This window comes from Hydractinia symbiolongicarpus, chromosome 10 (assembly GCF_029227915.1).
Source record: "Hydractinia symbiolongicarpus strain clone_291-10 chromosome 10, HSymV2.1, whole genome shotgun sequence".
NCBI classification, from domain to species: Eukaryota; Metazoa; Cnidaria; class Hydrozoa; order Anthoathecata; family Hydractiniidae; genus Hydractinia; species Hydractinia symbiolongicarpus.
The window spans coordinates 13365644-13489411 of record NC_079884.1 but is presented as its reverse complement, the minus strand read 5'-3'; the positions used below and the strand labels follow the sequence as shown (position 1 = coordinate 13489411).

Sequence of the window (123768 nt, the reverse complement as noted above, 5' to 3'; positions counted from 1 at the left end):
TTTCGATTCATAACATAAGCTCTTTGAGTAGCAAGATGTTAACAGTGAGTTATGTAGTGTTCAAGAAGGGTAAGTAACTTGTGACTTAGTACTTAATGTTTTTTTACCGTCAAATTTCTGTCAGCGTTCACCTGTTTTAGAGAACTGTTTTAATTGTTCCGTCAACGTATGAGCAGTTTTATTTGCTTCATAGAGTCCCGTATATGTTTTTCATCATCTTATTAGCCTCCTTTTATGTAAAAATACCATTGTTGATATACCATGTGCGACCATTTTAAATAGTTTTATTAGGAACAGTAGCGGGTTTCTATCTAATACGAAGTTGAGTCAAGGGTACCATATAGGCCAATGTGTTTTCATACGATAAAAATTTATGCAATAAGGGTTTGCAGTTCAAGTGAAAACCCTACAAGATGTTTTCTGTCTTAAAAGATGAATTTTCTAGAGAAGTTGTTAAAAAAAGATAACTAATAGATGTCAGTTCTTTAAAAAGATTCGTTAAAACATTAATTGGCCAACCTCGTTTTCAGTCTTTTTGTCTTAAAGCTTACCCTCCCCGCAAAAACATAAGTTGATTTCATATGAAGTGCTTGAAAAGTTGTCTATCGAACCTTATATTTTTTTTAAAAAATCTCGATAGGTTTTAAAGACATCACGTATTAGAAGTAAATGAGGTGCTGTTTTGAGGGTTTATCAAGGTATGTGGTGACGGAAATATGTTTTCACCTATCCAGTTTGATATTTTGGACATATTTACACGAATAATAAAACTTGGTTACTTTGATTATCATCCAAACCTGCAATTGTTTCTGATTATTCTAATCAAGGATGCCATAATTCAGCATTGTTAGCTAATTTGTTATGACTTATATCTAGCAAACCAATAAAGATTTTTTTTAAAAAATAAAAAGATTTATAGACAACTTTCCAAGCTCCTTCGTATGAAATCCACTTTATTTTTTTTACGCAGAAGGTTAGTTTTTAAAAAAATTCCTAATTTTACTATGGTAGCTACTTAAACCTTTTGTATGCTGTCAAGATAACCATACTCTCTGGAAAGAAAAATCTAAACACTCCCTTTGAAGGAAAAAAAAATTAAATACTATGAAATATTAAATACTCTACCATTAACTGGCAAATACAGCTTAAGATGGATTAAGATGGCTTTAAGACACAGACTAAGTGCTAACAAACTTGTTTACGTTAAAAAATAAATAAACAAAATATGTCGTCTTACTCACAAGCTGCGTTATGCGCATGCGTAATACTAATAGCAAAGCTGAGTTTAGTATACAGTGTTGACAGGATATTGGTTCGTCTTTTTTTGATTGTGTGCCAATTCTACCCACGTAGAATATATTGAAAATTAACTGATGGTTTTAAACAACATGATATATTATCCTTGTGTTTTTGAAATCCCACGTGTTTGTGAGAATCTGTCCAACATTGTAATGTCAATTAGAAACAACCTTTAACTCCTATTGTGATCCTTGCTTAAGAGAGAAGGCATGAGGTCCAGGTTGCATTTAAGGAAGGAAAATTTCTAAAATTTTAAAGGCTGTGTACAGCACTTGTGTTCAATGAAAGGTAAAACTTTCGTAAAAGAATTCCGTGTTTCGTAGTTTTGATTCGTGCCCAATTATTAGGTCTCGAAGTATTCTAAATTGGTTATTTAAGGAAATAAAATTCTTAAAGCTCGTTAGGGAAATTAGTCCGTTTCGGACAGTATTTTGTCGGAGGGTTGCGAACTGTAGGGTTTTTTGTTCCGAAAAAACATTAAAAAACATACTTAGTCCTGTCTGATAAGACGTTCTTTAGTCGCCACGTAGGTAACGTCGAAGCTCTTAAGCCCTATCAAATAACAACATGTCTTTATATGCCTATTGGATTACGACGTCATATTACATCCTTTTACCGTAAGATTTATATTTAGCATTCTGATGAATTAAAACTCGGTAAGAATGACCAAGAGTAGCTATTGCTTTTAGGTATTTGTATCCGAAAGTCAGGCTGTTATCGTCGTTGTCGTCGCCATTTTTGTCGTCGTTATTGTCGTTGTCTATTTTCGCCGTCGTCTATGTCGTTGTTGTTGTCGTTGTTTTCTTTGTCGTCGTTTAAGCACCGTTGTTTTATGCTGTTATTGATGTCGTCGTTAATGTTATTGTCATCGTCGTCGTTTCAGTTCTCGGCACGATTTTTGTCGTCATTATTGTTGTTGTTGTTTACGACGAAGTTGTTTTCCTTTGTATTGTGTATTGTATCACTCTAGATTTATTTGTTATTCTTGTCACCGAATTCTTCCTCTTCTATTAAAGCAAAAACACTTCACAATGATCTTGCACCACCTTTGGTTAAGAAAGCTCCAGCAAAGCATCCTCTGGGTGTGCGTTTTCTCCTAATATAGCATCTTGTTGCGATTACCTTTCAGGACAGATAATTGGATTGGTTTATCTAACGAGATTGTGGTGTAATACTGCGGTGGGATTTTAATTAGAAAATATCGAAGATATAATGCCAATTTTAAATATATCTTTATTCAAACTTAGCAGAATCCTTAAACAGGAAGGAACAATAGCGTAGTTTTCTCTGGTTTCCGTTCCGAAGAGCAAAGTTGTTTTAAATACGTGTTTTGGCCTCCTTTTAGCAAACAAGTGGTATTTTATGAAGGCGTTCCTCTTTTAATTATTTTTGGGGAAGAGGCGTTTTAATGAGGTGTCTTTGTGCTTTTATATTCTGTTTTCATCCTTGTACCGTCAGTTCCACAACGCTCTTCGTCCTTCAAGCATCAAAGGGAGACATTGACGGATTGCACTTTTAAACAGAACGTGTACTATTGGTTTACGACTGGGGATATTTTCATACTGCGACACATTTATTTGGTTTACACTGAACAAGTAAGATATTCTGTTGTTTTTATCTCAACCATCATTGTCATTCTCTGATTGCTAAACAAACTACTATATTACACAGTTTGTCATAAATGTACAAAATTTGTTGTTGTGTTCAGAGAAAAGCTTCCTGGTTATGAATGACACTTGTAACTCAAAGTTAAAAGCTGTTCTTCCGTGCTTTAATCAAACTGCTTTTGGTAATTTCCGAGTTATGAGTGTCTCTGTTAGACATAAGCTTCTACCCAAAACTATTTCTTCTTTTTTTAACGTTTAACTTTAGCGTACACAGCTTAGTGTTGATGTTTTTGAATGCATGAGAAATCTTTTCGATATCGGATAATTGAAAGTGAGGTTGTCGTTTTAACAATATGACTAGCAGTGATCTTGTCGCACCTGTGGTACACACACGCAGAGAAAATTGATTTTCAAAGTGTTGATATTATGGCTTTACTTTACTTTCATGGCTATTTCTTTTTAATTCCTAAATGTCTAGGCTCTCGGTAAAGTTTTGCGACGAATATGAGCCTTTCATACTTAGTTTTCAGATAGATACCTATAGGATCTTTGTGCGCTGTTATCTAGACAAAAAACCACTCTAAATATCTGAAAAGTATTTACTTTCTCTTTAATAAAATAAAATAGAATAAAGATTAACGCAGAGAAGTATTAAGCCTCTGAACGTACAGTAAAGGCTGGCTTCCACTTGACTGTTTTTTTTCGCTACAGCGCAAAATGCTTAGGAGTTTTTTATTAGCGCGTTCGCACTTAGACAAAAAAGAGTAAAAGAAGAATACTTCTATGAGAAAGAAGCAAGCTACAATCCTGAACAAGAAATAGATGGGCAATAGCAGCTTTTCGTGCCTTCTTCTGTGCTGACAAACAGTATTGATTAGCTAAAGGTTGATTTCCATTAAAGTCGGTAATTGTTATATAATAGTTGTTGCACAACTGTTGCAGAGATAGAAAAAATTTCATCTACACATTTGTTGAGAAACATCTCTTGCGGTGCTTTGTTGTACAACACGTGTTTCCAATAAAGTCGTAGCGGCGATTGTTGCACGACACCTTTTGTGCTAATGGAAACCGACCTTTAAATAGCAGGTAGGAGTAGGTTCATAGGTCCTACAGATTGTCATGGGTGCATTGTAACTTATTCACTTTGCTTCCTGCTTTAACTAGATTTTATGGTATACCAGACGTTCTGCTGTAGACAGTTTAAAGTGTGGGTGCTACATTATCCCTGCATTAATTGGAACTCTCAAAGGACCGGAAAAAACAGTCCCACTTAGTGAATGTCTCCATCAATTTTGTTGTAAGAAGGACTTTGAAAAAAAAGTTGAAAATATCCTACTTGCCGAGAGTTTTTGCAGTTAATTTTTGTTTACCGCCAACTTACGAAGTCCCGCCATCATCCTGCGATCAATTCACACACAAACACAAGATTCTTCAGTTTTCTATTGGTTTTCAATATACTTTTTCTCTCCTTTCTTTAAAGTTTCTTCAAGTCCCACTCCCACGCCAAGTGTATTTTGCTCTATGTAAATGTCCCACATATCCAGGCTTCTATTCAAGCGAAGTTGAACTTAAAAAGAAGTTCAAGGACGAGGAATTTGGTTTAAATTAACAGAAGTCCATTTTATTCAAGGTACCACTTAAGCGAGTATACTACAGAACAATTCTCATTTGCAAGAAAAGGGGAACTTAAATGAATTTCTCAAGTACATGTATATGCCTCTTTGTTTTACTTCACTTAATGGTAATTCAATTAAAATAACTCATTAAGAATCAATTAGAGCCAAGTATTAAGGTGGCGGCAGAAGTTAAAAATCCTTCTGAAATATATCCAGTGCCAAAGTTTCTTATAATAAAAGCAGAAAGCGTCATAAGATATGAATGGAAGGGAATACTTAGTTCTACTAATGTGTTCCTTAAGCGCGGCTAATGCGTCTAGCGCGTGTTCTCTGACGTGGTGCTTTGATGGGTGCATCATCGTTAGCTATATCGATATGTTGCAATACCTTGAATGCTTTTCTTTTGCGTTTTGTTTTTAATGATTTTGAGTTTCCTCGTAATTTATGACATTATAAAAACATGTTCGGAGTTGATCCAATAAGATTGTTCTTTTAAACTATATCTTTAAATTCTAGACTAGGGTTTTTGAAAAATTGAAGTGTGAGAAGGGCGTAAAGTATTACTAATTTTCCTACGTAAAGGTGGTCATGAGCGAAAAATTTAGTGTAAACGTTTCGCAGCAAATTATTTAATGAATCTATTTTATGAAAACTTAAAAAAGGAAAATATATGTACGAAAAGGGAGAATGTTCATGTTTATGTATGTAGACTATGCCCCTGGATGAATCAACCTCATCCCCACGCTCTTTCTTCCAATTTTTTTAAATCACGTTTTCCACAGGCTATAAGAACTAGCCATTTTTAAAAGACCATGAAAAAAATAGAAAAAACAAACCCAGAAATGTGTAGCCATTGTGTCATAAGATACTCTACAAATTAAAAAAAAAATCTGTCATGTTTGATCGTTGGTTAGCCTTCGCGATCTTAAAGTGTTTTTAAGTATAACGAGTTCCATTTTCTTATCACGAAGATCACAACAGACCTTGGAATCGAGGTTGACTTAAAATTAATGCAACCAAATAATACCGCTTAGCGGTTTAATGCAGAAATACATGCCACACCTATTTTTCATACTTTCTTCACTTTTCTTGCAAGGAAACATTTAATTTACTAAATTTTTACTTCAAATATCACTGTCTAATTTTACGTGCTCTTGTTTCTACATTTTTTCTCACCCCGATTCATTGCGTGAAGTCTTCATGGAAACGTTATATTATTGTCAAATTTATTTGATGGACGTCATTATAATCATTTCGTCAATGGTACCACACCTTTTTCTCATTTTTTTATGTCATGATACATTACGATTACATAGTTCGTGAACGTGAAACAGAAAAGTTTAACTTTTTTTAAAAAGAAATTTAATTAGCTACTTTAAAATTTCGAAATTTTAAAACAAAAGAGAAATAAATAACTACTTTGTCAGGCTTTAATTTGCCGCCCGTAAAACAACACCGCCCCTTTTACGCTGTCCTTATTTCCGCCATCCCTAAATTTTCGCCTAACATGTAATTTAAGCCGGTTTTAAAAAATGTTTCCTGTCAACTATTTATCGATGCAACTTTCTTTTATTTTTATCCGATTGTCTTTGATTTCCTTTTCTTCAACTTCATCGTAGTAATTTTTATGGTTAATGTTACGTTCAAGATTTTTATGTTCATACATTCTTGTAAGTGATCTAAATTAATCATAATGTTAAGAAGAAACAAAACTTTCTTTGTAGCGATTATGCTTTACTTTTTGAGATTCTTATAGCAGTATTATTGAGAAAGATTTTAAAACATCCTAAGTATAATGTGAAGATTCATTGAAATAAAACAAAAATAAACCTTAATTTGGTCCTCGTTTATCAAAAAGACAGAATGTTGCATAATTCTTTAAATATAGTCACTTGGTTAGTCTTTTTTTTCCAGTTCTGAACCGAAGAAGGATCTTCTACTTTAAAAAAAAATGCACAAGAGAAAGAGCTACATTCTTAAACGTCGTGTTCTTAATCAGAAAATATCATGATGTCAATCTATAGAATAGAAGTAACGATTTTTTGTTTTCTTTTCAAATCAGCACGTGAATTTATATTAATTAATCTCCTTGACGTCAGACGGTTTGAGGAGAAACAAACATTTTGGCAGATTAAAACCTTCCTCGACCACAACTCCAAATAAACCTTCAAGAGTTCTTGGTGATAGAACAAATTAAAAATCCATTTACATTCCATTGGTAAACTTGTACAACGTGAGGAGAGAAGCAAGAAAACTTAAGAAAAAAACTGTAAATGAACTTCAAAAAGCTGTTACCTTATTGATCAAGGAAGCGAGTAAAAAAGAAGTGAATTACCCAAAATAGCTAAAGCATTTCACTGATTTTTAGCCCACTTTCTTGGTTAACAAAATGCATTTGAAATGTTTATCCTGTTCAACGTCTAATAGACATAATCTTAGAGTTACCTCCATATTATCCAGCGCCGGTGTGAGGCTCCCAAAATGTGAGAAGCAGTCTCATTACAGCAATATGGTATTTCTGAGTTGTGGGTGGGCAATAGTGTTACGAGTTTTGCTTCCTTCAAATACACTATTAAAAAATCTGAGAAACCGGTTCAGTCTGTGTTCTCTTATAAGGGACACATCATGTAAGAGACGTAAAGAAACAAAATATTTCTACTTTCTCAGATGCGTTTGATGGCAGTCGCAGACATAAAATTTCCAAATGTTGAATTTTCCTACTTGATTGCAGACCTATTCCATGACCTTTAGATATAACTAGCAATAACGACATTCATTATCAGTTATAATTTTGAAATACATTGCGCAAAACGCACTCAAATCATAGATTTAACTGACTAAAATTGAACACGTAATATCTTTTTAATATCCATAGATAGTTCATGAATCTTAACATCAAAAGAAGTGTTTCTATCCTAAAGGAGCTCATAAAATATAGATTTGGCACATTAAGAGATGTCGGGGTAATTAGAAAAAAATGTTGAAGTTGTTGGCAAGGTGCGTAGTTTGACTGCGGTTTTTAAACTTTCCAAAATAGTAAGGTCGATAGTGTTGTGTATGCTAAGCTGGAGAGTGAAAGGCTGAAATTTCGACGCAAAAAAGTTGACCCTATCTCGTAGGTATTATCAATGTATGATATATTTGTGTCTTTATTTTATATTTTTAAGTGATTAGTTACAATGTTTATTTTTTAATTTTATTTTTTGCTTTGTGAAGGGAGAAATTATTTTTTTCAACTTTCATACCATAAGCTAATTTTTGCAATATGTAGAGCATTATTTCTCGTTGCATGTTTTTGTCATAAAAACAAATCTGACCGAATTGTGAACAATCTAGGCTTTATGTGACTTTTTTTAAAAAAATCACGAGATACGTATCTTAAATGTATTTCAATGCATTGATAAAAAACAAAGAAGTGCCTTAGATGAATTCACATTGTGCTTTTTATTAAAAAATCTCCCAAAAACGACAACAAGACTTGAAGATAACAAAATCTACATTTTTGATATCGACTAATGTTCTCTCTTATTCGATTTTGACAATAATTCTGACACTGTCAATGTGATCAAGTTCTTATCATTTTACTTCAGACTGAAAAGTGTGAGAAGTCTTATCTAATAATGTTTTTCAACTGTAATCTTTAATCAGGGACAATAAAATAAGGCTATGATGTGAAATAACGTTTCTTGCCATATCAAATAGCAAATTTTCTCATTAATATTTTAAATCTTTTAATGGTTTATAAGCCTTACTTGTACAACCCACCCACCCACTATTCTATTCTATTAAGTTTGAATTTATAAGGAAAGATAGGAGAACCCTGTAATTTTCCACAATCAACAGAAAAAACAATTTTGAAATTTAAATCAAGAACTATATTGCGCCTTATAAAGGAATTTTTTTACAAAAAGCAAGTGACTCTGTATGTTATTTACTTTTTTGTGATCCAGTGGTAGATTTCCATACAAAACATTAAAACAGTTACACAATTCGCGCGCTTTTTTACAAACCGAACTGCATCAGGCGCGAAAGTTGTTGTTGTCTGTTTCTCTAACTATAATGAGCCACTAGAAAAATGTTGTATTAGATATTAAAAATGGCTTGAAACAAATTAAGGTATAAATGACTTGATCATGAATCATAAAACCAAAAATCGTAATTTTGATGTAAACAAAACTGTGCAATTTACTTTTGGAATTCAAATTGAAATAGTAATTGAAAAAGTAATTTGAAAAAAAAAATTCCGGAGTGGATTTTAAAGTTATTATTCAGAAAAATATAAATTCCTCATTCTTGTACCAGTATCAACTACTGGCGGTAAAAATACAATCTCACAGGTTAACATCTTTTACCACACGAGAAGTAAACAAAAGTTTTGATTATAGGCAGATATTTGCTGCACACAAGGTCTACGTAAGTTCCACAAACCATTTGATTTTTCAGGTTTGTTTTTTAGCAACTTTAAGTTTCACAAACAGGATATAGAAGTTTAGCTTTGAAATTGATGAGAAAATTTAATCAGTTATAAAGAACTTAGTAAAAAAGACTTAAAATTCTTGAAAAATAATTTGCATTATTTAAATGGTGAAATAAGAATCATTGTTTCATTTTATATTTGTTGTTCAAATTATTATTATAATTTAAATTAAAATGCTATAAATATATATTTCCACTGGAGCAGATGAATGTCTCTGCTACATAACACCGTACTGCAGATATGCACTATATAGGACATTTTTATAAGAGTTTGGCTTTGATTGGATAGTTAGTTTGGATAGTTTGGAGTTCGCAGTTATGTATGCTATCTCTGTTACTAATAATATACACGTTGCAGTTTGAATTACCAAGTAATATTCAAAGTATGTTATTAGCTGCGTGGTTTATTTTTCTGCATATGACATGTTGTATGTGAATAACTACAAGCATTTTGTTTGATTAAGCAAGCCCACAATATATGACTGCAATTTTAGGTTTTATTTCGCACCGGGTTGTCATTAAAACTCTAGAGGCACACAAAGAGGAATTAATTTTTTGTTGTTTTCGATTTAATTAATCGGTGTTGTCCATTTACGTTCGTTGTGGTAAGTAATTATGGCGTAAAACGCGTTGAAAGTAACAAACTTTTGAAGAGAAGTTTTTTGTGGTGTTGTATTTGTACACTTCAGCACTCCTCTTGCGGTTATTTCTTATTGTTTAGTCTTTTTTGAATTCTTTGTTCAACATAAGGAGTTGACCTCAAGGCTAAGTTTTAAAGTGTTGTAAATAAGTTGAAAATACCAAAAAAACAAAAACAAAACAATGCTGATGCAATACGATCTTACAAAAAAACAGGAGCTGAAGGCTTGCGAAAACTCAATCGTGGGTTTGTGCGAGGCTGCACAAAATATAGCAACACTATTCCAAGTATGCAAGTAAGCAAGAATAAGACCATACACAACATTCTTAAAGTTAATTTCTTTTATGTTATATCCATGAAAAAAAACTGTAAGCTCATAATAGACATTGTATTTTTACTATCATTACACAACGAATTATATAACAAATTAAAGATAGCTGATGTGACCAAACTTTCCATGACGTATTTTATCATTCTTCATTCTAAAAAGGTAACGTGATTTGACAAAGTTGATTCTCAATATCTCTAACACGTTAGTAGCTATCCAGTAGTCAGAAATAGATGCGTTTAACTTTAAAATAAAGAAAGTATACGCAACTGGTCGTAAGCCCATATAAATCCACGGCAATTCACCCGTCTAAGATCCCAAATACAATCTTTGTTTCACAGAGGAAACGTCGAATAAAAACCAAATAGTTGTTTTTCGATAAATTAACTTTTCAAAAAAAAAAAAAAATTGATTTACTTCCATTTGTATTTCTTGTTTCGTTAGTACAAAATTCTCTCCAATTTCATACAGATACGTCGCAATATCTTCGTTTTCGTCCCTCCCCTTTCCACCCCCACTCCCCCATCTACTCCTCCTATTAACTCCTCCTATGAAGCCCTTTCATGCGTTCCGTCACTATACCCTCCTCTATTAATGCTATGCACGATCTTAAGATCTGAAACAACATAAGGAAAGTGTACCTTTAGCTATAAATCTACTTTTCAAGAACTTTAAAAATCACATTCTATAAGCTATTTACGCGTACATTTTGTTTGTCTGCTGGCTTGTTTACCTACTTATTAACATCTACACCGCATTTTCATTCCATACGATAAGCCCTTAAAAAGTAATACGATCTTTTTTAGTAAACAAGCGCATATTACGAAAGTTTAATGGTCTCATGGCTGCTCTGGTCGCCATTTTTAAAAATAGCCGTTATCTTCCTGCTTCTGGAAAAACATGTGTGCATAATGGTTTGACACTCTTTTGTGTGCCAACATCAGCAGTATGCCTCTTTTTTATGTCCCAACTAAATTGTGCTTGGTAATAGCTGCGTCATTAGAATTAAATCTGAACAACTGTGTGTGTTATTATTGTTATGTCCCCAGTACTAAAGTTTATTTTTAGCACTTTGGGGATTCCAGTATCCACACTTCTTAAAGGATAATTGGCGGGGGTCATAAAGGACGGAAAGATTGACTTAATAATATTAGCTAAATTTGAACCCTTTTTATTTAATGTGATCTGATTTTATTGTCAGGCATCAAAGCACTGAAATCATCGCAGGATACACTTTTTTTTAGGGTCAACTAACTCAAATATAAAAGAGTCTTAACTTTCACAACAGCTTTAACTAATTTTTTGTATCATTTGCTTATAAAAATGTGCGATTTTAGAAATGATGGTAATAATTTAAAATGACTAAAATTTAATTTGAAGTGAAAACAGAAATTATAGCTGAAATTCAAAGCTGAACTTGTATTAAAGTGTTTTTTTTTGTGACAAACAATTTCTCACGTGAGTCAATAGAAATCGTAAAGGGAAAGGAAGAAATAGATCAACAACCGTTGACATGAAGGTCATCGTGACAATGAAATAGTTGATAAATTCCTAATCGTAGCTGTCATAACCTGGTGATTTCCAGACGCGAAGAAAACATTATTTTTTTCATTTGCATTGGTGCAAGGTGGGGATTTTTTGCTTTGCATAATGGATTGGAATGACTGACACATTCTTCCTTTTCGGCTATCCTATACTTTTGTTTTGATTATTATACTCTCTTCATTGAAAATATTTTCTAGTTATATAGATGCAAAACCTTTTGTTTTCATTCCTATCATTGCTTGAATTATTCTATTTCCCAACAGTTGCATTTTGAGAAATTCAGAAATCATTTTACGTCAAATTTCTTCACGTCATCTACACCTTCCGTGAGTGCAAATTATTCCAAGAAAATCCATTAATAATGTTGACGTAAATTCAAAGTTTTTGTTGTCCACTCAGGTTTATTGAAGTAAACAGGTTTACGAAAGTTTATAAAGAATTTGATGGTCCTGCTTCAAAATAGGAAGTCACACACGAGCTACTTTTTAACTGTACACATTCCCATTGTTCTCTTGTTTTCACAAGAAATATGTCCTCACTTATATCATCTCAAATATGACGTCAGCATCATCCCACTAAATATCTTCGACAATCCCATAACCCTTTGCAATTTCCCATGATTCTTTTTTCAAACATATAAAAAGCGTTCATTACGCATTTTTTTGTTTTAGTTAAAGAAGGGAAACGAAGACGCATTACGAAAGAAATAATGGTGACTTTAGTCTGTTTTGAAATAGAAGCAGTGTTATAGTAACCACTTGTTGTTTTATGTTTGTATAAGGGCTAAAAATCCATATGGCGCCTTTTTAGTTTTTCTCACGAAGTTACCTCTTGTATTGGCAGAATGCATGAATTCTTTTTTGATGAAACTTCTATGTAAACAATAAATACCATTATTTTCTCATTTACTTATTTACTTATTTACTCTGTTGTTTATTTTATTGTCTTTTCTTGTGTTTGTTTTATTTTACATGTTTCTTAAAATGACTATGAATGAATTTTAGAGGGAGGGGGTTCAAATAGTCCTTGTAAAGGAATGAAAATTGTTAAAAAATTATGAAAATTAAAGTCTTATTTTGATTTTGCGGTTTATCGTATTTCTTCAGAAATCGCGAAATTAATTTCATGAAATATTAGGGACCTTTAGGAGCTCAGAAAGATATTGCCCCAAAATTCTAAAACGTTTGAAACTTTATTTTAAAATTTTGTCAAAAAAGGAAAAACGATTTCGTTTTTCTGCACTGTGAAATTTTCTTCACCTAAAATGTAACAATAAAGTATTATTTTCTCACAATAACCTTCATTTTAAAACAATCAAGCGTTTACTTTGTTCTTTCACGCGAAATCATACATAAGACTAGACGTTATCCCATGAATAAATCACTAGAAATTCACCCGTCGCATTTCCCACATCGATATTTCATGCATCCTTGGTATATTTCGTGCGTTCCGTAGCATAGCTTGGTGATTTGACACACGAAATAAAAAAATACGGGTATTATTACAAAGATCTTCATCGCAAAGTATTTTCCACCAAGTGACTACTGACTGACCAGTTCAATAGTTTTCACATGCAGTATTAAAATATCTACATGATGTAACATCTCTTCAACAATCAAATAAAAACAGTTTGAACAATAGAACCATGAAATAACTCTTTAAGTATAACATAGCGAAGATGAAGAAATATTATTCTTGTTTTTGACGTCTTTCTTGATATGAACAGTGATAACTCCCTGTTGCTAACTGCACGAATCATGACTTCATCAAGTGGTTTCGGTCTCAGAAAGAACAATTGAACGCAAATTACTGTTTATCTACAGTTACCGTTTCGGAAGAATGTTTGTTTAATGGGATATGGGGAAGGAATGTTTTGTTAATCAGCTTACAGACTAGCCCTCCCACTGTGGTTGGAAGTAAAGAAGTGGAACAAATCACTCTTCTTCGCAGAGTGATCTTGTAAGGATTATCAGACGTCATAGTGTGTAAATTTGCGCTACGATGAGTCTGTCATCTTGCCCATGCAAATAAGTAGAAATAAATGCCAGATTTTTACTCTTAAAATATTATGATTTTTACTATATTTTCTAGCTGGATATTTGAGTGTATTACTTCTAGCAGCTGATGTTTATTTTCGTCCTGAAATTATAGAAGTAAGGTTTATATTACTGCGATACAGTCTTGATTTTATAAACACAGTAAAAACATTTTATAAGTGTCAAAAACATTTTTTTGTTTAATCGACTCTCTAAAAACGCGCATCGGATGACAATTTTGATAAATGCTAAAAGGTGAGACATTATATGCCAGTAACGAATATTTATTCAGAGAATATTAAAACAAATAAGCAAATAAAGCAGCCGTTATATCTAACATTTTTGGATATGTCTGGAAGTCTTCAGCCATGCCGAAAAGACCGGCAACGAAAGATCTTTGTAGTCTAGAATTTCTTTTGTATAATAATTTCTCGGTTAAATATAATATTAAAAAATAATAGATATAGACAAATTAAAAAATGATATAAACCGTAAAAAAAAAGAATAAAGAAAGAAAAAGTATGAGAAAAAATATATAAAATTAACTTTTATTTACAAAAAATATAATTTGATTGTAAACAAGTTTGAGCAGTGTTAATACTGCCTCCCTTTTATAATGGTCATTGTTTATATTTTATGTTTTGTTTTAAAAAGATCTGTTGAATATTCTAGGCTGTTTTTTTAAAACCATGTTGACCATACAGATTAAGACGTTGAAGTTTATTCAAGAGCATTCGTGTGAAGTGTAACAGTAAAAAATAAGTTATACGAGATATAGTGAGAAAAGATTAAAGTTGCGCTGTTCTTGTTGTTTAATTCGTCGTCTTATACTTTCTTCTTTGACACGAATTTTATTTTATTTTTGAGATTTTTTATCTATGGTTGTAGTATATGTTGGAGAATTTTGCAAGGATTTAACTTCAAAGCACAGTCCTGGACCGTTATTTTGCATGCATGCTTATAGTAATCACCGCAAAGACCCTACTGTAGTTATTTTTAATTTTACAGTGTGAAAAAAGAGGATAATATAAAGCGTTTGTTTCACTTCGAAAGACAAAGCCAACCTCTAGCATGCTTAAATCTCTTTATCACGGTTTGTAAGTGAAAAACTAGTTTAGAAATTACTAATGCGAGTTATAGTGATTCTTTATGTCATGTTCCACTCTGTGCTATTTTTTTATGACCTTGACACGGTTTTTAATTTCAATTTCATATTGCATAGAGAAAGGCTGAAAAAAGGAACCCAAAACATCTGTTCGACACTAAACAATAAACATGTAATTTGGATAGTTTTTCACGGTTTCTGATGTTTAACTTTGGTTTGCTTTTTTAAAAAAGTTGAAACAAAAGTTTAATAACTGTAACAATGTTTTTGTCAGCAGTCTGAGAGAAAGTTACATGGTCTAATCGTATTTCAAGCGAAATGAAAAAATTGCAGTTAATAACTTTTGTATCAGACAAAAAAGCAAACATTGTTTGCACGTTAACACATTTTGTTATAACTTTTTTTTACAAACTTCCAGAAGGAAAAAGTTTTAATAGGATTATTTAATGTTAATACTTAAATAATTACAACCTTTTTAGTGCTGTAGCTATATGGGGAAATAAGAACTGATTAAAAGAAGATATAAGCAACTATATGGAGATAACCTGCTATTCGTGACCTGAATAACTTCAAAAAAACTATGTGGGTCTCAGATTATTCAACCAGACAGGAAGCAAATAAAACAAAAAAAGAAATTTAAGAATCGATAAATAGCCAGACATGGAATATAATCTTAAAACTAATCTTAGAACGACAGTTATAGCGAAGGAAATTTGAAAATAGACTATGCGGGATTTTGAATTTTACTTTACATTTCTTTATCATTTTTTAAGACGTAAACAGGAATAACGGTAAGTCAGTTGTTTTTTTCTGTCTATTTTTTTATATCTATGACGAAATCATTTTAAGCCCACTTAATATACGTGTTTTTAATTCTATCTATTTAAAGGTAAAAATAGTAAATATAGTTAACGATCAAACAAATAAAAATCAGTTTAAAAAGGTATGAAAATATATGACGTAGGCTTACGTAATGTTTTTTATCTACCCCACACATCTTTAATGTTAACTATAGTGTGGAAAAATCCAGGCAGGAGATCTTTCATAACAAGATGAATTGAACACAACCTGCATGTGTCGCGTAGGAGAAATTCTGGTAAAACTATATAGATGTAGTCGAGAGTGTGATTTAAGCACGATTTACTTGAGAAAGAGAAATAAGCTGGAAAGATAGAGTTGTTTTAAAAGCCTTTTTATAACCAAGGATATGTAACTAAGCTTAAGTAACTTTTATCTGAGATCGTGTAACGATATATGTTATATTACACCATGGGAAAACATATATACTGTTTTTATCAACAAAAGATAATTTTATCACTTAGAGTTTAATAGCAGCAAAGCAGAATTGGATACTGCAGAATTGGTTACTGTTATTTTTTTAGTTATTGGGTTTTTTTAACAGTACTGTATTATATGGAAACATTTCAGAAGAGATTCAGAAAACTCACTATCTATCTTTCTCACGCTTTTCATCTTGATCGTGAGTTATACTACAGCCAGTCATGTTTATACTTAAACACGTGTGCACTCTGTTCGTTGAAGTGATCTTGAAATTGTCAAAAAATTCACATATTTTTATTAATTTTATCCCTTCCTGTCCAATGTTTCATTATTATCTTGTTTGTTTTTCTAGGTATATATTTGACGTGTCGAAGAATCAAAATAATTACAACATAGAAGAAAGACAGAGTAATATATATGATCGATCAAAGAAATAACTTTTTATATTATAATATATATACACACATATCGAAACAGAAGTTGAGCTATTGTTTACAGATTTTTAGTAATAATATATGAAATATAAAATATGAATGAAATGAAGACGTTTGCTTTGTTTTGTTTATTTATGGTAATTTTATGGAATAATCGTCTGGAAGGTATGTGAATTTTATATTATTATATTTTGTGTTGTTGTAATGTTCTATGTAGCTAAGGCTGGAGTGTTGATATTGTTATGTTTTAGTATACTTGCAAAGGCATTTCTGAATCAAAACATAGAAGTTATTTCATCATATAATATTTAATATAAGAGTTTTTTTATAAGAATCATGGGTGGTATTTAAGAATCACAAAGCTCAAACAAATGTGAGATTCTTGAAAAAATGAGTGTAAAAAACACGAGCATTTTTAAGAATAACACATAAAAACAGTAGGTTTTCTTTTGACAAAATTGTAAAAATTTGGGTTGAAACTTTTAAATCATTTGCTAACATACATAACCTTTTATTTATAACAAATTATAATTTTCCAATTTTGTTTGTTACAAATATTCCCATAAAAAAAATTCTCAATGCAAGTCAATTATTGTGACCTATTTTATAGTGACCTGAAAAAAAGATATTCTTAGAAGTCTAATTTGTTGGGTTTTTTAAAAGATAACCAAACAACAAGGTGTATGGCTACAACGCTAGTTAGCACACAAGATTATGCTTCGTGAAAGATAACATTATTTGATGTTGTTATCAATCTAAAAATAGTTTGACCAAAATTTGTCTGCAAATGCCTCAAAAGTTGCCATTGACGTCATATTATTATCAACATATTGTTTACATTGCATACACAGCTGCGCAAAACGTCAACACACGCGCGAAAAAAAATTGTTTTTAGCCTTGTCAACACAAAATGGTGTGTTGTCAATTTCTTCGAAACAGCAAATTCGTCCAACCTATTTTGACTTGCGAGACAATACCACATAATACCTGTGATTTTGGTCTTAACACGATATCTATTCTGTGGGGGATCTTTATAATTTTTACTTGTCAACAGTACCGACCATTTAAACCTTCCCTCAGTCTGAATGTTAAGCAGGATTTTTTAATTTTTTCGCCTAGTTACAACCTTTAAAACACGAGATACTTAAAGAAAGCCCTTGATGAGAAAAGATGTCATAAAACACAGTCTACGTCCGTTAGGTATTTCCCATAATCTACCGTAGACGATTTTTCTCATAACTAAATTTCAACAAAAACTAGCAATTTAAATGTCATTTATTATGGTGCATAGAAGGAAAAGCAGTTGTGTCAGCATTAATGTTTTAAGTAACCAGAAATTTTTGCAAGAAGTCCAGTAGTCCAGGGCTGTGGCTTTTCGATTTCTTATATTCGCGTAAAAGATGTAAATTCTAATAATGGATGCCATACTGTAAATAAACAGGAATAAATTTTGAAGGTTACATTCAGTAGGGCCGTTTCTTTTTTTTTTTATTTCTAAAACAAACGGATATATTAAAAATCTGAACAAAAACAGCAAGTTTGTTTTCAAACACTTCCAAAATTATTTCAAAACAATAATTAACCTAACTCATTTTTCTTGTCCCTATTTCACTGTGCTTCAAAGAACTCATGTTTCCTGGGTCCTGTATATCAAAAGAAACCGAATCTCAAAGCGAAAACATATCTATAATTGTTTTACTCTTAAAATAATTCAATAAGAAAATGCATTGTGCTAAACCTGAATACTAAAACGTACGGTTCACCACATTAACATTGTTCCTTATTATTTATTTTGCTTAAAATCATGGAAGCTAATTGGTTTAGGTACATGTAGCTACCTTACAGCGTAGCTGTGGGCGGAATGTTTGGTCTCATTTGGAAAGAAAAACGAATCAGGTGATTAACTACCTGTGGGCTCATTCATTTAACTTTTCCTTATAAATGATCTCCAGCCACTTTTATTAACTCTTGAAGGATAGTAAATGTTAGTAGTAATAATAATTATAATAATAATAACAATAATAATAATATTAATAATAAGAAAAATAATAAGAAAAAAGGAAGAGAAATAAGGAAGACATGTTCCTTTTAAAGAAACACGCTTTCAAAAAGACACGAGGCCCTGATTTCTAGAAAATTTAGAAAGGAATATTTAAAAAATATTTTCGGGTTAAAATAGAGAAGTTAAATACCAAACATCTTAAAACAAAGTTTAACAAAATCTTGAAAATGTTATATATTTTCTCTATAAGTGATGCAAGAAGCTATTCCAGGCGTTGTTGACAGATTATTTAAGATGATAGTTCCTTGTAACAAGTTTGTAAACAAGGATTAAAATAACTTATTGTATCACACGCAGAAAAAATGTACAACGTTTCCTAAATTTTGTTAAATTTTGTTTTATAATGTTTTGTGTTAAACTTCACTTTCTCGTGGAAAGATGACACTAGAGTAACGTTTTTTTATAAATCAAAAGTGTATTAAGACGGGCGTTAGTATACGCCCACTCTCTTGTTATGGAGATATACTTCATAAAGATATAGATGATTTTGCTAAGATTTAGCCGCAACAGGAGTTTTGTGCCGAACCCTAGCTTTACCAGTTGTGTTTGTTTTGCTAAATGAGAGAATCCAAAGTAAGCTCAAATCATAACGAACAGTACCAAAACATTCCATATCTGATGTAATACCCATGTGCTTTCATAAAGACAATTGCCTTATTCTCTACCGCTTCTTTTGAGCAAATTAAAATAATAAAGAAAGCTAACACAAAAACCATAACCGAAGTTAAAAAGAATATAAAAAAAACGTGGGTTTAAAAATATGCGTGTCAAAAATACCATTCTTATATGTTGGTGAAAGAAACATAACGTGTGATTTTCACTTGTTGTTAAATATTTTTATCAGATAACACTGTATGAAAACGTTCATGCTGACCTTCTTGCAAAAAAAAAATGTGTCTGAAAATAAACAAACAAGCAAACAAACAAACAAATCATAAACAAAACATAGAGAATGTAACTTGGAATCATGTCCAATCGCTACGTAAAATATTGTCTCATATCACATCAAATATTTGCAGATTTAAACTCAGGTCATTCTCACAAAACAACTTTCAGAACAATTCTCAGAAAATATGTACACTCTGTGTCATGGTTATTATCGTAAACTAGCTGTTTTACGGGCCTTTAATTTCCAGGCTGTCATACTGGATTGTGGTTTTGTTTATAATTCCCAACTTTAAAAGAAAATACTTAGTGACACATATTGCATGTTGTCTTGCTTTAGGACCAAACAGTGGACTTTTTTCACACAAAAAAAGTCGTTTTAAATTAGCGAATTTTTGAGTGTATACGTGGAGATTAAGTCCTGCGAAAAATAAAAAATAGATAATTCCGAATGCTTTTTTCTAGGTTAGATAGAGCTTTTTTAGTGGATACATCTTTCTCGTAGTGTATGACACGTATCTGTTCTGACAAAGTGTAGTACTACTGTTTTGGACAGCAATTCTTCAGCTGTTACAAGTTCTTGAAGTTTGAGCATAAAAAAAGAGAATTTGTTAACTTTATTCCTACAGACATCATTTGAAATAAAAATATGAACTATTTTTAAATTACATATTTACATGTTAATATTTCTGCGGAAGATTTTTCTCCCTTTTTTTTCTATATCAATCATTTTGAGCACGTTGTTTTCATTACAGCAAAAGTATCTCGCTGTGGAAAACTTGACAGACCATTGAATGGAAAACTTCACAAGATAACAAAATCACGCTACAGATACACATGCAACACAGGTTTCAAACTGGTTGGTGTAACTGAAAGAAGGTGTAAAGTTGGTAGAAAGAGATGGACGAACAAAAAACCGCGTTGCCAAGGTAATCCTTGCAAGAAAAAGCATTTTAGCAGAGGTTTCGGAAATATTTAAGCATAGTGTTTCATATCTAAATGACTTTCCGTAAAGTTAACTTTTTTAAATTTATTATTCGTTTTCCCATAAAATATATTTAAATTTTTAAATCTTAGATATTGATGAATGCAAAAGTAAAAGACATTCATGTAGTCAATATGCAGATTGCATCAATGGTATTGGAAGTTTTGACTGTATTTGTCGGCCTGGCTATACTGGGGATGGACATGTATGTACATCAGAAGTTAACTTACAATGTAAGAAATTATTGTGATTTTTAATCACTGACAGAATCATACAGCTTCATTATCAACAAAGACACCTAATTTTTATTTCTAAACAAATAATTTCGAAGAAATATAGAGAAGAAAAACTTATAAATAAAAACAAATCAAGCTGAAAAAGCGCAAAAAATAAGAACAGCCAGCCTCAGGTCGGATATTACTGGTTCTTAAAAAAATCGTGTGTTCATGTTTCGTCATTCATAGTTTGTTTCATTTAAATTCTAAACACAAGCATTTTGTTCTAGCCTCCTTTTCATGAAAATATACCCGTCATTTTTATTTTCGTGTAGATCTTTTGGATGATGACAGTTGTGGCATCGTTACTAAGCAACCGAATGATACAAGAAAAAGAATTCGTCGCATAATAGGGGGGCAGTATTCACAACCTGGTGAATGGCCTTGGATGGCCCTTATAACTGTAAACGGAGGTTGGTAGTAGATTTACCCTCTCCGCAGGTGTTTTTTTTTAGTTTCTTTGTAAAAACCCACACCATAGTAAGATCGACACATTGGAGAGCGAACATACTCTTTATATCTTTCTTTATCTGAAGCATTATGCAATAAAAATGTTTTGTTAACTTTATCAGCCTAACGAGAACGAAAAATTTCTAGGAAAAGAATTTGCACAAAACACAAAAATAAAGAAAAACTGAAGTAAGAAAAGAAAATATATTAAAATAGATAATCAAAATACACTTGGAGATTGAAAACGAAAGATTAATATTTTAAGAGCAAAAAGTTACCCAAATAAGAACAACAGGCTATGTGAAGCATTGGAATGCAATTTAAAAAAATGTCCCATTGTTTGTTTCATAATCCCCCATTTTAATTTTTTTCTTAAACTACTGCAACTTACAAACACGAATTTATATGGGTTGAGGTATCATCAATTCAAAGATTAAAATTTTTGTATAAAAACAATGGCCTATATGTCAAGTTTTATTTGCATAAGCAAGTACCTGAACCTCATTTATCTCCTCTTATCTTCATGTTATTCTACTACAACAGGTTTAACAGGAAAAACAAATGCAAGAACTTCCAAATCCAGTTTCGTTATCTGCATATACATTTAAAGTGTTCAGTAAAAAGTAATAAATGTACAGCCACGCCCTACCTCTCACAGCGCACAGTAAAATTTAATCAGTCAAACTTAAAATTTTGCCAAACTTTAGAAGAAAGTAACTTTCTTGAGATTGCTCTGTATAAGCTTGAAAGAGAATTTCATAGAGAAACTTAAACTTCAGAAAACGCCCCTGATCAACGCCCAAACACTGGGCGGTGGTATTTTAGTGAGAGTTTTAGTTAAAACAATTTGTCTTTAGGACCAGTCACGCTGTTCAGTGGAGTGTTAATCAAACCTGGGTGGGTGCTTACAATTGCCAGTTTACTACATGTTGACAATGACCAACTTGTGAAGGAAGAAGATATTATTGTATCTTTGGGTGAGTCTTTTTCATACACTTCCAACACTGTGTTTAGCGACAACTGAATTTCTAGGGTTTTTTTTCTCAAATTAGGCAGATTTTAACACTTAAAGTACAGCTACACAATAGAACACTTCCTTATTAATAGTCTTTCACCTGTGTAAATAGAGTAAAGTTTTACTTGAACTAGATAAAATCAAGACCAAGGACCCAGGCCGGAGGTCTGTTTGTCAATATAGTGAATGCATCAAAAACATTTTGTTTTAGGTGAAAATGACCGAAATAAGCCCGAAAATGAAGAACAACAGTTTCGAGTTAGACCAGGAGGTATCATTGTTCATGAAAGGTACTCCAGAATGAAAAGCACGAGACATGATATAGCACTGTTGCGTTTGGAAGGCAAGGCTGAAGTAACAGACTACGTCAACACGGTAAGTGATTGTTTTGGATTACTCTTAAAAGAATTTCAATAGTGAAATTCAAATAACGATTTTCTTTGATACTTATGGCCAAAGTTGTGGGGTTTTTAGTATTTAAGAGAATACATTTGAGAGTTGGTATTTCCCGCCAATTTCTTTCTTTTAAAATATAAAAACCTGCCATCTAACTGAATCTTTTTTCAAAAAAAGTGACCAAGCAATTTGCAATTCTATACATATTTTCTGCAGAACAAATTTCTGTTCTTGCCTTTTTGACATCAAGGCCGCTGTCAAGTAAGAGCTTGCGATTTGACATCGGGTAACATATCCTGGGGACGAGGATGTCTACAGAACTAAAATGTAATTTATTTAACAAAAATACTGATCTTCTTTCATCTTCAGTAGCGAGGTTTTTTGTAACTTTTCTCCGACAGTGAATGAATTTCAGCTTTTATGCTTACTAAGCAGACATAAAAACAAAACTCACGGCCAAAAAAAAAAGGTTGCCGATAATTTACTGTCAGTCGATATTCTTTATTGTAAAATAAATGCCTTTTTTTACCGGAAAATGTTTAATTTACTTTCTCTAATATTCTTTAGATTTGTCTTGTGAATAAAAGAGAAGCTCGAAAATACGAGAGAGGCCGCCATATGGCTACAGTCTCAGGTTGGGGCATAACGGAACCCATAAAGTTAGGCATACCCCCGTCGAAACGACAACACTATTCCGGCGTTCTTCAACATATCACGTTACCTATAGCTGGCCCATATAAATGTAAGACTTATACCTCATACGAATACCATAAAAAATATATGCTATGTGCAGGAACAATGGACAATGCAGCTGCACCATGTATAGGAGACGGGGGTTCACCTTTGACAATTCAAGACCCCGTGACTAAACGTTGGTTATTATTAGGACTATTTAGTTGGTCCGAGGGCTGCGGACAGCCGTCTAAATTTAGCTATTATACTCGCATTGCAAAATACAGGACTTGGATTGACTCAAAAATATACTCAAATACCGACTCATAGTATGACGTAAAATGTAGAAGTGTCGTGAGAAATGTACACGAAATACTCCCTAACAACCGTATTGCTGGCAACAACAGCGATGACAAAGAGAAGAATTTTTTCAAACTCGATTGTATATGAGTGTTTTCTTGACAACGGAGAGCAGGGGCATTCAGAGACTGGTGTGAACAAAGTCGAGTTAGAGAGTTGGAATGTGGGCTAAATGGAAACGATTCCAAAAAACATAATAATACGAAAAATGAAAAATATCGACCAAGTTTAAAATGGTTTATCTGTTATAGAAACTAGCTTAAAAGTTGGATATTTTTTTATGACAAATCCATTATTTCAGCATCTGCGACATTCCATCAAGTTTAAAAGATTAGGCTGGTATATATGGCTCACTGAAATCAATTTATGAGAATAACATCTCAGAATAAAAATTAATTTTATATGACAAGCAGTAAAATATATGACTTTTGACGTTATCATTCGGCAACTAATTGGCCGTGTTCTTTTAGCTTACTCCAATTTTGATGTACTAACCCCTTTAATAACCTCTCTTGCCACACCTTTTTGTCTCTAACTACAATAACACAAAGACTTCCGTGAAAGTACGAATAACATTTGTACCCCAGGGTTGATTCCCAAAGTGCGTCGTGTACGCAAAACATCAAATAGACATTTTATAGCCCATCCATTTGCTCTAAACGTTAAGGAATAAATTTTTTGATGAAATACATTCATCAAGGTGCGTATTTTAGAATGTTTCTAGTTTACAAAATCAAAGCGAAAATAATAAAATTATGGCAAAACTCATGACATCCAAACCGCAATATTTCAAGCACCACGTTTCACCCGCCCGACGCAAAGCCTACCTTGGGAATCATCTCTTGATGTGACAATTTAGGAGAAGATAGAAACTAGGCTAGAAGGAGATAGATAAATTATTAAGTCTTGAGTTTTATGAAGACTTGGAAGTATGTATTCTTACATGTTCTCTGTTATGAAAACTAACACCTTATTGTGAAGGAATGCTTTCAATTCAATATGGTTTTTTAAGACGAAATAGAAACAAATCTCTGCAATTGTAAATTATTTTATAACAAAAATATCTTCACAAGGACATTACATCGTTTCGATCATTCTACCTTTCATGCTTTCTTTATGAGGTCACTAAACTTTGAAGATGTCTTTTTGGGCGTTATTAATACTTAGCATTTTTAAAACTTAAAAACATTCCAAAAGCGTTCTGGGAAATAGCACAGTGATGCCACATGTAGTCCGCAGTGGTTCTTTTTTTTCAAACAGATCTTCTAAAATACAGAACATTTTAGAGTCCACAATCGTGGTCACAATATGTTAAAAAAAGACAGCTAATTTCGAAGTTCGCCGCCACAAGTAATTGCGTAGGCTCATTCTATACTAAATTCACACATCTTGAACTTGTTAAACTTCACTTGTCAATGTTCAGAGTGGACTTAGGACTTATTTGGTAAATACGAAATTCTTAAAATGTGCTAATTGTTGCTGACATCAGCAAGGCCATTAATCACGAATCTCGGGGCCTTCGTGGTCCCCGACGTGAATTATTTCGTGAATTATTTCGGTGTGCGGGCGTGCTAAAGAATGTGACTAGCAACTTTTCAACACTCTCTGCCGGGCCTACTTGTGTGCAAAAGTAGCGACTTTGCAGCCTTCCGGCTGCAGAGTATTGACTATTTGACTGTTTTTCAATATTTGGATAATAAGTAAAAAACCGCCTTAGTCTAAATATTTTTGTCCACGATTGTAGTATGTTTTCAGCTTGATCAAAAGTTTTAAACTCCTGAAAGCCTGCTGTACTTACATGGTTTGTTCTTATATAAGACATGTACACAAGCTAATTCCGCGAGTTCCTGAATATTCTTACACTGTGAAACGCCAAACAAGGTGGATATACAATTACCATAAGACATTTCTAGTAGAATAGAAGGCTTTCTCCTTATAGTTAAATGTTAATGAGGCAAGAAAATGCGCAATAACCATAGTAGGGACTCTGGGTCTACTAGCTTTAGAAAATATCTCGAGAATTGGCAGTCACTTGATATGAAATGATAGGTCAAAACAACATTAAAAGACACACCAAAATATACGTCAAAAAGGAAAAATTACCAATATTACCTGATCATACTAATATGATTTAACATAAGACATAAGTTTATAAGCAGTTCAATAACAACAAGTCAAAATTTAAGAAACTTTGTAAACAAAATCGATAGATTTTATTTTGTAAAGACGCGAGAACTCCGGATGGCAAGCGGTACAAGACATTCAACTAAGAAACCACCTAAGATATTAATCGTATTTTCGTGCTGAAAGCTAAGCAAAAAGGAGCGATTCACACTTTATAGTCTCTGGCATGACATGGCCGGGGTTTGGACTCATTATTTTTCGCATTGGAAGTGAACGTTCTGCAACAAGTCTACCAGTTAGTAAATTTAATAAGCCTCTCAAGTCCTGGGGACGAGGTTGCCAGTCTGTGTCGTGTACTTAACAATTTCTAGTTTTTTTAGGTACTTGGCTTCTTTACTAGTGTTCGGTAAAATCTTCAGACACATGTATTCTGCGGATTACACCAACCGCTGTCCCGACATGTAAAGGCCATTTGGCCGTGTAAATATTCAGTCTTTATTTTTCATTCATAAAATACAGTCCTCCTTATCTTTAACTCCCACACTAAAAGTTAAAGAGAACTAACGTACTTCGCCTTTATAACTAATCTTTTTCGACCTGACTGGTAGATAGCTAACGCAGGTATCTAAAAGATGACTGAAAAAGATTAGCTATTAATCAACCTCGTCCCCGAGGCTCTTATACGGTTCTTATACGCCGAAGAGCCCTGGGGTTTATGTTAACTTACTGTTTGCCTAATTTAATTGGAAGAAATTTGCGGTAATTTTTCGAAACATGAGCAACATTTTGGGTAACTACAACCACTCTAACCCCCAAAATTTGTTATAAAAAGCCATCAACCCAAATTTTTTCTAATAACTTCTGCGACATGCTGTTTTAGGGGTTGAAATGTGGCAACCTGGATAATTTCAATCGCTTTAAGTTAGCTTGAGGACAGTGAAACAATTTTAGTTCGCATCTGTAAACCAAACGCACACGCTAAAGCAGAAGCATGATCAGAAGCGGAGGAAAACACTGTGTGAACACTGGGGTAAAGTGAAGCAGATGTAAAGCATGTGTTGCAGCTAGAATATCAAACTTTCTTGATACTTTTTTCACTTGCTGCTTCATTTTTGTAATATATTTTCATGACTTTCACATGTGAAGGTAAAACGCAACGTATGCAAGAGAAAAATGTGTTAAGGAGCGTAATTCAAATATTAAGGGGGTCATTGAGCAACCATTTAAATATCCTATTTAGCTATTTTGCAGGTTCAAAAATATATGATGACATCGGGAATTAATGATGTCATCCGTATTTCTTTATTTCAATTGTCCCCTGATATGCTATTTGTTCATCTTCCTTATAATCTGGGGGCTCTAAAAATCATGTCCTAAGTAAGATTAAGGTTACAAAAAAATAAAATTCTACTAAAATTTCTTTGAAATAACACTTGCACATATTTAGAAACACGTATGACCCGGCGTTATGATGTAAACAAAAATACAGTGGAATCTCTCTATCTCGCCTACTCTCTATCTCGAACTTCTCTCTAACTCGAACTGAAGTCTCGGTCCCTTTGTGGTTCACCTAAGGTATTTTCCTTTCTTTTTCTCGAACTTTTTCTATCTCGAACAATTTTTTTGGTCCCTTGCGAGTTCGAGATAGAGAGATTCCCCTGTATTTCATAAGAGATCCGATTCATATCCTGTAAGGAGTTGCGTAAAGGTAGAAATAGATATAAATATGTCATTATAACAAAACCGTTATCATAACATGCACGTTTTTTATCAGCAATAGAGATGTTAATCCGAGAATTCGGAAAGTTAAACCCGAGACTATAAGCAGTTCAAGTAGGATCTCTGACATGGACGGTACTCTCCATCGTCGCACATTCTTAATGAAGGTGTACTAAAAAGACCACTCGATAGGTAAAGTACAAGAAATTATACGCACTTTACTACTGTATAGACAACCTGTTTATGAACAAAAACTTTTTTAATGATAAATTTGCTACTTTTTTACTGCTATTTACTAAAAAAAAGATCACTACTTTAAGTATTCTTTGTGGCGGTAAAATAAGTTACGTTCTGTAAAGTATATCAAATATAAGTGAATCAAAAGTTTGTTTTGACGAGGCAACAAGGACAACACGAGGAGCTGTATTTTGTAGAAAGTGGTAATGTTGCTAGGTTTAAGAAGAAGGTAATTAATTCCTCTAAAAGTCGTCTTTGTTGCTTAGACTGGCCAGTGCAAAAACGGTTTCAGAGCGAAGTATTTCAATTTTATTTCATATCAACTTTACACTAATTTTACACTTTAATGTTATTATTTAAGAGAGAGAAATCTTTACCCTGTTCAGGTTAAAGAAGCCTAGGATTCTTAGTATGTGATACCTGATTCCTATCGGAATCGACTTAAAACTACAGTAGCTCAGTTTAAGATAACATTACTGATAAATTGCATATAAAGGAATCATATAAACCTTTACCATGTCTGATATTTATTTGACGGGGCCATCGCGCCGTCAAATAATTGACTATTGACTACGCCAGGCCTTTTATTATTGTGCGCCTAGCTTTGAAAAACACCGAATAAAAGGTGAGATACCATACGTATATGTTGCAAATGCATTCAGATTTTAAAGCTTCTCGCCTGCTATGGGTTAACGTGGGTTAATTATTATAAAGTATTTCATAACTCGACCAAACGTTGTAAAAATTTTGATATTTCAGGTTTTGGGTGAATTTCCTACAGAGAATACTATCTATTGCATGGTCTTAAGGTCACCTGGCTTAATTTAAAGGTTTTCCAAGTCACTGATACGTATTTTTATGCCATATGTTTATGTTGCAAATGCATTCGGATTTTAAAGCTTGTCGCCTGCTATGGGTTAACGTGGGTTAATTATATAAAGTATTTCATAACTCGGCCAAACGTTGTAAAAATTTTGATATTTCAGGTTTTGGGTGAATTTCCTACAGAGAATACTATCTATTGCATGGTCTTAAGGTCACCTGGCTTAATTTAAAGGTTTTCTAAATCACTGATACGTATTTTCATGAGATAACTCATTTACGAAATAAACGGTAAGAAATTTAGCTGTTAAAATTTCAAATAAAAAACAAGGAAAAAGAAATACATTACAGTTCAAATAAGAAACATGCGTATATTGAGGCTAGGAAACCTAAAACTTTCTTGAACACTGGTGAGAATGACTTTCGTCTTTGTGGATCTATATAACCTCTTTTGAAACTTGTTCCCAGGGTTTTGTGCCTGAGACTTTATTTTGCTGCAATCAAATTTATCAAAAAGGCAAAATGCCCACTGAATAAGGTATTCATTTTTAAACATTTTACTATTCGGAATAATTGCTGTAATTTTTAGCTGTCTCTATCCTTGAAAAGATAACATCCCATGAAAAGATAAGATTGAACAGGAGGGAAAGATAAAATAAAGACTTCTAAGTCGATTTTCACAATTGTAAATTGCGAAGTAAACCAGAAGATTAATCTCCTTCCTTTCCATTGCTGATTTAATAGCGACATAAAGATAGTTTAGCACCACAATTGAATTAAATTTAAAAGCATTTTATTATTGCATTTTTAAGACAATTTAGTAAAAATTGATCCAAATGTGCAGCACAGAATTGAGTAAAAAAACTTAGGATAATTTATAATGGATGACATTTGAGCTGGGACTACTGTTTTCAAGAGCCTCTATGGAGGGCACATAAAATAAAGACTTATTTGTTATAAGTGCGAAGTAAACCTCAAAAACAAAATGGTTAAAAATCATTTTTCAAAAGAACAGAAAAGAAAATCCAAATTTCTTACTGTTTTAGTAAATTTCTCGAAATTGACAATAATTCACGAAAATTACGAGACATTTTTACTGAACTTATGTGCTCAAAAAAGTTATTGGCGTTACCATGTCAAAATTTTGATGTTACCATTACTTTCTGGAATTTGCGACGACGTTTTGTGGACAAGACAGCATTTTTATTTTGAACTAAAATTGTATCGTTTACTGTGGCAATTTCATTTGTCAAAAAAATAATAGGAAAGTTATTGACATAATATGTTGCATCAAGTTGTAATACTTACGCTGTGTAACATAGCATGAATAAAACAGTTTCTGGCATACAACCGTGATGGAGACATCAAAATTATCTTACCGGACTAAGAGATTTGAGAATAATTTAATCAGTAATGTAAACAAAAGACATGAAATGTCCAGTACATATACAAGTTAAAGATTTGTAGTCTGTTGTGACAAAATCGTGACACGTAGTGAAAACTAAAATTAGCTCTTAACTTGATAACTGCAGAATTACGTGGAGGACGAAGGAAATTTTAGATGGGCCAGAAGTCCAACCCATTAGTCACCCTCTCTACCTATGACATCATCGCTGACTTCCTGTGAGTGTTTCGTACACCGGCGCTGTAGATTTAGGTAATGACTGTCCTCTAATTTTATCCGCAATTTTTTCCGCCATCATGATAACTGGGCCGTTTAAGTTTCCACTAACAACTGACGGCATTATAGACGCGTCAACAATTCGTAAATTTTCAATTCCTTTAACACGTGCTTCTGAGTCGACCACTGAGAGAATGTCGTCGGGATGACCCATTTTACAAGTGCATGACGGATGATAAGCTGAGTCACCCATTTCTCGTACAAAAGAATCTATTTCTTCGTCTGTCTGAACACTTGGACCTATAAAATATACAATTGTCACAGAAATATTTTTTAAAGAAAAATTTTAAACATAAGGCAGCAATGCATTGCTATTGGGGAAAAAGGTTTCGACAATATATAACACAACACGCGTCTTCTTCCGCAAAATGCTCTAACCCAAAATGCCAGGCAAAACAAGATAAAGGCGAAAACATTACAAAAGAATTAATCTGAAAACTTTTCACCAATTAGGACAACCAAAATTATCAAAAAATTAACAAGGTCGTGTTACAGTACTCTAAAATGGTGACACTAAAACGCTCCTCTCTTGCTAAATTTGGAGGCAGTACAAACACTTTAACCACGAAAATGGATAGGAGATTTCTAGCACTAACTTTTTTTGAAGGGCTGTAGATATAAATCATTTTCGATCGTTTGCCGAGGCCTTTTTATTTCAATCACATTATGACGGAAATATGGCAGCCTTAACAGAATTTAAGGAAAACTATTAACCCCAAGATATTTTGTTGTTGACGGTAGATTTAAATTGCGAAGAATCAAGTGTAAATCGTAGTACGATTTGTTTCAGAATCGCAAAAAGCGCGTTGTAGTGGAGGGTTTGCCTACAGTGCAGAAAACCGTCTATTTAATTCACGTCCGAGTCATGGTAGAAAAAAAGTGAGAATCGATCCTTCCTGCTCAGTATTCAGCAAGGGAATAAGATTGATGCCTTAGGCGGCTGTCTAGCTAAGCCGTTGCTGTGCCTGTGCTTCCGTAGCTCGAATGGGTTCTTAAGGCTAGGAACACTTCGCAGGACCCTGATTAATAACGGTACCAATAGTAACTAAAGCGGTTACCCTGGGAAATCATTTAAAAAGTAACGAACAAAGAACAAACAAACCTGGTTGTAGCTCTCCACCGTCGAAGGTTTTAAACGCTTCTTGAGCCAGAATCTCTCGAGACAGCTTGACACATTCTCTCAAATCTTTGACATCTTCAGCAGTTGACAAATAGTTTGGATCCAGCTCAGGATGATCAAATGGGTTTCTCGATTTTAACTTCAGTGTACCCCGGCTCGTAGCTCTTAACGTGCCAGCATGAAGCTGAAACAGTATGTAATAAAAACATAGAGCGGTATACACTTTTTTACCTTAGTATTTAAGCAATTGTCTTAACCTTATAAGATTTCGCGCTCTATTTATTATTGCGCGGCGATTTTAAATGCTGCTTAGTCACGCAAACTTTGAAAATATAAATGTTTCGCGAAAAAATTATTTTTTAAAGTACGCAAAATTAATATGCGTATTAAAAATTATATTATAAGACATAATTGTACTTATGTATATAATAATTATTACTTAGCAGCATAAAAAATCGAATGAGTGTAAAATAATCGCGTGTGGGCGATTCGGAATTTAAAGGACTTACAGCTTAAAACGTAATGGTGTGATTTTCATGAAAAACTAGCATTGTATCGTTTTACACTAAATACATTTAATTTATATCTCATCTTCGTACATTTTATATACTTCACTGCATTCAAACACACCTATAGTAAATATGTTGTCAATAGGTGTCAGATTCTAGTGGAAAATTCTCTTAAGGCTGAAATACACGATCAGTTTAAACTGACAGTTTAAACTGATAATAGAAAATACTGATCGTGTAAACAAAAAAAAACGGATGAATTTTTCGTGAACCTTCAGAACTGATCAGTTTTTTTAAAAATTGGACGTGTTCATCTTTTTCGGTTAAACTGATGAAAATATTTTATTGAAATCATGAGATAAGCCGGATGTTTCTTTTGTTTTCAACACGTGGCGAACACTTCAGAATGATCAACTTTTATATGATTTTTCTTGCGTATATTTTTTTTTCTGCGTAACTAGCTCCAGTCGCCAAAAAACGAATAGTTGCTGGTAGTTTAATTTTTGGAGGTAGAGAATCTCGCATGACTGTATTTTTTTTCTTATTGAATGTTCAATAAGGAACAGTAATTCATCAAAAGTTTCAGGTCCAATACGCAAGAACTTTTGATACTCCAAATGATCTATCTGCCTAAGTTCACTTAACAACGTATTATATGCACCCAAAAAATGCATCCGTTGTAACCACGCCTTTACCCAGACTGTTCGTTTCGTTCTTGCACTTTTTTTCTTTTTACCATAACAGCGTCAGCCGCTGCAATCGCTGCACCTTGCACTGCGCTGTCCATGTCGAAAAAGAAAAAAAAAATTTTTTATTTAAAACTGTACTGCGCTGTCCATGTCGAAAAAGAAGAAAAAATGAAAGTTTTTTCATTTTAAACTGCACGTGTAGACAGGTGCGTCTTATCAGTTTAACTAATGAAAAAAAACTGTCAGTTTAAATTGATCCATTTAAACTGATCGTGTATTTCAGCCTTTAAAGCCTTCAAATGTAGGTCAAACGAAATATTGACGTTAATTTTCCCTCCAATCAAAGACGTTTTCTTTCTCAATTCATTACGACACGAGGACAACTTTCTCAATTCGTTACAACACGAGGACAACTTACTTGATACGCGTGTCCATCTGGAAACACTCTACCATGGTCTTTCACTGCGAAGGGTAAGAAATGCAGTTGAATGTCAGGATGTGTTAAACCATCTCTTGAGCGAATGAAACCACCGGCTTCTAAACTGCTTGTGGCACAATCACCCGTTCTTGTTAAAAACCACTGACTGCCTATGATCGGCATATACCACAATCGCGTCTGCTTGTAAAGAGTGATTGGTTGGGTACAATGCTGTAAAAAAGAAATATAACAAAGAAATATAACAAAAAAATATAACACAGGAATATAAAAAACCAAAACAAAACAAAGAAATATAACAAAGAAACATAACAAAAGAAATATAAAAAAGAAATATAACAAAGAAATATAACAAAGAAATATAATAAAAAATATAACAATGAAATATAACAAAGAAATAAAAGGTATGTACTGCTAAATTTAATGGCTTCATAAAGTAAATATTGCAGGTATTAATTATTAGTTTGCAAGAAAATGTCGCAGTTTTATAAATATATAACGTAAAAAAGAGGCAATTTGAAACATCTCCAAGTCTGTTTCTATTGTCCCATCAGAGTGCGCAACCCGTCTGTTTACTCTTTGTTATTTCTGAGGTCTTGAGCTTTTATCAACTGCCGCTAAAGACTCACAAGCAAGCCAATTCGCGTGTCAGGGTGTCTTGATCACCTAACTTTAAGACATCAAGGCCATACAAAAGAGAATTAAATTTTCCATCCAGCAGAGCTCAGGTTCACCAACATTAAGATAGCAGGTGGCCGGAAGTCGATTTCAAATTAAAAAGATTGTCAGAGCAATGGAAATTTGGGTTTTTTCAAAAACTGCTGCAGAATCTAAGGGTTAAGCCATTGAAAAATAACACAACTCACGTTTTGAATGTAAACTTCCAAATGATCCTGCAAATTTTTACCTACACCCGGTAGATTTGCCACCACTGGAATATTATGTTCGGATAGCTCTGAAGCGTCACCCACACCAGATAACATAAGTAATTGTGGGGTGTTTATTGCTCCACCAGAAAGTATAACTTCTTTTGTAGCCTTTGCACGTTTTATTTGATGGTCCTGTACATATTCAACTCCCACTGCTTTTGTTCCTTCAAATATAATTCTAGTTACTGCCGCTCCAGTGTTTGTAAACAAATTCTTTCTCCTCAGAGCTGGCCTCAAATAAGCCTGAGAGGCACTCCATCGCTTACCCTTGTTAATAGTCATATCAAATGGGCCAACACCTTCTTGTTGGTAACCATTTACATCACTGGTATAAGGATAACCAGCTTGTTGTCCTGCTTCTATAAATGCATTGTATAATGGATTGATCATTTTTCCTCTAGAGACATGCAATGGACCAGATCCCCCTCTGTAATCATCTTCACCTAAACGAGAACATTGCATATAGGTTTGGTGAATAATGAACAATGAATGTGTCTGTTCCATTTCCTAGACGACATCAAATAAGACAGTTAGAGGAATAGACTGCATTTTTAAAGAGAAATTACTTTTTAATTTTGAATTTCCCTGACCATCAATAATGTTCTTCAATGGTGTTTTACTTTGTAAAAATTGAAAAATGTGAATATTATGCACAATATAACTTAAATAGATCAGTTTCATATCGTTTTTCTTTGACTGAAAACAAGAAATAACAAAACATCAAATCTTTTTCCAAGATAAAATAAAATGTTTATCAATCTAGGAAGTAAAATTTAATGTACACAAGAGGCCCACCTAACGGATGTGTTTGTGCTTTTTTAAAGTAAGGTATACAATCAGCGTAGGACCATCCTTCAGCTCCTTCTTTCTCCCATCTGTCATAATCATATGCATGGCCTCTGATGTATACCATTGCATTGAGTGCAGATGAGCCACCCCAAACTCGGCCACGAGGCCAATACATCACTCTAAAATATTCAAAATGTCTGTAAACGAAACCTTTTAAAAATTGCATATACATCCTAATGGAATGATTTGTTTGTTTTTTTTTTTGCACATTTTAGAATTCGCAGTGACGTAAATATAGAAATTTACCTTACCCAGAAATTTTACGATTTAATGTGAAGCAATGGCAGGAGCTGATTTATTAAAAAAAATTCAAAAATTATGAAACGTTTTCTCTTATTCCTTTCATTGGAGTGACACATGGTAAAAATATCATTTCCTATCTGGTACTTAAATTAAAAGACTAGGAAACGTTTTTACAATCATCTAGGTTTTCTTAACAATGCATAGAACAGCAGAGCAGCTGATTTCTCTGCCACCGTTTTCTTTGAGAAGAAAAAATATTCCACAAAGTTGTATTAAAATCAATGTGTTTAAAACCTTAGAGAGCTATACATAGCAAAGATTTCGTTCATTGGGCTTGTTTTATAGTATTAATAATATAATTTACTGACCTATCATTCATTTGTTTTTGTGGAACTGTGTGATAATACCAATTGTACTTATCGTTGCATAAATTATATGTTAAAGCAGCTGGCATGTGTATTTTCCAGTTCCACCAAGCATCACGAGGGCCAGCCTCCAATGCTAACACTTTATTACAACCATCTTCAGATAAGCGATTCGCAAGAACGCATCCAGCAGATCCACTTCCAACAATAACATAATCATGAGTCGTACTAAATATCATTTGTCTTTTGCCTTGTGTAGCTGTAGCTAAAGGTCAAATACTGTATGTTTATCTTTTGTCAGACAAAAATCCAAACGTTGTAAATAAGATCATCTGAAATAAAAATCACTCAATTCCTTATTTTGCATGGCTTTATTTTATTTCTCTTTTTTGAAGGAATTAATAAATTTCTTAATTTGGCATTAATTGAATTTGGTAAGACGACTCCTACCTAATTAGTTGTTCTATGGGCGAAGTCGACATTAGCTTATGGTCGGTCGTTGGGCGAAATAAAAATAGTTTTATCTTTTTCTATGAATTTTCGCATCACGCATGTAGTTAATATTTTTTTTGTTGGGAAGGAAAAATAATAATAATTTGTCTCGCTATAAAAAATGTTTGGATAAAATAACAGCTGTCAAGGTGAAATGATTAAAATACTTGTATGCTCATAAACTTGTTTTTAAAAGTTATGCCAGCAAGAATATTCCTTGTGTTGTTTTGAAAGTTATACAGAATATACTTGTGATGTTTTGAATAATAACCGATTACCCAGACTGTACTGCAAAATAACGCCTGAGGTCTATAAGTGCCAACCGAGCTTGAGAGGTCGGTGCAATGACTGAGGGCTAAGCTGAAAAATCAAGATGGTTAAAAAAATTGTAGATTGACATTCAAACAACACAATATAACATTGCTTATTTTCATTATTTAGCTTATTATATTTTCACAAGATGAGATGAGAAAATGTGTTTTTTTTTCAAATCTTTTTCTTTAACACTTTTTGCTTGATATTTTGTTATTTTTTTTGTTTTCATTAAAATTAGGGTTGGTCGGGCCCGTAGAACAAGTTGGAGTCGCCTAAGTGATAAAATAAATTTTATAGACTTAATTTAACCTAATTTAGTAAATAGTAAAGGTTTATATATTACATAGTCATTGAGCTTGATAATAATACTTACAGCTTCTTCGTAAACATCTTGCAAGTTTCAAAGTTGATGCAGTTGTAAGATTACTATTCATGTTTTAAATATCTAACAAATAAATACATATATATTTTTATGATTATAAAATAAAAATTATAAATTTAGAGATAATAAAAGAAATAGAGATAAAGTAATCATTATCTATTAAACCTCTAAACTTAACAATAATATGTGACAATATAAATTAGACATCAATACTTTTTTGTACATAAATCACTAAGGCAAAAATTGTATGATCAATTGGACACACGCATTTCCTTTGAAAAAGCGAGAACCTCCATTTCCACAAACTCTTTCTTCTTCTCGAGTCTCTTTATATGATAAAGAAAATCGATTTTGTCTCCTCCATCTCAATTTCACACTATGTTTCACTCATCAAATCGATTTCACCCTTTGTCTCAGATCTTTTTTCTATGTACACCAGTTACAAGCATACTAGTAAGACTATGTTCACACATTGCGGATAGGTTTCATTTAGGAATCGTTTTGTTCCGGAATGACGTGTGAACATGATTTTCAAAAAACAGAGGAGCGGAATCATTTTACTATTCATAGCGGAACGGAATCATCCCGTTTTGCATATCGGATAGCTTCGAAACCGTGTGAATGTGAGGCCTACCCGCAACAAAAATCATTTCGGAACGACATTTATCCACAATGTGTGAACATAGTCTAAATTCGTCACATGTTTTTCAGTACAGCATATTCCGTGCATAATTAAAAATTGGCAAACGCGTTTTGAGCATTGAACAGACCAGTGCACTTTTCTCGTTGGTTTAATATTTTTTCCAAAGAGTTTATTACAAAGAAATATCTTAGCGAGACTCATTTTGGATGAAAACATGACCACGGCTGGAGAAGATAAAAATTCTAGATATACATGCTGGAAAATAGCCACTTTGTTTTTCGCCCCCACAAACTTGACATTTGCTAAAGTCGAAAACCAACAGCCATTCCGTAGCCTCTTTAAATCCAACTTTAGTGGTCTCACTTACTCAATAAATCCTTTCTTTTTTTTTCTTCGCTACCTCCGAGCAACAGGTGGCCACAGAAAATATCAAAATATAAATAAATAACAAAAATAACAAAATTCTATAAACATTAGAAAAGAACGTTCAGTACATCGCTGTTACAGATAATCCGTGATAATTATTATGTTATTTATTTTTATGCCAAAAAAACCTAAATATACATAAAAACATGCATATTTTCACATTTATACACCAAATACAACTGTCATTTTCAGTATCTAAACATTTTTACGAAGAAATTATCATGCAAATCAACTGATTACAATAAATCCTATTCTAAAAATCATATGGGAATAAAAAATTCCTATAATTTTTGCTGATAAATCAAAATATGTCACTCATTTTTCCTAAAAATTTTTGTTTCCTCTTTTAAAATTTGATTATGTTAACAATCCGGATCCAAGAATATATTGCAGACAAGATAGAAACGCTCCTGTACTGATGGCTGAAATGTGAACAGTTACTAGTTTTATATATAGGCAGATATGTGAACTCACCCGCATCAAGTATCGTCACAGTATCCTCACCCGACTAAAAAGTTATCTATAGATAGAATCACACGCATCCAGTAGTTTCCCGCACATTTAGAATAATATTTGGTCGAAGTTACGATTAGAAAATTAGTCTAGAATAAAAACTTGTCCAAAAGGACGAAGCATTATTTCGTCCTTTTCACTACCTGAGATAGCATGGTTTCTATTATCATTAAATACATATAAAAATAATGTTTGTTTTTTTCGAAACGTTTTCGAATTAAAACTTTTAGTGACTGATAAATCTTGTTTATCAGTGTTTAAATCCCACAGTATGTACATACCCCCATTGTGTATCCTAGTACTCCACTCCATGTGGTCAGCCCTACTCCTTCTAGAAGGTTCCTCCCAGAACTCCTTGCCTCAGAGTATATATAGTTGGCACATGGTTTTCATTTTCCTCTTCAGTTCTTCAGCCAAATTTGCTCCTCCACACTCCCTGCTAACTATTCTCTAGATATCGGCATTACCTAATATGTATATATTTGTATTATAGACTAAGCTTTATATTAGCTACTTCATCTTTATATAGTAGTATGCTCACTCGTTTATCGTTGTATATATTTAGTTGTTTTTGTGTATGCTCACTGCTCTTTGTATTTATTTGTTGTTGTTTTTAGTATTCTTGCTAATAGAACTGTTTACTGCATATTTGCGTTTTTACTGTGTGAATTTAAAATACCGTATTTCCTCTAAAGAACGCCGCCCTCTAAAGAACGCCGCCCTCCAAAGAACGCCGCACTTCTATATGAAAATTTGTAATAAACGCCGCCCTCTAAAGAACGCCGCCCTCCAAAGAACGCCGGACCTTAGATGCGGCGTTTATTAGAAAAAAACCATTTTAATAGGGAAAGTAAAAAAAGTTGGTATTTATATGAATTTGATCTGTTTTCTTTCACAAAATTCTTCTACATCTAATGACAAATACGAATATTTAGTTTTACGCTTTAACAGTTCACCGTGAAGAATTTTAGCATAACTTTTGCTAGATGTAAAACAAATGAACTTTGCAGGTACACTTAAACCAATCTCTCGTTTTCGTTTCCCAGTAACTGTCGCATTTACATGATTATCTCCAATTTCAATAAAAAACGATATCAGCTTTGACAACTCTATTGGCAAATGTCCCACTAAGGTTTCGTTGCCGTCCATGAGTTTGTACGTTCCAATTGCATTCTTGTCCAGTTCTTGAGCCTCTACTCTCTTGTCTTCTTTGCAAACCAAAGATTCTCCTATAATGGGTGTCCATATATTTTTATAAACATGATGTCCGCGAATATTTGTAGAGAATTTAATGATGAAATACATTTCAAATGTTTTAGGAATCACTCGAGCCATGTTCTTCTCAAATCTCTGACTTCCAAGTGTAGCTATCATATATTTCGTATGAGCGTGCAATCAACGATTGATAAAAATAGAACTTTTTCTTATAGAGAAAAAATTCTATTCAAAATCATTTTCCGCGCTTTTGATCTCGTCGAAAATAACACTCCCTTGGATTGTTAATAGTGTTTAAAGAAAAAGTTGACACCAGTAAACAATACTACAAGATAATTGCTCCCAATCTGTATATATCAACCTTACACACTTTTATGTTTGTAAGTGAAAGTTCATTAGAAAAATGTCGCACAACGAGGAGAAGCAGTTAATATCCCATAAAGGGGAAAAAAGAAGAAGCTTTACCTTTGAATTTAAGACAACAGTTGTTGATCACGCAATTAGTACATCAAATCGCGAAGCAGAAAGAAAGTACGGTGTCGATGAAAAAAGAGTAAGAGAATGGAGAGCTAATGTGGAGAAGTTGAAACAAGGAGCAGCGAAAAGATTCAAACTAGAAGGAGGAGGTTGCAAAATCAAGAATCTTGATTTAGAAGAAGATCTGCTCGAATGGATACATGATAGGAGAGCTAATTCTTTGCGTGTTTCGAGAAAACTGATAATGAGAAAAGCAAAAGCAATGGACGATGAAAAAGCTGGAGAGGACACTGTTGCAAAAAATAGTTTCCAGGCTAGTCGAGGTTGGTTGGAAAAGTTCATGAAACGAAATTGTCTTTCATTACGTCGTAGAACGACAACAGTTCAAAAGGACCCAGCGTATCTTGTGGACAGGTTGGTGCAGTATGTAGTACATGTCCGCCGAATGTCAAAGAAATACCAATTCAACGCCGGTTCGATTCTTGCAATGGACGAGACTGCTGTTTGGGCAGATATGACAGCACCTACAACGGTGTCACAGCGTGGCGAACGAGAAATTATGCTTAAATCGACTGGTCATGAAAAGGTCAGAATTTCTGTATGCTTGACAGCAAAGGCAGACGGAAGTAAATTTAAACCATTTATTGTTTTTGGTGGTGCAAAACGCGAATGCAAAGAACTAAATACTGAATTCAAAAATAAATGCGTAGTTGTGTCCTCAAAAAATGCATGGATGAACGAGGAACTCACCTTACACTATGTGCAAACAGTTTTAGGAAAGTTTTCCTTTAATCGACGCTTGTTAGCTTGGGATTCATTTAAATGCCACATGATGGATTCCGTGAAACAAGAATTGTCAAAAGGCAGAATTGAGAATGTCATAATTCCCAGTGGCTGCACTAAATATATACAGGCACCAGATGTCTAGAAACCTCCATCGCGACGAAAGCTAGTGCAATGGGTTTTAGACGCATGGAATGGTTTGAGCACAGAAATGATTATCAAATCTTTCAAGTCGTGTGGTTTAAATTTAGCTCTTGATGGATCAGAGGATGGACAAATCCATTGTTTTAAAGAAGGATCGTCCTGTTCATCTGGTGCTATACCTTAATGAAAAAAGCAACTGAGGCATTGGAAGAAGACCAATCTTCTGACAACCCATTTGAAATTTACGATTGTGATGTAAATGAAATGTATGAGTCCTTTCATGTTATCGACGAAGACTCGGACGGAGATAGCGACATTGACATTGACATTGTTTAATAGACTTTTCATAGTTTAATTCTTTTGTTATCTATATTTAATCTTAAAGAAAATACTTAACGTCAACTTCTGCTTTTTGTCTCACTCATGGTTTTGTAATAAACGCCGCCCTCCAAAGAACGCCGCCCTCTAAAGAACGCCGCACCTAAAAATTGCATTTTGTAAAGAACGCCGCGGCGTTCTTTAGAGGAAATACGGTATAAAGAATTCGAAAACTTCAATCTCCTGTGAACGTTGTAGCTGTTTCGTCGAGAAAACAATAGTCACATAAGACTATCAGAAAACTGAAAGAAAAATAACACAAATTTATTAAAAATTGTGAGGCTTATTCTCACAATACCACATTTGAACGCTGAAGAAGAGAGAGCAACCTCGATCCCAGAGCCTGTAGTCTGTTTTGATATAAGAATGAAAAATGTATGTGTGACAGCAAGATTTTATTTTGTGGAACATGCACTGAGAACTAGTTATCAACCGCAATACAAGCTAATACAGAGAATCGGTAAATTAATGCTGAAAACCAATTAATTCTCAAGGAGATAATAAGCATCGCCAACATTGCGCATTAAGGTGTATAATAAAAACATACTTTGACTTAAATGGTAGAACAGGAGCATAATGAACAGCGATTAATTGACATGGTATTTACAAGAAAAATCGCATCAAATCTACCAACTTATTCAGTACTTTAGACTGTGGATAGCTTTGTTTACCTACCAAAGGTAGCCATATTTAATTTGGATACTATAGCAACGTGAATTTGCGCATGAATGCGTATAGGGGCATTATTTTGAGTTCTGGCGCTTGTGTATCGCACACAGCATGTTAAGCTAGCTAACTATGTGTTGTGTTTTTCGTTTTTGTTGTACCCTCGTTGACCATCCATCCATCCAGTCTTGTAGCATGTAAACAAACACGAAAAAAGTCGATGAGAAGCCGTTATTTGAAAAAGTAACAGGTTTTGTCAATTTCAGCGCCTCATCATTCGCAGGTCAGGGGTGGGACTCATTATACTAGTAAGGTGGCATACGACCGCAAAACCACTTTTCCCTTTGCTTAAAGCTTACCTCCCGAGAAAAATTAAGTTGCCCTAAATTGGCTCATATTCATACGTGATTTACGAATATAAAGTATATTTTCCTTAATTCGCACTTAGAAGTTAATAATGCCTATTCAAAGATTCAAAAATTCACCTCCGACACGAGGTAAAAACATCCGCAACGTTGTTTTATAAATTTCTTCACCTTGAGTGCTCTGACTTTACCTGTTAGAAGATCGTAAATCATCTTCCGCATTGAAATTTTTACTTAAACTTTAATAGTGAAATTCATTGGTAATTAGTATGTTTAATCCCGTGAAAATATCAGGAAACTTTGAAAATGAATACTAACTTTTTTGAGAAATCATCATTCAATTGCAATACCGAGAAGCTGTGACGCAAAAAAAGAAAAAAAGAGCGACAGGGAAAATGTTGTAGAATTTCAATTTGAGCAGGCGAAATACTAGACCAAGCACTGACTCGGATTTCAGTTGGGAGAGCTGTGATGAGGATACTATTCACGAAGAAGTCGCTTCACGTGTTGCTGTTGCTGTAAGGACGTGGTGCAAGTGTGGAAAGTGTAAGATAATGACGAGCGAAGCGGAGTGTCGTTGCTATTGCGAGTTAGAATCCGCGAATATTTTTAATTTGATCAGTGAGTTTTGATATGTAAACGTATTCGAATTAGAGCATGAGTTCGATGAATGACGATAAAAATGAAAACATCTTCTAACCTTCTTCTTTTAAAAGTAAAATGAGCTTCGCAGATCTAAAATTCTTTGGAGGCGTATCCTCTCTCTTGATCAGTTTGATCCATATAGTTCGTTGTTTTGGACCTTTGGGAAAGTTGAAAAAAATATATACCTTGTTTCTTTTGGTGGTTAAGACAACTAGGTAAGTGGGCAAGAAGCCATCCTTATTCATCAACGTGTGGAACTTTTTTTTACAAATCACATCACATCACATCCGCAAAGTTTCGCCTCTCATCCCGGGGGTTCGAATGTGAGCTTCTAACTAGTGACGTCAGGCGCATAATTATACTCTTAAATGTTCACTTGCAAAATGGCGAACAAGTGAGGTGAAGGCTTAAAAACATGAGGTAAACATTGTCTGGTTTCTTGAATACTGTAGTGATTTTAATAAAATAAACGTTAAATTGTTTTTTCTGAAGATGTTATGAATCGATTTAGGTCAACTTGATTTTTCTCGGGAGGTAAGCTTTAAATAGAATAGGTTAATATGTCAAGCAATAGTAACATACGCGCGTGGACCTGCCCACTGGGTTACTTTCGACGATACAAACTAGTCCAACCTCGATCCCAAGGCTTTTTTTTCTCTTTTCGATAAAGTGACAGCGAGATATCAAACAAAAGCCCAGGGGTCCAGATTGAAACTAGTCACTACCATTGAGAGCTCGTCTAAACGTAGCGACTGATGGAGATGGTCATCTCAAACATACAAGTTCGAGTCAGTGAGTGAGAATTACCCATCCTCCCTAAGCCAAAGAATACCGTTGTTTTGGCCTTGCGAAAACAATAGATAAAATGGCACAGAAGCTGCGCACCAAAATTTAACTCCGTACAAAAAACGGAATAATATCAGGGAAAATATCGCGCCCTAATCGACTGATGAAGGACCACCCTCAGGCGGTCGATGAAAAGATTCCATATTTATTGATGTATCTTTTTTCTGCCTAGACGATTTGTTCTAAACCTGCAGAAAAAGGTGTAGACGAGTACAGACGACTAAAGACAAATCACAGACGAGCTATAGACGAATCACAGACGAGGTTTAGACGAATCAAAGACGACTAGTGGGTGTACCAGTATTATGGCAAAAACGTTGAGTTGCATAAAATCACTGTATATGCACGGTATTAAAATGACAATCATGAGACAATTTTTCAAACATCGGACGGCGATACGAACATGTTCGTCTCACCGTCCCAGTTAGAATATAGAAAACAGACGGTAGGAACCATGTGTGCTTAATTCATAAACACGACTGTTGACGACTGTTCTAATGAGCATCTTCCTCTGTTCTCTGTTCAACGCTCTTACATTCAAAACAAGATGTGAAACATTGCTTTCTATAAAAAGCGTTCTGCAAACTCATACCCACGCCATTTGTCTTCCAAGCCTTCTGTGCTTAAAAGGTAGGACTTCAGTTTACTTAATGGAATAACTATGATACTAAAGTAAATAGCTTCGTAGAAAAATGGTGAAATTTATGGAAGATTTGACACAAAGCAGTACTGCTGCTGCTGTTAAGATGCACCAATTTCAGGACTGTTGGCAACCCTAATTCTTAATTAGTGGGCTTTTTTTCTTTTTTTTACGCCGCCCTGTATCGAGGTTGGGCTGTTGCTGGAGGACTTGAGTGTAATTCATTAAACGGGTTTTTGGAAGAGTTGGTAACATTATTTGCATTTTTTTCCTCAGGTCCATATCACAACAACCTACTCGTGGACATGCTCTGCGCTAAAAGGTCTCTGGTCTTTAATTATAATTTTCGGAACATTTTTGTTAATATAGTAAACAAAACGGTCTGGTCAGTTCCGAATTAGTTACAAAACGTATTATAAACCTTGGGGCTTGGAATGACTGAAAAATAAAAAAAAGGATGAACAATGTCAAGGCATATCAAGAAATACTTCTTTTAATTATTGCAGAATCAATCGTTGCAATTCTAATTGAATTTCCGCGCCCGAAGGCGTAGGAAATTCTTTAAAACCGTCGTTTTTTTCTTTCGGAGAATTTTTTGAGAAAAAATCGACCCTGGAATTTCACGTTGGTCCGTCACAGGTGTAAACTTCGTACCCAAACTCCTTAACTACTGGAAAGTCTAGTATTGACGCTTCAGGCCAAAATTGGTATTTGTTTTCGACAAAATTTGGCACAGTTAACAAAAAAAGTATGCTGAACATAATGGTGACATAATAATTTTGATTTTTGTCACCTAAATATCATTTTAGGCCAAAATTGGTCCAAAAATTAGAACTACTTTATTTTCAACAAAATTTCGAACAGTTAACAAATAAAGTATGCTGAACATGATGGTGACATAATAATTTTGATTTTTGTCACCTAAATATCATTTTAGGCCAAAATTGGTCCAAAAATTAGAACTACTTTATTTTCAACAAAATTTCGAACAGTTAACAAATAAAGTATGCTGAACATGATGGTGACATCAAAATTTTGATTTCTTCTTACCTAAATGTCATTTCAGGCCAAAATTGGTCCAAAAATTAAAACTACTTTATTTTTAACAAAATGTGGCACAGTAAAAAAATAAAGTATGCTGAACATGATGGTGACATCAAAATTTTGATTTCTTGTTACCTAAATGTCGTTTTAGGCCAAAATTGGTCCAAAAATTAAAACTACTTTATTTTTGACAAATATTGGCACAATTAACAAAAAAGTATGGTGAACATGATGGTGACATCAAAATGTTTGTTTTTTGCCACCTTAAATGTCATTTTAGGCCAAAATTGTTCCAAAAATTAAAACTACTTCATTTTCAACAAAAATTGGCAAAGTTAACAAAAAAAGTATGCAGAACATAATGGTGACATCAAAATTTTGATTTTTGTCACCTAAATGCCATTTTAGGCCAAAAATGGTCCAAAAATTAAAACCACTTCATTTTCGGCTAAATCTGGCACAGTTAACAAATAAAGTATGCTGAAAATGATGATGGTACAAAAGTTTGATTTTTTGTCACCTAAATGTCATTTCAGGTCAAAATTTATCCAAAAATCAAACCTGCTTTATTTTCGACAAAAATTGACACAGTTAATAAAAAAAGTATACTGAAAATGATGGTCACATCAAAATTTTGATTTTTTTTCAACTAATGCCGTTTAAGACCATAAATGTTTCAATCGCAAGACTTTCAACCATGAATGATAGGCTGTATTTTTTGTTAGCAATTTCTTTTAAAATGTGAGTTTATTATGACACGTTTCTATTTGTTTGCGTTTGTTGTAAGATATAATGTCACTGGTGTGCTTTATCTTTAGAGGTTCATGCACCAAACCCCTTCGAATGTTTGGCACAATAACACAACGAATTAGCAGGTTTTCATTAAATATTTGGGTAGCGCGCAGAAATTCTTCCAGGGCTTCTTGTTAGATTTTGCATCGCAAAGATTTCGCAGTTAAAAGATTGTAAAAGTATAAAGGCGCTTTTACTAACTGACTTTTGCTTGTTTTTAATTGCTATTAGTTGAAAGAATGAACAAGGAAGAAGAAATTATAGCTATCAACTTATCACAAAACTTGATTGCACATTTTTTTTAACTTGCTGTTTTATCCATTTTTTTGGGACTATATTATTTTCATTTCCATATTTCATTTCTTTTATGCAATTATAATAAAACAAGAAAAGAAAGGGGAAATATATAAATAATCCATCAACTTGCATGATATCTAGTAAATCAGTAAATAAAATTAAACTCGGCCCCACTATTTTTGGTATGACACACATCGAAACAACAATGGAAATAGAATGCACTTTAAAAATGTATATTCAATTAATTTCAAGTCAATTTTGATTTGTCGTTTTCAAACTAAAGAAACAAAAAAAAAGAACTCCATTTTTGACGCTCTGGTTTGCAGACTTTTTCTGTCTACAATCCCAATGGTAACTGATCAGTCAACAGGACTGAAATCCAGAATGAAAATTGGTCGTGAGATGAGAAGGACAATGGTGTGAATACAATATCCCGAAGTTCCAGCAGACGATATTACCTTTGGCAAATACACTTTCTTTCACCAAGCGGATAAAAAATTATTGACTTTTCCTGACAGGATCTTTAATATCACTATTACTTTTCAAAGAAAAAAAAAATCTTTTTTGAGGCAAACCTGACAAGAAAATAATGCCTAAAATATAGCAGTTAAGGTTATTATTGTCCGAAGGCGACTAATACACATCAGGTCATACACGATTTTTATAAGCAACATTTTGAGAAAATTCTACAAGGCTTAAATTCCACTCTCTTAGCCAGGCTTGATTATCATTCCTTGCTTGTTGAGTATCCAATTGGAAAGACTAAGTGTGTCTGCTTACGCACTGTCTTTTCTAATTCCTGTTTTTGCTTTCCATAATTAATTCATCCATTCGGCTAAATCGTTGTTTACAAATTGCTTCGTTTTCCGTAGAAGAGTAAACATAATGTTGCTTAGAAATTTTGGTTATGCAGGAGTTCATAAACTCTTATTGTTGTTATTAGTAGAATCGATATGTAAGGTATATGTCAATATTTAGCAGAACATCGCTTAATAAGAATATTTTTAATTCATTCTATTTCATTCTAACAGATAAATGTTACTTTACATATACATATCGCATGCTTAGTGGTTTGTCTTGCGCTATTGATATTGCGCTTCAAAAATTACAACTAAACTGGTTTCAAACAATGGTATTATGTATTAGCACTATGGTATTTTGATCAAACCATGTCACAAAATGAATTCCGCTTCAGATTCTTTTATTTCTTCGTATTTTGCAAATTCTCCACTCATCGCCAAAGTATGTACACATTACACTATATTATAAACAGACGATTTACCAAGTTTTTCATCTTTACTTCTTCATCAAAAAGTCTTTTTTTAAACAGCCCTGAAAACAAACTTCCAGGGAACTATTTAGTTTAGTTATAATGTTGTTTTCTGTTACATTGTTATAATGTAACAAGTAGTGTGGCGACTTCTTTCTTTGTATGTAAATATTTTAACTATTCTATAAATATTTTTATAATGTAACAAGTAGTGTGGCCACTTCTTTCTTTGTACGTAATTATGCTAATTATTCTATAAATGGTCAATGTGACCACAAATTGTCTCTTCAAACTTCGCAGATATTCCTATCCTTCCCTATCATCAAATTGTATTTGCACACCAAAGTCATTTCATATGAAGTCGATTCCTTTATGACATCATCTAAAGGGTTATCGGCCAAAGAATGCAAAGAGGACCATTTAGCTGATTGAACAGTTGTTGGCCATATTGATGAAAGGTTGACTATACTGCCATGACATGTACCCTGAAAAGGAAAAGAATTACGCTACAATGCGTCGGAAAACACAAACAAAAAGAAGTAAGGTGGAGTTTGTAGGTAAAGGTAGATACACTTTAGAAGATACATACTTTACAGTGTGCAACACTCGTATCAGAAACATTTGTTACCTTTTTTGGTACTTTTGTTATGCAATCTTACTAAAACACCTGAGAAAATTGACCGATATATGAGACTGTATAGTTCGCTTATGTCGGCTGCCAACTGCTCTATCAAAACTCGAAAGCTGTCGAAAGTACTTCTGATGATATACGACACAATTTTTGGCATGTTACTTTCATGTTTGTTCTGTTTATAGATTCACCTTACATAAAGAAAATTTGGATGAAAAATTCAGCTTGTAGGCCGGTTGGCAAGAAACATCTAAGCATCTTAGCCTTTCTCATTTATTTTTTTGTAATGCAAACTATGGCACTCTCTTCATCTTAAGGTGACAGGAAATAGGAAAAGTTCGTGATGAGAGAAAGAACTAGCTCGAAGGGGACGAAAACTGCCAAAGTACGTGTGAGGTAAAGATAAGCTTAATTTGGAGGGTATTCATAAGCTAAATTCAAAGCCACTTTACCTAAGTCGGGTTAATTTACTAAGAAAACATTTCATGGCGGTCTTCTTATCGCTTCTAGACAATGAGTAACGCCAATACCGAACATTATATAGAAAAGGTAATAAGGTTAATGATTGTAGCAACAAAAAAAAGATACCTTGGTGCAGTATTCTTTAATGCAATGTGGATGCTCCTTTGCTGAAATCTTCTTTCTATGTTCATACATTTTGTTGAAGAAAAACTTATCTTTGGCAATCCTTTCACTTGTTACTTGTAATTGCTTCTTAGAGGTAATTCTTGACAGTAACTTTTTCATATCTTGTGGTAATTGATATCCAAAGGATGTTGACGCATTTAAAAATGATGGTATGATTTTGACTGCTTCTTTGTACGATGATAAATACATTGGAATGTAGCGGGACGAGTCGTTTTGATGAAACGCCATTCCACCAATAATTTTCAATGCAAACTCGTACGGCCTGTGTTTCAAAATCTCTATGTGTTCTAGAAGTAGAAAATTAAACATTGTATTAAGTATCATTTAAATATTATTATACTGTTTTCTTTTATGGTTATGCTTAAGATTGTTGGCCTTGTGGTAGAGCTTTCGCTTTCAGGGCGAAATGTCGTGAGTTCAATCTTGGGAGAAATCGTACCAGAAGTTATGAAAGTGTGTATCGTTCATTTATGCCTACGATTGCTGAATCCTGAAAATGATTGATATTTTAGGTAGTTCTTTAGTTGATCGGCTCACTCAAACGGGAGCTTTAAATGTACTAGGTTCCCTTCGCAGGATCACCATTAAAAAGGATACCATTAGGAACTTATAATATATATCAAAAATTATTTCAACATCTTATAATTTTAATGCCCGAAGTTATTGGAATCTTTGAGCATAAAATAGATACTGCATGACGTGCGTTGCTAAATAACGATAAGTCAATTTGCTAGTTAACGCCAAGCTACCTTAAATGGATACTGTTCATAGCGAATTATGCACAGCACTAATTGTCTTTTTAGAATCCGTTTCACATAGATTAATTAGGCAGACAACGTTTATAGAAAGTTTTTGTTTCTCACCATTTGTGTTTTCTGTGCACATAATAAGAATGTAGTCGCATTTATTAATATGCTTCTGCATATACGAGGCTATTCCTCCGTCCGCATCAATTTCGTTTTGCTCAAGTAATGCCATTCTTACGTTGACTCCATAGGAACTAAGAACGAACGCAAAATCACGAAGAAATGCTTCCAGTAGTTCACAACCAGGACGGTTTAAAATCATAACTGATGTACTTTTATTGTCTAAAAATCAGAACAAATATTGATCAGATATATAAAAAGCAAGGAGACTTTTCTGTGAACTTGGAGCTGTTAAAATTAATTAAAATTTTAAATTTAGGTTGAATTTGGACTAATAGGGTGGTAAAAGTGAAAAAGTTCAACAATCAATTGCATTTTAATATGCTGGAACTATTCCTACTCTACCTGATGTTGTTGGCTCAACTATTCTGAGTGTTTCGTGGTAATCTTGCGTGTTTCGGTGCAATTTTTTTCTGTGTCGGACAACAAAACATGACACGCTTAATAGTAGGATAAAAACTACTGGCATGGTGATTATTACAATGGTCAACACGGGTATGCTCGTTGAGTTCGCTTTGTCTTTGTTTAAAAGAAATTTGCATTCACTTGTAACGTGAAGGTTATTTTTTAAAATGTCTTTAACTCTGGTCGCATTATAATCGTGTTTCTTGCATTGCATTTTTGCAAAAGTCATCACCAACGCAACTATATAAAAACAAACAGTATAAAAGTACGTAAATATGGTTAAAACTTCTATCAAAGGCTTGTCCAAAAAACACATTACTTTTCTTAATCCTAATGTCGCAAATACTTTGGTAGACTTTTTTGCGCCTTATTAGAAAGTGCAGTCAATAAGGAACTTGGATAAACGGTAAAGAATTCACGCACCATTCTGTTTCTTAAAGCAGTAGTTTCTTGAACCATGTGTATTGTGGATAACTAGTGAAAGGGAAAAAATAAAAAAATATCAACACGGATCTCAATAAATTGTTTTACTTGATAATGTCTGAATGCTTAATCCGAATATTAGCTGCTCGAACAGAATACGTCGAAGATCTTACCGCTTTGAATATCTTCCAAAACCGATAATGCGCAGTCATCTATACACAAAACATTGTTTGACTTACAGTAAGTCCAATATGAGAATAAAAGTTCTGGTTAAAACTTATTTTAACAGTAGGTAGATAGAATTTAAACTAAGTGATAGAATATAATCCTGAAATATGGCTTGTGCCAAAAATACATTGACTTCAGAAGTGTTTAAATTATATATGATTTTAGGAGAAATTTAAAAAGTCGTTATGTCGGATGAGACAGAAAATTGACGTGAATTTCGACACAATTAACACACAAAGTTAACACTTCATATGAGTGGAGAATAGACACATACATTTATTGTATTCCTAATTCAACAATTGTTTAGGAGAAAAGGAGAATAAATTCTCATCTGCTTAAATTTACCCTGTCTGTATTTGCTCTTACTTGCGAATGAAAAAAAGCACTTACTTTTTGTGGAATTTACCAGTCGAATTATTTTTTAGCAGAAGTTTTTTCTAAGTAAAATCTTTTGACCAAAATATTAATCGTGGAATTAGCCCTTACAGTACGAAACAATATGAACACGTCAGGTCAGCAACTCGTAATAATTTCACAATTCGTTAATTTCCAGTAATGAGGTGCGTATAAACTTACCAGGCGATATCCAACTAAATTTCATGGTCTCTCCAGTCGGTAGCAAGGTCATGCTAAATGTGTAATTTTGTACTCTGGAGTACTGGAATTTAAACTCCTCATATCCCTATATAAGAAATAAAAAGATCATAACGTGAAAAACGTTCAAATATCTATATTCATTAGACTGAAAAAGGGTAATTCATTGGTGCGAGCTAAGCGCTGTGTTTCCTGTATACAATCGGCTTAAAGATAATATACGATTATTCGATTAATGTACCAGCATGTCGGTGTTAGCATATTGTGTGTGTAGGGTTTTAGGATCGACATGTTGTGTTTTTTACCACTTCACTAACACCAATAATAAAATGCATACAGATGATTTATTCCTACAGTACTATCAAAGAACCGACAGTTAAACATAAAGAGAAACTTTTCTCGATATTGTTTAAATCAAATCCAACCATTTACCTGGTCAAAGTTTTTGTACTCGCATTTATCCAAGTCTTCTCCAGTGGTATGTAAAATAACTCCCCAGCAATCTAATAAAATTCGTACTTTGATATCGTAGTAAATTACTAGTCGTTACTCGCTACTCGTAGCTCCCGTTCTGAAACCACGGACAGACAGATACACAGCTGGCATTACAACATAGATAGAGAAATAGAAATCTAGTCTTCATTGCTTATATTTCACAAATTTTAATATGCTGATTAAAATAATCCGTTCGTGATTACGAAGTGAGCTCCATAGCGACTGAGACATGCGCCACTAGGGGTATAAAAATAAATACCTTTTCTTAATACTTTTGAAATAGCTGTCATATTGACACCTATGACAAAAAGATGACGTCCTTTGAGTTTTGTGGTGAATGCTCCGTAGTGTGGAAATCCTTTGCATGTTGCATGGTACTTGTGGCATACTTGTTCAAGGTTGGACACATCTGGGATTAGTTGTAAGCAATTTGCTAAGACACAATTAAAAATTAAATCAAAATAAAAGTATACCATTCGAATTGATCAGAAAATAAAGTTTGGCTGAAAGAGTGACAAACAGAATATTGGCACTTCAAAATCTAATCCACTAATGGAATAAAATTACCATTTTTGACCAAAAATTTATATGCAATCGTCCTCAGTCTCCATTATGTTTCATATAACAATAGACCAAATACCATTTGTGAAAAATTGGTATTGAGTATTTAACAGACAAAATTAGGATGTCATAATCATTGGAGTTAATTTTTGTGTCATTATTCTCAAGATTTGCAAATTTTTACCAACAGGTATTAAGCTGCACAGGGAAGAAGGTTGTCACAATTATTTTCGGCATGATTTTGATATTTGCCGTCTAACGCTGGCATCATGTTCCAGCATTTTGTTTTTACTAACTCGAGTAAAGACACTATTTTAACTTATTAAACATTTCTTTAGAAAACGTAATGATAGGTGCCAAAACAGTTTCAAGCCAAGTAATGTGAATAAGATTCCGTTCTTAGTATTCAATGTATTAAATTATAGAACAAATGGATAATAGTTGTATGTGTGGAACTATTAAAATTGATGTTTCACACAATTACTCATAAGTAAATGAGGACAAAAATAGGAATATTTCTTACTTTTGTTAGGTAATGATTGTAGTTGTGATTGAAACAATGAACAGTGATCTAGAAAAGAAGAAAATTTATAATAATTTCAGTGTTATTAACCAACACCATTCTTGTCTCCTGCAACTTTAAGAGAGAGAACAACTTCACAAGACACACAAATTGATCTAATTTGTAGCACTTTGCCTTGGGATTGACTTGCGATACCATAATGTCTGTGGAAAGAAGCCAATTTATCATCAGATAATACGCCAAGGCTTATAATGAAAATCAAAATGAAAATAATAATCGCATAGTAATTTAGCAAAACCAACACATGCTCCAGTTTTCTGTTGCTGGTGCTTTCAAGTCCCAGTTCTTTGTGTCTAACCTCAGTAACCAGTTGAGTAATTTTTTAAAAATCTTACTTTCTTTAGATGTATTCTTTGTTCCCTAGAAGAAATAAAATATATTTATGTGTGTTTCATAAATCTCATTTCACATTTTACATTCTTAAATTCTAACTTCTGGCCACGTTAGTCACTAAAGAAACATAGCAAAAAAGTACAAAGGCACATGAAATCTTACGTTACTAAGGCACGTGGGTACGTTAAGCACGTAGGCACATAGGTGCATGCTAGTGTAAGCATGACGTCAGCAACATCTAATTGCGTTACCTAACTATTAACCACCAACCACTCACTCATCCACACCCTACCCGATTCAAAAAATTAATTTCCTATTACTAATCATTTTATAATTAAACAAACTTCATAAGGAAACTATTGTGTTGACAACTTGATTACTTCGCATGTGTAATCACCGAAAACAAGAATGGAAGGTGTATTTGCTAGCTCTAGCTTTGATAAATATTTAAAGAAACTGACAGACATAAAATATATTTTTAACTGCCACCAAGGGAGCAAAAAATTTCAATATTAACAATAGCCAGAGGCGTTGATTAGTTTGCCGCCTTTCGCCATGAATGGTCCGAATCCTTGAACGTCTCTACAAATGTACTTGATAAGATTTGAACATAACGTTGAAAGAAGGTGTAACATTTTTATGGGAACGGCACGTCATGTTTATAGGCAGGTTTTTGCCGGACCATTTAAACATTGTAAAATGATAATCCTTTGCACATAAAAAAAAGAACTTTTCCTTTTTTAAGAGCTTCCAATAACTGTCAGAAAGTATTTCTTAGTTAATGCTATATTACCGGTTGATACCAAAAGTAGAGAAGTGTTATATTTTGCAAAATAAGTTCCCGTAGGAGTTTAAATATTAACTGTTAGTGACATCTCTTAATAGAGTAGAACCATTGCTAGCTACCTACATAGTACTCCTTTTAAAAACACTTTATCGCAACGGCCAACGTCTGTTTAAAAATCCCGGGCAGTTTTATTTCGTGCATACTTAGCACTAATTGGCAATTCGCATAACATTGTGAAAAAAACACAAATGACCCGTGAAAGAATCCACTACTCCGCCCATTAATCATATACTAATCCTCAGATTTTTATTTGATATGAAATAAACATTTCATATCAAATAAAAATGGAAGGACGGAAGTCAGATACCATTTTCTTTATTTTTTTCTAACTACTATAGTGATATGTTATAGCAGCGTTCAGATCTTTCTCGTCTGATAGATATTTACCATGTGTTTATGTTTTTTCTTTAATAATTTTAAATACCGAATGTTCCAAAAAATTAGTTGCTACGAGAACCAATGTGCCATTGGAAGCTCCGTCTCACTTTATGATAGGCTTACAAAAACAATATCAATAAAATATCATTTTTATATTTATGTTATCTGCCCTTTATTAGCTACATGACGTACATAGCTATCTCATTAATACATAGTTAATAGCGTTATACAGTTTATGAATATTTCTATAATTATTATGTCAAATACGAAATCTCCTGATTTTAGTGACAGATCAATAGTGATACACAGCAGAAAATTCGATACTTAAAGGAGTGGTCACAAGTCTCTGTCTGTTTTTGCTGTTGCTGTAATCTACTGTGGCACTGTGAAGCATGTACAATTACAATCTTAAAGCAATAACGTTTCCTTTTCGCTATGTTACACAATGAATTGCGATGCTTTTCCAGTTACGTCAAATTTCTCAATTCGAAGTACATTTTAAAATACCAGATCTTGCTAAACTGGAACTTCTAATATTGGGAGCAATAAATTGAAATAAAAGACTAAACTATTTCAGCTAATTTGATGCGGCTTAATCCAAATTTTTTGATTGTTTCCACGCCACAGATAAGTATCAACATTTAAAACTTATTATCAAACCGCTTGTTAATTTGTTCTCTCATATTTATTTATTAATTATATTTAAAAAAAGAATCTTGCCACCCCATTCATGTTGACAACGCCACTCCAATAATATTGTTTACAAATACAAAGTGTTTTTGTTGTTACTGTGTTTATTTGTTTGTTTATTTATTTATTTTTACGCAAACAGGAGATGCGTATCACTGATTCAGAATTAATGAACCTATAAAAATAGTTACGCAAGCTAACAAAAATATAAAACTTACCTCAATAACGTTAAAGAAAAACAATGCAAGCCAAATTGTCAAATCCATTTCTCTATCAGACGTGTCATGCGTAGCTAAAGAATCCCTCTTGCTGTGTGTTTGGCTTGTACTTCAATAAACAAAATAATCTACTATCTAATCACAAACCATTAAATTTAATAATACAACTTTTGTTATAATTTTACAAGATAATAAATTTCAACAATCCCGCGTCCAGGTATGTTTTGTTATTATCAACTTTTTAAGAGGAGCAACTAAAGTCACGTAGTATTTTCATTAACTGTAGCCATGTTAAATTTTATTAACTTTATAGCCATGTTGAAATCTCATTAAGGAAATGCGAAAATAAGTCTGATGTTTGTTTATAACGACAACATATATCACATTACGTCATCAACATTGCAACGTCACAAAAATATAATTTTGGCTCGACCACGCACTTTGTTTTGTCAAGTAATTTAAACACAATATCTACTTTTCAAATGAATAAATAATGTTAACTTCATCTGTTTTGTCATCATCTTCATCTATCATCTATCAGAAGAAGTTTTATGATGAACTTGTAGTGCCTGGAACATACACAGCCCGTTGTAAAAAAAACAAAACCATAGATATTTTGCGAACAAAATTTGGGGAGAAAAATGCAGCATATGGATATTGTTGTATATGGGGTTAAATCAACGAATAATATCGAATTTTGTTATTACTCTTACTTTTTCATTTTATTTCAATTTAAATCTTTTACGGGGAGGAGGGGATAACAAATGGGAGGGAATTACGGTAATCTTATTTTGTGGATAATTGCTTCTGAAGCATTTTTAGTGGTCCTAAGTTCCTATTAGTAAAATGTAATTAGTTTACAAAGTTTAATCTCGATGTCTTCGAATTTTGCTCGATATACCTCTACGTTTTAGGCTGAAATGTCATTTATGAGTATAAAGAGAACACTAAAATATAAATGTTTCGGCATACTGAGATCTCCAACGGTGTCTGTAATTTTCTTAAAAATGAAGTGTTAACATATTATCACAGTGAAAGGTAAAAAGTACAAAGATGAAGCACGGAAAGCAACTTTATGACATACATTCTGTACAAGACCTTAACAAGACAACCTGTGCAGATTAAAAACTCGCACTACACAGGAGACAACCTCAATCCTTGGAGCTTTCTTCTTAATTAGGTATACTCTAATACCAGAGAGCAGAGAAAAGACAAAGGGCAATGGGCGCAAGGTTACACATGAGAAATGTTCCTTGTTATAAGTCCATTGCGAAAGGAAACCCGGCTTCAATGTTGTATCCGAAAGACGTAGCTTTGGTTGAAATAATATTTGGTGCGACTTGAGGAAGACTTGCACAGGAGCCAATCTAATTAAACAGATGTATCGAAGAAAATCTATGAAGAAGATTCTTCTATTTTTTCGTATTTTGCGATTTCTCCACTCATCGCATGTACACATTACACTATAAAATAAACAGACGATTTACCAAGTTTCTCATCTTTACTTCTTCATCAAAAAGTACAGCTCTGAAAACAAACTTCCAGGGAACTATTTAGTTTAGTTATAATGTTGTTTTCTGTTACATTGTTATAATGTAACAAGAAGCGTGGCGCCTTCTTTCTTTGTACGTAATAATTTCAATTATTCGATATATATTGTTATAATGTAACAAGTAGTGTGGCCACTTCTGTCTTTGTACATAATTATGCTAATTATTTTATAAATGGTTAATGTGACCACAAAGTATCTCTTCAACCTTCGCAGATGTTCCTATCCTTCCCTATCATCAAATTGTATTTGCACACCAAAGTCATTTCATATGAAGTCGATTCCTTTATGACATCATCTAAAGGGTCATTGGCCAAAGAATGCGAAGAGGACCATTTAGCTGATTGAACAGTTGTTGGCCATATTGATGAAAGGTTGACTATACTGCCATGACATGTACCCTGAAAAGGAATAAAAATACGCTACAATGCGTCGGAAAACACAAACAAAAAGAAGTAAGGTGGATTTTGTAGGTAAAGATAGATACACTCTAGAAGATGCATACTTTTACAGTGTGCAACACTTGTATCAGAAACATTTGTTACTTTTTTGGTACCTTTGTTATGCAATCTTACTAAAACACCTGAGAAAATTGACCGATATATGAGACTGTATAGTTCGCTTATGTCTGCTGCCAACTGCTCTATCAAAAGTCGAAAGCTGTAGAAAGTACTTTTGATGATATACGACACAATTTTTGGCATGTTACTTTCATGTTTGTTCTGTTTGATAGACTCACCTTACATAAATAAAATTTTGATGAAAAATTCAGCTTGTAGGCCGGTTGGCAAGAAACATCTAAGCATTTCCCATTTATTTATTTTTTTCTCTTTCAATGCAAACTATGGGACTCTCTTCATCTTAAGGTGACAGGAAATAGGAAAAGTTCGTGATGAGAGAAAGAACTAGCTCGAAGGGGACGAAAACTGCCAAAGTTCGTGTGAGGTAAAGATAAGCTTAATTTGGAGGGTACTCATAAGTTAAATTCAAAGCCACTTTACCTAAGTCGGGTTAATTTACTAAGAAAACATTTCATGGCGGTCTTCTTAGCGCTTCTAGACGATGAGTAACGCCAATACCAAACATATGTATAAAAGGTAATAAGGTTAATGATTGTAGCAACAAAAAAAGATACCTTGGTGCAGTATTCTTTAATGCAATGGGGATGCTCCTTTGCTGAAATCTTCTTTCTATGTTCATACATTTTGTTGAAGAAAAATTTATCTTTGGCAATCCTTTCACTGGTTGCTTGTAATTGCTTCTTAGAGGTAATTCTTGACAGTAACTTTTTCATATCTTGTGGTAATTGATATCCAAAGGATGTTGATGCATTTAAAAAAGATGGTATGATTTTGACTGCTTCTTTGTACGATGATAAATACATTGGAATGTAACGAGAAGAGTCGTTTTGATGAAACGCCATTCCTCCAATAATTTTCAATGCAAACTCGTACGGCCTGTGTTTCAAAATCTCTATGTGTTCTAGAAGTAGAAAATTAAACATTGTATTAAGTATCATTTAAATATTATTATACTGTTTTCTTTTATGGTTATGCTTAAGATTGTTGGCCTTGTGGTAGAGCTTTCGCTTTCAGGGCGAAATGTCGTGAGTTCAATCTTGAGAGAAATCGTACGAAAGGTTATGAAAGTGTGTATCGTTCATTTATCCCTACGATTGCTGAGTCCTGAAAATGATTGATATTTTAGGTAGTTCTCCAGTTGCTCGGCTCACTTAAACGGGAGCTTTAAATGTACTAGGACCCCTTGGCAGTATCACCATTAAAAAGAATACCATTAGGAACTTATAATATATATCAAAAATTATTTCAACATCTTATAATTTTAATGCACAAAGTTATTGGAATCTTTGAGCATAAAATAGATACTCCATGACGTGCGTTGGTAAAGAACGATAAGTCCATTCGCTAGCTAACACCAAGTTGCCTTAAATAGATACTGTATATAGCGAGTTATACACAGCACTAATTATCTTTTTAGAATCCGTTTCACATAGATTAATTAGGCAGACAACGTTTATAGAAAGTTTTTTTTTTCTCACCGTTTGTGTTTTCGGTGCACATAATAAGAATGTAGTCGCATTTATTAATATGCTTCTGCATATACGAAGCTATTCCTCCGTCCGCATCAATTTCGTTTTGCTCAAGTAATGCCATTCTTACGTTGACTCCATAGGAACTGAGAACGAACGCAAAATCACGAAGAAATGCTTCCAGTAGTTCACAACCAGGACGGTTTAAAATCATAACTGATGTGCTTTCATTGTCTAAAAATCAAAACAAATATTGTTAATATATAGTTGAGCCTAAATTTTAAACAGAATTCCTCGGAATTTTAATTTTATAAAAAGCAAGGAAACTTTCCTGTGAACTTGGAGCTATTAAAATTAATCAAAATTTTAAATTTAGGTTAAATTTGAACAAATAGGGTGGTAAAAGTAAAATAGTTCAACACTCATTTTCGTTTTAATATGCTGGAACTATTCCTACCCTACCTGATGTTATTGGTTCAACTATTCGGAGTGTTTCGTGGTAATCTTGCGTGTTTCGGTGCAATTTTTTTCTGTGTCGGACAACAAAACATGCCACGCTTAAAAGTAGGATAAGAACTACTGATATGCTGATAATTGCAATGGTCAACACGGGCATGCTCGTTGAGTTTGCTGTGTCTTTGTTTAAAAGAAATTCGCATTCACTTGTAACATGAAGGTTATTTTTCAAAATGTCTTTTACTCTAGTCGCGCTATAATCGTGTTTCTTGCATTGAATTTTTGCAAATGTCATCACCGACGCAACTATAAAAAAACAAACAGTACAAAAGTACGTAAATATGGTTAAAACTTCTATCAAAGGCTTGTGCAAAGAACACATGATTTTTCTTAATCCTAATGTCTCAAATACTTTGGTAGACTTTTTTGCGCTTAATTAGAAAGTGCAGTCAATAAGGAAATTGGATAAACGGTAAAAAATTTACGCACCATTCTGTTTTTTAAAGCAGTAGTTTCTGGAACCATGTGTATTGTGGATAACTAGTGAAAGGAAAAAAATAAGACATATCAGCATGAATCTTAATAAATTGTTTTACTTAATAATGTCTGATTACTAAGTCTGAATGTTTAGCTGCTCCAACAGAATACGTCGAAGATCTTACCGCTTTGAATATCTTCCAAAACCGATAATGCACAGTCATCTATATACAAAACATTGTTTGATTTACAGTAAGTCCAATATGAGAATAAAAGTTCTGGTTAAAACTTATTTTAACAGTAAATAGGTAGAATTTAAACTAAGTGATAGAGTTAATTTTGAAATATGGCTTGTGCCAAAAATACATTGACTTCAGAAGTGTTTAAATTATATATGATTTTAGGAGAAATTTAAAAAGTCGTTATGTCGGATGGGACATAAAATTAACGTGAATTTCGACACAATTAACACAGAAAGTTAACACTACATATGAGTGGAGAATAGACACATACATTTATTGTATTTCTGATTCAAAAATTGGTCGGGAAAAGTAGAGAATAAATTCTCATCTGCTTAAATTTACCCTGTCTGTATTTGCTCTTCCTTGTGAATAAAAAAAACAGCACGTGTTTTTTGTGGAATCTACCATTCGAATTATTTTTTAGCAGAAATTTTTTCTAGGTAAAATCTTTTGACCAAAATATTAATCGTGGAATTAGCCCTTACAGTACGAAACAGTATGAACACGTCAGGTCAGCAACTCGTAATAATTTCACAATTCGTTAACCTCCTGTAATAAGGTGCGTATAAACTTACCAGGCGATGTCCAACTAAAATCCTTGGTCTCTCCAGTCGGTAGCAAGGTCATGCTGAATGTGTATTCTTGTTCTCTGGAGTACTGGAATTTAAACTCCTCATATCCCTATATAAAAAAATAAAAAGATCATAACGTAAAAAACGTTCAAATATCTATATTCATTAGACGGAAAAAGAGTAATTCATTGGTGCGAACTAAGCGCTGTGTTTCCTGTATACAATCGGCTTAAACATAATATACGATTATTCAATTAATGTACCAGCATGTCGGTGTTAGCATATTGTGTCTGTACGGTTTTAGGATCGACACGTTGTGGTTTTTACCACTTCACTAACACCAATAAGAAAATGCATACAGAGGATTTATTCCTACAGTATTATCAAAGAAACGACAGTTAAACATAAAGAAAAATTTTTTTCGATATTGTATAAATCAAATCCAACCATATACCTGGTCAAGGCTTTTGTACTCGCATTTATCTAAGTCTTCTCCACTGGTATGTAAAGTAACTCCCCAGCAATCTAATAAAATTCGTACTTCGATATCGTAGTAAATTACTAGTCGTTAATCGCTACTCGTATCTCCCATTTTGAAACCACGGACGGACAGATACACAGCTGGCATTACAAGATAGATAGAGAAATAGAAATCTAGTCTTCATTGCTTATATTTCACAAATTTTAATATGCTGATTAAAATAATTCATTCGTGATTACGAAGTGAGCTCCTTAACGACTGAGCCATGCGCCACTAGGGGTATAAAAATAAATACCTTTTCTTAATTCTTTTGAAATAGCTGTCATATTGACACCTATGACAAAAAGATGACGTCCTTTAAGTTTTGTGGTGAACCCTCTGTAGTGTGGAAATCCTTTGCATGTTGCATGGTACTTGTGGCATACTTGTTTAAGGTTGGACACATCTGGGATTAGTTGTAAGCAATTTGCTAAGACACAATTAAAAATTAAATAAAAATAAAATTATACCATTAGAATTGATCAGAAAATAAAGTTTAGCTAAAAACGTGACAAATAGAATATTGACACTTCAAAATCTAATCCACTAATGGAATAAAATTTCTATTTTTGATATAAAATATTTATCAGTCTTCTTTATGTTTCATATAACAATAGACCAACTACCATTTGTGAAAAATTGGTATTGAGTATTTAACAGACAAAATTAGGATGTCAAATCATTGGAGTTAATTTTTGTGTCATTATTTTCAAGATTTGGAAATTTTAACCAACAGGTATTAAGCTTCACAGGGAAGAAGGTTGTCACAATTAGTTTCGGCATGATTTCGATATTTGCCGTCTAACACTGGCATCATGTTCCAGCATTTTATTTTTACTAACTCGAGTAAAGACACTATTTTAACTTATTGAACATTTTCTTTAGAAAACGTAATGATAGGTGCCAAAACATTTTCAAGCCAAGCATTGTGAATAAGATTCCGTTCTTAGGCAATGTATTAAATTATAGAACAAATGGATAATAGTTGTATGTGTGGAACTATTAAAATTGATGTTTCACACAATTACTCATAAGTAAAGGAGGACAAGAATAGGAATATTTCATACTTTTGTTAGGTAATGATTGTAGTTGTGATTGAAACACTGAACAGTGGTCTAGAAAAAAAGAAAATTTATAATAAAGTCAGTGTTATTAACCGACACCATTCTTATCTCCTGCAATTTTAAGAGAGAGAACAACTTCACAAGACACACAAATTGATCTAATTTGTAGCACTTTGCCTTGGGATTGACTTGCGATACCATAATGTCTGTGGAAAGAAGCCAATTTAGCATCAGATAATACGCCAAGGCTTATAATGAAAATCAAAATGAAAATAATAATCGCATAGTAATTTAGCAAAACCAACACATGCTCCAGTTTTTTGTTGCTGGTGCTTTCCAGTCCCAGTTCTTTGAGTCTAACCTCAGTAACAAGTCAAGTAATTAAAAAATCTTACTTTCTTTAGATGTATTTTTTGTTCCCTACAAGAAATAAAATAAATTTATGTGCGTTTCATAAATCTCATTTCACATTTTACATTCTTAAATTCTAATTTCTCGGCACATTACTCACTAAAGAAACATAGCAAAAAAGTACAAAGGCACATGAAATCTTACGTTACTAAGGCACGTGGGTACGTTAAGCACGTAGGCACATAGGTGCATGCTAGTGTAAGCATGACGTCAGCAACATCTAATTGCGTTACCTAACTATTAACCACCCACCACTCACTCATCCACACCCTACCCGATTCAAAAAAATTAATTTCTTATTACTAATCCTTTTTTAATTAAACAAACTTCATAAGGAAACTATTGTGTTGACAACTTGATTACTTTGCATGTGTAATCACCGAAAACAAGAATGGAAGGTGTACTTGCTATTTATAGCTCTAGCTTTGATAAAATATTTAAAGAAAATGACAGACATAAAAATATTTTTAACTGCCACCAAGGGAGCAAAAAAAATCAATATTAACAATAGCCAGAGGCGTTGATTAGTTTCCCACCTTTCGCCATGAATGGTCCAAATCCTTGAACGTCTCTACAAATGTACTTGATAAGATTTTAACATAACGTTGAAAGTTTATGGGAACGGCACGTCATGTTTATAGACAGGTTCTTGCCGGACCATTTAAACATTGTAAAATGATAATCCTTTGCACATAAAAAAAAGAACTTTTCCTTTTTTAAGAGCTTCCAATAACTGTCAGAAAGTACTTCTTAATTAATGCTATATTACCGGTTGATACCAAAAGTAGAGAGTGTTATGTTTTGCAGAAGAAGTTCCCGTAGAAGGTTAAACATTAATTGTTAGTGACATTTCTTAATAGAGTAGAACCATGGCTTGCTACCTACATAGTACTCCTTTTAAAAACACTTTATTGCAACCGCCAACGTCGGTTTTAATATATTCCGGGCAGTTTTTTTTCGTGCATACTTTTTTTTTGATTAAATCACTGGACCACTCCTTTTATGATTGATATAATTAGATGCTATTATACGGGGGTTGCATTTGTTGATATCTTTTGACAACCACTTGTAGTCTAAATTATTATTCTTGTTTTTATTTTTACTTAAAATATTAAAATCTTTAACAGTTCGTCTCAAACCGTCTATGACATGTTGACAAAAAAGACGTAGAAACACCCTGGGAAAGAGATTAAATCACAGTTATTACCGGTTTCTATGCAACGTGAACAAGATGTTTCGATGACGATATTTTACATTGAAGGTTGTTGATTATTCGCATTGAAACTACCAAGCCTTTTCACTAGGACTTTTTATTGCTTTTCTCATGTGCATGTTCAGCGCAAAGGAAACAAAACATGGAAATAAAGTTGTTACTCTAATACGTAATTCCGATACTTTTAATAATAAAGAGCACATTAAAATAGCTACATTAATTTGCAATAATTTTATATATTATGATTACCCACTAAGAGAATAGAAAGCTGTTTCCACGCCACAAATAAGTATCTATATATAAAACTTATTATCAAACCGCTGGTTAATTTGTTCTCTCATATTTATTTATTAATTATATTTCAAAAAAGAATCTTGCCAGCGAATTCATGTTAACAACGCCACTCCAATAAGATTGTTTACAAATACAAAGTGTTTTTGTTGTTACTGTGTTTATTTGTTTGTTTATTTATTAATTTATACGTAAACAGGGGATGTGTCACATGGTTTCAGAATTAATGAACCTATAAAAACAGTTACACAAACCAAAAAAAATATAAAACTTACCTCAATAACGTTAAAGAAAAACAATGCAAGCCAAATTGTCAAATCCATTTCTCTATCAGACGTGTCATGCGTAGCTAAAGAATTCCTCTTGCTGTGTGTTTGGCTTTTACTGCAATAAACGAAATAATCTACTATCTAATCACAAATCATTAAATTTAATAATACAACTTTTGTTAGAGTTTTACAAGATAATAAATTACAACAATCCCGCATCCAGGTATGTTTTGTTATTATCAACTTTTTAAGAGGAGCAACTAAAGTCACGTAGTATTTTCATTAACTGTAGCCATGTTAAATTTTATTAACTTTATAGCCATGCTGAAGTCTCATTAAGGAAATGCAAAAATAAGTCTTATGTTTGTTTATAGCGACATAATATATATCACATTACGTCATCAACATTGTAACGTCACAAAAATATAAATTTTGGCTCAACCACGCACTGTGTTTTGTCAAGTAGCTAATTTGAATTTCAAAGATGTGTTATTTAATGTTTTCAACAAGGTTGCTTTTAATGATGAAGTCCAACACCAACTTATTTTCAGCGATGACCTTTTAAGGAGAGTTTGAAAGGTGGGGTCCTTAAAGCAATTTTTTGACGTTGGTGCGTGTAAGTTCTTGCACAGAAGATATTTATATGCGTTGTTTGTTAAACCGAAATTATATTTCACGCTTGTGAAGTCATTCATAGTACTTATAACTGGAAATGACTTTTGATATGACGTATGTCAATTTTAATCAATCAAATTATTTACTCAAGTATAATCTAGATGGCAAGCTGAGACGAATTGTGATTTTTTTGCTGACAAGGCGAAAGTTTTTCTTATTTTTCCTTTCACGACATGTTGTAAAGAGAATACTATACACATAAAGAGCCTTTTTTTCCTGTTTAACTTCCTCTTTGTTTGCTTCTGTAATTGACAATACGCTTAACGCTGTCTTTAGGAATTTTACAAAGAAACCGACAGATTATACATCCAAACAAATTAAGAAGATTTTTCTTCTCTTCTCTTGCCATTTTTACAAAGCTAGACGTTGTAAAACACTTTTAAAAGGTTAGGGTAATTAAAACCTTCCAGTTGCAACATTTGATTCTACTCTTGACGAGGGGTTAAAAAGACACCTTGGAGCGGGCACACCAACGTCGCAGTAACGTCGTCGCGCCGTTAGGTTTATAGCTAAAATACGACTTTAGAAACTACAATGCTAAAGAATGACGTTATAACGATGTGTCATGGGTCGCCAATTAGCAGCGACTATCAACAAATATTGGTACTACGTCGCGTTTCGCAAACAGTCGCTACATCCCCACCATCATCAAAAACAATAATTTCTCCTTTCCTCAGTTCTCCAATGGATTCAGAATCTGACAAAATACAAAATTATATATAATGTATATAATGAGATATATTTGTTGATAATGAAATGTCACTTAGGCCTCTATTTTTGGTACTTACCTGACGCTCTTGGCAAAAAATATAACAACATAAAAACATCAACAAAATTTGTAAAGTGACTGTTTACAAAAAAAACGACGTGAAGTACCCGCAGGGACAGTAAAAAAATAAATATAATTTAGTCAATAACGACGTTATTGACTAAATTGTCCCGCCAGTCACATCATAAAATAATATGTTTCCAGTATCGCAACTGCCAACATTATATACTTTAGTCGTAAGCGGATAGTGAGAGAATCCTTATCATCGGATTCATCAAAGCTCAAAACAATGCCAGTATAAGTTAATAACGCGTAAACAGATAAGCTATATAAAAAAGGCATTCTTGAGAAAAATATAACACATTTAGTAATTTGAATGCTGAATTATGTTGTTTTGTTAGGCTATATTGAATTATTTTCACAAAATAATATGGTTTCACGTCATCATGACTCGGCTATACATACTGGAACAGATTTCCGTAAAGAATCCAGTTTTTTTACACTAAATCCGTGATATGAAAATAGTTATTGACCTTTTAAAAAATAAACAAAGATTTATGCATTAAACAACAATCAAGTATGTCTTTAATAATAGCTGTCGTTTGCCTTTTTGTCTGTCGGTTACGGAAACACGAAATGCGATATATAAAGGACGGGCGACCCCGTAGAGATTTCCACGGGTTAATATCTATTCTATATTATAAAACCCGTATGCGTCTGTCCGTTTGTCTATCACGCAAAATGGTAGCCTAGCTGCGCAAGTAGCGAGACGAACGCAATGCGGTATAAAACGGAAGGCGAACCCGTGGAGTTTCTCACGGACCACCGACTAGTTTTCACAAATATTCTAATCAACAGTGTACCAAAGGATAGAGGGGGGTCACACTAGAATTTTAAGAACACGCTATAAATTTAAAGCACGATTTAAAGCATGCCTTAATAATGTGAACGTATTTTTGATTTATTATAATGCCTTTCAAATTATGTTTACTTGCTTTAAACTTACTTTAAATAAAGTAAAACCTCAAAATTCCCGGGCTAGGGTTAGGTTTGAAATAAATTCGATGACAGCTTCACACGTTCAAATATGCTTTTCCAAAAAAGAAAGACGTGTGTACTTACCGGTCGCAGCTACATAGAAATACTCATACAGCAACAAAATAATCCAAAGTTTTCAAAATTGCATTATTACATTTTAAATTATTTCTTTGAATACAGCTGTTCATCAAAACTGAAATGTTTACAACTGATCACCAATGAACTATTCAATTCAAAAAGCACTACACAGAATTACATAGCAAAAATTTATCAGACCGATATTCATTACCAAACTCCTCCCCCGTCTCTGTTTTTTAATTTTGCAAGTTTTTCGCTTCATTAACGCCAAAAATTTTATAATTTTTTTATTTTAAATTCCAAACATTATTAATTATGAACGCAATTGTTTATATTAAAATAGAAACACACACTGATATAAAAATTCCAAAATATAAATAAGACCAAAATGATAAATATTTCATAACATTTATGAAATAACTTTATTTCTAAAAACACAACCTCGTTCCAAAGTTCCGAGAAGACAATCACAAACTCCCACCAATTTTCAATCTTTATTAAAAGAAATACATTTTATAGATTTATTTTATAGAAAATTCTGTCTTATCCTTTCAGTCAATCTCTATATAAACAATACCCCTATTTTGTTAGTCTCTGCGCGATTTTAAAGTCACACGGACACAAGATATGCATAAAATAGTAAACGCGACATTTATACGACAGCCGAAGTTTCGTAAAATTTTCTATTGTATCGATCCCCTGCGGAATAATTATATTACTTTATGCTAACAATTAAATAAAGATGCACGAAATATCGATGCAGTTAAAGGTACGACGGGCAAAATCCCATCTAATTTTCCACGGGCTAACAACTAAACTTAGAAAACAGTTGGCCAAAACAACACTGTCTTCTTAGTAGTAAATTTCCAGAAGCAATTTATCTTCCAGGACATTTTGTCTTGTTGCTTGAGTTTAAACTTGTAGCCATGTGATAACGGCTCTAGGCACTAGGATGTTACAAATATTTGGACTTAAAGGGAAACTAAGGTCAAAATTTTTTTTTTCATAAAAACGTTTATTATACTATTTAAAAAAGATACCTTAAATTTTTTTTTCAAAAAAAATGTATTTTTATGAGGATTTTAGAGTAAAAAGGTTATTGTTTACATCTCCGTTAGAGTACATAAAAAAACTCTACGATGGAGAGCAATGACGTAAGGTTCGCCTGATTTGATGTATGAAGACATAAAAGATGAATTTTACTTCTTAACTATAATTGTACATTTTGTCTTTACTACTCAAAATGCCAAGTTGCCTGGCATATGGATGTTCGCAAACCACTGGGAGAGTAACTGCTAAAAAAAGTTTTTTCATGATCCCAAAGCCAGTGAATACAACTGAGAAACTTCGCGTAGCACAATGGTTGCATAATATTGGTACTGGATTGAATGTAGAAACATTTCCATTTGGGAAAAATAAAGTTGTATGTGAAGACCACTTCCATCCTGACTGCATTAAAGATGATTTAAAAGGACGTCTAACGGGGATACCATCGAAACGGAAAGAGCTACTTTGTGGAGCAGTTCCAACTATTTTTAAACACAAAACTTACGAATTTATTAACATGGATGGCACTACCGTATTAAATTACAGATTTTACAAATCTACAAAAGCTTTGAATCCTGTATATTTTCCATCTTTTTCTGGGAAACTTTCACGAATTTTTTTCACAACGCATGCCGGTATAACAACTCTACATCCTTTTCCCAGTGTTTCATAGTAATGCACCCAAGCCGTATATTGTCTGTATGCTGAAAGCGTAGTTGTCTAAAAAGAATATAATATGTTTTGTTGTTGTGGAACCTAGGCCTTACAAAATGTTGTATATATATTTTTAAATATTCTTTGACTCACATTTAGTAAACGAACTTTTATGTAGATAAAGAACGCATTTTTTTTTCGCATATGAAGTAATATTTTATATTTGTTTTGAAAGGTAGAATAATAAGCTTACTTGTTTTGAAAAGATTTTATATCCTTGAAATTATTTTGATATCTGCGATGTCTAATGCTTGCTGTCTCTAATACGGTGCGATTTAAACAAAGAATATTAAAATCTTTATGCAAGGTAATACATGTATTCTCTTCCAGCTTTTCTCCCAGTAAAGTTGTAAACTCCAAACAACACTTGCATTCTTCAACAGTCATTAACTCGTGTATATCACATTTTTTACACTTACACCAATGTAAGTTTTCTAACCTGCTTGAGTCTAAATCCTCATCTTCGTCGTCGTCTGAAATATCATTCGCAGTTTTTGATGAACAAATGTTTTTCAACTGACTTTCAGTATATTCAGGTTAGTTATCATAACACCCTTTGCAAATACTTTCATCTGTTTCAGAACTATATACTTCGCTATGTTCACTAGCACAACTACTTTCTTCGCTGCTATCCATGACTAAGTGATTTTGAGTCTCGCGGCTCATACGTCATAATTCTGTATGGTTCACGAGGAACCGTGAATGGAGTACACGGTTAATTTCAGAAAACCTTAGAACTTTAATGGGCTAAAACAGCCTAAATAATGAAAATTAAGAGTTAATTTTTTTTCAATAGTTTATTTAGATGTTATACAACGTTCTTAATTTTTTTTTAACAACATTTTTTTTTGACCTTAGTTTCCCTTTAACGCAGTATCAAACCATACCGACGTTTTAATCAAAGCAGAAACAGTCATACTAAATGCAGAAACTGTATTTACAAGTTTCAACAATATCTTCATGGGAGTCTAGCAAAGCCGATGAAACTTGTTACGCAATTCCGTCAAAAAATTAAATTCCTTTATCACAGATATAAGGGAGATAAAATTCTTTCAAAAAATAAACCGCTGCGCAAAGACTAATCGCGGCTTTTGATCAATAAACAATGTATATGAGAAGGATTATAACTTGTTCTAAAAATCAGATGATTTTAAAACGGGTTAAAGATGTTCCTTTTACGAAAAAAGGAAAAACAAATAAATAAACGGTAGGATGACAAGAGGTGTTTTTTGTGTTTTTATTAACTTTAGTTTGAACTCGCCTTAAGCTTCCTTAAAAATTATTGGTGCTAAATACGATAAGACCAAACTTCAAAAATCAAAGTCAGTAAGAAACGCCTACTTTCTTATTAAATGTCCTTTGTAATGAACGTGTCCTTTGTTTGTGTCAAAAGGCGACGTAAATTGGTTGTTGTCGTCACCCTCGTCCACAGGGTTTTTTGACTTTTTAATATGTGAAAACACGGTTTCTTCTATCGTATAAAAGAGACAAAAAGGACTAGGGACGAAGGTGTGTTGTTATTAGATCGTTTTATTAATCTATTTTACACATGTTATCTAAATAGATAAGAACACGCGGCAATGTTTCTAGGATTGATGATTTAATTCCAAAACAACAAATATTTCTTTTTTTTATTTCTTGATTCAAATCTTTTGGCAGTTGTCCTTTTAATAAACCAGCTGTATTTTTGAGTATTGAATTTGATGAAAAATCTTATGAAATTTGAACACCCAAAATCAACTTTTATTTCAGGACTTGTACTGTTTTTTTTCTATAAGAATAAAATGTGTATGAGTTTTGCTCTTCGTATAAAAACACGCTACGACTCCTGTGATCGAGGTTACGCCAATGTTATTAAAAATATGTATTTACATTATATTCGAAACATTGTAATTCCGGAAAGATAAAGTTGAATTTTCTAAAAGAATCTTGTCGGGGAGAAAATTTGTGGGAAAGTGACCAGTGACAAAACCTTCCTTAAAGGATTATGTTTTCCCCGATATAGTATGCTTAGCCATAATTTGACCTGGGAAGGAGGGTGTTGGTTTGTGAGGGGGAATAAGGTACTTGTAAACCATACCTATGATGTTTTGTGAATTTTCATCAGATTTAATTCGGTATGTCACGTCTTCGGTATGTCACGTCTGCTCTCATCGTCAAAAATAATCGGTATTTGTTTTCTTTTTTAGAACATCCCTATTAACAGTTCTAAAATCATATTTTAGTCTATTTATGCTTTTAGACATTTTGGCGACATTTGGAATTTTATAACGATTCACAATCAATTTTGTTTTCACAAAATAGAAAGCAAGACTTGTTTTGTGACGAAGAAAAATTTATATAGAGAGGGGTAAAATAGGTTCTACTTTTGATGAATTTTACGCTTGCAACGGTTGAAAACCTTCCGGTAGCCGATAAATATGAAAAAAGAATAATTGAACTTATAGCATAAAGCTAATGGAATAAAAAACTCGAGAAATAAAGAAATAAGTTTTCTCCAAAACAACAAATCTAAAAATCTCTAAAAAGCATTAGAACAATTCATTGTAATAAGTTCAACTTTTCAACTTCTTCCAAGGCTTGTGTACAGTAGTTAGAGGATTTATTTGGAGTTGTTTTGTCCGCATATCATAGCGGAAGATATGCCCTGGGGACAAATTTGGGCATGCGCACTTATTCCTGTAGATTGAAAAAACGTCAATGCACAGAGGTCATATAAATCCATTGAAGAAAAACAAATGAAATTTCGAACTATTCGCTGAGAATTGCTGAAAGGCTTTTGAAGAAAAATTGAAAAAAAAATAATCAGTTCTTTTTGAATCTCGTGCTTCCAAAAAACTGTATGAATTTCATTAACAGCAACTTTACACCACATGGTCCTGCTTTTTAGCCAGAATAATGCGTGAGTGTTTATCAAAAATCGTCAAAGTTTTGTCAACTTTTGTAAAACTTTGGTAAGTCATCTATTAAACAAACAACTCTACCGAAGAAGTAGAAAATTCAGTAGTGTATTCGTTCTATCTACACATTACATTTACCCAGTAATCACACTATATGAACGTGTTATTCACTCAGATATCACACCAGACACGTAACTTTCAGTAAGACATCGTATCATTGATATGTCTAATTCGAACAGATATATCGAACTGTATCTATCTGAATAGGAGCAGTAATTTTGGGAAACGTATCTGCTTTATCAACCAAGAGAGAACAGCTACACAGTGTGTTAAAGCCAAAAAGGTGCAACTTCTAAGTCAAAATTTGTTACCTTGCCTAATAACGCACTGCACAAGAAGTAACACTGTGTTTACACTAGCCTTGCTTGTACAATAAAACCCTACAAAGTGAAAATAATTTATAATGATGACAAGACGCCCGGACATATAATGTGTCACTGATGAATTTGTTAAATTCAGAAAAATGTCTTCACAGTGTAAAGACGTATTTCTTTCTAAAAAAAAATGTTTTAAACTAATAAACACATACCTTCCTCCGCGTTTATAGTCCTCTTCTCGAGAAAAAATTAGTAGCGTTTACATTGTAGCAGGTAACTGCGAATCATATGTTTTTTTTAGTAAATCTTATATTAAATATTTATACGTTTTTCTATAACAAGACATACGTTCACTTTCCAGAAAATTCCTTCAAATTAAAAAAACAAGCCGTCTCAGCAAGAAGTTCTACGGCTTATTACTGATTTATAGCAAATCCACCTCGGGGGAGTACTTGCTTTAGTTCTCCAATTGTGCAGAAAAAGTGGTCACGTTATTAGTAATAAAATATTTTTAACTGGCAACAGCAAAAGACGAAAGAAAAACATGAAAGTAGAAAAATGAGTTTCAGTTTGTGAACACCGCTCTTTTAAAAACTAGAATAAACGTAAAAATCAAAAAAACAATTATTTTTGATTTATTTCGTTCTTTAAAAAGAATTTTAGCCTGTTTATTTGTAAAAATAATAGGTTTTTACACCTTTTGTGCCGTTCAACAGGGTAGTTCTGTTATCAACACTCAAATACTAATAATTTACGTACGGCTACACTAGACTGGTACATTTCCGTGCTTCACGAGAAAAAAAGAAACCTATTTTAAAGTTCTACCGGCTAAAGCGGTAGAACAATGAGACATTGTGATGTAGAAACGCTGAGAGTTGTAACCTGGATTTCAAACATGGGAGGATTTTAAAGTACCGTAATTCCTCTTTTTATCCCCGCGGGTTTGAAGGTTAACTTCATCTGTTTCATCATCACCTTTATCTATTAGAAGAAGTTCTATGATGGACTTGTAGTGCATGGAATATACACAGCCCGTTGTAAAAAAAAAAAAAACATAGATATTATGAATTGCTAACATATATCACAGTGAAGCACAGAAAGGTGAAGCACGGAAAGCAACTTTTTGATATACATTCTATACAAGACCTTAACAAGACAACCTGTGTGGGTTAAAAACTTGCACTACACAGGAGGCAACCTCAATCCTTGGCGCTTTCTTCTTAATTAGGTATATTCTAATACCAGAGAGCAGAGAAAAGACAAAGGGCAATGGGCGCAAGGTTACACATGAGAAATGTTCCTTGTTAAAAGTCCTTTGCGAAAAGAAACCCGGCTTCAATGTTGTATCCGAAAGATGTAGTTTGGTTGAAATAATATTTCGTGCGACTTGAGGAAGACTTGCACAGGAGACAATCTAAATAAACAGATGTATCGAAGAAAATCTATGACAGGGTTTAAATTGTAAAAAAACATATTTGCTTTATTAATCAAGAAAAAATCGATACACAGTGTGTTAAAACAAAAAGTCGCAAATTTGTTACCTTTCCTAATAACGACACACCTCAAGAAGTAACGCTGTGTTTAAACTACCCTTGTGGTATACAAGAAGACTTTTTTAAAGAAACACAATGAAAAGTATCCCTAACAGATGACAAGCACACAAACAGACACAAAACTGTGCTAGCGGTGAATTTAATAAAGTTTGGGAATTGTTATCCCAGCGTAAAAAAGAAACAAGATATGAAATTTTAAAGTAGTATAAACAAGCTTTCTTTTGTGTTCTTCCGGAACAGTCCTCTTCCGGAAAAAAAATTGTTGACGGCAATTTCTGTGAAACATATGTTTTTTTTCCCATTAAATCTTAACTGAAGTATTTATAAGCTTTTTTTCAATAGCAAAAATAAGTCCTTTTTCCAGAAATTCACTTTAAATTTATGAGTTATTATGTACGATAGCCCGATGGCTCTCTTCTCTTTCAATTTTAAAGCACATTTCTTCTATGATTCAAACCGTTCTATTTTGTATTTTCCACTTCTCTATATGAACAAACACTTTCTATTAGAATGTTCGACCACGCTAGTTAACAGGCGTTGTTGCTGGTGGATATATAACATTAAACACCTTCAAACAATGCTTTTGAAAGTACCACATAGCTATCTGATAAACTGGCAATTGTTTTTTTATTTATTTTCTCATATCATAATGCGCTTGTGAATAATTTTGCAAATGAAATACTAAACCGCATCAGAGTCTTTTTAGTCTAGCCACAGATAAAACTTAATGAGTTTATGGCGCTGCATTTCTACCAAAATAAATGCGTATGTCAAATGTTGAAAATTGTCCAAAAAAACTATTTTAACCTGTGACGGGCGAACTGTGATATGTATGGTCTGTGGAACATACCAGCCGAATCATAGTAATGTCCATCAAGTAAACCACATGCTTGTTGATTTTTATGGAAGAAAAGTGTTTTACACTTTAGAAAAAAGTGTTTAAAATGGAAGAGAATATTTCGGAAGAAAGAAGAGAATTGTTTAACTAAGAAAAAAAGGTATTTTTATTAAGCTAATTGCTTGGATTTTCAGTGTCAAAAAAGAAACACTAAAGTGTAATCTATTTTAAATTATGACCAGGGGTGTAAATTATTCAAGAAATGCGTGTAATTGTTTAGTTAACAGTTAAATAATGAAATTATTTTGTGGATAATTGCTTGTTAAATTTTTTTTGCTGGTCCCGAGTTCTTTTCAATAACATTAAATTTGTTTACAAACTTTAAATTTCGATGTCCAAAGCAATGTTTGCTCGATATACCACTACGTTCAAGGCAAAGAAGGTACAAAAAATTATAAATATGGAGACAAAACTAAAGTACTGTTGTTCTGTACATGCTGCGCTCAAGTTATTTTGTAATTTTTCATGTGTATAAATAATTAATCAAAAAAGATTAAAAAATGCAAAAAGAGTTCACTTGTAATATGTCACAAATGACCAAGTGTGATACGTTACAAATTTCGCCTTAAATCGTTCTCCTAAGAAGTAAATCAAAATCAATAGCCAACTTCATCTTTATTGTTAACATACCATAGTATATTGGTTCAGTCACGTCTTTCTTCAATTATCATATAACTAGCATCTGTGGGCTGGTTTGCAATATCCCATCTCGTAGTAACATCACTGAGTTTTCCAACAACAGATCGAAATTGGAATTTCTTTAATAAGACACCAAGAATAACCTTCATTTCCACCATGGCAAGAAATTGACCAACGCATCCCTTTGGTCCCGTCCCAAAGGGATAGAAATTCTCATTAGTTTTCTCGCTCTTGAATCGATGAGGAACAAAAGAAGTTGGATCTTCAAACAAATCAGAACGGCGATGCATATCAACTAAACTTAAAACAACGTTAGTTCCTGATCGAATGGGAACGCCGTTGATGTTGTCATCTTTTAAAGCTCGTCTCAACACCACAGGTCCTACTGGTTTGATGCGCATGCTCTCCTTTAAAGTATTCTCTAAACAAACCAGCTGAGTAAGCAATTTGCGATCCGTTGATTCATCCTCCAAAGAAACAGCCTTTAATTCTTTTACAATTTCTCTTTCCACTTGTGCATCATCGCTAAGAGCTACTAATGTGTAATACATAGACACACTGGACGTGTCAGTGCCAGCTAGCAACATTTCGAGGACACATTGGTATACATTTTCTTCAGTAATTTCATCACGTTCCACCGCATGTAAAAGACATTCAAGAAAGTTTGGATTTTCAATTTGCTTGAATGAAACTATGAAAAAAAAATAAATATGAAGTAGAAACGCTTATCTTGCTCGTCACTATGACACGTTTTGAAGAACTGTGGTGCGAAGAGGGGGAGGTTTTCTACAAACGTATAATTTATTACTTAGCAAAAACATGTGTATGTGCGTGTGTGTGTGTGTGGTGGCAGGAGAGATGGAGCTATATTCTACCAGCACCCCTCCAGGGTCAGAGGACCTGCACAATAGGTTTTGTTAAATAATCAAAGCATTTGTAGTTAAGAATTCCAGGATACTGAGTAAGTGATTTTGGAGATATAATATTACCATGTTGCTTTTAGTTTTTGCATATTTAGGGGACAGTTACACTATTTCGTTCTCTTATGAATCTTTTAAATGTGGGTACACGTTCCGAGCGCATTAAAACTTCACATCGGTGTAAGTTTCTCTTTGAGTTCGTGTAACCAACCCGTAAAAATATGTGCAAATTTACTTCATATCTAGTTTGTAGCATGAACAGGACGCAAAGCAAAAAATGTTATTGGTAAAAACAACAACAAATAGAAACTTGACATCCATGCAAAGGACTTAAGGATGTTGTTATCTTCCGCTATTGGGAAAAATCTATGAACTCAGCTACACAATCAATCACATTGATATCTGCCTTACCGCTATCGAGTTGCTGTTTTTTCCTTTGCACAATCTCCATACAGGCATCTTTCAATTCTTTCACTGGTTTTTTATGTTTCTTGAAAGTAGAAGTGGGCAAATAAAAATACCACGGTCGAATCAGAAAATATTCCCACGCTTTGAAATACTCGACAATTAACTCGACCAAACGTTCGTCGTTGTCTATTTTGACGCCAAACATCAACAGATTAGTAACTTGTAATGTTATGCGTCGTAAAACATTCAGCGTTTCAATTTTTCCTTCAGTTGTACGGCGTCTCAAGTCGTCAAGTTTGCCAATCATATCATTCGTGGAAGCAGCAGAGGCTTTGATAGCTGCGTTTAACGTCTTTGCATTCAGTGCATTCTGAAAAAATGTTCTTAAGCTTTTCCAATGATTTGTATTATTATTCCAGATAATGCCATTGTTAAACATTCCGATATGATCTAATCCTATGTCGTAACCAAGCCGTGAAGTGTAGTTGTTGCCGTTAGATTTTAAAATATGTCGTGCAACGGTGGGATTGCTTGTTACAAGTGTTGGTTCTCCACATACCCAAACGTGAACTACATCGCCGTACCTGTTGAGGTAGTAGGTTGAAGCTTCTGGGATACCCATGTAGAGGAATCTTCCATATGTTAAGAGGGTTCCAACACCAAGATACTTAGAAGGCCCTGGTTGCAGAAAGAGAAATGAAGAAAATGAACGTACGGTATACTAATATTTGTTTTGTAAGCTGGCTGTGTATAGAGATAGCTAAATACCAACTACAACCCTCCAAAATAAAATGAGATAAGGCTAAAAATTATGCAGTTTGTGTCCACAGATTATTACATATTTAATTAAGTTACTAGAATCATGCAATTAGAACTTGTCAATATGTTTACAGCGGATAATTTGTTATATTACATTATTTTAAAATTACTACAATGGGGTAAATTTTTGCTGATGTCAGCATAGCAAAAATATTCTTTAAATTTCTAGGCTTTTGTGTGTCTCGACGTGGAACAGCGCTGCTTACCTAACAACCCACTCATGAGAATTCACGAGTTGATTGTTTTTTTCTTTTTTGAGTACAAAATAACAAACTTTTTAAGAGAAAGGTGCTTATTCATGGTGACCAAATCTAATTTCTGGTACAGGCCAGGACTTTCTAGAGCATTTTTTACAGGACAGTTGTTTAAGATGTCGGGACGATTAAGGACATAAATCTGTCAACCATATCAAGGAATTTCAGGACTTGAGAAAAAACATTTTATGTTTTAAACTTTACGTATATATTGTTTTGGTAAAAAGATTTGTTATCTGAGTTATCTGAATTTGTAGAGATTTACCTTAATTATGATTTCCCGGCCAAATTTAAAGGGGCTACAAAACGAGGTGTTGATTTTTAATTTTAGTGACTTACACGAAAGCCAAGCTTATGGCGAAGATAAAATTTTTATAAGCAATCTGGACCAAAACAACATCTTAAATCCTCTTGGATATCATATTGACGCCGAGATATAAATGAAAAAGACAGAAAAGTCTCTTAGAAATATTCAATATTTAAACTTTAATCAATAACAACTTCCCTTGCCTTTAAATCGTGTTTTTTGGAAAAAAAAAATTTAAACTTTTTTGACCTAGCTCCCTAGCTATTATTTTCTAAATTCTGCACAGAACCATACCAAATTATTGCATATCAACCCCGTTTTCGTGCAATAAAGTGGTTATAACTTTTTGTGCTTTGACCTTCAAAGTGGTCTGGTTATTGCGCAATGATATTCAGAATGTGCGAGGATGGAGAGTAACATCAATGACAAAAATCTTATTTGGACCGTTTTGAAGTCCCTTTAAGACATCTCAATCGTCTCTATTATAATAGCCGTCGTCTGTCTGTGTCTGCGCAGACCCCCCGCTGAGTTAGAAAAAGATGTTACGGAAAAACGAATATCAAATGCGATATATTTTTATCCACTTTGTTGCGACAGGTAAGTATAAAGGACGGGCGAACCCGTGGATTTTTCCACGGGCAACGACTATATATTATAATGTGCCCTTTTAGCCTACTCACTGATGCTACTTGTTAAAACTCGATATAAGTAAAGGTTAACAACTAATACACTCACATGAATACCTCTGCATTTCTTAAAACGACAATGCCAAAAATTTAATAAGTACATTATTAAGTACAATAAAGTTGACCTGCTGGTTGTTTGACAAAGTTTTTTTAATAAATTTACAAATATTTTTTAATCGCTTTGGTTTTTGAAATAAACTCCGTGAATAAATTCAACGAGTGAGGAACTACATATTTTTCAATGATTTTCTTTCCCTATGATATATTCTCCCTTCCAAATTTCGGACATTCTAACATACGTAACAAATAGTTTCTTTAACCAACCAGGGAATGTAAATTGTGTTTGCACAAAATAAATTAAATAAACATGTCTGTGACTTAAATAAATAGAGAAAAATTTTAATTAGAAAATTATTATAAAGGCGGAGTTACACTTTGGGATATTCATTAATTTTTTTTGTGTGTATCATAGTTGAAAGTATTACAAAAATATACTTTGATATTAATATAATATTTTTCAGTATAAAGAAAAAAATCGTTTCCTATTCATTTGATTTATAAATTATATTGAACTTTTTCCATTTAATTTAAAATACGCAAAATGAGATTTTTAAAAAAATTAAAAAGTGTTTGACAAATTACAGTGCTTTTAAACGTGTTCTATATATGGTAATGACCGAAAATACCAAAATTAGACCTTGCAGTTTTTATTCTTTCCAACAGTTTTTCTGTAAATTTTCTTAATTTCAGCTCACAGTCATAAATCAATCAATCGATCAAGCATGACTTTGGACTCCATTAAATGACCTAAGAAACGATTGAATAAGGTCAATCCCCGCAATGTCCAAAAGTAGGGTGCAATAAACGGCCACTCAAAAGGTCAAGGTGCAAGAAATCACACACACTTTAGAATCACACAGTCCTAGCTTTATGTACCATACACGTATACGTTTCGATGCAAAATTTTAAAGAATATAGCTAGCTAGCTAGTTCAAGAAGGTTTCAATTTTTTTTATTAGAAAGTTTGAGTTAAAGCAGGGCTTGGAGGAAAGAATACGGAAGGAGAAACAACTTCATTTCTGTACGCTTTAAATGTATTGAATTTTCTATTGTTTTTAATTTCAAAAGAATCAGTGCGTGAGGTGCTCGACCGAGTCTTTTTCGCAAAAAAATGATCAAATTCCATATTCTCCTTTAATAGAGGCTAACTTTTTTCTATTAAAATCTGACTGTAACACGCTGCAGGCACGTGATTATTGCATGGAAAGTGTGCCTAATATAAGTCGGTAAACATTGCTGTTAAAAACTTCAACATTACGTTTGGAAATAAGCGTTTAACCATGATATTAACCTATTTTTGCAGGCTTAAGTATACCACTTTGATCATGAAAAACAATATAGATAGATATGCGCCGGACGAGTGCCGACAAAATGTGTGCTGGATTAATGTTTATTCTAACTAAAGAAATAACTTCTTATAACAGAACGTCGTTTTAAAACGAGATATAAACTTTTTCTTTTTGTTTACAAAAGTGTCGAGCATGTTCTTCTTCGCTAATTATGTTAACATAAAAACAAAAGAAATTTTACCGATTTCAATATGGCTTCTTGTTTTGATAATATTATCAAATTCATCATCAAATTATCTAATTGTTTTTATAACCAATCATAGTTGCGAATTGTTATTCACGAATAATTTAGTCACACAACCGCCAAAATTTCAAATTAAGTTTCTATACAGACACCTGCTAGAACCTCACGCAGTGTTTCAATAGAATTAAAAGAGTTGTTTCTCCTTCCGTATTCTTTCCTCCAAGAGCAGGGTAAGTACTTATGTAGAATGAATTATGGATATTAAATATATAGGGAACTTTTCTATCATTTTTCATTATGTTTGATTTCCCAATGTAATATTAAAGATGATTTGAGTTGTTGTCTTTGTCCTCAGTGATCATAAACTTTTCCACCGCCATTAGCTCGACTTTCGTGTAACTCCCTAGAGTGGAAAACCAACAGGCAGTTTCGCAGCCCCTTTAAAAACTATTGTCAGATGTTCGTTATAATTGATACTAAACTTTCGATGTATTTATTCATGTATAACTAAAAACGATATTAACATTTTCTAATGCATATACAATAATTTTTTTTATTTTCTACTAGATTATACTCATATATGAACGCCCAATGTTAATAGATAGAAACTTGATTTAAAATTGCCTACTTATTTTCTTATTCCCTAAGACATTGTGAAAACATCTTAACATGCACAAAATTAGGAAATAATGAAGGCTTTTTCAAAATCCAGTTCTCGGTGCCTGAGTGAAAAGTATTTTTGTAAAAAGACATTGCCTTTTCTTACCGGGAAAGCTTTGACCCTCTCCAGCATTGTTTTGTAAAATCTTTGATGCAAAAATTATGACAGAGACGATGATTATCAGTCCAAGCGATAACCAGAAATCGTTAAAATTTTTCACAACGTAATTCCACGTCATGTTTTTATGATAAAGCAACAAAAAATACGACAGTTGTAGGCGATGAATATTTTATGTTCAAGTTACGCGTTCATTTCCTAGAATTTTGTTGGTTTTAACCAATTAAATCGCTTTATTTTAGAAAAACAAATCTTCAACCAATGTAATAAAAAGTTGAATAAAGGCAGAGTTACACTTATGTAATGTTATAAAAATATTGATGCAAAAAACAATCTTGCTCGTGTAATATATTATTGTATATACTAAAAACATTTTAATTTTAATTGCTAAAGGGCGCGAAGCAAAGTGAGATTAGTGGCATCAGAATTGAAAATGACTTGGCTAAGGAAGCCTCTTTTGTTAGAACAAAAGAGGTATTTACCATTTTTTATGTTGTTTCTGCAGACTTGCTGTTGCGACAGACCTTTTTTTGTTGTTGTTCTTGTAGTTGTCTCGGTTGTGAAGTTTTCCTGCAAAATGAAATCTTCCCCCACCTTGCGATTTGTATTAATAGCGTGGAGGGTCCCTTTAAAAGGGCTTTTTCATGTCCTTAAAATCTTCCAAAGGTCGTTTTTGAAGCTCTATGGGCTCTAAATTTTTTGCCGAACAAATTTTATCGTTTTGTTGCAAAAGTGAAGACTTTTCTTTCAACAACGTTTTCGCCTTTCTTGGATCCTTTGCCAAAACCTTTAAAACATTAGGCGGCGTGCATATGAAATGATTGCCAGAAGACCCAGCGTAAATTTTCTTACCACCGGGAAATCGGAGTAGTTGGAGTGGGAAAAATTACGGCAGGTCTCAAACGATTTTTCTGCGGCCAAAATCTGGCCGCGCTTTTCTATTGGCCAATTCTATTGTTCTCTGCTCACGTAATTATTATCGGGGAAAGCCCTTTTCATCCCGAATATTCCAGCGAGTGGTTTCACTCACCCTAACAAACACTAGTAATATACAAAATTTTCGCCAGAGTCAGATTTGGCCAAGCTTGGTAAACAACTCACAGGTAAATTAAAATTGCCTCTGAGGCGATTAGTCACATTGTTCAATTTAAACACAGGGTTTCCCCTGAGTCATTCGTTCGCGTCTAAGCTTTTATCAACTCGAAGAAGAAAGCTTAGTTAACTAGGCTAATGAAATGGACGTGGATGTTTGACCTAACAAAATCGTTAACTGCTCCACGAATGTTGCAAACTGCTCTATAGGTACGTTTACAGGACTAACGCTCTTACGACTGTCTGCTAACCCTTTCCATAATCTGGAGAGAGGGTCCATAACTTTAGGTTTCTATTCTGGAATCTTTTCATCGTATTATCCATGTTGAGTGATGTTGTTGGGCTGTATGGCAAGTCCTTCACAAGTCGTGCAGTTTTTTTACTTCATTTAAATTTGAAGGGACTGAATGTTTTGCTAACAGCCCCTCATCTGAAGCCTTTTCAGGAATATGTTTCTGAAAATGCTGGTTGACATAATCTTCCATTCCAGTTGGGAGATTTCACTTGCGTTCCCCTGTTTTAGGAACATTTAGCGGTGTTGTTTTCATCCCTGATTTATCTGGAGAGCTATCTGAAGAAGAAGACGAGGAGGAGGATAGAGAAGGAAATCTTTTTCTTTTCCTCTATTTTTGTAAAACCAAGAGTAGGTTCCTAGCCCCTTTAAAAACTATCGTCAGAACGCATTTTGTTATAAAAATCTCTCCTACTCTAGCATGTTTTGAATTTATTTATCCCTAATAATTAAATGTTTTTGTTTACAAAATCATTCGGAAAATAAAAATGGGACCAAAGCAGCAACAAGAATAACAATTGTTTTAAATCCCGGTTTTAAAAAAAATTGAAACTTAATTTCCAATGTGATGTTTTGTATTTATTTATGTATAACTTTTAATCGAAAATGAAAAAAAAAACCAACAATATTTCTAATGCATATATACAATAAAATCTGCTCTACCTGCTACCTTTTCAAGTTTTACCAACAAGAATATTGTATTTTTCAATCACTGTTATATTTTTATAATGTTGAATCTGCGTCCCCAGGACCTTTTCCACGCTTGTTATATATTCCCAATAATTTTAAAACGCGAAATATTAACATCTTGACTCGTTTTTGCTAAGGTGGTAGTAACACTCTGACATACTTATATAAAAAGGAATCGCCTTTTTCTAACTTACTTCACAAGTATGATCAAATCCGACGGATCTTCAAACGGTCATTTATCTGCTTGGCTGCTATGGTTGTTAAGGAAATATTATTCCTGTATTTTGAGAAGACCTTTTTTTCTATATAAATCCAACGCTCTGTATACGGAGGGGTAGTTAATGCTACGAAAAAAAATGATGCAGAAACACCATATTTTAAGCAAAGGAAATCACACTAAACGTGGAAATCAGGTTTCAGAACACGGGCTGTACAGAGGTCTACATTTCTTAAAAACAGTCTCCCATACGACCGCTTATTACTAAGATTTTTTGTCAGGGAGACTGCAAGGCTCGGAAAGAAAGAAATTAAGGAATATTTCTTGGGACTGCAAGATTTATTGATAGATTGAAGGATTACGACAGCAGTAGTATGACATGCCATGCCGCACCTACTACCGAAATATCATAAGTCTAATTCAAACGACAATAGTATGATCTAATAAGTCCAATTTGGATCGCACGTCGACAGGGAAGATTTGACCGCTTGTGTGACGTTCAATATATAGATATGAAGTGTAATATACGTTGTTAAACATAGACCGAGAAGCTTAAAGGCTTCTCATTGTCAGCGAAAGACATTACGATGGCTGTTTCTTTGCAGATACTTCAAACAAACTAATTTTTAAAAAATAGACTGTAAAACCGCCGCCCATTCCCAATCCTTCCTTTTCCTAAATGGATTTGATGTCTAAATATGGCCATTAACTAGCGACTTTCTTCCTTAATCTTGGCTAGTATTAGTGTAGTTGAAGAGCAGAATTCACATGACTGCTTGCTTGATCTGTTAGGCTGGTGAGTCAATCAAATTCAAAATCAATCAGAAAAATAATCCAGTAATAAATCTTACTGAATTATTATTGTCTTGTTTAGAAAGAAAAACAAAAAATAGGACATCCTTGCGCCTGGATGACAGCTCATCAAAAAGAAAGAGCTCCATGAGAAGAAGTAAACACACATTTGCATCTTATAAACATGAAAAACTAAAGAAAAATAAATACTTAGGATATTTCAATATTTATGCGCGAGAACAAAAAAACTTTAAATTATAATAACAAAAAAAAATCACATAAAAAATGGACCTATTAAAGCAGAAGTTGTAATAGGCTTTCCCTATCTTCCTACTTTTTTACACACAACAATCATTCGAAAGATTGGCCTTTCGCCTTCTGGTGAGTTACTGGCAGCCCTAAGATCAAGGTTGCCAGCCTACAGTACAAAACAACATTCATTTTAATAGCAGTCTGCTGTATGATTGACTTGAAAAATTCTGCAGTGGAAAAGAAATGAATGTTAAAATTTTTAATGTGATAACGTTGCTCTTATAGCAGAGACAGTAGCCCTGAATTTTTTTCTGTTTACATGCGGACTTGCATCTACCAAGTCATTTTCTTTCAACTGCCTTTCCAAGCTCGAAATTTCGTTGGCGATTTCATCGTATGCTTTGTTGGCTTTTTTTATTTTTTCGCTTTCTTCACTATCGCAAAACTTCTTCAATTTTTGTTTTATTTCTGTAATGGCTTCATCATATTTTTTTATTTTCACCTTTTCCATTGCTATTAGCTGGTTTGACATCTCCAATTTCTTTTGTTCCTCTTTTAACCCCTTCAGCAACTTTGACTTTACTTCTTTTCTCTCATTTAATTTAAGTTCTGCTTCCTTTTTATTTGTTTCCGCTTTCTGCAGACTTAACCTCTTTTTTTCCAGGGCTAGCTGGAACTTCTCTCGTTGCAGACGCTTCTCTTGTTCCACGTACCTAGCCTCTTGTTCCCTCAAAATCTTTTTAGCGTCTACAATATTATTGCCGATCATTAACACCTTGATTTCTCTTCCGACATCCTTTTCATTTTTTTTAATCACGTCTGCTACCTCGTCAAAGCCATTTCTTTTTGCATACATAAATGCTGTTTCGTAATTATTCATTGATTGAATGGACTTATCAATGCCCATAAGAACCAAAAGTTTGGCAGCTTCTGACTTATTCTGATGAGCAACCCAAATGAAGAGCAGTCTCCCCGTGTGTGTTACGAGCATTTATATCAGCTCCTTCTTGAAGCAATGCCTGGATCGTGTTCACGTTGTTAAAATAAGCAGCGTGGTGGAGAGGTGTGTTTCCTTCCGATTGCTTATGATTAACTTTTGAGCCAAGCTTACAAAGGATAAGTATGTTTTCATATTTATCGTTCATGCATGCATAATGCAAGGGTGAATGCTTATTTTTATCCAAAACGTTAACATCGATTCCTTTTTTAACAAGATATGTCACAATTTTGACAGTACCTTCTCTTGCTGCTAGATGCAACCAAGATTTCTCGTTATGACTTTCATAACTCAGCAAGTTGGGGTAGTCTTCAAAAATTAACTTAAGTTTCTTCAAGTCGTTGTCTTTGATTGCAACTTCTATGTTATGCGCAATATTAGCTTGCTGCGTTTGTGTAATGAGATTCGTTTTGCGTTTTTGGCTCATCTTACTGGGGAAAATTTTTTGTTTCAAACGATTAATGCCAGATTTCACTAATATTTCTTCATCGTGCGAGAGATTATTTTGCTTCTTCCACTGTTGCAACGCACTTAACCAGTCTTTTCAGTTTATTGTCCTGAAATATACTTTTCTCATTGGTTAATAGAAAAATGCTTCCTACAACATCGCATGTCATAGTTAATTGGAGGATTCATTATTATTGAATTAAGATATAATTTTTTAATGATAAAAAGAAATTTTTCTGTATTTCGCTGAATAATTTAAAAAAGTTCTTAGAACACAAATTTTGTTACAATGCAACATGAATAATTCACAAAGGTCACGTACCGTATACGAGTGACTAGAAATTTGTTTGGGTACTCACATCTCGAAGTTTTCCTTCCTCTCCCTATTATTGTTGCACCATTGAAAATGACATCTAAATAATTTGTCGTTAAAAGGCTCTCTTTTCACTGCTGGTATGTAAAAAAAACACAGCAAATTCGGTGAAACAGGATGGATTATAAAAGGGAGATATGAAAGCAATGTTAATATTTCGTATTTTTTAAAAAATTAACATTTTTACATATTTACATTTTTTTAAATTAAAATAAAACATCGATGTTTTGTAGCTGTCGCGTACTATATTTCATTTCGGAGAGGTTTTCATGCTTTCTTGGCCGTTGAGCGGTTATTACGGATATTTAAAAAATCAAAAACGTCTGAGAACGAGGTTGAACAATATCGTGGACATGAAAACTTAATTATTGATAGCTATTATTATCGAAATTGTTTACCCAGGATATACTATTCGGTTCTTATTGAAATCAACTCGGCCAGGGTTTGTACCCAAAACTCCCGCACTGGAGGGCGAAAGCTCTACCACAAGACTAGTTTAAAAAACGTCTTAAAGAAACAAGTCACACACAATTATTTAGTGTATTAATTAGTTAGTGTATGCCTATGATTAACTTTATGTTTTGTTCGATGGACCAATCAAATTTATATTCTTTGTTTTTTAAGTTTTATTTGCTATTGTTATGCTAATTAGTAGCACCACATGTTCTTGTATTTTGATTTTTGAAGGCAGTCGTGTAAAATTTTCTTCGCGAACAGAAGTGTGTTTTTCGCGTTCCTAAAGGAAGTGTTTTTTACTGTTTTTTCACATCTTTTGGAGCAGTTCCTTTCTGCAACTCCTTTAACGCTTTGTATTTTATTGTGCAGGACTTGTTTTCTGCTTTACGTTTTGTCCCAGAAGCAGACGCCATGATTGTTAATCTTCAATACCAAAGAATCGTGTTTTTTTATCTCACATGCATTGTAGTGTATTCCTTCTGCTATTTTCAGAGTTTTAAATGTTTCATGAAACACTATATAATGAATTTTTCCAATTTATTAATTTTCACTTACAAAATGTATTTTCATGTTATGTTTTCGTCACCTTTCTTTCATTAAAAAGATAAAAGTATAATGACAAGTTCAAACTGAAACAAGAAATTTGGATACACATCTAAATAGCAGAAGATAACTTATAAAACCATTCTCTATCCTGAATCACGATACTTTTAAAATCCCATCAGCAATCAGTATGGGAACATTAGATACCACTGCAAAAGCTGTTACAAAACATACATATGAAAATCAGGAAGATTTGCAAAGCGAAAGCAACAGGAATGAGATCAATGAAAGGAAGAAAACGTCGAGAATAAAAAGAACAAACCTGTCGGTTTGAACACACAATCCAATCCTAATAAATTAATTAGAACATGGTTAAAATCTGCCTATGCAAGAAAGTGAGACGGCTTAAACACTCACAACTGCTAGAAGGCTATTTTGACCTTCCGTCAGGTTAAAACAAGAAGGTTTTCAACTATCTACCCTTTTGTGGAAATGTTCTATTATAAGGGGTAGCAGCAGTACTTGCATATAGAGGGTGATGTCGATTTAAAAAAAAACACTGCATATAAAGAACTTTTACTATAAAAAAATGTTGGATGTGATTCTAAAAAAATATTCACAAACATATCGGAATAGAAGTAACAAAAATTGTGTTATTTAATACAACAATAATCGTTTAAACTGAGAAAATGAAGCTGACAGCTATTCTCATAAATCTCTATAACAATATTATGTATAAAATTAATATGTATATACATCTTATATATTAATACGCCAGTTCCGTGTGTCTGTAACAGGCAAAGTTGATATCGTCATTTTCCTTTGATGTTGCCGAAAAATGCATGTCTAATATGTTAAATTTTCTGACGTTACGACGCGACGAAAATAACACTACTTTAACGTCAATATCCTATATTAAATTAATGAAGCCATCACACACAGTGCACCTAAAACTTTGAGGCCAAATAACTAGGAAACGAGGTGGTGACGTCAATGATTTTTCACCGCGTGGGTAACTAGGGACCACCTAGGACCAATTTGGGTTATTTTCCCAAACCTGGGTCCCCGAATCCGTTTTGGAATGAACGGGTTGATGACGTCATCAAAAAATTTTCAAACCTTAATATCTCTGAAACTGTTTGTCAAAAGTACATAATCCTATACATTTTCTTGATCAGCTTTTCAAGATCTATACAGTGAAGACATTAGATATATAAAATTCTGGAAAAAAATTTTATGTGTGATTGCGGGTCTTTGCTGACATCAGCCAAATTTTCAAATCCTTATATTTCCTTATACGTTCGTCGAAAACCCATGATCCTATACATTTTTCTCATGAGGGTTTTAGCCTCTACACATTACAGGCAACCAATAAACTAAACTTCGCTAATTCTTTTTTGTATCTGCACTGCTGACGTCAGCAAAAAGTCTAAAATAATCAATTTTTACATTGTCCTCCTGCCTAAGTGGATTTTTCCACGGGCTTTATCATATCCTCTTTGCCTGTCACAGAGACACGGAACTGGCGTATTATTATATAGACTAGTCGATAAAGCCAGTGGAAAAATCCACTTAGGCAGGAGGACAATGTAAAAATTGATTATTTTAGACTTTTTGCTGACGTCAGCAGTGCAGATACAAAAAAGAATTAGCGAAGTTTAGTTTATTGGTTGCCTGTAATGTGTAGAGGCTAAAACCCTCATGAGAAAAATGTATAGGATCATGGGTTTTCGACGAACGTATAAGGAAATATAAGGATTTGAAAATTTGGCTGATGTCAGCAAAAACCCGCAATCACACATAAAATTTTTTTCCAGAATTTTATATATCTAATGTCTTCACTGTATAGATCTTGAAAAGCTGATCAAGAAAATGTATAGGATTATGTACTTTTGACAAACAGTTTCAGAGATATTAAGGTTTGAAAATTTTTTGATGACGTCATCAACCCGTTCATTCCAAAACGGATTCGGGGACCCAGGTTTGGGAAAATAACCCAAATTGGTCCTAGGTGGTCCCTAGTTACCCACGCGGTGAAAAATCATTGACGTCACCACCTCGTTTCCTAGTTATTTGGCCTCAAAGTTTTAGGTGCACTGTGTGTGATGGCTTCATTAATTTAATATAGGATATTGACGTTAAAGTAGTGTTATTTTCGTCGCGCCGTAACGTCAGAAAATTTAACATATTAGAGTTGCATTTTTCGGCAACATCAAAGGAAAATGAAGACATCCACTTTGCCTGTCACAGACAGACGGACACACTTAGCGTATTATTATAACTGACGTCAGCAAAAAGTCTAAAATAATCAATTTTTACATTGTCCTCCTGCCTAAGTGGATTTTTCCACGGGCTTTATCGACTAGTCTATATAATAATACGCCAGTTCCGTGTCTCTGTGACAGGCAAAGAGGATATGATTATTTTCCTTTGATCTTACCAAAATTTTCTTTGAAGTAACCGAAAAATGCATGTCTAATATGTTATATTTTCTGACGTTACGGCGCGACGTCAATAACACTACTTTAACGTCAATATCTTATATTAAATTATGAAGCCGTTACAGTGCACTTAAAACTTTGAGGCCAAATAACTTGGAAACGAGGTGGTGACGTCAATGTTTTTTCACTGCGTGGGTAACTAGGGACAACCTGGGACCAATTTGGGTAAGTTTTTCAAACCTGGGTCCCCGAATCCGTTTCGGAATGGACGGTTTGATGACGTCATCAAAAAACCTTTAAACCTTGATATCTCAGCAACCGTTTGTCAAAGATACATGATCATATACATTTTCTTGATCAGTATTTCAAGATCTATACGATGAAGGCAACAGGTATACAAATTTCTAAAAAAATATATTTATTTTGTATTTGCACTGCTGACGTCAGCAAAAAAACTAAAACAACCTGTTTTTCCATTGTCCTTCTGCCTAAGTGGATTACTCCACGGGATTTATCGACTAGTCTATATAATAATACGCCAGTTCTGTCTGTCTGTGACTTTTGCAAAGTGGATAAACCTTCTTTGATAAAGTCTATAAAACATCGTCTATAAATTTGTTCTGTAAATTACCAAACTTTGACGTTGAAGTAATATTGACGTCAAACGAAAGTATATTAAAATTAGTGAAGCCATTGCATTGCACTTTTAAATTTGAGGCTAAATAACTTGGAAACGGATGAAAATAACTGACGTCATCTCCTGCGTAGGTAACTAGAGACCACCTGGGACCAATTTGGGTAAGTTTCCCAAACCTGGGTCCCCGAATCCGTTTCGATAGAGACGGGTTGATGACGTCACCAAAAAACCTTCAACCCTAATATCTCTGCAACCGTTTGTCAAAAACACGCGATCCTATACATTATCTTGATCAGCGCTTCAAGACCTATACAATGAAGGCAGCAGGTATACAAATTTCTAAAAAAAATTTTTTGGGCGGTTGACTGGCCATTGCTGACGTCAGCAAAATTTTAAAACCCTTATATCTCATTAAACGCTTGGATCTTAATTCATTCTAATAGACTTTCATTTTTTTCTGTTCAGGTCTTTGAAGGCAAAATACCGATCACTGGTAATTCGAAGGATCTTGAGAGCGCTAGACAAGAAGGCTGAACTACCGAAAACATCAATTCTTGAAGCCATGATAATGCTCAAGACGGCTTGGGATAGTGTGTCGAGTGAAACAATCGTAAATTGCTTTCGAAAATCAGGAATCTCGGAGGTTGCAAGGAATGGTGCTATGGATGAGAATGACGATCCTTTCAAAGATACGGAAAGTGACAAGAGCGATTCAGACGACGAAAATGATGAAACGAATGTTGTAGAAGATTTGAATCAAGATCTATACCGATTACGAAAGATTAGACCTGACATTGCACCTGACGATCTGGATGTCGAATCGTTCATTGATATAGATTTCAACGTTGTTACTAATGAATCACGCCCATTGTCTGTCAAAGAAATCGTGAATATGTATAAAAATCCGGAAGTAGAAGTCATCGATGACGGCTCTTCAGACGACGAAAGTGCATAGTGTCCTGATGATGAACCAATTCCACCCCCATCGCAAAATGAGATTGACGACGCAATCGAGACTCTCAAAAAGATGACCTTTTTCGAATCATCGAACGTCATCCCATTGATTCAGAAGATCTCCGAAGAGATTTCCAAGAAACGAGAGCAGAAAATGAAACAATCAACAATCAAAGACTTTTTCGAAAAATTATGAATTTAGTATTTCATTATTCTAACTCATTGTTCTAACTTTTTCATCGAATTAGGTCAAAAATATGAAAACTCATCTAGTTCGAAACTCATGTAATTCGAACAAAATTCTCGGTCCCTTGAGAATTCGAATTACATGAGTTCAACTGTATGTTGATTTCTCTTATTATGCGGATTGACACATTTTGTCGTAACTGAACTTGATTCTGTTAACCGTTATGCCGAAACTGACATATAGCTTTCAGTGCAATTAATAATTAATTTTATAATTAATATAAATAATTTAATTAATTTTATTCTCAATGTTTTTCTTTTTCCATTATTGCTAAATATTTTTATAAACATAGATTTGTGTTTTAATATAGCTAGCTCTCTCTCTATACATATATATTATAGCTTGTATTTTTAATTTATAATCCCTTGAATTTTTCTTGCAATGTGTAACATCTTTGAAATTAGCACTGGCAAATACATGCAACCTTCATCTGTATTTACGTTTATGTAGCTAACTGCCCTTACTTTTTATTCTGATGTTCAGTAGTAATAATAATAACTAGCTATCTATCTGTGACTATCCTTCTACACTTTTTGTTTTAGTTTCCTAGACAATGTCTTAGTGAGTTGCTAATGTTAATCTGAGCCGACCTAGAAGTACATCTGAGTTGAGAGTTAACTAGCTAGTTTAAACGAATTGAAGCCATAAAAATTTCTTGTTAAAATGTATTTTTCAAGGTCTTAGGTGTTAAGGTCCTGTACAGAATGTATATCGAAAAGTTGCTTTTCGTGCTTTACCTTTGTATTTTTTACCTTTCACTGTGATAATATGTTAGCAATTCATTTTTAAGAAAATAACAGACACCGTTGGAGAGCTCAGCATGTACAGAACATTAATATTTTAGTGTTCTCTCCATGTTCATAAATGACCTTTTAGCCTAAATCGTGGAGGTTTATCGAGCAAAAAAAATTTTGAAGACATCGAGATTTAAACTTTGTAAACAAATTATAATTTACTGAAAAGAACTCAGGACCAGCAAAAAAAATTAACAAGCAATTATCCACAAAATGATTTCATTATTTAACTGTTAACTAAACAATTACACGCATTTCTTGAATAATTTACACACCATGAGTCTTATTATAGATATTAATAGAAGCTACACTTTAAAAAGTCTTAAAATTTCAACTGTCACAAAATCATCCGCCAAATTATTGGAAAATTTAGGCCAAAGTACATAAAGAGCATTGATGTAGCTTAATTGTTTTAACATCTAGCCATGATCGAAATCCAGGTTACAACTTTCAGCTAATCCCTGCATCATCATACCTCATTAAATTTAAAGTGATTTTCTGACACATTTTTGTTAAAGAAAAAAATGTATAAATATTTAATATAAGATTTACTAAAAGAAAAACATATGATTCGCAGTTACCTGCTACATAGATAAACGCGACCAATTCTCTCTCGAGAAGAGGACTATTAACGTGGAAGAAGGTATGTGTTTATTAGTTTCAAACATTTTTTTAAGAAAGAAAGACGTCTATACACTGTGAAGACATTTTTCTGAATTTAATAAATTCATCACTGGCAGTTTATGTCCGGGTGTCCTGTCAGCATTTTAAATTATTTTTACTTTGCAGGGTTTTATTGTACAAAAGCTTGATTCCAGGAACCGTAGCGTGTTTTTAAATGATGAGCAAAACACATAGACGTTCTATTCTGATAGAAAAAATAACACTACAAGTCCTGGAATGCAAATTGATGCTGGGCGTTGAAATTTTATAGGTTGAACGTTAAAAATCAGAGCATTTCTAATCTTCTTCAACACTAAAAAAATACGGCCGCTTTACTAAAAGCAACGGCTAAAGTTTTAGGACAAGAATTGAAAAACATAGAATATTTGTTAATTAAATCACCAATCCTAAAAAGATTATCGCGTGTTCTGATCTATTTTGAAAACATGTGTATAATAGACTAATAAAAAAATTAAAAAGTAGGCGTTGACTGGACTTTAATTAGAGAGAGTACGACAAATAGAGGATTTATTGTATTGTATTCTCAAAGTCTGGTTTTATTTAGCAGCAATAATGTATAGTTCTATCCTTTATTTACTAGTTTATCTTTTTTGGTAAAAGGAAACCCGATTTAAAATCAACTGATTTTTAGAACAAGTTATAATCCTTCTCATGGGCATTGCTAATAAAGAAGCATTGATCAAAAGCCGTGATTAATCTTTGCGCAGCGGTTTATTTTTTGAAATAATTTTATTTTCATTTTATCTGAGATGAAAGAATTTAATAATGATTTTTCAAAAAATTGCGCAAGAAGATCTATCGCCTATGCACAGTTTGATACTGCGGAGTGTAAATATTTGCGTCATCACCAGGGCGACAAGTTAACACTCAAGCAACAAGACAAAATGTCCTGAAAGCTGCGTTGCTTCTGGAAATTTACTACTAAAACACAGTGTTGTTTTGGCTAACTCTTTTCTAAGTTCAGTTGTTAGCACGAGACTTCACCCATCGTGTATCTTTACCGCATGGGTATTTCGTGCATCTTTGTTTTAATTATTAGCGTGAAGTAATATAATTATTCCACAGGGAATCGATAGAATAGAAAATTCCACAAAAATTCGGCTGTCGTACAAATGTCGCGTTTACTATTTCATGCAAATCGCGCAGAGACTAACAAAATAGGGCTATTGTTTATATACAGATTGACTAAGAACATTTTTTTTTATTCAGTTGTCGTATGCTATGCATTATTTTCGGTAAGTGAAGTAATTTTAAATGGTTCAATGATTTCATAAACTTTTTTTAACAATATTTAAACTAATATCGCAAATATTTTTATAAGTAAAATCTGAGAGTTTTTGTAAAAGATAGGATTATTGAAAGATGTTTCTGGTCCAACATTAATAAAAAAAAAATCATTAAATTTGTTAGCAAATTTTGATATTATCTTTTTGATGTGTATAATTTCGTTTTCAAAACTACTCAATGTTGTCTTTAGTTTTCCAATTATTTTTTTTAATTACGGTCCAGGTTTTTTTAAGTTTCCTTTTGATTTTGCTTTTAAAAAGTATTTCTATAGTTTTTGGATTTGCTTTTTTTTTCCAAAAATGCTTTATACGGCCGATGCTTCTTCTTGAATGGTTAAACTTTTCTATGGAATATTCACTGATCTTTCGTTTAAAAAATGTTGGGAATAAGATAGATCACCCCAGTTTGATAATCGTTGTTATGAAAATTATTGATAGATTGATTATGTTGTCAATTATGGTAGCAGTTACTATGGTTACTCTTACTCTGGTTTGGTAATTGTTATGTTGAAAATGTATATCTACAATAGCCAGAAGATCCAGCATAATTTTTCTTACCATCAAGAAATCGGAATAGTCGGAGTAATCGGAATAAAGGTAGAAGAAATTATGCTGGATCTCAAACGATTTTTATGCGGTCAGGATTCTGATCGTGCTTTCTAATGGTTTTGCTCACGTGGTTGATATCGGGAAATCTTTTGTTTTGAGAAAAATATGAATTCACACAAATATAATTAACACTTGTAACATGTGACCATGCTAGCTTTGTGCTCATTGGTTGATTTTAATAACTAGGATTTTTACAACCAGGCGATGTCTACAAAGGTTTTACTTCATTATTTGATGTATGTTCTAGAAGATTTAAATTTAGATCTCCAGCAGTATAAATGCACTTATTTAGTGATCTAATTTAGTCTAATGCGATTTAATTTTTTTTTTATTCTTTGAAGATTCCAGCAGGTGTTCTAAGCATAACAGTTAGGGGGGGGGGGGGTCACACTAAAATAAAGCATGCTTAGTATAAAAATAAAGTATGCTTTGACTAAAGCAAGTTGCCGGTAACATCAAAGGGGGAGTTGTAAACAAAATTTAAAACGAAACGTTCATGTTGTTTTTCTCACATACGAATGAACTTTCACTTTTATAATACTCGCTCAAAATCCTCACTTTTAATACTCAAATATTTGTGCATAATTTATATTCTATTGTTTCATGTACTTATAGCAGCTAAAACAAAAATAAAGAGTGCCTCGAAGCACTCTTTATTTTTGCTTTATTTAAAGCATGTTTAAAGCAAGTAAACATAATTTGAAAGGCATTTTAATAAAGCAAAAATGCGTTCACAATATTAATCACGCTTTAAATCGTGCTTTAAATTTGTAGTATGCTTTTAAAATTCTAGTGTGAGTCCCCCACCCCCTCCCCCCCTTACAATATATTTCTGACGTTCTGGTTTATAAGTTCAATGGTTAATGATTCACAATCAGCATTATTTATACAAAGTTACCTCTTTATTCATAATTAATAGAATTGTGTATAAAGAGACATGTACCAATACCAGTCTTGTTTTCTGAACGTGGTTGATGTATTACAGGAACGGATCTAAGATTTGTTTCACCTTCAGCAAATTTTAAGGCAAACGGAACATACTCGTATTTTTCACAGAGCTCAAAAAGGAAAGGCAGTAGTCTTGATGTCAACCCCCCTAAGTACGGTCTAATAGCCTAGTTCAGCATATTTACAGGCTCAAGTTTGCAAGTTATATGGGAAAAATAATGGTCTCGGTACATTGCAAAAAATTTTGGTTAATTCTAAGGCTAAAAATTCTTAGAAACTAGATTCAGCAAAAAATGTATTTGTTATGCTCTATAATGCAAAACTGTATAACTAATAGACATTTCCCATGTTTTTTTTATGCAAAACATTTTACAGCATACAAAAGAAGACCTATAAGAGAAGCGCTATAAAACAAAACTGGAGGCTTATCAGTTGATTAAAAATATTGGAACAAGAATAAGCAAAAAACAACAAGAAAAGAATATGTAAATATGTGAACATTTGCATTGAAGCGATGTTTGGTCCGTTCGCAAAAACAAAACACCCTGCTGTGGTCGTGTCTCACGATTCGATTGGGTAAAAACGCTCGAAATAGAAATTATGTATAACATAATTAAACGTAATTAAAAGTGTGTGCGTTGAATTAAAGGAGTGGGACCGACCATGTTTTTTTTTACTTTAATTTGATGGCTAAACAAAATTAGAAATATTTTTTTTTATCTCGCTTATAGTGTGGGAGTTCCGAAATGTTGTTTTTGTAAATATTAACAAACTTATAGTGTTTTGGTTTTGGTCTCAGACTTTTGGATATAATTGTGTAATTAAGGTCCTTGACCGCGAGAAACATAAAGTGTTAAATTTGAGGTGCATATGTCAAGGGTAAGATTTCTTGTTACAATCATTTTATATGTGCTTTGGTAAGCCAAGAGATTAAGATTTTGGTAAGCCAAGAGATAGTATTTTCATATTCAATTCTTACCAAAATAGTTTTTGCTAGCTCTATATTTAATTTATACAAACATTCATGAAAAATAGGTATTTTAAGGCGAATTTAACCCTTACATTTGACAAAGTAATTTTTGTCCTGCGAAAAAACAAAATATGACTTGAAAAATGGAAATATGCTCTAATTTTTTAACTTGTTATAAAAGCAATATTTATTTTAATATCAAAGAAAATCAAAACGAAAAGAATGGCAATATGTTATTTTTGCTACGAAATGCCATATTTTCTATGTGTGAGAAGAAAAGCTTTACAAATCCCCTTTTTTTATGTAATTTTTTAAATAGTAGCAAAACAAGACTTTAGATTCTACGCAATGATGGGCTTTTTTTATGTTATTAGACCAAAACAACAATAATGAAAACAACAACAGATATAAACAATGGTTTAAAACGGACAAGATTATAACAAGATTTTGTACTAAGTACCTAAATTTTTAACCAGGAACAACTAATTAAAAACAAACTCACAACACAACAAACTGAAAGCACATGCAGTTAGTGTAATAAGAAGTAAAAAACTGTTTTTATTTTTCGTTAAAATCACTTCCAAACTTGTTAAAGTATGACTTCTGACCCAAACGTTCAAAATGTTGAATCCAACTTGAAAATACTTCATAGCTGATGTGATAACAGTTATAAATGCTTAAATAACTTTTAACACAACAAAACCTTTTCAAGGCAGGTATCGTTTAGTAAATTATACACATTTTTGTGTTCATCTGGCCAGGGTTGTAATAGTATTATATGCTTAAGTCGTTTTCGCCATATTGGTGGAATCACAACCATTTTTTACACCTGTCAACATTCATCTTTAGTAAATATGTTATAATATTTGACCATTTTGCCCACCAAATAAAACCATGGCTCTTTCTTATCCGAATTGTATCTAATTAGCAAATTTCCAGGACTTATTTCGATACTACACTATAGATTTTAAAGATTGTCGAAGTCTTCCTCGCCAAACTAGGGTTCTCTTTAAAACCTCTATCTTGAAAATTCGTTTGGAAGGTGTCTATTGCTAGAAGCTTTGAAACGTACAGAATTGTGATGCAGGTCAAAAAATTGTTATACAAAGCGTGGTCATGAAAAAATGCTATTAATTTTGTCAAGCCATAGCCACGACTGATTTTCTTTTGCAATCACAAGCGACACAGAGAATATATCTTCTTCAGTAATGTTTTTCTCAGCAACTTTTTCTTTTCTCAGGAACTTCAACTTACTTACTGCAAGTTAGTACAAAACGATTCCTCAGCCCCCTTTCAGTAAAGATGTTAAAGAAGAACTTCAAAATCACATCTCGCCGAAGTTGGCCGAACTAATTAAACAGACCGCAAAGCAAATAACAATTGGAAGGGTAAATGATTCCCACGTACTCATCTCCTAATATCACTCTTTCTACTTCCGTAAATTTCAACGACTTCGTCAAAATTCTTCTGACGTCACAGGGTCAAAAATCCACACTTTGGCGGCCACCGAAGTCGACTGATTTTACGGCAGAAAATGAAGGAATCCAGGGCAACAAAATTATCGAAGTGCGGCAATATTTATCATGAAAACTATAGTACTTCAACAATTCAAGCATTAGTAAACAATCCTGAGTGGAGATAAAACTTAATAACTCGGGTCCTGGGTGCAAAGGAACGTTAAACGCCTATATTAAAATTATTGGCATGCGTAGACCAATTACTAGTTTTAGATAAACCGAATTCTCGCATTGACAAATTCTATTTAGACAAGTGTTCGGAGTTTAAATCCGTCCCTAGTTTTGACTTATAAGCCGAAATTTCAAAGTTTAAATTTGTTACCATGGATTCCTTTAGCCAGGTTTCTGTTACACAAATAATTTTGAAATTAAATTTAAGGTCGTAGCTATAACAATGTTTTAAGGTTTAAGAAGTTTTTGTTTATACTTCTTGTTGATAATTTAATAAAGAGAGCTAAAAAAAACATTTTAAACATGTGTAGGACTCTACTTAAAAACAGAATTTATTGTATGTGTCTATCACCTTAATGATTTGTTGTTAATTTCATTTAAAAGGGGCTACGAAAAGATTCAATAACCTCAATCACCGCAATATTCAAAAAATGGCGTGTATTAAACCGGCCCACTTAAAAGGTCTCGATGCAAAAAATCATACACACTTTAGAACCACATAGACGTCTAGACTACCTGTTTATGAATAATTAATTTTTTATAATGAATTTGCTACTTTTTTGTTTTTATTTTCTAAGAAAGGAAAAATTCTCTTTAGTATTCTTTTTGGCGGTAAAATAAGGTACTATCTGTAAAATATATTAAAATTACATCAAATCAAAACCTTGTTTTGACGAGGGAACAGAGACAACACGAAATTCGAATGAGATTATATTATTAAGAGAAGCTCAGGAGCATTTCTTTTTACGTCGAGTCAGCCTTCATTGTACTTCATTGCGCATACTTGTGGAAAGCTCTCAGCTTTTTCCACTCAAACAAAAAAAAACAGTCGTATGGAAACCTACTTCTACGGGAATAAATAGGTAGTGTGGAAAATCATAGTGGTTTCCCTGGCTAGGAAAAAGTCACATATGGTTAAATATAGTTAAATATCTTTATGCTTTCATCTATATTTTTACATCCATAAAAAGTAGGCATGTAGCTTACGAAATGATAGCTATAGATGCGTATTCCGAATGGAACACCTGGTCTTACCTTTTATATATGCCGAGATATTATTCTGGTCTTTATAATATTCAAATTAAAAAAATTCAACCTATGTCTCGGGTCCCGAAATCCCAACCGCGTTCCCAGGGCTCTTTTTCTCTAGCCCTGGGGACAAGGTTGGTGTCCATCCCTCCAAAGTCTTAGGATCCCGTGTACTTTTCCCGTATGCGGAGCGCAAGTTGCGTCACAGATCTCCATTGCAGATGTTTTTTCGATTATGTTATGGCGACATTTGCATGCCAGAAAATAGGGGTAAATTGATTTTTTTAAAAAAAATTCCCACTATTTCAATGGAAACATACAGCTTTTAAAATATACTTCGCAGTAAAAATATATTAGGCCTTATTATCCTTTCAATACGGAAATGCGTTCCAATATGTATCGCCAAGTCTTTTCACCAAATAATATTGTTTGACTTTCAGCATTAAAGTCAAACAATATTATTTTGTGAAAAGAATTATATATATATATAGCCTAACAATACAACTATAGTTTAGCATTGAAATTATTAAACGGGTTATTTTTATCTATTTCTATCTATGTATTTTTATATAGCTTATCTGTTTACACGTTATTAACTTGTACTGGCATTGTTCTCATACTTTTAAAGCTTTGATAAACTGATGATAAAGAATTCTATTACCATCAGCTTGCGACTTAAGTACATAATTTTGACCAGCTGCAGGCAATACTGCACAAATATCTTTTATCGATTTGATTGGCGGAATAGTTTAGTCATCGACTTTTAGTCAGGGTCATTAATTTAGTCATTTATCTATTTTTATTTTTATTTTAATCTCAAAGTAGGCATGCGCCATTGTTGTTGTTGTTGTCATTTTTTTCGTAAGCAGTGGTTTTCCACTGAGCTATCGATTGCGGACGATATCTTTTTGTTTTTTGTCAAAAATAAACAAGTTGGCTGAACGTGCTACATTGCCAGGTATGTAACTAAAAATAGAAGCTTATTGTCATTTCCTTATTTAACAAATATATCTAATCATATTTGTCATATATTTTGTAGCTAGCTATTTTTTGTCAGATCCTGAATCCATTCAAGAATTGCGGAAGGGAGAAGTTAATGTTCTTAATGATGATGGAGATAGAAGTGAAGCAGCTTTTTTAAAAAAAGGGCCGTTCTACAGATGTTTGCTGATAGTTGCTGGCGATTATTTTAACCTTGTTATTATTAAAATCGTACCTTGACATAAGCCTAACGTCGCGACGAGGTCACTAAGTAAAGTATCTTTTTATAACAACGTCTAGAGTAGAGAGTTGAAAATAGCAAGAGAATATAAGAAAATCTTTCCTCATTGGCTTGAAGGTATACTAAGTTTCATTTTTGCGCAATTCCTAAAGTCACAGTTCAGGGTATTGTCAATTGTCAAAGAATAGTTTGAAGACACTAACAATTAAACCTAAAATTGATGTCTAATGCTTTGTTGTTTAATGCTTTGCAAGCAAAAAATTTAAATTTGTTTAGCTAGCGACCTTAGATAATTAAATCCTTTAAAATTGCAGCTACTTTTTTAGCAGTAAAAGTCATATCGTGTTTTGTTTATTCTACGTTATTTATAAATATTTTAATTTTTTATGTAGTGGCCATGTTGAATTAATTCATCATTGTTTTTAGGTTTTTTTTAACTGTAGCTACCTGATGAAGCATTCAAATCTAAAATTCATAATTAAAATTACTTCACAAGCGTGAAATTTATTTAAACGCTCTGACGTCAAATGCGGTTTAACAAACAAGACATATAAATGTCTTATTTGCAAAAACATACTCACACGCGTGCACACATCAACAGTCGAAGGAAAGTATGCGTTTTGGAAAAGCAGTGCAGCTGTTATTTCGAAAATTTCGTTCCGAAAAAGAATGCTTTGGGCACCCGATCAATCATCTTTCAGCTATTATCATAAGTTGGTATCATAAGTGGATGTTGAACTTCATCCTTTGATTAGTTTATAAACTCTTTCAAAACAAGCCATTCCTGGCACGGCGTTGACATAGCAACTGTGCGTGGATAGCCGCGGATCCTTTAAAATTTCTGTGTTGAATTACTGTGTTGATGACATCATGTGATATACATGTTGTCGCTAAAAACAAGTATCAGACTTATTTTTAATTTTCCTTAATTAGATTTTAACATGGCTATACAATTGATGTAAATTTAACATGGCTACAGTTAATGAAATTACTACGTGACTTCAGTTGCTACTCCTAAATTCTTAAGAAAATCACTTATGTAAACGAGTAATTATTATTTTTATCTTGTAGTATTAAATTTAATGGTTTGCGCAAATACAGGACACACAGCAGGAGGATTTCTTTAGATACGCATGACACGTCTGATAGAGAAATGGATTTGACAATTTGGCTTGCATTGTTTTTCTTTAACGTTATTGAGGTAAGTTTTATATTTTTTTTGGTTTGCGTAACTGTTTTTATAGGTTCATTAGTTCTAAATCAGTGTTACACATCCCCTGTTTGCGTATAAATTAATAAATAAACAAACAAATAAACACAGCAACAACAAAAACACTTGTATTTGTAAACAATATTGTTGGAGTGACGTTGTCAACATGTGGTGGAGAGACTCTTTTTTTTAATATAACTAATCAATAAATATGAGAGAACAAATTGGCTACTGATTTAATAATAAGTTTAATAAGATTTGTGAATTAATATCTATTTTTATATGCAAGTATCAGAATTAAGTAACAACCTCGTACCCATGCCTTGTTTCTGTTGCTCTGAACATGTATATTAGAAAAGCTATAAAGAGTCCCTGGAAAGATGTTTGGTATTTTCAACCCGAATAATAAACAACCTTTAATGCAAAATATCGTCATCCAAAACATCCCGTTCACGTTGCATAGGTAAGAACTGCGTTCAACCCCTTTCCCAGGGCTTTTCTACGTCTTTTCTGTCAACATATCAAAGACGAGTGGAAAAGAGCAGTGTTTTTTTCAAGGGGGTAGAAATAATCTCTATTTTCACCTCCATGGTTTTATCAAATTGCTAAAAATGAACACATTGTGAGTAAATGAATCAAGAGAAAAATAATTCAGACTTTAAAATGGTGGTCTGAAAACATCAACAAATCTACTGACATCTGATTTTATCAATTTATCTTCTTTAATTACCATATTTTAAAAAATATTTCCAAACAATGCAAAGCAATTACTATCAAAAACACTTACCTGACTTACTTACCTGACGATGTAAAGTTTTATTTACGAAAAGCTTCGTGTATTTTATTGTTTACAGTTAGACGTTGCTGACATCACCCTTACACTAGCATCATCCTTACACCTATGTGCCTACGTGCTTTATGTGCCTATGTGCCTTAGTAACGTAATATTTAAGGTGACTTTGCACTTTGGTTTCTCTGCAGTTAAGTTAGAGTTTAAAGAAGTGTAAAATCAGGTTTACCAAACACACATAAATTTATTTTGTTTCTTGTAGGGAACAAAGAATACATCTGATGAAAGTAAGATTTCTAAATTACTTGACTTGTAACTGACTCAAAAAAAAACGTGGACTTGGCAGCACCACATACAAGAAAATGGAACATGAAATGGTCTTACTCTGTTACTTTCATTTTGATTTTCATTAAAACACTTTGGTTATTATCTGATGAAAAATCGTCTTCTTTGCCTCAAACATTATGGCATCGCAGCTCCATCCTATAGCAAAGTACTACAAGTTAGATCAATTTTCGATGTCTTGTGAAAGAGGTCCTTCTCCTTAAGTTGTAGGATACAAGAATGGTGGCGGTGAACACTGACTTTATTATAAGTTTTCTTCTTTTTTAGACGACTGTTCACTATTTCAAAACAACTACAAGCAACTACAAGCATTGCCTAACACAAGTAAGAAGTATTCCAATTCTTGTCTTCCTTTACTTATAAATATTGTTTGAAACCACAATTTTAATAGTCTCAGTTTTACACATACAAATATGCTCCATTCGCATTGCTTGAAAAATATTGGTTAAAATTTTTCTAAAATATGTTCAATAAGTTAAAATGGTGTCTTTTCAAACAAATTTAATCGATTTAGTAAAAATAAAATGCTGGAATATTATGGCAGCGTTAGACGGCGAATATCGAAATCATGCCGAAACTAATTGTGACAACCTTCTTCCCTGTGAAGCTTACTGCCTGTTGGTTAAAATTTCCAAATCTTGAAAATAATGACACAAAAATTAACACATTGATTATGACATTCTAATTTTGTTAGTTAAATACTCAATACCAATTTTTATATAAAACATAAAGGAGACTGAGGACGATTGCATATAAATATTTTGTCAAAGATGGAGTGAATTAATTAGTAGCGGATTTTAAAGTGCCAATATTCTATTTGTTACCTTTCTAGCTAAACTTTAGATTCTCATCAATTCTAATACTTATGTTTTTTATTTTGATTTAATTGTTGTTGTTGTTGTCTCCTAGCAAATTGCTTACAACTAAAGGCAAGTGTCTCCAACCTTAAACAAGTATGCCATAAGTACCGCGCAACATGCAAAGGATTTCCACACTCAGAAAAGTTCACCACAAACGACAAAGACAAAAATATTTTTGTCGTAGGCCTCAATATGTCAGCTCTTCCACAAAAAGCGAGAAAAGGTACTTATTTTTCTAACTCGTTAGTCATATTGGTCGTAATTTATTATGTTAATTATGTTTACTAAATACAAGTGACGAAGACTAGTTTTTATTTCATTATCTATATTGTAATGCCAGATGTTTTTGTCCTTCCAAGAGCCAAGATGGTGCTGAAGTTGAATTATTTTAATCGGCATATTAAAATTTATGAAATAAAAGCAACAAAGACAAGATTCCTATTTCTGTATCTATGTTATAATGCCAGCTGTGTATCTGTCTGTCCTTGGTTCGAAATGGTAGCTACAAGTAGCGAGTAGCGACTAGTAATTTACTGCAACATCAAAGTACGATTTTTTTAGATTGCTGGGGAGTTATTTCACACATCACTGGAGGAAACTTGAATAAATGCGAGTACAAAAGCTTTGACCAGGTTAATGATTCGATTTGATTTAAACAATATCAAAAAAGTTTCTCTTTATGTTTAACTGTCGGTTCTTTGATAGTACTGTAGGAATAAATCCTGTGTAAGCATTTTTTTATTGGTGTTAATGAAGTGGTAAAAAACACAACGTGTCGATCCTAAAACCGTACAGACACAATATGCTTTTTGAAAGTTCTGTTAATAAAAATATGAGTCCAACGTCAGAAACTGAGTCGTTTTATCTTGTAGGGTTTTGGCGTTAGCATTTTTTTTGGAATAAGATTAGCGAAATGACTTTTCACTTTTGAACTTGCCTTTCTGTGTTTTTGGCAGGGATAGGGAAAACTTTCCTCTGAATAGACATGGTCCCATACAGGAACTTATAAAATTGAGGAGCTATCGTCTGAGGCCTTAGGATATGGCATAGGATATGAAATGATTCTTTTTTTCTGAAACAGTTTCTCTTTTTGTGTCAGTTACGGTTATTTCAAAGATAGTAAATGAAGCTCTGTATCGATTTTATTCTCGCTGTTCTACCTTATGTTTGTTTACAGAATACTGTCACTTTTAAATTTCTAACGCTTGCCTCAGATCACGTGACTCTTATCGTCATCATCATCATCATCATTCTCGGCTTAACGTCCGTTTTCCATGCTAACATGGGTTGGACGGGGTATATTAATGACCCTCTTCCAATCTGATCTAGACTGTGTTAGAGCTAAACTCAACTTCCTCTGTATCAAGTCTGTCCTTATAACCTCCTGCCAAGTGTTTCTCGGTCTGCCTCTGGCCTTTGCCCCAGGAACTATCAAGTCTCTACCCAATTATCCTCCTCCATTCTTTCCAAGTGTCCCAGCCAATTCAATCTTCTTATCTGGATAACATCTTTAATTCTACGGAGACTTAGCCTGTTTCTTAGCTCATCTGAACTCTTTCTGTCAGTCAGACTGGCGTTACACATCCACCTAACCATTCTCATATCATTCCTTTCTAAACGGTCAAGATCTTCCTGCTTCACTGCCCATGTCTCACTACCGTACAACATAACACTTCTTACACAGGCCTCATACAACCTACCTTTTACCTCAATTGACAAGACTCTGCTAGTCAACAAAGGAAGTAACTCTCTGAACTTTTTCCAAGCAGAACCTATCCTGCAAGTAATGCTTCTTCCAACACCCCCTTCACTGCCCAACATATCACCTAAGTAACAGAAGTTCTCAACTATTTCTAACGAGCCACTTCCACTAACACTACTGCACTTCTTATGTACCCAATGCTTGCAAGTCTGACAAAAAATTGAGTTACTACCAACCCCTTTCCTGCAAACTCCACAAGGCCACTTTCCAACTACAAGGTCACACTTGGCTGCAATGCTACTAATCATGACTTTAGACTTTGCTGTGTTTACCTTTAGCCCTTTCTCTTCTAGTCCTTTCTTCCACTTCTTCTTCTTCTTCCATCGACTCTGTTATGAGAACCAAATCATCTGCATACAATAACTCCCATGGACAACTTGTTCTTCTAAGACTAGAACAAACAACAAAGGACTAAGTACAGAACCCTGATGTACACCAACATTTACACTAAATTCATCACTAAGTGAATCGTTAATCCTGACACGACTTCTAGCATTGCTGTACATAGACTGTACCATCGTAACTAGCCACTCATCCACACCTAAGTTTCTCATAGCCCACCAAATAACTTTACGTGGCACTCTATCCAAAGCTTTCTCTAAATCTACAAAGGCAAAATAGAGATTCTTTCTCTTTCCTAAATACTTTGCCTGAAGCTGTCTGAGTAAAAATATTGCATCTGTAGTGTCACATCCTGGAACACAACCAAATTGCATCTTATCTATATCAATTCTTTCTCTAAGTTACTTATCAATCACTCTTTCAATAACTTTCATTACTTGATCAACCAACTTCAAACCTCTATAGTTACCCCTTTCTAATGCATCACCCTTGCCCTTGAAACAATTCACTATTACACTCGACTGCCACTCACTCCGAATAGCACCATCCTTTATAATCTGGTTAGCAAGACTTGTAATAAGCTCAACTCCAATATATCCACATGCTTTTACCATCTCTGCAACAATACTTGATACTCCTGCAGCCTTGCCAATCTTCAATTTCCTAATAGCCTCCACTACCCATTCTGTCTTGATCTGCATAGCTGGCCCTTTTACAACATCATCATCAGACAAATTATCCTTGTTCCAATCAAACTCAGTGTTAAGGAACCTCTGATAATGATTTTTCCAAGCTACCCTTTTCTCCTCTTCTGTGCTAGCCAAAACACCTTCATCATTACGTATACACTTCTCACCTACAACATCTTGACTAGTCTTCGTCACTTGCTTTGCTATCTTGAATACCTCATTGCCCTGGTCTTCCCTTCTTAACACATCTGCAAATCTGTTTCTCTCTGCTTCTGATTTTGCCTTATACACTGCTGTACAAGTACGACGCTTAGCTTCTAAGTAAATATTTTTACTACCACCTGACTTCCACTCTTTCCAAATTTTCCTCTTTTCCTTTATACACTGGTCAACCTCATTATTCCACCACCAGGTCTGTCTATGTCTAGCTGGTCCTTTCATCCACCAACAGGTATCATCAGAAGCTTCTAGAAGACAATTCTTCAAAGTAGTCCAAGTACTTTTAACATTGTCACTATCACATTGACCATTGTGGGCTAACTGCTGAACTTTTGCACTAAATTGTCTTGCTACAATCTCTTCCTTCAGCTTCCAGACTTTTCGACGGGGCCTGTACTTTCCCTTGGCTTCTTTAACACTCTTCAAGATAATATCACAAACCAGCAACCTATGCTGGGAAACACACTCTTCCCCCGATATAACTTTCACGTCCTTCACCACTTTCTTGTCTGACTTTCTAACCAGGAAGTAATCTATCTGTGTCTTACAACCACCTGACTCGTATGTTATCAGCCTACTCTGTCTCTTACTGAATGATGTGTTGCAAACCACCATGTCCGTTGCCATTCCAAACTCAAGCAATCTCTCCCCTTCCTTATTTCTGCTCCCAAATCCAAAGCCTCCATGCACACCTCTATAACCTCCAGATGACTTCCCAACATGGCCATTAAAGTCGCCGCCCACCATGACAAGTTCAATGTCTCCAAACTTTGATGTGACTGCTATTAACTCGTCATAAAACTTATCTTTATCTTCCTCACTGAGTCCACACTGTGGAGCATAAACTGACAGAAAAGTGACAATCCTATTACCTATCAAAAACTTTGTCACTATAATGCGACTATTAACATGCACAACATCTATTACTTTCTCTACCCACTTCTCTGCAGCGAATATGACAACTTCTCCATATCCATCACTATTACCGATCCAAAAAAGCTTGCCCTCCTACCTTCCACAAATCTCACTGAAGCTCATCTCCACCTGACTTCCTGAACACAACACATATCAACAGATCTACGTTCTAACATTTCAACTACTTTACCTGCTCTACCTCTCAGAGTACCAACATTTACACTAGCCATCCTCAACCTAGTGTTATCTACCTTGTGATGTGATAGCTGGGTAACGGTCTGACGATGCTCACACCTGACATCTGTTTTACAGTGCGCGACACCTTCACTCCTTAGAATTCCAGCCCCGTTTACGCAGTTTGTCTGATCAACTATTCTTACCATTAATAAAGAGTTTCGGAATTGTTTTGCAGCTGGATGCCCTTCCTAGCGCCAACTGTTCACAGACCGGACTGGGTGTTTTTTAAAGTGACACCATCACTATGTGGAGTTTCATGGGACTTCCACAATCGCCCCTTTAAACTAAGGTATGGTGGAGGACGTTTAACTCCTCTCTTGTCTCTTAAAGAGACCCTCCACCTATAAACTAAGGTATGGTGGAGGACGTTCAACTACTCTGCCTATTATTTTATTAACGATTCCCGGCTGCTAGCACCGACATGCTGAAACATTAATTCAATAATCGTAAATTATCTTCAAGCCGGTTGTATAGCACAACCAGTGAATATTTTTTCATGTTATTGTGAGCTGTTTGTTTTTATACAGGGATATGAGGAGTTTTATATCCAGTACTTCACAAATAAGATGTACACATTTAACATGACCTTACTACCCACTGGAGAGACCAAGGTAATACCTTGGCAATCACCTGGTAAGTGTGAAATTAACTCTATCATTTAGTTTAAATTCTATGTCTGTACTGCTAAAAAGAATTTTAAACAAAAATTGCATTCCGAAAGTGAACTTGCTATTAACCACACAATGTTCTGTATATAGATCATGATTGTACAATGTCGGTTTCGGATTATATTCAAAACGGTAAGATCTTTAACGATTTTCTCTTTCCAACGAAACAGAACCAGGATAAGGGATAGTTTTTATTCTGCATTTATCCCAATCATATACACTATTAGGCGATTAGAAACTGTGAGCAATGAGGAGGAGGGAGTTATCTTTTAAATTAAAAAAGAATTTTGTAACATCAGAACTCAAAAGACTGCAATGACTTTACAATTAAAAACTACATCATAAAATTCTCCCATATTTTATAAATCATAGTAGGGACATTCTTCACTTAGGTGTTTTTCAAGCATGAGTCAATATAAACAGGATTATCCTTATGCTCAAAACATTGTTTTTATTGGTGTCAAAGCATCTCATCTAAATGTTCTATGAACTTAATTCGATCAATCCAGTATTCACGCATTATCAAGTACCAAAATTTTTCAAGACTGATACTTATTGAGATTCATATTGATATTTACTTCTTTTTCTTTTAATAGCTATCCAGAATTTGTATGGTACAAGTAACTACTGTTTTAATAAAAAAAATGGTACGTGACTTTTTTTCCTGTTTGTTAAGGCTCGCTTTTGAGTGTATTTTCCGCTAAAGCGTAAAAATAGCTTCCAAAGTTTTTGTGTTAGCACGTGCGATGTTAGGCAAAGACTGTAATTTTTGCGCTATATAGCAGAAGATGCAGTCGGATGGAGACAAGACTTCATTAGGAGTTTTAAATATATTACATATTGTTGGCTTTTTTACAGCTATGTCGGTGATGAATTTCGCAAAAATTCAATGCAAGAAACACGATTATAGTGCGACCAGAGTTAAAGACATTTTGAAAAATAACCTTCATGTTACAAGTGAATGCAAATATCTTTTAAACAAAGTCAAAGCGAACTCAAGCAAAGGAGAGTTAGAACGTATGTCCGTGTTGACCATTGTAGTTGTCAGCATATCACTGGGCATTGTCCTACTTCTAAGCGTGACATGTTTTGTTGTGTGGCGCAGAAGTAAAGTTCGTCGGAACACGCAAGATAATGACGAAACACTCAGAATAGTTGAACCAACAACATCAGGTAGGGTAGGAATAGTTCCAGCATATTAAAACAAAATTAATTGTTGAACTTTTCTACTATTTCCATCCTATTTGCGCAAAATTAAAATTCTTAAATTTAACATTCTGTGATTATTTTGATAATACAAAGTTTCCATGCTTTTTATAAAATTAAAATTCCAAGAAAATCTGTTTAAAATTTAGGCCTAAATATATCTGAACAATATTTGTTTTGATTTTTAGACAATAAAAGTACATCAGTTATGATTTTAAACCGTCCTGGTTGTGAACTACTGGAAGTATTTCTTCGTGATTTTGCGTTCGTTCTCAGTTCCTATGGAATCAACGTAAGAATGGCATTACTTGAGCAAAACGAAATTGATGCGGACGGAGGAATAGCCTCGTATATGCAGAAGCATATTAATAAATGCGACTACATTCTTATTATGTGCACAGAAAACACAAACGGTGAGAAACTAAAACTTTCTATAAACGTTGTCTGCCTAATTAATCTATGTGAAACGGATTCTAAAAAGATTATTAGTGCTGTGTATAATTCGCTATATACCGTATCTATTTAAGGTAGCTTGGTGTTAGCTAGAAAATTGGCTTACTGTTTTTTACCAGCGCACGTCATGCAGTATCTATTTTATGCTCAAAGATTCCGATAACATTAGAATTAGAAAAGATCTTAAAATATTTTTTGTTATTTATTACTATTATTATTAAACCTCTTCAGTTTTTAATGGTACTGTTATTAATGTGGATTCTGCTAAGGAGTCTTAGTACATTTACAGCTTCCATTTAAGTCAGGTGATCAAGATATCAATCTTTTGCTGAAACCTAAGCAGAAAGGAACGATTTACATTTCTATAGCCTATGGCATGACTCGGCCTGGGATTGAACCCACGATACCTTTCGCACTGGAAGTAAACGCTCTACTACAAGGACAACAGTCATATGCAAGAACCAGAAAAGAATACAAAATAATAATATTTAATTAAAACTTAATACAATGTTGTATTTTGTTTTTTTTAGAAAACATGGAGATTTTGAAACACAGGCCGTACGAGTTTGCATTGAAAATTATCGGAGGAATGGCATTTCATCAAAACGACTCTTCGCGTTACATCCCAATGTATTTATCATCTTATAAAGAATCAGTCAAAACCATACCATCTTTTTTAAATGCATCAACATCCTTTGGATATCAGCTGCCACAAGATATAAAAAAGTTACTGTCAAGAATTACCTCTAAGAAGCAATTACAAGCAACCGGTGAAAGGATAGCGAAAGATCAATTTTTTATCAAAAAAATGAATGAACATAGAAAGAAGATTCTGGAAAAACAGCATCCCCATTGCATTAAAGAATATTGCACCAAGGTATCTTTTTTGTTGCTAGAATCATCTACCTTGGCTGTATATGCTTGGTATTGGCGTTACTCATCGCGTAGATGTAATAAAAAGTCACTCATGAAATGTTTTCTTATGAGACTTTAATCAACAACATTGTAAAATTAACTTAGGTAAAAATACGGGCGTTAAATTGAACTTTCAAATGCCCTCTATGTTAAGCTTTCTCACACGTATCTTGGTATTTTTTGTCACCTTTAAGCTAGTTTTTTCTCTTCATCTCGAACTTTTTGTATCTCGAACATATTTTTCTGTATCTGACCAGTTCAAGAAGAAGAGAGTCCCATAGTTGGCAGTAAAAGAAATGTAACATATGAAAAATAATAAAATAAAAATGATAAATTGTTAAAATGTTTCTTGCCAGTCGGACTAAGAGCTAAATCTTTTAACCAAATTTTATTTATGGTCTATCAAACAGAACAATTATGAAAGTAACATGCCAAAAATTGTGTCGTATATCATCAGAAGTACTTTCTACAGCTTTCAACTTTGATAAAACAGTTGGCAGCAGATGTAAGCGAACTATGCAGTCTCATATATTGGTCAGTTTTTCAGGTATCCATGGTAGTGAAATATAAGAGAAGTTTCATAAAGAAGTACTAAACAAGGAACACACATTTGTAATATCAACCTTGCACACTTCAAAAGTATCTATTTTCACGAGTATCTATCAACACACAATTTAAGAGCATCTATCTTTACCTACAAACCCCACCTCACTTCTCTTAATTTGTGTTTTCCAACGCATTGTACGCGTAATTTTTTTTCTTTTCAGGGTACATGTCATGGCAGTATAGTTAACCTTTCATCGATATGGCCAACAACTGTTCAATCAGCTAAATGGTCCTCTTTGCATTCCTTGAATAACAACAACTTAGATGATGTCTTAAAGGAATCGACTTTATGTGACATGACTTTGGCGTGCAAATACAATATGATGATAGGGGAGTATATGAATTCCTGCGAAGATTAAGATTTTATGGTCATGTATGGCCATTTATAATAATAATAATTACGCACAAAGAAAAAAGTTGCCATTTTTCCGGTTACATCATCACAATGTAACAGGAAACAACATTATAACTAAACCAAATAGTTCACTGGAAGTTTGTTTTTAGAACTGCTTAAAAAAAGAATTATTGATGAAAAAGTAAACATGCTTGGGATATGTTTATTCCGGACATGTAGTATATGTATATATTGTTTATATGTAAAGTAATATTTATCCGAAAAATTTTTTACTAAGCGATGTCCTGTTAAAATCCTTACACATTTCGATTCTACTAATCTATATAATAATACGCCAGTTCTGTCTGTCTGTGACTTTTGCAAAGTGGATTATATTCTTCACAATTTCCTTTAACAAATTCTATAAAACATCGCCTATAAAATTGTTATGTAATTTACCAAACTTTACAGTTAAAATAGTATTGACGTCAAAGGAAAGTTAATTAAGATTAGTGAAGCCATTACATTGCACTTTTAAATCTAAGGCTAAATAACTTGAAAACGGGTGGAAATAACTGACGTCATCTCCTGCGTGGTTAACTAGGGACTACCTGGGACCAATTTGGGTAAGTTGTCCAAACCTGGGTCACCAAATCCGTTTCGGAATGGACGGGTTAATGACGTCATAAAAAAACCTTTAAACCCTAATATCTCTGCATCCGTTTGTCACAGGTACACGATCCAAGATCTATACGATGAAGGCAACAGGCATACACATTTCTGAAAAAAAGATTTTGTGTTCTGACATGTCTCTGCTGACATCATCAAAATTTAAATGACGGTTGTTTTTCTCTGTTATCCTGCCTAAGTGGATTTTTCCACGGGCCTTATCCACTAGTCTCTTATAATAATAAGAAGTGTATGTGACGGTCATAGTGGATATCCTCATTTTTCTTTAATATCGCCGAAATTTTCTTTGAAGTCGCCGAAAAAAATTATGTCTTAAATGTTAAACTTTATGACGTTACGGCGCGACGTCAATAACACTACTTTAGCGTCAATATCCTATATTAAATTAATGAAGCCATTACAGTGCACTTAAAATTTGAGGCCAAATAACTTGGAAACAAGGTGGTGACGTTAATGATTTTTAACCGCGTGGGTAACTAGGGACCACCTAGGACCAATTTGGGTAATTTTCCCCAACCTAGGTCCCCAAATCCGTTTTGGAATGGGCGGGTTGATGACGTCATCAAAAAACCTTTAAACCCTAATATCTCGACGCATGATCCTATACATTTTCTTGATCAGCGTTTCAAGATCTATACGATGAAGGCAACAGGTATACAAATTCCTAAAAAAATTTTTAAGGTTTTGACGGGTCTTTGCTGACGCCAGCAAAATTTTTAATCCCTGATATCTCCTTAGGCGTTCGTCGAGAACATATTATTCTGTACATTATTTTAACCAGCATTTCCACCTCTACACATAACAGACAAAGAATAAACAAATTTCGCGAATTTTTTTATCTGCACTGCACTGCTGACGTCAGCAAAACATCTAAACAAACTCTCTTTTTATTGACCTTTTGCCTAAGTGGATTTCTCCACGGGCTTTATAGACTAGTCTCTATTATAATAGCCGTATTCCGTCTGTCTGTCTCTGCGCGGAACCCCCGCTGAGTTAGAAAATTATGTCACGGAAACACGAATATCAAATGCGATATATTTTTATCCACTTTGTTGCCACGGGTAAATATAATGGACGGGCGAACCCGTGGATTTTTCCACGGGCAACGACTAGTCTATATAATAATACGCCAGTTCCGTGTCTCTGTGACAGGCAAAGTTGATATCGCCATTTTCCTTTGATGTTGCTGAAATTCTCTTTGAAGTCGCCGAAAAAATTATGTCTTCTTTGTCATGAAAGCTGCGAGTTTTATGTGGTTTGTTAAATGAAGTTCTAGCACAAAGTAACGGAAATTGTGTTTGGAAAAAAGATGGCTGTTCTTTTCAAGCAATTTCTACTCTTTCCTTCAAAATAAATCTTTACAAAAGCATTTAAAAAGGGGCATGGTATATAAATGAAGTATAGAAAGGTTTCTGTAAGGTTTGTTTATGTTTTTTTCAGTTTTGATGATATTATTGATGCGAGACATGTTTGTTAGCTAGCATCATAAAACTAACCACACCAACAACAACCTAATAGCTAGCTAGCTCGGACTTTATAAATATGAAGCCATGTTCTTTATACCTAGCTAAGTCTCCAGTTTATATTCAACTGACCAGCTATTAGCTGCTGTAGCTAGCTTATGTTTGCTTCAGTTTTATGTTGCTTTTTACATGTAGCTAAGCTAGCTACCGTAGTGTTATCTTAGTGGTCTTTGCTAAGAATGTGACTGTAACTTATTTCATTTGACATTTTAAGCTTAAATTAACAAGCCACAACAACTTTTAAAAAAGTATTACATAATATTTAAGAAGAGTTTAAAGACTGTTTTTAAGCAAATAATGTATTTTTCACATTTTGTGTATGCAAATAATGTATTTTTCACATTTTGTGTAACTAAACTTATATACATCGGTTACATGGTTTGTTGAACTTACTGCAAATGTCATAATTTTTATATTGCTATTGTTTGTCTTTATATGTGTTTTACTAAGCATAAATAGCTAGCTGGCGTCTTCCCAGTTTAACTATATTTAACTGGGTATCTGTCTTATCTAATGTTACCTTCAAGCTCCATATCTAAACCTAGCTAGCTAACTGATGATTAATGTTGTTATTCCTCTTTTAGCTATTTATATCCACCTTAGTAGTCAAACTTAGGGATCTTATTTGAGCACGAATTATGATGTAACAAGCCACAAAATCTTTCAAAGACTTATTGAACTTTTAGGGTAGTGTGAGGAAAAATTTTACTTTAAGAGGAATGATTTTGTAAAACTAAAGTGTGTGCGTTAATTGGAGTAAGTTTTATTGTTTTGTTGTTGACATCCTGTTAAACTTCTGTAAGCTCGCATGTAAATTACAAGGTTATATATTTTTACAAGGGTAGTGGTTGATATTTTTACAAAGTTTGTTGACATTTTTTGGGAAATTTACCTGGGTTTTTTACATTTGTGGTTAAAATTTCTCAGCAGAGAATAGTATGGTTGCCGATTATATTGTTTGTGTTGCAAACTGCTGTTTTTTAAATGTTGTGTAAACTTTTGTGGAAAAAGACCACATGCAAAATACTGAAAGAACAAATTTTTGTACAATTAGACTGTGAGCTGAAGTTGGATTTTTTTTATATTTTGTTTTATGAACTTTTTTTAAGCTTTAAACTAACTGTAAGTAATGTAATTAAGGGAATAAATATTTGGTGATGATAAAAAATTACTGAATGTTCAGACTGAAACTGTTTAACTTTTGTGAGGGAGGACCATATGCAAGTATATATACTAAAAATAATAATTTGATATTTTACACTTTCCAAGTTGTATTTTTGTATGCACTTAAATGACTGCTTTTTCTGAGTTGAATTTGATGGGTTTCATATCAATTTTGTGGAAGATTTTATGGGTGAAAACAATATAAAACATGCCAATTGAACTGATTTTTGTTCATATTTTGATTTGCTCCTCATAAACCTTTGTGTTCTACATTTATTGTAAACTTTTGTGAGGAAGGACCATATTTTTATATACAATGTTTTCAAAATGATGATTTTTGTTGATTTGAAATTTACTCCTTGCTCATTGCTTTTTCGACATTTCAGTTTAAAATGTTTAGTAAAGTCAGTACGGATCATGAGACAAAAAAATTGTTTTGTTAACCGGTTAATTTTTACATTTTGTGCTTATTTTTGCGGGAGAGGATGGTATGCAACGGAATAAATGATTTTATGGAGCTAAATGAACATTTAGCTCATGTTAATTGTGGTGACTGCAGTAATGTCTAGGTTGCCTTGTACTTACTAATGTTCTTAGGATCACATATAAGGAAACTTTACTTGAAACAATATTGGTCAATACAGGATGGGAGACTTGCCTCGCCTACCAGCTTTAAGATGCCTCGCTTATTAGGACAGGCCTATAAATACCTGTATGTTACCCATTTCAAGTTTGGCTCTGCAAACAACCAGTTAGAGCTAAAGATTCCCACCCGCCCTCCCTATACTATTCATAATGCTGTGTAGGGTTTGCCAAACTAACAACATTTTTGTTTTGATTTATGTGATGTCACTCTGGTCAACCAATGCGGAGTATCATTGCCTCATCACCACATAGCGTTCGTCACCGCAACCATTGTTAAAGACACAGTTAGCCGAGTTCAGTATATGACTGGTTTAAACTGGCTTATCGCTCACGCATCAACTAAGATGGAGACACTTGTTCTAGCTGCACGGTTTCCTTGAACAACTATTTGGCTAGCAGTGTTGTCAAGGTTTTAGTCCAGCAGTGGGAGCAAGAGTCCTGGCTAATTACACATAGCGCGTTTTAACTGATGGGGATGTCGGGCTTCCTAAGTCAGCCAGAAGTTTGTACAGATACACGTGTGTGGCCTGTTGATTATATCATTACTTGATATTATTACTGTATGCTATTATTAATTTATAATATTATTATTATTTATATTGAAGAATAGAAGAGAATAATGAGATGTGAGGAAGTAATGCCGTGGGAGACATTCACAATTGCAGTGCAGCCAAGATGTGCATGTCATTGTGAGTGTGTCATACCATTAAAGTGCATTATGACGAAGAGAATAATGAGATATGCCGTGGTAGACATTCAAGCTTGTCGTACCATTGAAGTGCATATGTAATGCCGTGGGAGACATTCAAGCTTGTCGTTCCATTGAAGTGCATTATGATGAAATGATGATGAAATGCCGTGGTAGACATTCAAGCTTGTCGTACCATTGAAGTGCATTGTGACAGGAGAATAATGAGATATGCCGTGGGAGACATTCAAGCTTGTCGTACCATTGAAGTGCATATGATGAAATTAATGCCGTGGGGGACATTCAAGCTTGTCCTACCATTGAAGTGCATTATGATGAAATGCCGTGGGAGACACTCACAATGGAGTGCAGCCTAGATTGCATGTCATTGGGAGTGGGTCATACCATTGAAGTGCATTATGATGAAGAGAAGAACGAGATATGTCATGGGAGACACTCACAACGGAGTGCAGCCAAGATGTACATGTCATTGTGAGTGTCTCATACCATTTAAGTGCATATGCTGGGGTTAGTGCTGTTTTTGTATCTGCACATGTATCTGTCCTGCCTGTTATTGTTTAATCTTATTGCCTGGCATCCCAATCCATGCCCCAAATATACAATTGCGTTCCAATGCGAAGGATGTTGTATAAATTTATTTCATAATACAATGTTCTCTACTATTATGATGTGTTTTTACTGAGGAACCAAACAACCAGTTAGAGCTAAAGATTTAACCAGAGCTAAGGATTACATTGTCCATTTCGGGTTTGGCTTTGTAAAAATAATGGCACCTAAAAATAAACAAGTCATCAGAAAAGGCTCAAAATTATCAAGCTGCAGCAGACCTAGTGCACAGGGATCTTCATCCATGATGTCCCAGCAGTCTTCCGGTAAGGAATTTGTTGATGTACCGTTATTTGACATAGAGCCTCACATGCGCACAGCTGACCAGTGGGCATCCATGGGGAAGGAAGCACTACTTCTCCTAGCAAACTCGCTTAACATACATACAAAAGGGAAAGCCATCTCAGAAATTATACAACTTTTAATGGCCCATTTTGAGTCCTCCACCCCGCCAGTTGAGGACGGTGGTGTCCCAGAAAGTCATGGGGAAACAAACGTGTCATCCGACGACGCCGACGTAAGCAGCAATGCCTCTGGCAATGAAGTACGTCAGTTACACAAAAACGTAGCAAGTAGAGTGACCAAAGCATCCAAAAAGCGCCTATCGTTAAAAAAGGACAATTTTGAAAGTTTAAAAAAGGACTTATTCGACTTTGTGAGAACAGAAATTAACAGCCAAGTAGAGGCAAACGACGTAAATTTTATTCAACAGGGCACGTCGTCTGGGCAGCGCCAACCCGCGCCATCTTTGTTGTCTTCTCGCTCTCGCCTTCGGCCCGCCGGTTCATTGGACCCTGTTTCTACCCATGTTGACATGGATATGGCGGCGCTGGCTGAGGATGCCCCACTGATAGTCACTGAGCGCAATGAGGCTCCTTTTTCTTCTGGTGTTTTGTCTGCGCAATTTCCTTTGCCATCCCTCCCTGCTGTTCCTAAGGCTGTTCTTGATAAAATTAAGCTATCGGAGTACGTCAATCTAGACTTATTCCTGCCCCCTGCATTAAACTCGGTTTCCCTACCAGAAGTTGAAGGTGAGTATGACTTAAACATAAGGACGGCAGAGGGCATTCCACAAATTTCTTTAAGTAGGAACACCGTAGGTAAGGCTAGGGTTAAGGATTTTTCCTCCTGGTGCTTGGCGTGGAGTAACTACTTACGTTGTCTTCTCTATTTTTTCCCACACCTTGCTTCTGAATTGGTTACCTACCAGGCACTCATTGCTCAATTCGCCAACCAATACATGTTCCCAGCTGTATGTGCTTTTGACCGACTTCATCGGTTGCAACTGGCAAACGATCCTTCTCGTCGATGGGACCAACTAGATGACCTGCTTGTTACACAGCACTTGCGGGGGGCTCCTGCATTACCTAAACAGCCTTCTTACTCCGCTTCCACACGCACCACTTATTCCTGTTTTTCTTGTGGTCAGAGGGGACATTTTTCTTATGATTGCCCTAGGAAGATCTCCCATGGTATAGGCAGTGGTGGATCTGAGTCGTTTCGGAATGCCTCCCACCAGAATGTCTCAGAAGGTTCCTACCAAAGGGTCAGGTTGTCACCTGGCTTTCGCCCCCCCTGCTGGAGGTTTAACAAAGGCTTACTCTGCGGGAACAACTGTCCCTTTACACACAAATGCAAAGCATGTTTCAAAAGCCACCCAGAAACTCGCTGTTCATTCCGGCCCTCTCAACCAAGTGCCAAGTAATTTTTTCCCTGTTAAGTTTTCAGTGCATACTCCTGTAAATGTTACGTTATTAAGCCAATTGCTGGTTTCTCACCCCAATCGGATTTTGGTTAATTTTGTTCTTTCAGGGTTTACTCATGGTTTTAAATTAGGTTTTCACCAAGGTACGCTTGTGTCAGCAACAACCAATAACAAATCCTCCTATGAGAACTCACATAAAGTGGATGAGGCTATTTTAAAAGAATTGAATCGTGGTCATACAGTAGGGCCCTTTGATTACCCCCCCCCCCCCCCCCCCCATTGCTAATTTTCATTGCTCCCCGTTGGGAGCAGCACCTAAAAATGATGGTACTATTCGGGTAGTTTTAGATCTCTCCTCCCCACGTGGTTTTTCTGTTAATGATGGAATTTCTAAGGAAGACTACTCAGTTAGCTACTCTTCCTTCGATGATGCTATTGACATGGTATGTCTTCTTGGACGAAATTGCTTTTTAGCCAAACTGGATATTAAACATGCATTTCGATTATGCCCAGTCCACCAGGACGATTGGCACCTACTAGGGTATAGATGGAAAGGACGATATTTTTTCGACGTTGTACTTCCCTTTGGGGGTAGGTCCTCACCATTTACTTTCAATCATTTTTCGGACTTGCTACACTGGATTCTCCAGTACATAGCATTTATTCAACATCTCCTTCACTACCTTGATGACTTTATCACAGGCAATCAGTCTGATGTAAAATGCAGAGAACTTATCAAGTTGATAAAAAAGGTTTTTCAGGACTTAGGGGTGCCATTGGCCCCAGACAAAATTGTGGGACCATCGCAGGTGATTACATATTTGGGCATAGAAATCGATACCATCCAATTTGAGGCCCGGTTACCACAGGATAAGTTTCAAGCTCTGTTGTCCCTTTTAAAAGTGTGGAAAGGCAAGAAAAAATGTACGAAAAAGGAACTCCTTTCTCTTATTGGCGGGTTATCATTTGCATGTAAGGTGGTTAAATGTGGTCGGATTTTCTTGCGTCGGTTGATCGACCTCTCCATTACTGTCAGTAGTCTTCACCATCACATCTCCATGACATCTGAATCTCAGAAAGACATTCAGTGGTGGTTAGAATTTTTACCCACTTGGAATGGCAGGGCAATAATTCAAAATCAACATTTCACATCTGAAAGCCTTAATATGTTTACTGATGCTTCACAGCGTGGCCTGGGAGGTTTTTACAATGGGAAATGGTTTTCTATACCTTTCGATAACTCTAATAGTTACAGTATTACATTCCTTGAGTTACTTGCAGTTGTAATTGCCGTGACTACTTGGGGTGCACAATGGGTTGATACCAAAATTACTATCTACACAGACAATGAAGCCATTGTGCACATATGGAAAACGGGCTCTTGTAAGTGTAAGGATATCATGAGGCTTTTGCGGTTGCTGTTCTTCTTCATTGCTAACCATAACATAAATGTTCTAATGCATCATATTTATGGATAATCAAATACTTACGCTGATTTACTCTCCCGTTTACAGGTCAACCAGTTCAAGAAGCAGTGTACATACGCTGAGCCGCACCCCACCCCTCTTTCGCCGTTGATCCTGGACCTCTTAGAGTAACCATGAATACTTTTCTTGATGCTGCGCTTTCACCAAATACCAGACTTACTTACCGTGCTGGACTAAAATCTTATAGAATGTTTTGCAATCAATTTCGGTTTCCGATGTTCCCGCTAGTTCAATTAAGACTCCAATTGTATGTCACCTTTATGTCCGCTCGTGTTAAATACTCTACAATCAAAGTGTACTTGTGTGGTAAGAGAAAAGAGAAAAAATTTCAGACATGGGTATACTATTTTACGTGTTGAGGGGAATTTGGCGAACAGAAAATACCATTACACGACAGAGAGCACCCATCACACCATCCCACTTACAGGAAATGTTAACATTTATTTATAAATCCAGATTTACACCTTCTGATAAAGCTATGTGGAAATGCCTAGTTTTGTTCGCATATTTTGGCCTTTTAAGAGTATCAGAGTATGTTTGCCCATCAAAAACAACATTTGATTCAAAAATTCACCTATCTCCATCTGATTTTTGCCTCTCTTCGTGTAATGGTACCCTTACCATGACAATTAAAAGCTCCAAGACTGACCCCTTTCGGAAAACATTTAAAATTCGTTTTGGACGAATTGGCGGTAGCATGTGCCCATTGGCAGCGTTCTCCCAGTATCTTGTGTACAGGGGTACCCATTGTGGTCCCTGGTTTGTCTTATCCACTGGAGAATTCGTTACAAGGAAATTGGTTTGTGCTTTTTTAAAAATTAGTGTTACAGACAGCCTTGACCTCAATACACATAGTTTTAGAATTGGTGGGGCGTCGACAGCAGCGTCCTGTGGTATACCAGATTCCGCAATTAAGATTTTAGGAAGATGGTCCAGTGATTGTTACCGTCGATATATACATCTCCCAGACAGAGTTCTTAAGAATTAGTGTTCCAACATGGCTAACCTAAGGGACGTGCCCAAGTTGTGAAATATACGTTTTGTATAAAAATTATAACAATTAACATTGTGTAGTTGTATTGCTCTTTATGCGTATATTGTTGTTGATTATATGGAAACATAGTTTTTCTCACCAAGATACTTAGATTTTCCTGTGTTATGCCTGTGCCAATTTGGGGACAATTTGGGGATGTCGGGCTTCCTAAGTCAGCCAGAAGTTTGGACAGATACACGTGTGTGGCCTGTTGATTATATCATTACTTGATATTATTACTGTATGCTATTATTAATTTATAATATTATTATTATTTATATTGAAGAATAGAAGAGAATAATGAGATGTGAGGAAGTAATGCCGTGGGAGACATTCACAATTGCAGTGCAGCCAAGATGTGCATGTCATTGTGAGTGTGTCATACCATTAAAGTGCATTATGACGAAGAGAATAATGAGATATGCCGTGGTAGACATTCAAGCTTGTCGTACCATTGAAGTGCATATGTAATGCCGTGGGAGACATTCAAGCTTGTCGTTCCATTGAAGTGCATCATGATGAAATGATGATGAAATGCCGTGGTAGACATTCAAGCTTGTCGTACCATTGAAGTGCATTGTGACAGGAGAATAATGAGATATGCCGTGGGAGACATTCAAGCTTGTCGTACCATTGAAGTGCATATGATGAAATTAATGCCGTGGGGGACATTCAAGCTTGTCCTACCATTGAAGTGCATTATGATGAAATGCCGTGGGAGACACTCACAATGGAGTGCAGCCTAGATTGCATGTCATTGGGAGTGGGTCATACCATTGAAGTGCATTATGATGAAGAGAAGAACGAGATATGTCATGGGAGACACTCACAACGGAGTGCAGCCAAGATGTACATGTCATTGTGAGTGTCTCATACCATTTAAGTGCATATGCTGGGGTTAGTGCTGTTTTTGTATCTGCACATGTATCTGTCCTGCCTGTTATTGTTTAATCTTATTGCCTGGCATCCCAATCCATGCCCCAAATATACAATTGCGTTCCAATGCGAAGGATGTTGTATAAATTTATTTCATAATACAATGTTCTCTACTATTATGATGTGTTTTTACTGAGGAACCCGGACAATTAATCAAAGTTTAACTTTTTGTTTTTTGGTGTTTTGGGTTTGTTTAAGTTTGGCTTTTTTATGTTGTTCAGGTTGTATTGTTGTATAAGCATTTAGGGAAAAGACAATGTTTAAAATGCATAAAGAACTTATTTCATAGATCTGTGCTTACTGTTGCAAGCCTTTCTTTTCGACATTTCAGATTAAAATATTGAAGGTTTTCAACATAATCACATAATAAGATGTATACATATTTGAGATGTGTTATTTCTGACATTATTATTATTGTTGTCGTAACTGTCTGGGTTGTGACTGTCAATGTTGTAACTTTCTACTAACCAGATTTTACACCTTGCACGCCGTTGTTTTTCATATTTTGTCTGACGTTTTGTTGGGAGGATTTCATGCGATTTGACATTTGATATTTTGTGTTAGATTTTAAGAACTTTTTTGTTAAATTATGACTTATATATTTTCTTTTTATGCATTTTCAGATTATTTTTTTTAGTAAAAGGCATATTCAATATATTGAAATATTTGCTGATGTCATCAAAATTTAAATGACAGAACTTTTCAATTGTTTTTCTGCCTAAGTGGATTTTTCCACGGGCCTAATCTACTAGTCTATATAATAATACGCCAGTTCTGTCTGTCTGTGACTTTTGCAAAGTGGATAAACCTTCTTTGATAAAGTCTATAAAACATCGTCTATAAATTTGTTCTGTAAATTACCAAACTTTGACGTTAAAGTAATATTGACGTCAAACGAAAGTATATTAAAATTAGTGAAGCCAATGCATTGCACTTTTAAATTGGAGGCTAAATAACTTGGAAACGGGTGGAAATAACTGACGTCATCTCTTGCTTAGGTAACTAGAGA

General features: G+C 33.9%; 8 protein-coding genes across 11 annotated transcripts; 3 read left to right on the top strand and 5 right to left on the bottom strand.

Moving 5' to 3' along the window:
• Positions 1–14240: 14240 nt before the first annotated feature.
• LOC130612345 (CUB and peptidase domain-containing protein 2-like) lies at positions 14241–24547 on the top strand. Of its 2 annotated transcripts, none has more exons than XM_057433651.1 (8): positions 14241–15595; positions 16286–16532; positions 20070–20243; positions 20392–20532; positions 20850–20987; positions 21882–22001; positions 22251–22414; positions 23003–24547. In XM_057433651.1, exons 2-8 carry the CDS (start codon positions 16463–16465, stop codon positions 23435–23437), a joined length of 1242 nt encoding a protein of 413 aa, XP_057289634.1. In that variant the 5' UTR covers positions 14241–15595; positions 16286–16462; the 3' UTR covers positions 23438–24547. The 2 variants fall into 2 exon arrangements, with proteins under 2 accessions (XP_057289634.1, XP_057289633.1); XM_057433650.1 differs by having other exon boundaries at positions 14241–15748.
• A 5206-nt stretch (positions 24548–29753) lies between these two features.
• LOC130612078 (choline dehydrogenase, mitochondrial-like) lies at positions 29754–36466 on the bottom strand. Its single transcript, XM_057433367.1, has 7 exons — positions 36371–36466; positions 35194–35455; positions 34529–34701; positions 33671–34176; positions 32787–33017; positions 31153–31354; positions 29754–30290 (listed from the first exon to the last, which is right to left on the bottom strand). Exons 1-7 carry the CDS (start codon positions 36429–36431, stop codon positions 29977–29979), a joined length of 1749 nt encoding a protein of 582 aa, XP_057289350.1. The 5' UTR covers positions 36432–36466; the 3' UTR covers positions 29754–29976.
• Positions 36467–39579: 3113 nt separating this feature from the next.
• On the top strand, positions 39580–40764 carry LOC130612876 (tigger transposable element-derived protein 6-like). Its single transcript, XM_057434215.1, has 2 exons — positions 39580–40543; positions 40622–40764. The coding sequence occupies exons 1-2, from the start codon at positions 39580–39582 to the stop codon at positions 40762–40764; spliced, it is 1107 nt and encodes a 368-aa protein (XP_057290198.1).
• Positions 40765–47242: 6478 nt separating this feature from the next.
• Positions 47243–56820, bottom strand: LOC130613324 (uncharacterized). Its single transcript, XM_057434675.1, has 12 exons — positions 55484–56820; positions 53353–53377; positions 52958–53005; positions 52133–52306; positions 51811–51881; positions 51361–51466; positions 50730–50768; positions 50557–50607; positions 50074–50373; positions 49666–49890; positions 48743–49089; positions 47243–48008 (listed from the first exon to the last, which is right to left on the bottom strand). Exons 1-12 carry the CDS (start codon positions 55529–55531, stop codon positions 47811–47813), a joined length of 1632 nt encoding a protein of 543 aa, XP_057290658.1. The 5' UTR covers positions 55532–56820; the 3' UTR covers positions 47243–47810.
• Positions 56821–56965: 145 nt separating this feature from the next.
• LOC130613323 (uncharacterized) lies at positions 56966–72588 on the bottom strand. Of its 3 annotated transcripts, none has more exons than XM_057434673.1 (13): positions 72408–72588; positions 64604–64712; positions 62809–62833; positions 62417–62464; positions 61606–61779; positions 61284–61354; positions 60833–60938; positions 60201–60239; positions 60028–60078; positions 59545–59844; positions 59092–59316; positions 58168–58514; positions 56966–57433 (listed from the first exon to the last, which is right to left on the bottom strand). In XM_057434673.1, exons 2-13 carry the CDS (start codon positions 64649–64651, stop codon positions 57236–57238), a joined length of 1632 nt encoding a protein of 543 aa, XP_057290656.1. In that variant the 5' UTR covers positions 64652–64712; positions 72408–72588; the 3' UTR covers positions 56966–57235. The 3 variants fall into 3 exon arrangements, with proteins under 3 accessions (XP_057290656.1, XP_057290655.1, XP_057290657.1); XM_057434672.1 differs by lacking the exon at positions 72408–72588 and adding an exon at positions 67164–67384; XM_057434674.1 differs by lacking the exon at positions 72408–72588 and having other exon boundaries at positions 64604–65095.
• A 2481-nt stretch (positions 72589–75069) lies between these two features.
• LOC130613325 (aromatase-like) lies at positions 75070–81214 on the bottom strand. Its single transcript, XM_057434676.1, has 3 exons — positions 81039–81214; positions 76617–77291; positions 75070–75976 (listed from the first exon to the last, which is right to left on the bottom strand). Exons 1-3 carry the CDS (start codon positions 81169–81171, stop codon positions 75291–75293), a joined length of 1494 nt encoding a protein of 497 aa, XP_057290659.1. The 5' UTR covers positions 81172–81214; the 3' UTR covers positions 75070–75290.
• A 3120-nt stretch (positions 81215–84334) lies between these two features.
• On the bottom strand, positions 84335–86352 carry LOC130613194 (putative ankyrin repeat protein RF_1087). The gene has a single exon (XM_057434520.1). It carries the CDS (start codon positions 85807–85809, stop codon positions 85321–85323), a length of 489 nt encoding a protein of 162 aa, XP_057290503.1. The 5' UTR covers positions 85810–86352; the 3' UTR covers positions 84335–85320.
• A 13867-nt stretch (positions 86353–100219) lies between these two features.
• LOC130612168 (uncharacterized) lies at positions 100220–112562 on the top strand. Its single transcript, XM_057433465.1, has 12 exons — positions 100220–101911; positions 102973–102997; positions 103323–103379; positions 103965–104138; positions 104477–104547; positions 108607–108712; positions 108838–108879; positions 109344–109394; positions 109606–109920; positions 110142–110366; positions 110937–111283; positions 112089–112562. The coding sequence occupies exons 1-12, from the start codon at positions 101864–101866 to the stop codon at positions 112284–112286; spliced, it is 1659 nt and encodes a 552-aa protein (XP_057289448.1). The 5' UTR covers positions 100220–101863; the 3' UTR covers positions 112287–112562.
• The last annotated feature ends 11206 nt before the right edge of the window (positions 112563–123768 follow it).

Excerpts from the sequence above, each read along its gene's own strand:
- LOC130612345 (XM_057433651.1), top strand. The coding sequence starts at position 16,463 with ATGAATGAAATGAAGACGTTTGCTTTGTTTTGTTTATTTATGGTAATT. Across the intron at positions 16,533-20,069 it reads ATGGAATAATCGTCTGGAAG|CAAAAGTATCTCGCTGTGGA; the intron begins GTATGTGAATTT and ends TTTTCATTACAG. Across the intron at positions 20,988-21,881 it reads CCTTATAACTGTAAACGGAG|GACCAGTCACGCTGTTCAGT; the intron begins GTTGGTAGTAGA and ends ATTTGTCTTTAG.
- LOC130612078 (XM_057433367.1), bottom strand. The coding sequence starts at position 36,431 with ATGAATAGTAATCTTACAACTGCATCAACTTTGAAACTTGCAAGATGT. Across the intron at positions 34,702-35,193 it reads CAAAAACAAATGAATGATAG|AGTGATGTATTGGCCTCGTG; the intron begins GTCAGTAAATTA and ends TGAATATTTTAG. Across the intron at positions 34,177-34,528 it reads AGCACAAACACATCCGTTAG|GTGAAGATGATTACAGAGGG; the intron begins GTGGGCCTCTTG and ends GTTCTCGTTTAG.
- LOC130612876 (XM_057434215.1), top strand. The coding sequence starts at position 39,580 with ATGTCGCACAACGAGGAGAAGCAGTTAATATCCCATAAAGGGGAAAAA. Across the intron at positions 40,544-40,621 it reads TGAGAATGTCATAATTCCCA|ACGCATGGAATGGTTTGAGC; the intron begins GTGGCTGCACTA and ends AATGGGTTTTAG.
- LOC130613324 (XM_057434675.1), bottom strand. The coding sequence starts at position 55,531 with ATGGATTTGACAATTTGGCTTGCATTGTTTTTCTTTAACGTTATTGAG. Across the intron at positions 53,378-55,483 it reads TTTTCTTTAACGTTATTGAG|GGAACAAAGAATACATCTAA; the intron begins GTAAGTTTTATA and ends TATTTCTTCTAG. Across the intron at positions 51,882-52,132 it reads TTCAAAAGTATTAAGAAAAG|ATTGCTGGGGAGTTATTTTA; the intron begins GTATTTATTTTT and ends GAATTTTATTAG.
- LOC130613323 (XM_057434673.1), bottom strand. The coding sequence starts at position 64,651 with ATGGATTTGACAATTTGGCTTGCATTGTTTTTCTTTAACGTTATTGAG. Across the intron at positions 59,845-60,027 it reads CTGCTTTAAAAAACAGAATG|TTGCGTCGGTGATGACATTT; the intron begins GTGCGTAAATTT and ends GTTTTTTTATAG. Across the intron at positions 59,317-59,544 it reads AGTTGAACCAATAACATCAG|ACAATGAAAGCACATCAGTT; the intron begins GTAGGGTAGGAA and ends TTTGATTTTTAG.
- LOC130613325 (XM_057434676.1), bottom strand. The coding sequence starts at position 81,171 with ATGACGTGGAATTACGTTGTGAAAAATTTTAACGATTTCTGGTTATCG. Across the intron at positions 77,292-81,038 it reads AGAGGGTCAAAGCTTTCCCG|GGCCTTCTAAGTATCTTGGT; the intron begins GTAAGAAAAGGC and ends TTCTGCAACCAG. Across the intron at positions 75,977-76,616 it reads AAAACAGCAACTCGATAGCG|TTTCATTCAAGCAAATTGAA; the intron begins GTAAGGCAGATA and ends TTTTTTTCATAG.
- LOC130613194 (XM_057434520.1), bottom strand. The coding sequence starts at position 85,809 with ATGAGCCAAAAACGCAAAACGAATCTCATTACACAAACGCAGCAAGCT.
- LOC130612168 (XM_057433465.1), top strand. The coding sequence starts at position 101,864 with ATGGATTTGACAATTTGGCTTGCATTGTTTTTCTTTAACGTTATTGAG. Across the intron at positions 104,548-108,606 it reads AGTACAAAAGCTTTGACCAG|GGATATGAGGAGTTTTATAT; the intron begins GTTAATGATTCG and ends GTTTTTATACAG. Across the intron at positions 109,921-110,141 it reads AGTTGAACCAACAACATCAG|ACAATAAAAGTACATCAGTT; the intron begins GTAGGGTAGGAA and ends TTTGATTTTTAG.